Below are 121896 nucleotides of genomic sequence, written 5' to 3' on the forward strand. Positions count from 1 at the left end.
TTCGCTGTTAGTCCTCTGTTCCCACGTGAGAATCGCCACCAGCTTAGCCGTCTGAAGCCGCGTTCATCGTCCCCTCCTGGTTTTGGGGGGTCAGGCCTCTGGGCACCGCTGCGCTGGGTCTTCTGCTGAGGGTTTGACAAGTTGACGCCAGCGGGGCTGCTCCCGCCGTTCTAGCAAAATCCAGTTCCCTGCAGTAGGCCTGGGGCCTGCGTTCCTCGGTGGTCCTGAGCCGGGGCTGCTTCCCGCTCCCAGAGGCTCCGCCACCTGCATTTCGTGCCCCCTTTTCCTCTTCACGCCGCCGTGGACGGCTTCGAGTCTCTCACTTCCTCTGCTCTCTAGATCTGGATTGATTGATTGATAAGATTTTATGTATTTATTTGACACAGAGAGAGAGAGGGAGCACCAGTGGGGCAGAGCAGGGAGCCCGAGTGGGGACTCGATCCCAGAACCCTGAGATGGGGCCCTGAGCTGAAGGCAGGTGCGTCACCGATGGAGCCCCCCAGGCACCTCTGCACCCTGGATTTAAGGGGTGCCTGTGTGCAACCTGCAGCCCTCTGCAGCCCCTTCCCAGCAGGCCCCCGCATTAGCAGGTAGGAGGTGTGCAGGTGGGGCCGGCATTTCTGTGCGACACAGCGTCCGGGACAGACCTGGCCCTGCACCTGTGTCGCGGCTCCCTAGCATTCCGACCCGAGCTCCTGGGGAGCTTTCGCCCTGCCGGCAAGTTCCGCTCAAACGAGCTTCCCGCCGTGACTGCAGATTCACGGCCAGTGTGTCCCAGGCCACGATGGCCGAGTGTCCACCAGTGGATCCGACTCAGCGAGTCGATGGGGGGCCGGGAATGTGCAGCTCCGGGGAGGACGGCCGGAGGGTCCCGAGGCGAGCGGTGGGCTGACCCATGGGGATGGCTCCCTCCTCCGTGCAGGCCTCCGGAGGACAGGCCGTCCTCCCTGGGGTGGCCTGGGCACCGGCGACACGCAGCGTGGAAACCACCTGGCCCGTCTCGGGAGTGCAGGGAACGTGGGGCCGTTGTTCTCCTACGTGGCACAGGGCCTGCCCTGCAGAGGGCATTCAGGGCCCAGTGGGACCCGTTGAATGAAAACCGAAGGTGCGGGAGTTAGGAATACTTTGGACGGCTCGGCACCATAAAACCCTGACTGGTAGTGGTTGTTCGGAGCCAGGATTATTTTTTGCCCAACAAGCTGTTTGTCGGTTTGCCGTCAGCGGCTAAATATCTAAATACCAAGGCTGTAGGCTGGTGTCTCTGTGATTCTCTTTTTTAAAGGATTTAAAAAAACAAAAACAAAAACAAAAACAAACCCCAAAACCCAACCAGTTCTGTTGGAATATAATGTACATACCAGAAAGTTCACCCACCGCAAGCATACACTTTATTGCCTTATAATATATTCACAGTCCTGCCAACCATCACTGCGATCTAGTTTTGGAACATTTTCGTTGTCCCCAAAAGAAACCCCATTAGCAGGTCCCCAGGTCTGCTCTCCTCCTCCGGCCTAGCCAAGCCCCGATCCCCCGCGCTTCTCTGTAGATTCACCAATTCTGGGCGCCTCCTCACAGCTGTTTTGCATCAAGGTGTGCTTGGCTTCGTGCGCTTAGTGCCGGGTGAGCCATTCGATATTGAAGAGCCCAGCGCCAATGTGTATTTTTAGCAACATGATTATGCTTCCTCCCTTATCTGCAGGAGCTGATCTCTGTGCCAATTCCAGGTCCCATTAGTTGACCGGCTGCCGTATGAGCTCTGGGGCTGTCATCACGCAGTCTTCTTCCCCGTGATCATTTTTAGAGGTGCTGCCCTCTCCTAAAGCAACGCGGGTTCGACCAAATAATACCCCTGAGGTGGATGATTTACTAATATAATATTTGTCCACCTAATTAAAGTTGGTGCAATGAAGCTTTTCTTCTCCATTTATATTTCAAAATGAAGATATTCAGATCCACATCATCTGAGAGAGAGGGAAAAAAGATCCTAATCCATTTTCTTTGTGTCCTATGAACCGAGCCTCTAACTACTCGTATTAAAATAAACATGCCCCGTTTATGTGACAAACATCCAGTGGCGCTGGCTTCTAAACGTAATGGAATTCTTCTTTTTAATATAATTAATCACTGCATGGAGACCTGTCCTAGTTCTTAAGTGGACAATTGGTTTCACTTTCATTTTTTTTTTTTTAAGACAAATTCATGTAGTCCAGTGCTTGTGCTGGTGCTCAGTAACTGCTTATTTTTTTGTAAGTTAAGTTAGTATTTAGTACAATTTTATCAGCCTGACTTCATAATTAAATTCACTGGGACGCCTGGGGTGCTCAGTGGTTGAGCACCTGTCTTCGGCTCAGGACGTGACCCCGGGGTCCTGGGATCGAGTCCCCCATCGGGCTCCCTGCAGGGAGCCCGCTTCTCCCTCTGCCTGTATCTCTGCCTCTCTCTCTGGGTCTCTCATGAATAAATAAATAAATAAAATATTTCAAAAAATAACTAAATTCACTAATCAGAAAAGTGTTTGGGTTGCTGTCTAGAACAAAGTGGCTTGTGACGACAGCTGCATCCACACGCTGCGTGGTGAGGGCCTCCTCTGCAGATCCTGCTCAGGCCATTGTGTTCATCTTGTCCCTGAGCCTCTGCCCTGACGTTTCCCCTTCATCCCTCCCTGTCCTCCACCCACACTGTTCTGTGCCTGCTTGTCTTTGTGCTGTGCCTTCTGCCTCTTGTCTGATGTGTCCTCTCTGGATCTCTGCTCATCAGCCTGACCTCCCCGCAGAATGGACTCATCCAATCCTGCCTTCCTCACCCCACGCTAAAAGTCACAGTGCATGATGTCGCCTGTCCCAGTGACTTTGTAGGTGGCTTCTGGGAAAGAGGACTGAATGGGACTTCTCCCCGACAGCAGCTTAGCGGGAACAAAACTTGTGTTTGCTCTGAAGCACAGGACTGTTCATGGATGGTTAGGCCACTTGCGAATTGATGACGCTGTCCAGCCACGGATTAGCATCATGTTCTGTAGCAGTGATTTAACCGCCCCAAATCTCGGTGTTCTCATCTCTTAGATGGAGTAATAGAAACTACCCCAAACTTTTCAGTTTCTTATGATGATTAGAGATAATGTTTGTTCAGTGTTGACGCACAGCGTGGCTCTCCTGGTTCTCAGGCCTTCAGGCTCAGCCTGGACCTACACCACTGGCTTCCCTGGGACTCCAGCTGCAACACGGTGGCATTTGGGTGAACAGGAAATAAAGGAATCATGGGATTGTGTGGTGAGTCATAGGGAGTAGGTGATTCACAGCAAGGCCCCCAGAAGCCGGTGGCCAAACCTCTCATCTGTCATGTTTGGAAGCTTCCACATGAGGCTGCCAGCGTCGCAGGAGTGGGACGGTGCACCCAGTATCACACCAGCATCTCCCATGGGAGGACTCTAAATAGGCCCTGTGCCAGTGAGAGTGAGTTTCAGAAATGCTGTTTTTAGGCTTCCAGCCCTGTGGTGAAAGGGAGAGCTTGGAAGTATTATTTTTTTAAAAAATCAGAGAAAAGACATGAATCTATAAGATAAAATTGTATTAACTTCAATAGCACCCCCCTTAAAAAAAATTGTCCTCCTTCCTCCCGTACAGCAAGCCCAGCAAAAGCCCATGATTTTATTTTATTTTACTTATTATTTTATTTCATTTATTATTTTCTTTTATTTTAAAAGCCCATGAGTTTAGCTGAGCAGACACTGGCCGGCGGTGGGGGCACTCCTGCCCTTGGACTCTCCGGCACTGGCACTTTCTCCTAGAAGTCCGTCAGACGTGGGGGCTATTTACTGTGCAGTGGCTGATACGAGACGTGTGTGACATTTATAGGTCAGTGACACTGGCCCAGATTCAGCGGGGCCACTCCCCTGAAACCAGCCACCAAAGTGAAGGTTAACCGAGTATAGAAAAGGAAGTCGGGGATCCCTGGGTGGCGCAGAGGTTTGGCGCCTGCCTTTGGCCCAGGGCGCGATCCTGGAGACCCGGGATCGAATCCCACATCGGGCTCCCGGTGCATGGAGCCTGCTTCTCCCTCTGCCTGTGTCTCTGCCTCTCTCTCTCTCTCTCTGTCTCTGTGTGTGTGTGTCACTATCATAAATAAATAAAAATTAAAAAAAAAAAAGAAGTCGACTCCTTAACCCAGGCTGGGGAGAGGATTTTGCACCCCCTGACAGAGAGGGGACAACTTCCTGTCTCTTTATGAATTAAGACCTCACTTGTGTGAGAGCGATCCTCCAGCGGACGGCAAGAAGCCTCCCGCATTCTTCCTACCACTCAGCCGACCCACGAGACCAGTGACCTCATGTATACAGATGGCGCTTACCATGGCCCGTGAATCCAGTTCGTGATCAGAATGGGGATCTGTGAGTCTCCACAGGCGCTTGTTAACCGGGCCGCATGCTGGTATTTGGCTGAGACACAGGAGCTGTTAGGACTTGAGACCCTCGAACTCACGGGCAGCACACACCGTCCAGAGATCAAAGTGGGTTCGATTGTTCCACGCGGCTCCGGCCGCGGCCTTCGCTGCCCCGGAGAGCAGCTGTCAGGCGGCGGTTCCGCGCATTCGACGCTTTCTATCTCACCTCACCTCGCGGGGTGAATTAGCCAAGCGACGTAGGGGAGGCTGAGAAAGTGATAATGCAGATTGGAAAAAATTGGGGGATCTGGAGAAGATTCTGTGACCCTTCAAAAAAAGGGAGGCTGTGAAATACTAATACCGCACGGGTACAGAGGGTTCTCGCTGGGCTCGGAGTTAAGAGAATTGCCCGAAGACTAAATGAGAGACCTGGGTTTGAACCGGGGGTGTGCAGATCACTCTGCCTCCTAGCCCCGCCGCCCGCAGCGGGAGAGGGAATTAGCGGGAAGGAAGGCTGGTAGCAGGAGAAAGGCTGATGGGCAAAATTACAAATCAGCGCTCTGGTTAATTGTTCTGGAGAGGTAAGGGTTGGCTATTTAAGCAAGACAGTAACCTTTCTAAAATTGCCAGTGTGTGAACGTACCCTCAATGGAAATCCTACAAATGTCCACGTGGATGACATGCCACCCTCTTCGGGGAAATTCAAATATAGGATCGTTTACTGACTGTTACTAGCTATGCTTGAGGAAGGCGAGAAGATTTGGGTGCCAGGTTTCTAACTAGGTTTAGGGGACCACCGCCTGTCCTGTCTCCCTGGCTCTATCCAGGTGCCTTAAGGAAAGGGATGATGATTTCTTTCTGCATCAGCCATTGAGAGATGGTATCCCAATGGATAGCGTTGCTTAGGAGCAGCATCGGCCTTCCTTGATTTAAGTGCCATGACTGTAAAACCCAGAGGCTTCAGGGACTGAGCCAAGCATGAAATGAGCAATGAGAGAAGGATGTTACAGAACACGGAGCGAGGAGAACTGTAGAGAACCCCAGCAAGGGGCCCATCTAGAGAGAACAGCAGATACTCAGCTCAGCTAAGTGTGGCCAACAATGAATCTTGGCCCAGGGAGATCAGTTTCCAGTTCTTTTTTTTTTTTTTTTTAAGGTTTATTTATTTATTCATGAGAGAGAGAGAGAAGCAGAGGGAGAAGCAGGCTCCATGGAGGGAGCCCGATTCAGGGCTCGATCCCAGGACCCTTAACTGACTGAACCACCCAGGCGCCCCCAGTTAGGAGTTTGTTTTTTTGTTTTTTGTTTTTTTTCCAGTTAGGAGTTTTAAAAGAAAAAAACAAATCTTTTCAAATCCCAGGAAGCTATACATGGCTGGGAAAAACTCAAGCAAATACCAAGTGCACAGAGTGAAAACTGCAAGTTCCCGTTGGCTCCTAGCCTATGCCAGGAGCTGAACGTTAGCAAGTGGGTGTTTTTATCCTGGATCTTCTTCTGTTCTTGTGCGCGCACACGCACAAATATGTGTTTTGTGCCTTTTAATATCCTAAACGTAAGTAGCAAAATGCCGTACATACTGTTCCGTATTATTCCGGGACTGGCTTTGTTTATTAGGCACTGTGTTGGAGGTGAGTATCTGTGAAGCTTTCCAACCAATTTTCAGCTTGTAGATGATTCATGAATATATGCATGAACTATAGCTAAAAATGGTTTCCTTGGATTCAGGAAGCTTATTTGGAGGCTTTAAAATTTTGATAACCAAGTGGTAGGCTTCTACCCTGGTCTATGCAATAAACACAGCCTTAGTGTGCCGTTAGCTGAATTTGTATATTGAATCGTATGATAAAGATGTCCAGGAAACTGGTTATTGGAAAGGACTCAACCATGAGTGATATTCATAGGGAATGTTCTTTAAGAATAAAAATGACCAGGGCAGCCCGGGTGGCTCAGTGGTTTAGCGCTGCCTTCAGCCCAGGGCGTGACCCTGGAGTCCCGAGATCGAGTTCCACGTCAGGCTCCCTGCATGGAGCCTGCTTCTCCCTCTGCCTCTCTCTCTCTCTCTCTCTCTCTCTCTCTCTGTGTGTCTCATGAGTAAATAAATGAAATCTTAAAAAAAAAAGAATAAAAATGACCATCCCTAATATACCACCCCTGAAGAGTCAAATATATTTTATTTTGTTGTCTTGCGCTAGAGCACTCAGTCCCTGGGCTTGACCAACCCCAATGCAAGCCTGATGGAACTGGAAGAAACTATTCACTTTTCTTTATTAGATGTTTTGATGTGTTTTATCAAAGCAAAAGCCAAACAAAGAGAAGGGTTGACTTAGCACTGCTCGGCACAAGAGATCTGTCCCTTCCTTCGGGTTCTTTAGTTAGATATAATATGCTAAACTTTGCACTGTTCCGCATAAAGTGCTCAAAATCCATCAAAACTTATTGGCAGGGATGCCTGGGTGGCTCAGTGGTTGAGCATCTGCCTTCGGCTCAGGGCGTGACCCCGGGATCTGGGATCCAGGATCGAGTCCCACGTCGGGCTCCCTGCACGGAGCCTGCTCTCCCTCTGCCTGTGCCTCTGCCTCTCTCTGTGTGTGTCTCTCATGAATAAGTAAATAAATCTTAAAAAAAAAAAAAAAAACTTACTGAAAAAAAGTATTTTGTATCGTATGGTTGGATTCAACTGGATTCAAACCAAGTAGTTCTGGCTGAAATCAAACTCTTCTCCAATATTCATCCTTATGCGAAGATGCGCATGGGACCTCCCTCAAATGTCTGCCGCGGGGCAAATCCAAGACCGAGCCCTTCTTCTTACCGTTTGCCTTCTTTCTACCGTTTCCCTTTTTGCAGGAACAGCACCTGTAAATATTTTCTTTTAAAGCAAGGTTTTAAGCTAGAGTTTCTTCCAACCTGAAAAGGTTTTTTCCCCCTAAGAGAATTTTTGTTTGGTGATTTATTGGAAGTGTCCAAAGAGGAAAAATGGTTTTCATTAGTGAGAGAGAAGAAAAAGAGTAGCACCATGAACAACACAAGATGGGTTCTGTGCTTCACATTTCAGCCTTTCGGTGAGCCAGGTAGCCCATGGAGCCTAGGGCTTTGATCAATTTATCAACAAATGGTAGGTCTCTAGGCTGTAAGCCTGTTAATCCTCAGGTACTCTACATAATGTACGTGCAAAGATATACGTTAGCACTAAAATTCATATATAGTAGTTTGCAAATTCTGGAAGGGTTGTGTGCCAAAAGTTGGCTTGTATCTCAGAATGTTTAATCCATATAAAGTGACGAGGCTTCCAGCAAAGCCCCGGAAGCAATTTGATTCATTAGGAGGTTAAATATTTTCAGTAGATTCACTGAATTCCCGAATCTCCTAGGAAGCCCAGACTGTGTCACCCTCTCCAACAGCCCAGGGGGCTGGGGACGGGAGGGGGTTTAGGGAAGTAGGGTGGGGACCGGTGGTTTCCATGGCAGTAAGAGTGACTGTGGCCTTGGTGATGCCCTGCCCCTAACACAGGTGGGAAACTGCTCCCATCTGAGCTCTAGAGCCTCAGTTTCCATGTCCTGCCAATTCCTGGATATCTGAGTTAGGCCTCTTGAGGCTAAAAGGAATCGAAATGGGCAATCTGATACCAGGGATCTATGGGTAGCACAGAAATGGACCTCACAGGGGCTCCTAGGGCACTCAGTCGGTGAAGCAGCTGCTTGGCTCACGTCATGATCTCAGGATCCTGGGACCAAGCCCCCCCTTCTTGGGGTTCCCTGCTCAGTGGGGAGCCTGCTTCTCCCTCTGTCTCCCATGTTCCCTGCCCCATCCCTGCTCGTGCTCTCGCTCTCTCTCTCAGAGTCAAGAATGAAAGAGAGAAAGAAAAAGAAAGAAAGAAAGAAAGAAAGAAAGAAAGAAAGAAAGAAAGAAGAAAGAAAGAAAGAAAGAAGAAAGAAAGAAAAGAAAAGAAAGAAAGAAGAAAGAAAGAAAGAAAGAAAGAAAGAAAGAAAGAAAGAAAGAAAGAAGGAAGGAAAGAAAGAAAGAAAGAAAGAAAGAAAGAAAGAAAGAAAGAAAGAAAGAAGGAAGGAAGGAAGGAAGGTCACAATGATGGAAACAGCGTAGACCTGGCCCGGGGTGCCTTGCCCGCCTGCGCACCGCCGGCTGGTGTAGGCCTTAGCTTCTGCATTTCCTCCTCTCTAGTTCAGCAGATGCCGAATGCGGCCTCGGAATCCAAATTCCCAAAGAGGAAGCACGTGCGTTGAGCCCAAATTAGACCGGGGGTGCGGGCCGAGGCCAGCGGGCTGTGGCTCTGCGGCCAGGTCACGCAGCTCGAGGGCGACGGCGGCCTGCCCTCTCACCCTCGGCCTTCCCGCGGGGAGCCGGCCTGAGCGCCCACCCTGCAGAAAGCATCTGCTACATCTGTAAGTCGGGGGAAAATCATCCGGCATCTCGGAAGATTTTCGGGTGTGGGGGCGGAGGACCAGGCCCCTCCCGCACCCAGGGGCGCCCTCCCCGCCCACCGCAGGGCTCCAGGGCCTTGCCCCCAACAGCCCTGGCCCTGCAGCCCCCTCCTGGGCGGTCTCCAGTGTGCTCCCTGGGGCCACAGAGCGCTCTTCTTAGAGGCACACCCGGCACTTGGGCTCGGGGACCCGCGCCACGCTAGCCACACCTGCCACCACCCTATTTCTGAATGAGGCCCCATTTGAGGTCCTGGGTGCTAGGAGATCCGCGGAGCTGGGGGGCACAATTCAACCTGTATAACAAATCATACAACTTTTCCCCTTAGCGCTACTAATGCAACGGTAATATTGATGGATTTTTTGTTGTCGCTGCTACTTAACGACGTTTGTTCACGTTATGACTGGAACCAATTGCACTTAAGCCACCACACATTCTTTTTAAAGCGGACTGTTGGGTTTCAGCTGTGGATAGCCTAAGATCTTGAGCCCTATCCACAAGTGAGAGTTTGCTGTTTTCCTCCTGGTGCTCTTTCGGCTTGGAGATCCATAGCATAATGACTTTATAAGGGAATTTAGAAAAATTCTTTCTTCTGGAAATAAGTAGCATTGAGATCGTCCATTCTTTAAAGGTTGGGAAGAATTTCTCTGTGAAACTATCTAGCCTAAGTGCTTTTTATGGGGGGGGAGGATTTGAACCCCTTTACCTACATCTGTGATAATTGCTCTGTTAGACTGCGGCCAATTTTTAGTAAGTTTTTTCTTTCTAAGAAATTCTCTATTTCATCTGCATTCTCAGAGGGAATGGGAAGGGCATGGGAAGTACCCTCCAAAGACTTTTAAAATTTCCTCTGCTTTTGGGATCCCTGGGTGGCGCAGCGGTTTGGCGCCTGCCTTTGGCCCAGGGCGTGATCCTGGAGACCCAGGATCGAATCCCACGTCGGGCTCCCGGTGCATGGAGCCTGCTTCTCCCTCCGCCTGTGTCTCTGCCTCTCTCTCTCTCTCTCTCTGTGACTATCATAGATAAATAAAAAATTAAAAAAAAAATTTCCTCTGCTTTTGATGATTATTTCTTCCTTAGCATTTCTAGTTTTGAGCTTTCATGTTTTCTCCTTTTATTCTTTGTCATGCTAGCGGTTTTTCAGTTTTGTTATTTTTTTCCCCCCAAAGAATCTGTTTTTGGACTTCTTTATTTGTTTCATTGTTTTTCTCTTTGCCAACTTAATAGTTTCTGCTTTCAACTGTCTTTAAGTTGTCTATGACTTTGGCAGATTGGTGAGGTAATGCTTATCCCAGATTTGAGAATTTCAGCTGTGGTACATATAGTTTTTTTTGTTTGTTTGTTTGTTTGTTTGTTTAAGATTCTATTTATTCATGAGAGACACAGAGAGAGAGGCAGAGACACAGGCAGAGGGAGAAGTAGGCTTCCTGCATGGAGCCCGATGACGGACTCGATCCCAGAACCCTGGGGTCACAACCTGAGCCGAAGGCAGGTTCTCAACCGCTGAGCCACCCAGGCGTCCAGTACAGTTTTACTAGAAATCAATCTTCTGATGTCCTGTGTCTTCCATTGCACTATTGTTCTCATGTCATTGCACCTTCTTTGTGTGTACATGCATCTTATTTCTTTGAGCCCAATGCTATGAATCATGTTTGTTTGGGATGATACATATTGATATTATGGGTATGAAGATAGAAAGTTAATGTAGATGTAAAGAAGCTGCGGTAGGCAGCTGGTAATTCTTACTTCCTACTCCTTAAATTCTTGTCTTATCCCCACCCCCTTTGAACATGGGCTGGACCTACTGACTTGGTTGTACTAAGTAGAATGTGACCAAAGTATTGGGGTGTGACCTCCAATATCAGATTATAAAAGATGGCTACTTTGTCTTGCTCGGATTCTCTCTCTGGTTCTCTGTTTGCTTGCTTTGATGAAGGAAGCTTCTGGGCGGTGAGCTGTCCTATGGAGAGACCCCTACGGCAAGAAAGAGAAGGTGGCCTCTGGCCAATAGCCCACAAAGAATGGAAATCTACCAACCACTACTTACGTGATTTTGGAAGCTGACCTACCTTCAGTTGAGCCTTGACATGCCTGCAACCTGGTGAGAAACCCAGAGCCAGAGGACCCAGTTAAGATGGCCCTGGATTCCTGACCCAAAGAAACTTCAAGACAATAAATGTTGCTGTCATAGGTTGCTATAAATGGGATAATTGGTTATGAAGCAATAGATAAGCAATACAGAACCCAACCCTGGATATCTGTCTTGATCTAGGAAATAATCGCCAAGTTGAAAACGGAATGGTTTTGTTGTAATGTGGAAGTGACCTGCTCTATAGAGAGAGAACTCTAAATCAGAATTTAAAATGTAATAATACGATCAATACCAATGTTTTTCATTTAAAAGGCATTTTGACATCATTTTCTTTTAACTTCCTCATTTTGGTTCCACAAAGAGATGACAGTTTTCCCTTTGAATTTACTTATTTTTAGTGCTTTCTTTTGACAAAGATTTGTATGTGCACGTGAGTATTTAGAATGCGCCAAATTAAAGACAGACTGCTAGATAAAATTGGGCAGATTATGGGTTGAATTATAACACAGATTTATATTTTACAACATTTAAACCAACACTGGTTTGATTTCCATGCCTGATTGCCTACCAAAAAAAAAAAATCTGTCCTCCCTGCTCTCACAGAAATACAGTGGAAGCTGGACATAGGCTACCCTGCTGGAGGTGACATTTCCAAGCCTATCTGGGGCCATGTGACCATGTTCTTACTGGTGGAACATAGTCTGCTGCTCAGGACACTCACTGGATTTAAGAGGTGCCCATAACCAAGTTTCAATCATGCAGAAGAGGACAGTGACTTTGGGCTTGGTCTCAGTGGGCGGTGGAGCAATAAAATGAGAAGAATCTGAGTTACTGGGTGGCCTCATGGAGCCTCCCATTAACCCAGACTTCTCACCTTAGAACTCTTATATGAAAGGGAAATAAATAGCTGTGCTCTTTAAGCCACTAGATTTTGGGGTCTCTTTGTTATAGCAGCTTAACCTTTACCCTAGTGAATACATCCATCACTCTTCCTTTAAAATATGTCACTTAGTAATTATTATATATACACAATTAATCAAAGTACAAATACCTAGATTTCTACCCTGGCGGGGGGTAAAAAACCAGCAAAATGTCCCAGGCATGACTAGCGTTAAATTATCCAAACAACTACAGGTTATTTTTCCTGCATCAACTTTATTAATTTAAATGCACGACTTCAGGCTACCGTGTAACTTCTCCACTAAATGTTACGCTCGAGCAGCCCTTCAGCCTACCACTTCTAGGGGACATTGATTTTTTATTAGATGAGTTGGGAAATTTATGTTCAGAACATCAGCCTGTGCCTTAAAAGAAAGGTTCTGGGGAGAGCATACGGATCAGTGTCAGAAGCCACTGGCTTTTTAGTTTCACTTGAGATATTCAGAGCCAAATCCTCCCGAAGATTCCTCCTAAATTGAGTGGCTCTGGTGCAAAACAGAATGCTATGGCCATGTCACCAGGTTGCCTTATAGAGCTTATCTAAAGATTTTTCACAATCGCCTTACAAAACAAGAAGTGCAGATTATTAGTTTATCACAGGGAGAAAACTAAGGCACCCGGTGACATCACAAGTCACTAGGGGCTGGAGCCAGTACTTGGTCCTCCAGGGAGATAAAGGACATTATCTGAATGTGCAATTCTTCGGCTTTATGTTACATGTGCCATGCTTGCTTTGCTTCTTTTCTTTGAGAGAAAGGAAATTTAATATTTCAGAGATGCATCACTCAAGTGTCTTCATGGGAGAGCCCCTTTCTTTAACACAGAAGAAGAACAGGCCGTGCGCTAGTCTAACGTGAGCTTTTAAAACTCAACTAGAGGGTTCCGTCCCAATGGCTGTAAATGGCAGTGACGTTGGGGAGAGGAGCCTTCCGCTTCCAGGACTGGGTTGTGACACCAGCCCTGTGCTTCCTCTATAAGTTAAGTTACTCCCAGCTGTTGTGGCATCTCTGTCCCCTTGATCTTGCTCTGGGAATGGGACCAGAAACTAAGGTGTGAGGGAGACCAAATCATCCTTGAAAGCTACATCCCAAAGATCTGAAAGGACAACCAGGTACACGGGCACGTGGCGGTGTTTGTTCATAGTCATTTGTGCAACCAGATGGTCAGCACGCAGCCTTCTGCTGTCCACCGCAGACAGAAGGACAGAAGGACTAGGCCTGTGCTTTTGCTGCAGGCTGATCAGGGGGGCCTGAGTCCACTGTGCGTCTCAGTCGTTGTGAGGAAGCACAGGAGCCCTCAGGGGGACCTCAGCACCCCCGGGGAGATTCAGGAGGGAGGGAGGGAGACCAAGGCTCCTCTCCTGCTGAGATCCTTAAGCAGGCCAGGGGCAAGGTGAGACGTCCAGCCCTCCTCCCCGCCTGCCCTGGTTCCCTCGGGGTCTAATGAGCCTGCGCCCTTGCGCCACCGGGGCGAGCCAGGAGACAGCAGAAGCGGGAGGGGCCGCAGCATCTTTCCCAACGCAGCGAACCGGGAAAGGGGAGCGTCTCCTCCACGCCCGTCTTCCAGGTGCTCCAGGTGCTCACCAATCGCCAAATCACAAGAGCAGGGGCAAGGAAGGACCCAGCGGGTGATTCAGGGTGACGGACTCTCAACCTCCCGGGTTCTTGAGCAAGGTCGAGGAGGGAGGTCGGGCTGCCGGGAGACGTTGCATCACAGTTTGGGGAAAAAAAAAAAAAAAAAAAAACCACCCACAAAGTTTGGGAATCCTCCCGAGAGGGCTCATTCTTCCAGGAAGCGGGAGCGGGGTGCGGGGAGCCGGAGGGAAGGGCGCCCCCAGCTTGGGCTCGGGGTGAAAGTGGGGTCGGTGCGGGCCCAGCGCGCGCCGCAGGGAGGACGGCGCAGGTGTCCCGGGCTCGGCCCCCCGCGAGGTGGCACCTCTGCGCCGGCCGGAAGGGACGGGGCGCGGGGCGCGGGGCGCGGGGGCGCGGGGGGGCGCGGGGGGGCGCGGGGGGGCGCGGGGGGGGCGCGGGGGGACGCGGAGGGGCGCGGGGGGGCGCGGGGCGCGGGGCGCGGGGGGGCGCGGGGGGGCGCGGGGGGGCGCGGAGGGGCGCGGGGGGGCGCGGGGGGGCGCGGAGGGGCGCGGGGGGGCGCGGGGGGGGGCGCGGGGGGGCGCGGCCGAGGCACCTGCGCGCCGCGCCCCGCTGCCAGCTGGCCCGACGCCGGGGCCGCCCGAGCCCGTCCGAGCCCGCGGGGGGAGGCGGCCACCTGGGCGCGCGGGGCGGGGCGGGGCGGCGCTAGGACCCGCGCGGCGCACCTGTTGGCCGGCGCCCGGCCCCGCCCCCACCGCCCCCCCCCCCGAGGCCCCGCGGGCGCCCGGGCGGCGCTGCAGAGCGAGCGTGGGGCGCGGGCGCGGGCGCACCATGGCCGAGCTGCTGCGGAGCCTGCAGGACTCCCAGCTGGTCGCCCGCTTCCAGCGCCGCTGCGGGCTCTTCCCGGCGCCCGAGGAGGTTCCCCGCCACGCCGGGAGCAGGGGCGCAGGGGCGCCGGCGCACGGGCTGCGGAGCGTCGCGGCCCCGCAGGTAACGGCGGCCAGGTGCGCGGGGCGGGGGGGCTGCGCCCTCGGGGCTTCCCGCAGGGCCGGTTACGTAACTGCGGACGAGGGGGGCGGCCGGGGGGTCCCGGCCCCCGGCCCCCGCCCGGGGCTCCAACAGCTGTGCGGGCCCCCCCCAGCTCCGGGTGCGGATGCGCAGCCGCCGCGGCCTAGGGGAGCGCGCCCGGGCATCGCCGCCTGGACGCAGGGACCCCGCAGGCTGCAGCGGGGGGGGGGGGGGGGCACCCGGGGACGCGGCTGCGGACGGAGGCGGGGAGGGGTGGGAGGAGCCGCTCGGGGGCAGGAAGTGCCATTTACCTCTGCGGGGATTTCCAGATCCAGGAGCTCAGGAGTCGGGAAGCCCCTGGCTTGCGCGGGGCGGCGCAGCGCGGGCACCGGACCTCGGAGCTCGCGGGGGTGGGGGGGGCGAGGGCGGGGCTGCGCGGCCCTAGAGAAACCGCCTGGGATGCTGTGCTTGTTCCTTCTCTGCCCCGTGGGATACCTGGTAACTTTGAGAGGAGTTGGAGACCCGCCCTCCCCTTCCTCTCGCCTTAACAGTGGGGCACAGTAGGAGGTGAGGCCCGGCCACCTGCCCGGGAGGCGGCACAGCATCCCCGCGCACACCTGTGCGCACCGTACGCCGCGTCGCGCCCAGGTGGATGCAAGGGCCCCTCTGATTCTCTCTCCCCACACTTCCCCTGCTTCTCCAGCTCCGGAGGCTGAAGCAGGACGCAGTTTCCCACTAACGCCTTTCAAACCGTTTTAAGCATTACCTTTGATAATGGAACTAAATTCTGCAAGGGGATCCCCTTGCCCTTTACAAGCAACAGGAGCAGGGGTCTTGCAGAGAGGTGACTTCTACCTGCTTCAAAAGCCTGTGCACCAGCTGCAGAGTAGGGGTTTCTCCCCCACCCAACACAGGACCTCACTCACTACAGGCCATGAAACACTTAGATGGAGCGAACCATTCAGGGTAAGAAGTCCGCGTACTGGTGTGTGATGGTGGGGAAAATAGCCCACGGGAGCATTCGATACAGGAGAGGTTAGTGAATGTTTTTAAAGGTGGGTTTGTTTCAGGTGACTTGGGAAGATTAATATTTTACAAATACGGGGAGAGTTCCCAAAGGAAAATGATTGCCTACCTGTCCTGGATAACTCATAAGAGCCTAAGGGGACCGTTGGAAGACTCTCCAGCAGCTGTCCTTCCCTGTGGCCGCTGGCCCCTGGGCCTTTCCTTCTTTCTCCAAATAACCCCTCATCCTTCATTTTCAAAGGTCAGTTCTTCAAGAGACGCCTTTGCTCACCTTCCAGTCTCTCTCCCCCTTTTATAGGTTCTCTTTCATTCTGATGATTCTTCACTATGGCATTTATCCCATTACGTAAATATGCCTTTGGGGGTGGTGGTGGTATCTGATCATTGCCAGGCTGCTCCAGTGGGTGGTGAGCTCTGAAAATGCAGGAAACTTGCCTGGTGTGCTCATTATTTTCTTCACATGGGAGCTCAGTGAATTCTGCGAATAAATGAGCGCAGACTGCAATATAAAATCTGCCCTTTAAAAGCAAGATAAGCAGATTTCTTGCAAAGACTTGTCTTTCTTGCTGCTTCAGCAAGTCAAATGGTAGGGGTTTCCCCCCTTCCCATCCCAACAGGCCTCCACTCACTATAGAGCATGAATAGTGAGAGAGAGAGCTGAAAATTCAAAAGAAAAGATCACAGGCTTTTTAAAACTGAGGAGTAAATATTGAAAATCAAGTGTTTTCCCCCTAGCCTAGAAATCAGACAGCTCTCAGACGCTTAGAGCTCTCACCTTGAAGACCCTCCAAACAATAGAGAAGTGTTTTCTTCATTTGGGTGGCTTTAGAATGCAGCAAATCTAATTCTCACTTCCCACATTTGCTGTATTTATTTCACTCCTTAAAACGGGACAAGTGCAGAAATGATTAAGAACTTCCTGGACCAAGTCTCACGTAACAGCACGTTCTGCTGAGTTAAAGATTAACTAGGGCTGGGCTGGGATTGTTCAAAGCTGTCATTGAAATAGTCAGAGGGGGCCTCGGAGATTTCTCAGTGGTCATGACTTTCACAGACAGGTCTGGGTCCTGAAGGGTTAAGTGCTTTGTGGAGGACTTCCCAGAAACACACACACAGATCTTTTGACTCTCATGTCTAAACTTCTTTCTTCTGTACACCTTCCAGGGAAAAATCCCAGGGTTTCATTTTATCTGTCTCACTGCGAAGGTATGAGGTGTCAGGGTGATTGGGAGCCGGGTTGAGGTTGGCTGGAAAGAGAACATGTCACTTTCCGCATCCTAGGATAACTGGTTTGCGAGGGTAGCCGTGGGAGGACGTTCCTGGCAGTAGCCAAGAGCAAGAGGCAGGGATCCTGGGACCGAGTAGGAGGGCAGAGGCCTGCTTAGAATAATGTTTATTTGTTCTGGGGTAAAGCCAGCCTTGGATATAATGGTATTTTGATTTTTATCACCTTTGCTTACTCAACACAGTTGCATTAAGGTAGACTTTGCAGTGCCTTTCCCTATCATTATCTTAGACTGGAGTGATCTTTCCAAACTATACTGTGCTCGGTAAATACTTTCTAATAACTATTTGCTCAGACATAGTTCTACATTGGTTTGAGGCAGGGATCAAAGATATGTTATTATACAAACCTTTACATCCCGATTTTAAAACAGCTGGGGCCCTCCCAGTCTGTCAATCTACAAAAACTCACCCTTTATTTTATTAGCTTTGCTAAAGTGCAAAGAACCGTCTTAGGAATCAGGAGACCTGGGTCTGACTCCACCTCCATGTCACTTTGAACTTCTCCAGGCCTCATCTGCAAAATGGGCAGAGTGCAACTGAGTGGGACAGAGTGCAACAGAGCGGCTTTCCACCTGTGGCTATGCATTACAGTCAGAGGAGCTTGAAAAACAAAAACAAAACACCAATGTCCAGGGTCCAGGCCAGAAGTGGGGTCTGGAGAAGCTGGCAGACAGAGATGGGAAGCTCTGAATTCCCTTCTCCCGGGGCCCACTGCCCTTAGAGTGTTCAGGGCGAGAATGGTGATGCTGGAGGCAGTGGTCATGGCCACGGTGACATCTGGGCTTGGTTATAGCTCAGGTGGCCCACAGGTTGAATTTCCAGTTTTGATTTTTGTGGATATTCAAGGTTTGAAATGGTAAAATAACCCACTTCTTTGAAAAGGAACCTTGGATCACTTTTTTTCTAGTTACAGATATTGTTCCCATGAGAAGACTTGGAAAAATACAAAGAAAAGGTTAAATCCATGGTCATGATACCACTGCGTGAAGATAATCACACAGTACATGTTCAGCCTCATTTTCAGGGGCTATAGAATGTACTCCATAGAATGGATGTGCTGTCATTTAGTTGGCCTCTTGCTGGGCTTTTAGGGTTTTTTCCTGTTTTTTTTTTGCATTAAAAATAACATCTTTGTATACGTATCTTTCTATATATCTTGACTATCTTTTTAAATTGAGATACAATTGGCACGTAATATTATGTTAGAGGTGTACAACATGATGATTCAATATTTGTAAGTACCATATTGTGACATGATCATAGTGAGTCTAATTACCACCTATAGTTACAGTTTTCTTGTGAATGAGAACTTTTTTTTTTTCAAAGATTTTATTTATTTATTTTAGAAGTAGTGTGTGTGCACACAACACGGGGAGGGACAGAGGAGGAAAGAGTGGAGGGAGAGAATCTCAAGCGGACTCTGAGCTGAGTGCAGAGCCCTGTGAAGAGCTCAGTCTTGAAACCCTGAGGCCACGACCTGGGCCAAAACCAAGAGTCAGACATTTAACCAAATGAGCCACTCGGGCAAGAACTTTTAAGATGTACTCTCTTAGCAACTTGCAAATATACATTACATCCCCATGACTTACTTATTTTGTAGCTTTAAGTTTGTATTTTCTTCACCCATTTCACCTACCCCCACCTCCAGTGCCCCTAGGCAACCACCAATCTGTTCTCTTAATCTGTGAGTTCAGATTTTTGTTTGTTTTATATTTCACATATAAATGAGATCATAAAGCATTTGTTTTCCTCTGACCTATTTTACTTAGCATAACGCCCTCAAGTTCCACCCATATTCTCACAAATGGCAAGATTTTCCCTCGTTTTTACGGCTGAATATTCCAGTGTGTGTGGCACATTTTCTTTATCCGTTCATCCAAGGAGCTAAAGTTGTTTCTAAATCTTGGCTATTGTAAACAATGCCGAAATGAACATGGGGGTGCAGGTGTCTTTTCACGGTAGTGTTTTGTCTTCAGATAAATACTCAGAAATGGAATTGCTAGATCATGTGGTATTTCCATTTCTAATTTTTATAAAGATTTAATTTTTAAGATTTATTCATTTACAAGAGAGAAAGAGAGGAGAGGGGGAGGAACGGAAGGAGAGGGAGAGAGAGAATCCAGAGCAGATGCCCTGGGGAGCGTGGAACCCCAGGGGGGACCTGATCCCACAGCCCCAAGGTCATGGCCTGAGCCAAAATCAAGAGTCAGATGCTTAACTGACTGAGCCACCCAGGCGCCCCTCAAGATTTTAAGTAATCTCCACACCCAACATAGGACTCAAACGCACAACTCCACGATCAAGAGTTGCATGATCTACTAACTGAGCCAGCCAGGAGCCCCTATTTTTAATTTTTTGGGGAACCTCCATGTTGTTTCCGATGTGGCGGCACCAATTTCCATTCCCTCCAACAGGGCGCAAGGGTTCCCTTTACTCCACATCCTTGCCAGCACTTGTTATTTCTTCTCTTCTTGATAATAACAGGTATGAGGTGATATGTCACCTGGTTTTGACTTGCACTTCCCTGAGGATGAGTGATGTGGAGCATCTTTCCCTGTGTCTGTTGGCCATCTGTACCTCTTCCTCGGAAAAATGTCTATTCAGATCCTCTGCCCATTTTAATCAGATTATTTGAAAAACAATTCTCCTTATCAGATATATGATTTGCAAACATTTTCTCCCATTTGGTAGATTGCCTATTCATTTTGTTAATGTTTTCCTTTGCTGTGCAGAAGCTTTTTAATTTGATGTAGTCTCATTTGTTTATTTTTGCTCTCATTGCCTTTGCTTTGGGTGTCAAATAAAAAAAAAAATCACTGCCAACACTGAATTCAGTCTTTGATTGTCTTTTAAATTTAAATTTCCAGACATGGAACTGCTGGGCAGAAATACATATATTAATGGATTTCAATACTGAGCTGTCCCACAGAGCAGGATACATAACTGTGAGTGTAGTACCCTCACCACTACCAGATATTAACACCCTCTTTAATTTTGGGAGAAAATAGGCCACTTCTATTTCATTTTTTAAAGATTTTTAAAATTTATTTATTTATCTATCTATTTATTTATTTATGAGAGAGAGAGCATGCACCTGTGTGCAGAGGGAGAGAGAATTTCAAGCAGACTCTGCATGGAGCCTGAAGTGGGGCTCCATCCTACAACCCTGAGATCAGATCTCAACCCAACTGAGCCACGCAGGCATTCCAATAGGCCACTTCTGCTTCTATCTCAGCTTTTCTTCCTTTATTTCCAGCCAACTTTTTTTTTTACATGCAGTATCCAGTGCTCATCACAACAAGAGCCCTCCTTAATCCCCATCACCCACCCACCTCCCTCCATCGACCCACCGTTTGTTCTCTATCGTTAAGAGACTCTTACTCTTACGGTTTGTTTTCCCACTCTCCTTTTCTTCTCTTCCCCTTCCCCTACGTTCACCTGCTTTCCTTCCTAAATTCCACTGTGAGTGAGATCAAGATGCCAGCCAACATTTCCTGATCAGCTACTGGGTTAGTCCTCATCCTTAAAGGTACAAAGAGGGGCACCTGGGAGGCTCAGTGGTTGAGCATCTGGCTTTGGCTCAGGGCGTGATCCCGGGGTCCTGGGATTGAGTCCCACATCAGGCTCCCCAAAGGCAGCCTGCTTCTCCCTCTGCCTGTGTCTATGCCTCTCTCTCTATGTCTCTCATGAATAAATAAATAAAATCTCTTAAAAAAAAATAAAGATACAAAGAAAATAAGATCTAGGTCCTGTCCTAGGAAAGCCACAAAGAACATGATGCAATGCAAAAAATACTAGAATAGAATATGTAGGTTAATAATAATATTAGGATATTAAGCTAATAATAATTATTAATTAATTAATAATAATTAAGCTAATAATAATATAATAATAGGCTGATAATAGTAATAGGATAGGTTTTTTTTTTTTTAAATTTTTTTTAACTTTATTTATTTATGATAGTCAGAGAGAGAGAGAGAGGCAGAGACACAGGCAGAGGGAGAAACAGGCTCCATGCACCGGGAGCCCGACGTGGGATTCGATCCCGGGTCTCCAGGATCGCGCCCTGGGCCAAAGACAGGGGCTAAACCACTGCGCCACCCAGGGATCCCTAGGATAGGTTTTTTTAAATATTTTTTTTAATTTTTATTTATTTATGATAGTCACACACAGAGAGAGAGAGAGGCAGAGACACAGGCAGAGGGAGAAGCAGGCTCCATACACCGGGAGCCTGACGTGGGATTCGATCCCGGGTCTCCAGGATCGCGCCCTGGGCCAAAGGCAGGCACCAAACCGCTGCGCCACCCAGGGTTCCCCAATAGGATAGGTTAGTGGCCAGGGAGACAATAGCAGGAGTAGCTCACCATCTGCAGAGGAGCTCATAAAGTCTTGAGGGACTAAAAGAGCAATAGGAATCAAATAGATGAAAATGTGAGGATCTCAGGGCACATAGGTGGCTCAGTCGGTTAAACATCCTACTCTTAGTTTTGGCTCAGGTTGTGATCTCGGGGTCTTGAGATGGAGCCCTGGGTTTGGCTCCAGGCTTGGTGGGGAGTCTGCTGGAGATTCTCTCTCTCTCTCCTTCCCACTGCTCACATGGACACTCTCTTTCTGTCTCAATAAATTAATCTTAAAAAGAATGAGAATCTCTTTTCTTTGCCTGGAAATCTTAAACAATAGAACATAAAGACACATTGCAATTTTTGGTGAAGAGTGAAATGTTCAGCATGGGCAGAGTAAGACTACCAGCAGGAAAGAAATTAAGGGGGGATTTAACCCTTAACAATGGTTAAAATGGCAAATTTTATGTTATATATATTTTACCTCAAAAAAAAATACCCAATGGTTCTACTTCAAGGAGGAGAAACAGGGGCCCCTGGGGGGCTCAGCAGTTGAAATCTGCCTTCAGCTCAGGTGGTGATCCCGGGCTCCTGGGATCGAGTCCCGCATCGGGCTTCCCACAGGGAGCCTGCTTCTCCCTCTGCCTGTGTCTCTGCCTCTCTCTGTGTGTCTCTCAGGAATAAATAAATAAAATCTTAAAAAAAAAAAGGAGAAGAAACATAGCATCCTTCTTTCTAAGTGTGGGTTGCACAGAGGAGTAATATTATAGTATGGAAACCCGTCAGACACATCAAGAGTCTAAGACATGTTGATGGGATGTGCTCTTGGCACATGTTGAAATGATACATGCTCGATACATGTTGGAAGTGGCGTTTCACCTGGGGGGTCTTCCCTAAAACCCACACCCTCAGTCTAATCATGAGAAAGACACCAGACAAATCCTAATTGAGGGACGTTCTGTAAAATACCTGACCTATACTCTTCAAAATTGCCCAGGCCCCAAATAGTAAGGAACATCTGACAAACATCACAGCCAGGAACAGCCCAAGATGTGACAACTGAATGTAATTGTGGCATCTTCAGGATGCGACCCTGGAATAGAGTACAAAAAAAGGGGGGGGGGAATGTTAGGTAAAAACCCAGGAAGTCTGCAAGTATGGAATTTAGTTAATAAAACTGCATCAGTAAATTTCTCTGCAAATAAAAAGCTGTTCTAAGAAATAAGGCCTATTTAAGTTTTTCTAAAAGGGGGTGGGTAATGGAAGGGAGTTCAAAGGTGAGGTCACGTGGGGTGAGCATCTTGGAGCAGGTGACTTTCAGCCTAGGAGGCGGGGCGCGGGAGAGGGTTCAGCCCCAGGGGAGCCGACTGCCTGAGGGGCCCTGCTGCCCCGGGCCGGCCTGCGAGGGGACCGGCGAGGGGAACGGCGCAGCGGCGGGGCAGCGAGCAACGGGCCGCAGGTGCCTCCCTTGGGCCCTGTTGGGCCCGAGGCCGGGAGGCTGGGAGGCCACCTGACGAGGTCCACGGAGGTCGGCCTCGTGGAGGAGAGTGTAGTGTGGCCCTGGGAGGACGAATGGACACTGTCCAGCCCGGAGAAGCCTCTAGAAATCGGAGCGGGAATCCTGGCTGGAGCTGGGGCCTAGAGCCCGAGTTGCAGGCCGAAGCCTGAATGTGGCCTCCTGCCGAACCTTTTTTTTTCCGTGTTGGCTCCTTCCCTTTTATCCGGGAAACTGATGAAGGGCCTGACTAATGAATAACTTTTTTATTGGTCTGCTCTCCCTGCTCGGAGCGGGAAGGGGCTGTAGGGCCGGCTAGGAGTCGGCTAGGAGTCGGCTAGGAGTCGGCTAGGAGTCGGCTAGGAGTCGGCTAGGAGTCGGTTAGGGAGCAACAAACACCTGTCGACTTAAAACATGTGACTGAATTACTTCGTTTAGGAAAGCTGTTGACAGCGGACCTTGTCTAATTCTAATTTTCTTGACTTAGAATTAAGATGTCAGCCTTTTAAATTAAAAAAAGAAAAAGCACTCTCACTTCTGTTGTTACAGGTTTTGTTAATTATTAAATCCTCTGTTGTCCTGATAAGAATTACGTCTGGAACAAAGGCATCCTTGCGTGTTGTTTGGCACAGAATTTTCCTGGGAGAAAATCCTGTCACGGTTTCCCGGCAACACCCTTAGAGTGCTTCTGTCTGTGTCAGGGATCCACGAAGATGCTGAAATTGGGGGCCCCCACCGGCCTGTAGTATCCCACTTGCCGGGTGAGACACATGGCACGTGCGGAGAAAATGAGACGTGAAAGATCCAGCGAAGACCACGGCCTGAAGCGGGAGGGAGGGCAGAGAGACCCGCACCGTGGTCTTTGCTGGACACGGAGCCGGGTGGATGGAGGAAGAGGGAAATAAGCACCTGAGATCTTGAAGGGGGGGCTGAACCGGTCTCAGTATTGCCTCCAGGGCCCCAAGATACCCATTTGTTTATTAAACAAACCAACCAACCAGCAGGTCCACTCTTGCCCCTGGTAAGGCTGTTTATCCGGTGTGCGGCCTCCTGGAGAATTGCCCCCTCCGGAATCTCCGAGGATGGTTTGATTTTTCTCCAGCCAAGATCTCTGCTCCCAGCACAGTTGATGGGGAACAGCCCGCCAAAGCGAGGCCCCCCGTGTGTACGAGGAAGAGGCGGGAGGCTGGTGAACCAGAAGGCTCCCTGGGTTCAATGTCGGGAGCCGAGAAGCCGGGATTTAATTGGTGGAGAAAGGATTTAGGTGAACGTGGATTTTTTGCAATTAAAAAAAAAAAATCGCCCTCTCGTGGAAGGTGACTAAAAGTAGCCATGAACCAGACATCAAAGATTTTGTTAAAAGCACCACACAAGCAAAAAGAGGCTCTGTTAGAACTTGGGTTTGGGGTTTTGGTTTTTTGGTTTCTTTTTTCTCTTCCTCTCTGAATTTTGATCTTTTGATGATTTTCAGCTAGGAAGATCTCAAATACGTTGGAAATTGATTTGTACGCGTTTCAACTCTTAAAGTAATTCACGTTTATGGTGACAAGTGGTGGGCGACACCAAAGAGCATAAAGAAGGGAACAAAATTCCTGCATTCATTTTGCAGCCTACGGAGACACGTTCACGTCTCCGAGTAGCGATTCCTTTTAGGTCTGTGCACGTGCAGAAGATTTAAGTCGTGAACATTCTCTCCGCATACGGGTGGCTTTCGGCGCCCGGCTGGTGGCTGGTGGCCGTTTCCCCGCATCGCCCCCGGGCCTCGCCGCTGGGACTTCCAGAGTTGTGTCGTGGCTTACCCTGCGATAGGGATTTAGGTTTTGTTTTTTATTTTCCACCCACTCCCTAACGTGTGCATCTAGGCAGTCTCAGTGTTTATCTTTGGACTTCGCCTTGAGTCTAAATATCGAACCGTTTCCTGAGAACCGCAGAAGCAGCTCACTTCGGTTTTCGTGCTCACTGCCAAGTTGCCTTTTGGAAAATGGATCTCGAGTATTGCTCCGCACGGCAATCCAAGGCTGCTAGTCGTCAAGTGTTATCTTCGTTTCCTTTGTTTTCCTTTTCTTTGTATTTATCGTAAGTCAGATACAGCGAGTGCACGGATCTTAGGTGTACAAGGTGATACCTCTGACCAGATGTCTACCTCCCCGCAACCCCCGCCAGAGGCGGCCTGACCCTAGAAGGCCCCTTCAGGCTCCCGCCAGGCAACAGTACCCTCTCCCAGGTACCCACTCTTTTGCCTCCATCAACCATAACGTAGTTTCATCTCCTATTGAACGTAGGATCAATACGTTCAATAAGATAGGATAGGATCAATCCTATGCGAGTAGGATCCTCCAGGATGTGTAGTGTTTTCATTTTTCATGCCACACAGCATCCAGTGTGCAAATATATGATAACCCGTCCTCTCTACAGACTGTTTTTTGGGGACGTTTCGGTTTTAGGGAATAAAGGCCAGCATCAGGTATTATTTTTAAAAACTTTTCTTTAAAATTAAAAAATATAAATAAATAAAACAAACCTTTTCTTTTTAACTCTTCGGCTCTTGATGCAATTTCAGATTCTTGAAAATCTGCAAAATATGATGGAGAAATTCCTCCATACTCTTGACCCGTGTTTTCCTAATGTCAGCAGCCTGTATAAATAACCACCGTGCGGGAATAGAATACAATCTGTGCACCTTGCTCCATTCTGGAAGTTCTCCAGTCTTTCTTTGCATTTCCTAACCTTGACCTCTGAGGAGTCCAGGCAGGTTGTTTTGTATAATGTCAGTTTGACTTGTTTGGTATTTCCTCTTGATTACATTTAGGTTCTACGTTTAGGGTGGGAATCCTTTTACCGCAGCCAGAAACTGTGTCCTTAGTGTATCATATCAAGAGACACAAAATGCCGATTTATCCCATCACCAGTGATTTTTACTTCAAACACCTTTATAAGTGTGTTAAGTGGTTTCTTCCAAGTAAACATTTTTCTCTTTGTAATTAAGTATCTGTAGGGCGCCTGTCGGTGAAGCTTCACCATCCGCCTTGACCTCAGGGTCCCGGGATGGAGCCCCACATGGGGCTCCCTGCCCAGCAGGGAGCCTGCTTCTCCCTCTGCCGCTCCCCCTGCTTGTGCTCATGCTTTCTCTCTCTCATTCTCTGTTTCAAAAAAAAATAAAAAATCTTAAAAAAAAAAAAAAGAGAGAGAGAGAAGGGAGTATGCTGTAGGCCGGTATCAGACGCATTAGGAAAGTCTTGTTTCTGGGCATTTTCATCCGTGACTTTTGTCAGCCGTTAGGGACACAGTGATGTGTCTCAACAGCGATGTGCCGATTTGAGAGCGGAATGAAAGCCTCTCATCAGTCTCACATACTTTGCCTCTAATGAGGTTGAATATTTTTCTTCGGCTCAGCAGATACCTGTATCACCCTTTTTGTGAATGTCTGGTCGTCTGCTTTATCCCTTTTTTCCACTGTGATTTTAGCGGGGCTGTTTACCTCCTGATTTTTGAGGGTCTTTTGTGATTTATCCGTTGTGCGTCAGGATCTTCCATTGTGTGTCAGCTAACATGAGTTCCTAACCGATCTGTCACTAATCTTTCCTTGTAAGGAGAAAATATTGGGGTCTGAGGAAGAGAAGGGGGATGGAGAGGGAGTAACCTCCTAGGTGTCCGTGGGCTTAGGTGAGTCATGCTGGGTTCCCGTCTTCCCCACCTGTACCTTCTCCGGGTACAGAAAGCCCATCATTCGCATCCTGTGAAATGCTTTGCCATATTTCAGTACCTTGGGCAAAAGCTGCGGGTGCCGCAGGGGCTAGGGAAAGCTCAGAGACCCTGCGACTCTGAGCAAGGAGGGCAGCAGCTTAGAGGGTGTTACCCCATATTATGATGATGCGAAGGGGAAGCAGGAAATGAATGAGTTCTGTGGTGAACTGCAGAGGGTGACAGACGATTCTGAGTCCTCCCAGCCTTGGGTCTCCCCTTCTCCCCGGTTCTCGAGGAGGCTTCAGGGCTGCCTTCTTGCTGTGCTCAGTTACATCACAAATGCCCTCAAAGGGCAGGAGTGGGTTACTATCCCCAATATCTATCCAGGAGCGTATTTCTGAAACCATTACTCTTGGAAAGGAGGGGACTAATGGATCCATTAGATCCATTAATTTTGCCTCCATTTAGCCCCATCTAATGCCTCAGTCATATTTTATTGTCCGCAAGTTTTGACCCTGAAGGAATCACCTGAATTTTTCCAACATGTTGGGTTAGAAATGGTCTAGCCCTGATTTTCTTCATGCTTACCACCCTGGTACCACTCACTACAGGGTTAGAAATGAGACTTCCCACACTCATCCTGAGTACTTCCTGGTGTAGATAAGTATATTGCCTCAATCAGGGACTTGTTTAAACTATAAGAACGTACTTCATCTTTAAAAGTTAGTACTGAATATGCATTTACCTTGCAGCCCACAATTACACTCCTGGGAATTTATCCCAGAGATATGAAAACTTATTGACACAAAAACCTGTACATGATCGTTTATAGGAGCTTTGTTCATAACAGCCCAAACTCAAAACTAACCGAAACATCCCCACTGGATAAGTGGCTAAATCAACTGTGGTACATCCATACCACGGAATACGACTCAGCAGTAAAAAGGAGTAGACTCCTGACATACCCAACAACTTGGATGGCTCTCAGGGGCATTTTGCTGATGAAAAAGCCAATCTCAAATGATTCCATTGTGTATATAATTCCATTTATATGACATTCGTGAAATGACAAAATTATAAAGATGGAAGACAGATTCGTGGTTGCCAAGGGTTAAGAATGAGAGGATCACTATGAAGGGGTTGTGCGAGGTGGATCTTTGTGGTGATGGGGCAGTTTTGTAGCTTGATGGCAGTGGTGGTCATATGGGTCCAACGCGTCCACACAGGTGTAGTAAAACGGCACAGAGGGATCCCTGGGTGGCGTAGTGGTTTGGCGCCTGCCTTTGGCCCAGGGCGCAATCCTGGAGACCCAGGATCGAATCCCACGTCGGGCTTCCGGTGCATGGAGCCTGCTTCTCCCTCTGCCTATGTCTCTGTCTCTCTCTCTCTCTCTCTGTGACTATCATAAATAAATAAAAATTTTAAAAAAATTTTAAAAAAACCGGCACAGAACTGTATACACATGCTGTCCCATTGCCAGAGACTAGGCGCTGATATTGTGCTATAATTATGTGAGATGGAACCATGGGGAGAAGATGGGTGAAGGGTCTAGTGGATGTGCAGAGATGTGCCACCTTTGCAAATACTTAGGAACTACAGTTAGGTCAAAATAATGTATTTTTAAAAATTCCATTGCCTTGTAAAAATTGGTCCTGCCCTTCTCACAGCCTTTACTGCAGGCGCTCTTGGTGCACTCTGCAGGAAGCCCAGGAAACGCAGAGCAGCATTTGGGAGATGTTCCTGGGTTTGAGCCAGCCATGCTGCTGCTTCTGTTTCCAGAGCTGCAGGGCTGGGTCGCAACCCTGCCCTTGACCCCGGCTTCCTGACTTGGGAGAACACGGAGAAATAGTTGAGGGTCCGAAAGCACATCTATCCTTTATTTATTTATCTCTCTTATCTAACTTTATTTCAACTCACATGCTTTATAGCTGCAGATCCTTTGCATTAAAAAGATTATTTTGCATTAACAAAATCTGATGTTTTTTTTCCTTTTGTGGAGCCACTTCCGATTGGTGTTGCAAGTAGGTCAGATTTGCAACGTGCAAGTCAGTGCATCTTCAGTCTCTTCCAGGTGTCGTTTCTCCCTCTCGATCTGTAAACATGCTGAAAGCCTCCCACCCCGTCTTCACACACCGCAGAACATCTGCTCGCAGTCCCAGTGTCCCTGGAATCTCAGGCTCGGTCTGTCTTGAGCCGGAGCCTCCACTGGGTCGGCCGAGGTCCGCCCTCCTTTCTGCCTTCTCCCCACGCTCTCCAGCTGGTTCAGCGTAAACTGCAGCGAAATCCAACCAGGAGCCATGATTTGCTCATGTGTGATTTCCCCGAGAACAGCTGACTTATTTTAGATTAAAAATTGTAAAAGAGAAACCTCTTCTTAACACACGCAGAGAGCGAAGCAGCCCCTGCTTTATTCCGTCCGTGCTCGGACGGGCCGCGGCTGCAGCTGCAGCCAGGGGAGCTGCGGGCGAGCACAGGCTGCTGCTTTGCTGCTCCGGCTGGAGGTACCAAGAGCCCTTCCCGCGGGAAACCCACTGCGTCTGCCGGCGGAGGGATGTCCTGCTCCCACAGCTGATTTTCGTCGCCAGAAAGTGTTTATCAGGGGCGCTCAGGTGGCTCAGTCGGTTAAGCCTCTGCCTTCGGCTCAGGTCATGATCCCAGGGTCCTGGATTCGAGCCCCGCATGGGCTCCTGCTTGGCGGGGAGGCTGCTTCTCCCTCCCCCACCCCCCCCAACTCCTGCTCGTGCTCTCCTGCTCTCTCTCAGATAAATAAATAACATCTTTTTTAAAAAGTGTTTATAATATAACTACTTATCAAAGGCTTTTTTTCAACAATGTTCTACAAAGGTAAGAACTTAATGACATCCAAAGGAGATCTTGAAAGTAATTAAAATTCCATATATTTCTAGACATGGAAATGCAAAAAAAGAGAGCAATTTTAAAAATATCAAAAATAAATAAATTAAAAATGATATCATAATATAACCCAAATTTCAAAAAGTGCATAACCATATATTTGAATGTGTTTTTTTTTTTTTTTTAAAGAATCTGGAGTAATGAACCAAATGTTACCAGTGGTTCTTTCTGAATATCTTTGAATATTTCCTTATTCATACTTTTATTTTCTTCATGCTTTTATTTTCTGCATTTTTTTTTTTCACAGTAAAAAGGTGGTGGTTTTACGTGTAGAGACAATGAAACAATTTTTGTTTTATGGAAAAAAAACTTTCCCTGAGGATGATTTGTACTTTTGAGGAATTTTAGTTGCTTAGATTATTAAGGTTGTTCCACATAAAACTGTTTTTTTTTTTTTTTTAATTACCACGGACATCTTTGCAACAAAGCCCCAAATATCAGCAGTCTTGCTTCTGTGTCTCCCTTGAGGGGATGTTTATTAAGCCATCGGAAGTGCTCCAAAGCTCTCTTCAGTGGAACAGGATGGCTCCCTCCACGTCACGGCATAAAGACCCCACGTGACGTCACAGTACCCCTTCTCCGACTCTGTCCCAACAACCATATGAAATGCCTGGAGCTAAAACACATCTCATTCTCCTGCGCTCATGGGCATTTCTTAATGTGCTAAAAAGAATTTGGCCTGGAAAAGATCTCTCCGCAACCTGGGCCAAAGCCGGATCATTAGAGAGCCCAGGAAGGTCTTAAGAAAAGCCGCTGTTGTGGTTACCGCCCCACCCTTAAGACAATTTTTGGCAAGTCGTTTTTGCTGTTTCTTTAAAAGTCATTTAGGGAAATCTCTTTCTATTGTTGTAGGTCCAAACAGTTGCAAGTGGTTTTAGGTTTTGAGTCACCTGCCGGCAGGCCCCTGGGCACGCTTTGTGTTGGAACCTGCTACCTCCTAAGCTGATACAGTATTTAAAGAGAAGGGACCCTCGAGTGTGACTCAGCGTAGGGTAGGGGCATCGCAGCCACCACTGTCCCCTGTCGGGTGTGGTTCTTAATTGTATAATATAAGAATTTGTCAGTTTTCTTTTTTTTTTTTTTAATTTTTATTTATTTATGATAGTCACAGAGAGAGAGAGAGAGAGGCAGAGACATAGGCAGAGGGAGAAGCAGGCTCCATGCACCGGGAGCCCGACGTGGGATTCGATCCCGGGTCTCCAGGATCGTGCCCTGGGCCAAAGGCAGGTGCTAAACCGCTGCGCCACCCAGGGATCCCCAATTTGTCAGTTTTCATTTTAAAATCAAGCAATGTAATTCCTGATTTTAAATATTAAGAGAGTGGATATTGTCTTTTTAAAAATAATGAATATTCCTTAATCCCCTAAAGAACTATAAAATAATTTTTATATAAGATTAATTTTAATGTAATTTTAATTGGAGTTGTATTAAATCTATGGGTTAATTTGGAGGTAATTATCATCTTTACGATATGGAATTTTCTTACCCCCGAACATGTCCTAACATGGCTTGCTATTTACTTATGTCTTTTTAAATATCTTTCAGTAGGGTTTATAATTATCTCCATAAAATCTTTACCCCTTTTGCTAGATTCATTCCTAGATACCTTGTGTGTTTGTTATCATTAAAACAATATTTTGCAATTGGTTTTTTGCTGGCATGTTGGATTGCAATTGAATTTTGTGTATTGATTTGGCAAACTTGCAAACTTTTATTGATTCTAACAAATTGTCTCTCGTTTCTTTGTGTTTGCTCTGAAAATGGCCAAAAAGCAGATTTTTTCATCTTCCTTTTCAGTTCTTATGCCAATCATTTGCTTATTTGTTTCTGCCTTATTGAGTAGACAAGGACCTCCAGTATTATGTTGAGTAGAAGGGGTGATAGCCCACTTTCTTGTCTTGTTCTTTTTTTAAAAAAAAGAGTTTATGTATTTATTCATGAGAGACCCAGAGAGAGAGAGGCAGAGACACAGGCAGAGAAGAAGCAGGCTCCTCGCAGGGAGCCCGGTGTGGGACTCGATCCCAGGACCCGGGGTCACGCCCTGAGCCAGAGGCAGACGCTCAACTGCAGAGCCCCCCAGGCGCCCCAAAACCGTTTTGTTTTGTTTTTCCCAAAACCATTTTTAAAAAGTAGTTTCTTTTTGCAATGTGCTTCTGAGCCTCTATTTGAACCCCAAAGTGTGTGGCAGTTTGTGAATCCACATTGGAGAGACTCCGCCCGCAAGCGCAGCAAGGTCACTCCAGTCTCATCTCCTGGAGTTGAGTATATGGCACTTGCCTTATGTTTTCCAACATACATTTGGGAAGTGCTGGTCGAAACTGGATCTCAGACCGGCTGCTTCTGAGCGCCGAGGCCTGGCACTCGGCTCTGCCCCCCCCCCCCCCGGACGTCTGGCGGCGGGGCCCGGCGAGCAGAGCCGAACGCACAGCGGCCACGTGTGACTCACGGCTCTCGCCCAAGGAGCTGACCCACTCGCAGGTGGTGGCCTTTGTGAAACACCCACACTTTAAAGGAAAACGACACCGTTAGTGCTTTCTCCCCTGAAAAGAGTCACAAAATCAAAATGGAAAATGTACCATCTGAGCCGTGGCTGTCCTGTGAAGCGGAAGCACCGCATCCAGAAATCAGAGAATCCCTGTCTTCACTCTGTGAACCGTTTTTCCCGATCTCAGCTTATTTCATTCCTGAAAGAAAGGATTTCGGAGGGGCCAGCGCAGCGGGAGGGGAGCGCCCAGCGATGGGCTTCCCTCCTGCCCGTCCCACCGGTTCCTCTGTCTTGTAGTCCCCGGGCGCCGTGCTAGGCCGGCGCAGGTGTTGCCGTCATTCTGCTGTTCGGATTTTCTTGACCGTTGGTTTTGGGGGTGTTCACTTGGCGCGTGTGCCACAAGGAGCGCCCCCAGCAGAAGGCCCGCGTGCTCTGTGTCCGTGCAGGACTTGGGGGGAGGCAGGCCGCGTGGACCAAGCTGGTGCCCTGCTTCTCATGCTTCCCAGCCGCGTCACCTGGGGTGTGTGGCCTAAGCTCGCCCACCTGCTTGCCTGGTCTGTGAAGTGGAGGCAACAAGTGCACACACGCCTCCTAGAGTTCTGAGGGTGAGTAAGGTCATGGCTGGGAACCCCGATGCGTGTCGTGTTGTGTCGGGCACCGAGGGAGCTCTCAGATGCTGTCTCCATGCCCGTTCCTGCAGCCTCCTGCTGCTACTTCTGCTCCTGCTGGTGCCCCGGTTAGTAGGGCATTACTGACATCTGCTCCAGAGCCCCTGCAGTCTTTTCCAACAGGTCTTTTCTGGAATAGATTTCATCTCTTACGGTGGGGCCTGAGTGGTGGGGCGGGGGGAGTGTTGGGCCCTCCAGGTGGTGCAAATCTACTCCCTGGGCCACTTCAGAATGGCTTCCACCCTAAAATTTGGGTCAAATGTGCTTTAAATTGTACTGAAGTATATTCACTTTTGTATTTCTTCCTTCAGATACTTTGTAGTATCCCATCACTTGCCATAAACATGCTTTCCCAGGTCCTGCTTCCCCTTGTCCGAAATTACTGAGTCATGCAAAGTATTATGTTGTTTGCTCTGAGATAATACGATCAATGTTCATCCAAATACATGAAGCTCTTGACAGTGTGCCAGACCCCGGATTGTACTCTGAGCTCCCGCAGCGGTTCCGTCTCACCTTCCCTGCTCCTGAAGAGCTGTTGGTCCATCAGGAAGGCGGGCAAATAGACGAACACCACATGGGGAGGACAAAGTCTCAAAGATCATCAAGGTTAGGTTGAACAAGATCTTCCTTTCTCAGATTCTTCCTCATTCCCCCTAAGAAAACTCTAAGTGAACATTTTGAAAGAAGTTGCTTCTAAGATTTCTAAAGGACCAATGAAGAGGATGCAAAACTCACCAAATCTAGAATTAGGACAGTTGACATTTTCAGATTTTAGACAACAATAAATGTGATGTCACATGGAAAAATATCCCTGGAGATTTTTTCTTTTTAACTACAGTCTATGATATACAGATTTCACACCAAAGACTAGAGTTTTGTAAGTTAAGAGAATTTAAAAGTGGGAAAAGACATTGTGTGCACGGGTAACACGGTAAAGCTTTGAGCATGTGGGTGTCAGGACTCCTGTCAGTTCCTGGCCAAACCCCCGACCCAGGAGAGCATTAACTAGGCAGTGATTGGGCAAAGGAGTTTCCTAGGACCCCTTTCTTTGACTATGTGTGGAGTTCTGAGGATAAGGCCACCACTCTAGGGCCCCTAGGCCCCACGCATAGGAAAATGATCATCCCATGTGGGGTGAAGCTAGTACCTGTTGTGGTTGGGAGGTAGCCTTGCCTAGGGAGGTGGCCCATTTTTAACCACGAAGCACAGGTCACAGACCAGGGCCTGGCAGACCAAATGTTGACCACGTACACGTTTTCTTCCCATGTGGTTTTACTAGGAAAAACTTTCTAGATTTTTCTGGCTTCTGCTTTTTGAGAACATGGAAGATGTAGCATGACCGGCTCACACTCCTGCACAACCTGAGAGGCTGGCTTCCACTTGCTGTTGCCGCCTCAAACCAGAGCAGGCCTCACCACCCCCTTTTGTCTCACACCTACATTGGCTTTGCTGACTTACATCAGTCATTTGACCCATGGAGGCATTTGAGTTTGCCGTTCCTGGTCTAGAAAATTCCAGAGTAAAGGAGGAGAGCCAGCATTCCCAGGGTAGAAGCCCTCAAGACACCCCCAGAAGTGGTAGGAGGAACTTGGGTGCAGCCCTAGGGAGCAGGATGGCACTCTTCGATGCAGGCAGTGGTCCCCAGGGGACACAGGGTCATTTTGGAGGGATTAGGGTGTGCAAATCTGCTGTTGGGGGATGTAGAGGCGGAAAGGCTGATGAGCTCTGGCTTCTCTGAATCCTCCCCGCACCAGGCTTGGATGGACCTACCCTGACTCATCCACATCCTGGCCCAGGATCCTCATCCTAGGACTAGGCTTGAGAGAAAAGACGGGTTGGGTTTTGAAGAATGAAGAGGATTTGAGTTGTGAGAGGAAATGAAGAGAACACTCCAGGAGGAGGGAAGCGTGGATCAAAGGGCTGTGGTGGGAACAGATGTGCCGTGTGGAAGCAACAGGAAACCAGACCCACAAAGGCAGGAGGAGAAAGTGAGAATAAAGTTGGTTTTTTGGCCACTCAATCTCTTCTTGAATACCAGGCTGAGGATCTAGGGGGCTTGATCCAAGACAACTAGTCACTGTTCGATCTCAGGACCCAGATCACCCAGAGATATTATATTCACTGTTACTATTTTGGGGTATCACGTTCTAGACACTTCTGTGCATACGTTATATACATCTTTAAATATGATTTTCAAAAAAAAGTCCTGTTTTCCAACCTGAGCTTCCAGTTGATAAATCCAGAGCTTTGTCGCACATCAACAAATATTTGTTCACAGTATTTTATTTTATTTATTTTTTTTTAATTAACTTTTATTGGTGTTTAATTTACCAACATACAGAAAAACACCCAGTGCTCATCCCGTCAAGTTGTTCACAGTATTTTAATGACTACGTAACATCCCATTTTCTACCCGTTATTTGTCATGATTTATGTTTTGCCAATTAAGATCATTTCCATGTTTTCTGCTAATGCAAACACTGTAATAGATGTCTGTGTGCACAGCACACCCTTATTGACCTGACTGAGACGTTCTGAATGGATTTGCAGGACTTGGAGGTGGATGCTTTCTTCGCCTCTTCTATTGAAAGAGAACTCGGCATTCTGAGCCTGAAAAATATGGAGGATAGTGAGTATGTCATTGACATAAATGAGAAAATGTGGAAAAAGGAAGAACTGCACCTGTGGAGAAAGACACAGTAGATCAGTCAAGAACTTGTTTGCTCTAGATATTTTTTAGCTGTATTAATAGTTACTTAAAGTTTTTATTTTTTCTTGTGTAACAATAAGTCTAGGGTTGGGGAAGGCTGATGTTTGTCCAGCTGCTTCACAATATCACCAGGGACTCATGCTGCTGCTTTTTGCTCCTCCATCCTTAGCTCATTGTCTTATTGCCTCATGATGCTAGGATGGCTGCTGCTGCTCCTGGCATCATGGCCATGTTCAAGTTGGGAAGGAGGTAGAGGTCATGATGGTTATCTCCATCCTTTTTATAAAGAAAACAGAAGCTTATGTAGAAGTTCCTCCCCACCTCCTTCTCACTGGCCGGAGTGGGTGGTGTGGCCACCCCTAATTGCGAGTGAGTTTGAGAAAGGAGAAAGTAGAGTCACCCAGATTGACTTGCCCTGTGGCCTGAGGTTTGAACCTGAGTTTGGATTCTGCTAACAGGCCGAAGGGGACGGGTGGTCCCTAGTAAGCAGCACATGATGTCTCCGATGCTTTGCTTTGAAAAGCTGAGTTCCTGGGACATCAGGGAGTTTGGCTGGGCAGTGAGGAGGCCTGGGACCTGGGCCACGCTGCCCAGCAGGCGAGAGCAGCATGACCCCCGCCTCGCCGTAGAGGGAACCACGCTGGGACGGCAGACACAGAGGACAAAGTGAAGCAGCAGATTATTTGGTTGGAGGGAGCCAACCGTGAGAAGTCAGAAGGGCTCCTCCTTGTAGATGGGTCCACGGAAGCCTCTTGATGATACCTTAGTCGTTCTCCAGATATTACTGAGTGCTGAGTGCTAAGTGCTCCCTGAAAGTGGAGCTGGGCCCCGGGGACACGGTGGAGAAGCCAGGAGAAGGCCGTGTGTTTGGTGCTGACCGACCTGGGAAGGAGGCCCAGTCCCCACTGGGCAGCAGATGGTGGCAGGTGGAGGTGGTGCTGCGGGGACGCAGACGGCTAGACGAGGGGGGGACATGTCCTCCCAATACCCCCGAAGCAGCTCATGTGGCCACTGTACCGCCGGGGACACTGAGGTGCCCCGGTGGTGCGTGGGGAGCCTGGCCCTCAACCTGCCCGGCCCCCAGAGCACAGCCTTGGGAACTTGCTCGTTGCGGTGGCCTCCTGGGCGTGCCCGGCCAGGCCCGGGGACTGTCGTGTGTGCCGGGGTCCTGGTCAAGGCGGTGATTCTTCTGCTTCTGCTTCTTTTTTTTTTTTTCATTAACCCTTTAAGATTTACCCAGTATCGACTTATGAATATCAACCTCTTTGTGTATATTCTTCATAACATGAGAAAAAAATGTGACCAAATGCAGAATGCATTCCTGTTCTCATAATTAAATGGACTCCCCAAAAAAAAGAGAAAAGAGGGAGGAAAAGCTGGAATCAGACACTTAGAGGGAAAAAATACCAAGAAGTCTGCTCTAAAACAACTTTCCAGAAGCTGTTTTGCAGAGTACGGATGACGTCAATCATCTGGGGGTGGTTTTGAAGGGAGAGAAAGGCCTGGCATATTGTCTTCATGGGACCTAAACAAACAAATAAAGTAGAATGTGTTCCTCGCCCCACCGGGGAAGGGTGCTTGGACAGTCACACTAGTATTTAGGCGACGCCGGTGACAATGCACGGCGCTCTCCAGCGCCTCTTTATCTAGCCCTGTAAGTGGGAAGAGTTACCTTGCTGGCCACGAGCCTACACGCTCTGCACTTTCTGTGTCTGGCTTGGGAAGCGCAGAACCAGGGGCCGGGGCCCGGGGCCCGAGCTGACCTGGGAGGCACGGCCACCTCGGACACAAACGCCCCATCTCGTGTCTGAGGGCAAGTGTCCGGCACCTGCTCTGTTTGCCCAGTGACAGGTGACTGTAGTGTCTGAGCCGCTTGGTGCTTTGGTTTCGGATTGATAACGTGACAAAGGCAGGAAAAGTAAAAGATGAATGTGGAACTGTCTATGGGAATGGAAAGGAAGGAAGAAAAGGAAAAGAATAGTGATGCTTGGGGGCACCTGAGTGGCTCAGGGTGTGACCCCGGGGTTCCAGGATTGAGTCCCCCATCAGGCGTGGAGCCTGCTTCCCCTTCCACCTGTGTCTCTGCCTCTCTCTCTCTGTGTCTCTCATGAATAAATAAATTAAAAAAAAAAAAAAAAAGAATAGTGATGCATGGATCTTAAGAAGGGATGCTTGTGGCCTGTGAGCACGGTGGCCGGGGTGCACGGACGTGGTCCTAGCGGTGGCCGCTGAGCGCCAGGCCAAGTGAACCTTGTCGCCACTGTCTTGGGCAGCGTACGTCCACCCAGCACTTTCTGCAGGCCACGCACCGTTCGCAACGCTTCGTGTGCATTGATGCATTTAGTTTTCACACCTCCAGGAGGGTGAGGTTTCTAGCGCTGGGGACACAGGCGCAGAGCCACGGCCCTGCTGCTCGTGGATGACAGAGCAAGGATGGAAGCCCGGCGTGTGGCCAGGGTGCTGTCCCGCCTCTTGGGATGAGGGTGCCAGGGGCCGTTTGGCCATTTCATTGACCATAACGTGGACGCCAACCACGTGGACGTTACCACTTAACTTTCTTCTCTAAGGGCCCCTTTGGAGCCTCCAGGAATGAGGCCTTTTCCACCTTGTGCGTTTTCTGCCGATGCAATTCAGGGGAGTTGGTTGTTTTTGTTTTTTTTCTCTTAAACCTGCCAAGAGTCGAAAGGTAAAGGGAGGAGAAACTGGTGGTTTTTATCTTCCTAACAGAGAGAAGGAAACCTCTATCCCTGCTGGCTCTCCCTGGCTGCCGCCTGCTGGTCCTGTTGCCTGGGTCCCGTCTCGAGGGGTCAGAGTGCAGAAAGCAGCGGGGTGAAATGGGCTACGGCTCTGCCCAGGTGGACGCCTCGATGCCAGGAGAACGTGGTCGAGACAGGAGCGAGTTTGGAGCCAATGGGACAACTTTGGGCTAAACTTTAGGTGGCCCATCGTGAAAGGTCTTCCCAGTCCATGATTCAGAATAGGCTTCTCCTTCCCGTGAAGCACAGAGGTTTCACGGGGACAGGGGGTCCAAAGTTCATGGAAATTTGTTCCCAGGTAGTTGAGCTTCTTAAGACACCTAGGCTTTTTGGCTTGACTGACCCAAAGCTCAGCCAAGCCTGAGTTTCAGTTGCCTCCTTCCAACATAGGACAATTGGATCAAACAGTGGAGCTTTTAAAAAATAAACCAATTTGGTCCTCACTCCCAATCTGGTAGATCAGACTGACCATAGGGGTGAAGTCCAGGCATGTGTGTCCCTCAGCTCTCTGGGTGGCCACTAAGAACTTCTAGATGGTTCTGAGGCCCCTTCTATCCAGAGTGTGTGCTGATGGCAGGCTCAGCCTCCATTGCTCTGGTCAGTCAACAGGTGTTTATCGGATGCTTGCTACGGGGTGGGCGGAACAATAGCCACCGTGCTGGAGGCCAGGGACCCCACAGGAGGGCACTGGCCAGGCTTGCTGCCTTCAAAGAGTTTGCTGTCTAGTGCAAACAAGCAATCAGGCACCAGAGCGAGAAATTCCCAGGCGGGATAAGCTATGAAGAGAATGGAACAGGGCCCCGCAGTGGAGCCACTGAGAGGGTAGCCCGGGAAGGCATCTCGAAGGGGAGGCTCTGAGGCGCTGGCATCTGAGACGTGAGAAGGAGCCGCCAGGCAGAGAGCTGTGCTCAGAACTTGGGCCGTGAGGCTGCAACCCACTCAAGGAACAAGTATGAAACGAAGGCCAGAGTGGTTGGAGCATAAAGACGAGGTCAGCCGGTAGAGAAGCAGGAAGGATGTGCAGTGGTCAGATCTCCAGCCTTGACCATGAACGTGCATGTGGACCTCCAAGTGCCATGGGGAGCCACTGGGGAGCCATTGGGAGACATTGGGAGACATTGGGGAGCCATTGGAGAGACACTGGGGAGACATTGGTGGGCAGAGCCACTGTTGGTTTTGTTTGTTTTCTCAAATGAATTGGTTGTCTCCGATTCACAGTGTCATTCTGGCTGCTCTATGGTACCTGACAGGGAGGACTTATGAAATTATTACTTAGTATTTGGCCAAGTACTAATTATTACTTAGTATTTGGCCTTAGTATAAGGCCAAGTCGGCCTTACTTTTTAAATCGAGACTAACTCCCATGCCACCAAATTCACCCTTTCAGAATGTACAACGCAGTGGTTCTCCGTATATTCACGAACTCTGTCTCTGTGGCGATAATACATCACCACTATCTGCTTTTAGGACTTAAGAATAATTGGCTTCAAACTGCAAAAATGTGACCATGTAAGAAATCATAGTACCAACAACAGAGTGAGAAGAGAAGGCTTGACTGGAATCACAGAGAAGACATGAAGACTCTTCCCGTTCAGCTCATGCAACACAACTTCCTGAGAGGACGGAAACTTCCCATGTCTGTGCCGTCCAAATAGGTAGCCACTGGTCACATGGGGCTGTGGAGCATCTGAAATGTCACTAGTACTGCTAACTGGATTTTTTTTATCTAATTAAATTTAAATTTAAAGAGCCACATGTGGCCGCCGTATCGGACGGAGCAGCTGTATGGCAACATACACATTCAGCCTTATCTGAGATCGTTACCCCCCTCCGCCCCGGTCCCCTAGCTCCCTCGTTTCCAAAATGATTGAAATTTTGAAACATATGCTGTACAAATTGTTGTATTTGAACTTAATCCTCACTACAAAGAAAAAGCTGCAGAGTTCCCACAAGGAATCCAGATGACGGGGTGGGGGTAAAGGCACACGGATTAGGGGAGCCTCTTCTGGAAATACATCTGAGTGGGGGTCCGTTTGGTTGGCAGCAGGCATGGGTGACATCTGTACACTCACGGGAGGGCCGAAGGAAGCTGTGAGCTTGGCCTCGGCTTCGCAGCCCCCAAAGACTAAAAGTAATTCCAAAGCCGGAATATTCCGGAGGGCGTCCAAGTGAGGCTGTGGGTTGTGGGTGACAAGAGCAAAATTGCCCTTTCTGGGATTCTGTCCCCAAACTATCCGTTAAGAAGAACCAGAGAGCCCTGAGAGACTCTATAAACTCTCATGCTTAGACTCAATATGTTTCTTCCCCTCAAAGTTTCAGTTAAGCTGTTTCTTTTATTTAAAAAAAAAAAAAAAAGTCTCCAGCAGCTTTGCTTCCCCCTCCCCCATGATGTGCTTTTCCATCTTTCAGAAGAAGAAGGGTAGCTCAGGGGTGCCTGTTTTCATTGCTCTTTATTTCTTGGGGGGTCCCCCCCCTTTTGTTTAACCACCATGGTTTGCAAATATGAGACATACATGAAGACAAACACATTTAAGATGCTTCTTATTGTAAGGCTTCCTGTACTGTTTTGGAGCAAAAATAAATCCTTGGCATTTATTATGTATGAAGTTATGAAGAGATGAGATGGCCTTCAATGAATATTTAATATTTCCCCATAAAACCTGACATGCTGGGGAGACCAGAAATACTCACTGCTTGATAAACTTAGAAGAAAAGAATAACCGACCTCTAAAATTGCAGAATTTTAGGACAAGTGCACAAGTGGAGACAGAGATCCCATAGCTCAACATATCCTAAAGTTACTTCTTTAGCTGATTTAGGCATTGGCTATATCACGCCGTGACCTCCTACTCTGACGCACGTATCTTCCTGTGCCCTGGAAAGCCAGGTTCGCGTCTGGAATCACCTCAGGCCAATCCAGAGTTCCACGCTGGAATGTGGCATAATCGGGGAGCCAGCCTGTCACCCCCGTCCAGGGCTGCGCGATGGACCCCGCTCTCCATGTGCCTGGGCTCTATGTCGTCCCTCTGATGGCCAGTCCTCGGGCCTGGGGAGCACACCCTGGTGCTCCTGTCCACACTAGGGAGGACGGACCCCAGGGAGAGCCCCGTCCCGTGTGCAGGCTTGGGCATTTGAACAAAGAATGCTGGGGTTCCACGTGCCCAGAGAACAATCTAGAAGATTGGACATCTTCCTTGCTCTATGGAGAAAGGACATGGCTCAAGGATGGTCGGGTGGCGGGGGTGGGGCGGGCTTCTAAATCACAGAGTCCAGGGCATGGGCCCTGGTGGCCGGTTCTAAGGGCAGCACCGAACCTCTTACGAGCAGGCCAACCCTTCAATGCCTCTGTGTCCAGAGAAACCCCGTCCCTAACGGCCCAGCCAGCCAGCGAGCTGGGGCGGTTCCTACAGCCTCTCTTGGGTCCCCCTCCACGACCCGGTTCTCCACGTGGTCTCTGTGCACAGAAATCAGAAGCTTGTAGTTCAGTCTTTCCAACCCCCCGCCCCAAGTGCTGTTATTTATATTTCAGAGCTTTATTGAGAGACCGTTCACCTCCCTGCAGTTCCCCGATTTCATGTTTCTGGACGTTCGCAGAGTCAGGCTGCCGTCGCCACAGCCGTCTGCGAGCATCCTCAGCACCTGAAAAGGAGATCTGTACCCATGAGCAGTCCCTCCCCTCAACGCCAGCCCCGGGCCACCCCCGGGCCACCCTCTGACCCTACGTATTCGTCTGGTCTTCAAACTTTGTAGGCCCAGAGAGAACCGTATAGTCTCAGTACATTCGACCGTTTTATTCGTTTTCTCAATAAAGATTTGTGCTTCTCCACCATTAATCTTCTCAACTTTAATGCACGTGCGAATCCCCTGGGGAATCCGGTTAAAAGTCCCAGTGATCCCGCAGGTCCGGGGTGGGGCCTGCAATCCTAAATTTCAGACAAGTGATGCCCATGCTGCTGCTGGGGGGCGGGGGGCGGGGGGTCACACTTCCGCGAACAAGGACGTGGATGATGCTGAAGCCACGATCTAACCGGAGCAGCCTCTGTTTCAGACGGTGTGTCAAGGACGGGCGTGGGGGCGCAGGGGCCGGGCGCGGCCTGGAAGTGTGGGTGCATGCGTGTCTGCAGGAAGCAGTGACAGGGCTTTGCCTACGTGGGCCTCTGTCTACCGTTCTGAACGTGGGGTGGGAGGACCCCCAAGCTTCCTCCTCTTCTCCCTTCTGTCTTCAAGTCCGCCCTCTCCCTGGTTCGTCCTTGTCCCGGTGCCAGCAGCAGAGATGCCACAGGCTGTTTGGCTCCGTCGGGTTCTCGTGCCCATCAAGGCTGCGAACCCACGTGGCCCCGACCATCTCTGATGCCCCGGGGTCATGGCTTCTGGTCACGTAGCACTTGCTGGAAATTGTGTTTGGTGAAAAGAAATGAGAACCACGTTTTCCACACTTTGGTGTCTTCGGGGAGTTGGCTGTCCTTAGGTGTAGGGACCGTGGTCCCTGTTGGCAGGGGCAGCGGTATCTGAGGCACGTGGCACCCGGTGACGGAGCAGAGCTGGAACCCAGAGCCTCTGGGTTTGTTCCGCGTGGGTCACCGCACGGCCGGTGGCATTGGGTCACCGTCCGCGAAACAACTCGCTTTTCTCTGGGTTTCATCAAATTGTTTTTGTTTCTGTGGTTTCTCGCCAAATAGCTGTAGCATCAGATCCCACATGACTAAGCCGAGGCCCCACAACAGAAACCGAGCTTCCTTCGTCCTCCGTGATGGCCCGGGGGACCCCCAGAGTGTCCAGCTTTCATTTCAGATGTGAAATGGGGGCATCAGCGAGGCTCACGCGGGTTCGTGGGACTGTGGGTGGCAGAGGGGGTGGGTGTAACGCCCCGTGGAGCGCAGCGTGGGAGGAGGCCCGGTGGGCCTGTGGCAGCCTGTCTGCGACCAGCCCTTGGAGGGAAACTCACTGAGAAACGACAGGACCGTCCGGAGGCCCGTGGGGGCCAGTTAGAGCGCGTGTGTGACCAGGTCACTTCCCGGCCCACGGTCCGCGGCTCCTGTCACCCAACCTCCTTCTAATGAGGGCCTAGGACTCCGCTGGCCGGCCCTGGCCTTCACCTGGCCCCGCTTCCGCAGCTCCCCTTCTGGCCCCGTACGCTCTAGCTTCCTGGACGCCTGTGGCTCAGGGACACTGTCACTGGCTACCTCCGTGGCTCTCCCCACGCCTCTGCTTCAGCTAAAGGCCCCTCTTCCCTTTGTCGTCTGTCCCAGTTCCTTCCAGTCGTCCTTCCAGGACGGCTTCCTTGCCTCCCCTATGATGTCTTTGTCTTTTATTTCTTTGACTTATTATGTTTTTTATTTATTTTATTTTTTTTTTTTAATTTTTTTATTTATTTATGATAGTCACAGAGAGAGAGAGAGAGGCAGAGATACAGGCAGAGGGAGAAGCAGGCTCCATGCACTGGGAGCCTGACGTGGGATTCGATCCCGGGTCTCCAGGATCGCGCCCTGGGCCAAAGGCAGGCGCCAAACCGCTGCGCCACCCAGGGATCCCTATTATGTTTTTTAAAGTAGGCTCCATGCTCAGCACAGGGCTCGAACTCATGACCTGGAGACCAAGACCTGGGCTGAGATCAAGAGTCGGATGCCTAACAGACTGAGCCACCCAGGCGCCCCGATGCCTTTGTTTTTTTTTTTTTTTCAATCATCTTCTTTCCCTCCTCATATTCTACAATTGGATACTTCTGACATTTTCTTATTATTTATACTGTTGATAAAAGCAATGCAAATGCAACTATTTAATGAACACATACTGAGCGTCTGATGCGCTGTAGTGTGGTTTACACAAGGGACTTTTCCTCTTCCAAACATCTCTGCAAGGGAGCTGGTGTTAGGCTCGCTGCACAGATGAGAACATGCACACTACACAGGTAAGGACACGCCCACTGCAAGGTGAGGACACGCCCACTACACAGGTGACACACCCAGTGCACAGGTGAGGACATAGACATGCAGAGGTGAAGACAGACACTGCACAGGTGAAGACATACACATGCAGAGGTGAGGATATATACACCGCACAGGTGAGGACATGCCCACTGCACAGGTGAGGATACACATCCACTTCACAGATGACACAGTCCAGACCTCCCAGAGCAGCCGCAGCAGATCTGTCAGTGGACCCAAGGCGGCCTAATACCCAGAGCCTCTCAGGTGCCAGCTGGATCCACGAATCCCAACCGGAGCGGCCGGAGCTGGTGCAGGAGGCTCGGGTGGTGAGCAAGCCCCCAGCACCTCCAAAGCCCTCGAGACCTGGTCTCACCTGCTGCAAGATGCATTATGGGACCGTTTGCGTGTGTGCCTCCGGGTCATTGTTCCTTCAGCAGGGGGCTTTGTGGCCCCCCTGGACAGCCTCAAACAGTGTCCCTGAGGCCTTTGGATAATCTGGCAGAGACTTGGGATCACTGGGGATAAGAACCAAGCAAACAGTAATACCAAGAAGTATAAACAGGTGGTTGTGGGGAACATTGTGGGTGGGTGCTCATTTGGTCGGGGAAAGGGCCGCGTAATGGGGCCTGCAGGTGCCCAGCAGGGTGGGCAGGGCTTGTCGCTCCCGGCTGTGACGCAGGCCGTCCCGCAGCTCGCCTGCTGTCTTGTCTGCCTGCGGATCTGCCGTGAGAACCGGTGGGTCAGGGAGTGGATGTCGGTGAAGGGAGCACTTTTAAGAAGGTGACGGCCAAAATCACCATCTAGAGTAATATTCAAGGACCTAGGAAATAAACCAGTGGAGATATCCAAAGGGGCTGAGTCTTGGGGGTGGGATAATGGGTTGTTTTTACTTTGCTTTTTACGTAGTTTTTGGACTCCCACATGTTCTCCAGTAAAACGTGTCGATCAGAAACAAGACCAAAAAACATGATAATCAGATAATCAGGAAAAAAACAAAAAAAAAAACCCAAGTGATATATAAAAAAAAAGCCCAAACCTTGAACTCAAAAATACTAAAAGTAAAACAAAATGAAACAAAAAATCAGCCTTCCCAAGGTACAAAGAGACGGGAGTGTGCCAGGGACTGGCCGGGTGGGGAGGCCCATTGTTCCGACCCAGCGTGGCTTTCTTCTCAATGTCCTTTCATGTGTGTACACACCATTGCAAAGCTTTTCCTAAGTTTATTTTTGCGACCGGCAGCTTTAAACGGGCTCGGAGAGAACCTTCTAGAGGGAACTGCAGTTTGAAAACATGGTGAAGGCTGATGGGACTTCTTGCCCAGCTCAAGGGCAGGAGGGAGCCAGGCTCTGGGCAACGTGCTCCTCCTCCCACCTTGCCATCCCCCTCTCTGATGCCCTCTGCCCCTGACGGACTGTGCCCCTGGGAGCCGGGGGGGTGGGCGGTCAAGACAGGAAAGTTGCCCCAAAGTCCTGTCTTTACCGTCTCTTTCCTGGAGAGCTGGATTCAAGGAATGAGGACAAGGTAGCAGGGAGAGAAGGCTTCTTCCTCCCCTTCCGTGTCCACACCCGCCCCCCACTAACACGAGAGCCTCGGACAAGCATACCTCGGAGTCAAAAATGACTCTCTCACCTGCCCAGGGTGCCAGGGGCTCGGTGGGCGAGCATCTGCCCTCGGCTCAGGTCATGACCCCGGGGTCCCGGGATCGAGACCCACGTCGGGCTCCCTGCACCTCGGGGAGCCTGCTTCTCCCTCTGCCTCTGCTTCTCCCCCTGCTTGTGCTTGCTCTTTCTCTCTAAAATAATTTTTTTTTCTTTTTAATGCTGTGGCCATTTTGCCCAGAGAAACAAGAAAGCAGCAGGAAAACCTCAGGATTTAAAAAAAAAAAAATGCCCTTGACTTTGGTTGCAAAGCTGTTGGACTTGGTTTTCCTTTTTGTCTGCCTTCCATGTGTTTTTAAATCCGTAGATGTCAAAAATCACCACGGAGAAAACCTTCCGTGTGCCCGAATAAGTCTCTTACATTTCGATGGCGCCTTTTAATGCCGCAGAAAATGTGTTTTTTTTTTAAGGGAAAGAGGAACGGGTGGGGTGAGTTGGTGGCGCCCGTTGGGGCGGCTCGGCGGTGGGGCCTTCCAGGTGCCGGATTCTGACCGCGCGAGGCCCGGATTAGAGCTAATGAACTCCCAGTTTGTAGGACGCCTTCTTGAACGCGCAGCTCTTCCACATGTCATTTTGATAAGTTCATATAAAGGAATCAGAAACAGCTGCACCAGAAATCCCCCGAGTACGCTCACCGGGAAGAGAGCTGGGGACAATGTGTTTCAGGTTTTAGCAGATCCAAAATGTTTTGAAAAACAGTTAAGTTCTTAACACATTTTGAGAATTTAAAGGGCAGCTGGTTCCCCCCCCCACCTTCCCCCCTTCAAAAATGGGAATGGCTGTTTCTGTTGTGTGTGGATTCCTGCTGCTCCTGCCGCCCCAGGAGGGAATCCTCCCCGCAGAGGCCACGTCCCTCGTCCCTGGAGTCTGCAAAGTGCTGCTCCCTCCCTCCCTCCGTGTCTCCGATTCCTTGATTTGCTTCCTAAGCACAAACTCGTGAGTGTCCGGCGCAGGGCTCCGAAGGTGATCAGATGAGACCGGGTTCTCTCAAGTCATGGGATCTGTTTCCAGGTCGCGTGGGGCCCAGCTGCCACCGTGGGTCACTTGTCACAATTCTGAGAATTTCACAATCTGTGATACCTACCCGCCCGCTCTTTCTGCTGGTGCCCAAGAGCCAAGTCCTGAGGAAAAGAAAAAGAAGAGATCAGGGGCCCCTGGGGGGGGGGTGTTCAGGGCGTGACCCCAGGTCCCAGGATGAGTCCTGCATCGGGCTCCCCGCAGGGAGCCTGCTCCTCCCTCTGCCTGTCTCTGCCTCTCTCTGTGTCTCATGAATAAATAAAATCTTCCTAAAAAAAGAAAAAGATATCTGATGTTCAGAGGATGAGCTGGAAGGTGATGGATTGGGCAGGAGGGGAGAAAAAACAAAGTTCAAACCCCATGAGAACCCCCCCTCAAAAAAAAGCCCTTCCACCCCTCCTCGCTTATTCTCAGACATGGGGGGTAGGGGTCCCGACAAATGCTGGGGAAGCAGATGGAGGTGGATCGTGGGCAGTTCCCTCTCAAGCTCTTTGACCCAAAGAAGCTGCCCTTTTCCCTTATTGACTCTCGGCGTCACCCTCCTGAAACTTTAACCACGAGTGCCGAGTGCCGGGCAGTGTCGGTGAGATCACCCGGCTTGTAATTCTATCTGGACGTGGGGGTGAAAGGAGAAACCCGAGCTCATTCTTGTTGCTTCTGTGTCCCCTTCGAGGACACTGACGTCGTGTCCCAGGCTTGCTAAGCCATCATCGCTTCATTGTCTTTGTAGGTTGGACGGTCCTGATGCCTTGAACCTAAAAAAAATTATAATAGAGGCACCGGGGGGTCCAGCGGTGGAGCATCGGCCTTCGGCTCAGGCCGTGATCCTGGGGTCCCTGGATCGAGTCCCGCGTCGGGCTCCCGCATGGGGCCTGCTTCTCCCTCTGCCTGTGTCTCTGCCTCTGTGTCTCTCATGAAGAAAATAATTCAAAAAAAAATTTTAAATCTTAAAAAAATAATAGCTAATTAGGAGTGATGGAAGCATATTAGTAAATAGGTGTGAATTCCGGGAAAACCGCGTGTCTCCCTGGCTGTGGAAGCAGCGGGCCGCCCCCTCCCAATTTAAGTGCAGCGCGGCTTTTTAATGGTATTTTGCCTTGAGGTCTAAGAAATTTTAAAAACCCCAAAACCCAAAGAATTAAAGCAGGGCTTCTTCTCACTCTTTCTGAGCCAAAATGTGTTCGTCGTCTTGTCGGGTGGGTCAGACCCTGCTGTCCCCGCCACTGTGTCGGTGCCTCCCCGCGGCCACCCTCCCCGCCACGCGCCTGGTCCCCCCTTGGGGCGTTTCACTAAGTGCTTTCTGCCCCCTCAGACCCCAAGGAACTACGCACCTCGCCACCCCCTCGGAGGGCAGCCCCAGCACGCACCTGTCACCTGCTTCAAGGTCCCCGTGTCGCTCGCTCGCCCACTGCCAACCTTGCATCACGGTCGGTCCACGTAGACGCGGCCCCTGTGTAGGAAAGATCTGCTGGTTTCAGGTCGCCTTTGGGGGGCGGGGAGGCCTTCCCCGGCCGGCGTCTCACGGGCCTCGAGAGAGCGAGTGTTGCACGAAGCTTCCCGCGGTGGTCGTGGTCATGGCAGGTCCCCAAACCCGGGCCTCGGAGGCGGCGGGACCGAACCCCTGCGAGTGGTAGATTCCGGCGAAAGCGGCGCCGCGCTCCCTGGGCCCCTCCGGCCCGGGCTCTGGGCCAGAGCTTCCCCGACACCCCAGGCCGGACACCCCAGGCCCGGCCGCAGGGCCAGTGGACGCTTAGCCCCGAATCTTGCCTTTCGGGACGTTGCCCCAGGCACGGAAGGTGTTGTTCCGGGGAGGCTCCGGGGTCCGTAGGTGGCGAATAACCTGGCCGCCCCGCCCCGGCCGCCCCCCGCGCCCCACAGCCCCAAGCCGGTCATGGGCAACAGTCCCGGGGCCTTGTCACGAGGCTTCCCCGCAAATGGATGGACGAGCGGGCGGGGGCACAGCTGTGGGAACGCAGATCGGACTAGGAACGACGAGGAAGTTCCCAAATTGGGTTAAAAAAAAAAAAATCAACTTCCAAAAACCGTTGATCTTAATAGGATATATGGGATACTTCCTTCTTGGTTTTTATCTTTCCTTTCAAAAAATAATAATAAAGCAAATCGCTTTTTCCTCTTTAACAGAGAATGAGGCGAGGACAGATGCTCCCGCTGCAGACGTTAGAGAACCTTGTTTTCAACCCAGGATCCTGCAGGATCCTGAGAGCGGTGCAAAGGCTCTTTCTAGGGAAATAGGGCCTGCTGGTCTCCACTGTGATGGTCTGAGGGGTGAGGAGTGTTCTCCAGACTTCAGGACTCTCTAACTAATTGTGGATTCCCCATTCAGGAGTTTATGCAAACGCTTCTCCAAGGAAGGCAAGGGGCCGGGGCTTCCTTCTTTCCTCCTTTCCTCCGAGGCAGTTGGTTTCACAATCCCGCTGCGATCTCCATCTCCGTGGGGCCTCTCTTCCAGTGCCTTCCCCTTGGAACCTCCTGCCCCCGAGTGTCTGGGTTCAGTTCCTACGTTCAGTGTTGTAGGATCGTCCCTGGGCCCCGCCGTCACATTCTGGTTTGTCGCCAGCATTTTTACCTGTTGCGTTGATCGCGCTACCTTCTGCTCCTAAACACCCACTGGGACTTCCTCCCACACGGAGGATTAAATCTGAGAGCTTGGCTTTGACTTTAACATTCTTCGGGGGACTGACCTTCCGACACGAAGCACGGCCCGTGGCTGGGCAACGGGGTGGCCTACGCCCCACCTGGGAGCTCCGGAGAAAGCTCGGCCCTGCCCCACGGGAGCTACATCACGAGCTGCGTTTTTAATAAGATGCAGGTGATGCACCTGCACGTACCTAGACCTGAGAGGCATTTCCTGAGGCATCTTTGCTGCTTGCATCAGCACCTGCAGCCCGCAGCGCGGTTTTTTGTCTGTCGGGCTCCGCGCATCATCAGCAATACTGAGTGGATCCTGCCGGCGTCCCTAGGTGATAAATGTGTTATTGTTCCCACTTACAGGAGGACCGACGGAGGCCCAGGGGGTCAGGTCGTTGGTGTGACCCAAGTCAGGTAGCGTGTGGTGGCCCTAAGCTCTGGAGCCCGTGCTCCTGACCTCGGGGCCTCGTCTCTCCAGGCCATCGGCTCTGTGTTCGGTGGCTTCTTTCCCATCAGCCTGTAAAAATCCTCTGAGGAAAAACCGTGGTTGGGGCTCCTGGGGGGCTCCGTCAGTGAGGTGCGTGCCTTGGGCTCAGGTCACGATCCCAGGGTCCTGGGGTCGAGCCCTGCATCCTGCTCCCTGCTCAGCCGGGCATCTGCTTCTCCCTCTCCTCCCTGCTCATACTTTCTCTCATTGTCCTTTCTCTCCCTCTCTCTCAAATAAATAAATAAATAAAATCTTTTTTAAAAAAGCCATGCTGAAGGGAATGCTGCTGTCCGGTGTGTTTTATAAAAGTGCTTTGGGCCTTAAAGTTATTTTTTAAGGAAGACCACGCCCTACCCCATATAGATTTGACCTCCCTCAGCCCTCGAAGATGGGCTTCCTCCCACTGGCATGTAAAGTGGCCTTCCTGGAGCTCCTGGCAGCGTGGCCCGACGCGGAGCCCTTCGGGCTTTGTCGGGGTACAGGACCGCCTCACCCCTGACCTTTGGAAAACAGTCGCGTGTACAGCTCTGATATCAATAAAAATTTGATGACATTGGTCCGAATTTATCAAATCCTTTGAAGGCCTCAAGGTCGGCATACCCGTAGCCGGTGTCCTCAGGGCCCAAGGTTGATTACAGAAAGGTGTGTGCGATCCGACACAGGAAGGTCCGCCGTTTTCAAACCGATTTCTGGCCTGTTTCCAGGAGACCTTCCAGAGAAAGACTTGGGGTGCAGCGTGGCCTGGCCTGACATTAGGGGTCCTGCTAGGCTTCCCCTCCCTTTCAACCTGCTAGCCCAGTATTCTTTTATGTAATAGGCCCTGGGGTAGCATTCTCCTTAAGGGGCCTTTCCCTACCTGCTATTATTATTATTAATATTATTATTATTATTATTAAAAAGCTACTGAGCTAATCCGACCCCATCTTTTGCAGCCGAGGCCACTGAGGTGCAGAAAGGCGAATCGACTTCCCAAGGTCACATATTGTTTTACTGAAAGCAATTCCTTGTATTTGTCCTGCGAGAGCCCGGGTGCAGGGCCAGCTGCCCAGTCCGCTCAGGTTCGCCCCCTGCTGCCTGGGTGGGCCCCACCTGCCCCGCCGCTGGCCTGGCCCTGTCCTCCCCGTCCTCCCTGTGCAGGACTCACAAACCCAGGTTGGGTGTCCGCGATGGGGGTGCAGAGCCGAGCCAAGAGCCCTGGATCCGCGCCTTCTTCCTCCTCCCGGGAGCGGCCAGCCGGCCTGGTTTCCCCTCCTCCCCACTTATTTCTGCATCGAAGGAGCCTTGCAGGGAACACGGGCTGCGCCGTTCCCGGCAAAATCGAGCAGCTCTCCTCCTTCCCGAAGGCCCTGAGCAGCAGCCACTGGAGGAGACGGCGGCAGAGGAAATTGGAACCTAAAAACGGGGGGGGGGGGGGGGGGGGGGGTTGTTTTGGTTTTTTTTACCCATGGAAACACTTTTTGTTTTCTTAGCTTTCCGGAAAATAAAGCAATAAGCAAAACACGCAAATATGAATGTCAGTGACGTTTTCCAGTTAGTGATAATGGACACGGGGTCCTTTCCATCTTATCCTCCCTCTTTACTAGAAACTTCTGTGTTTGGCTTCGCGGCCCACGAGGGGCACATGGGGAGGTACCTGATTTCTGAGAGAAGCTCTCCACCCACCTAAATATTCGATGCCTTTATGATTTTTTAAAAAGATTTTATTTATTTATTCATGAGAGACACAGAGGGAGGCAGAGACCCAGGCAGAGGGAGAAGCAGGCTCCCTGCAGGGAGCCCGATGTGGGACTCGATGCCTGGACTCTGGGGTCACGCCCTGAGCCGAAGGCAGATGCTCCACCACTGAGCCCCCCAGGTGCCCCCTGCCTTTATGATCTTTTGTCTAAAAACTTAGCTGCTGGTCCCTGCCCCCTAGGTCCGTGGCCCCAGAGACCGTGGCCCAGGCTGGCCCGTTCTGCCCCGTGAGGGGCTGGTCCTTCAGAAACAGAGAAGCAGGGGCCTGGGACCTGGTCTCCACCTCCCAGCTTTGAGTCTCCCCCCTGCCCCTCGCTTCCTCTCCCATTTCTGTGTCCGCTCCCCTGCTTCCGCCCCCTCTCATCGTTCCCAGTGGGACCAGCACAGACACTGGCGTTCTCATTATTCCCAAAGCTGTGCTGAAGTCCGTCGCCGTGGACTCTTGTTCTGCGTAGACAAGCACCTGCCTTCTGCTTAGGCACATCTAGTTCCCAAGGATCTGGAGGCCGGTGCTGGCTCTCCTGCTGCTTAGTTCCGTATTCAGAGATGTCCTCTAGAAACTCCTTTGGGTGTCCTATATAGGCGCTGGTATTTTTAGTTTCCCTTTTGCTGCTTCTGTTCCTAAGAAGATTTAGAGAATTTCTAGCTCTCCTCGGAAAAAGAGGATTCCTAAGAGATGGTGAAAGGCAGGTCTACAGATTCGCGCGAGTAGTCGGTCACCCTGGGAGGTTTGCTGCCAGCCCCACGGCCTCGCCGTTATTTCCTAGGCCTGAGGTATTGAACTTGGTGTCCAGGACATCTCTAGGGTAGGGAAATGGTTGTGGCGGAGTGTGTATAATGTCCTGTGACATTGGGTGTCATGAGGGGCACCTGGGTGGTTGAGCATCTGCCTTCGGCTCAGGGCGTGACCCCAGATCCCAGGATCGAGTCCCCCGTCGAGCTCCCTGCATGGAGCCTGCTTCTCCCACTGCTTGTGTCTCTGCCTCTCTCTCCGGGTCTCTCATGAATAAATAAAATTAAAAAAAAATACCTCTAGGTATCATGAAATGACACAAGGGAGGAGTGTGATTCCCTTTTCACGGTTTGGGAAATTTCTCCCCGTAAAGCTTCAAGGCAGGACAGGTTACGGGGTGACTGGGTGTACGGCGGCCGCAGGTAAGATACCGTTTATGTACAAAAGGGCTTGCGACAGGCTTCGCCTCGAGGACAGGCCTGTCGGATGTGCATTTGTGAAACAGAAGCCGAGATCAGCCCTCCTATAAGAGCGACAGAGGAGTTTGTCATTTATGTGTCACAGTTTGATTTTATTGGTCCTCGTTCTGCAGTTCCAGCCATAATATCTTGGCAGAGAGGCAAGATCATATACTTCTTCCTTATTTAATTCATTTTGGGGACCATTGCCTCTCCTACCTGGGACAGCTCTATCGCCATCCTAACTTGAGTTCACTTAGACGTCGCGTTCGTGCCCGAAGAGACGTGAGTTTCTAGCTTATCGCCGCGCCACGCACTCCTTGGCTTGGGGCTGAATCCTTGAACTTCCCGTGACTGGAGCAGAGAGCAGTGTCACCTTCCCCCTGAGTCACAGGACCCTGGAGGGGATGCAGAGATGCTGGAATAGAACCGGGAACCTCTTAGGAGAGAGGAATGTGTACTTGGCAGGCAGCCAATGCTGTCAAGTACAGTTAATTTCTTCCAATTTTCAAGGTCATTTTTTTTTTTTTGGTATTCCTTAAATATAAAAGTAATCTTGGCTTTTTCCCAAGGCCTCCGGCACAGTATTGGTCCTTTAAGCCTTCATTCCCCCAAATGGTCCTCTTTGCCCCCCAAGAGTCTCCTTGAAGCCAGGGACCACGCGTGGCTCATCTTGGCGCTCCACTCAGGTTCTGGGTCGTGGTAGGCACAGAAGGAATATTTGCAGAATAAGTGCATGCAACGTGGTGCCAGGATTTGAGGACCCCAGACGCTGCGTGAAACAACCAGGAGCCAATATACAGACCTCGGAGAGTCCTTTTCCACGATTACCCCTGTAATAGGGCTGCCTCTTCTTCCCATTTTCATTGCCAGCATTTTGCTTTGAAGATATTTTTTATATAGTTTATGACCACCATTAGTAGCATATGAACTTTTTTTTTTTTTAAGATCTTATTTTTTTATTCATGAGAGACACAGAGAGGCAGAGACACAGGCAGAGGGAGAAGCAGGCTCCTTGTGGGACTCGATCCCAGGACCCCGGGATCACGCCCTGGCCCAAAGGCAGACGCTCAACCACTGAGCCACCCGGGGGGCCCCAAGGACTCTATTTTTTAGATTTATTTCACAGGGTGACAATGTTTGTGTTACCTCGTTCCTAATCTACCCTAATTTCGGGGCGTTTGTTGTATTTTAAAATAGATTGCTTATTCCTGTCTTTACCCCGTTAAGTCCTTTTTTTCCCCCTGCCTACTGCTAGGATAAGAGAGAAGGAAGGGATGGTTGAAAATAGGATTACGTCTCAGCAGGTCCTGCGTGTGCTTCTTGTGTTGCTTACACCATCCGGGACTGGGTTCACTCGACCCAGTCCAAATAACGATATTCATGGGCAGATGATTTTTCCAAAGTCCCTACTGGTTATCCACGGCTGCTGTAAGTAGTGACCACCTGTTTAGGGGCTGCAAACGCCACCAGTGTGTTCCCTTTCGGCTCTGGGGGTCAGGATTCCAAAGCAGCTCTTATTCGGACAAAACGAGGCATCATCAGGGCAATGTTGCTTTGTGAGGCTTGGGGGGGAATCTGTCCCCTTTCCTTCTTCCAGCTTCCAGAGGCGCCCTTCACCCACCAACCTGTGGTCCCTCACCCCGTCGTCTCCTTGACTTACTTGCCTCCTCCTCCTCCTCCTCTCTGGTGATGAGCCTGGGGACCACGCTGGCCAGGTGATCTCTGCATCTCCACATCATTAATGACACCGCAGAGTCCTTTCTGCCACAGGAGGTGGCACATTCACGGATCCCTTAGGATGTGGGAGATCTCTGGGGACACTATTCCACCTGCCATAATCCTAGACCCCAGAGCGTCTTAACAGATCTTTTATGTACAAAGGGAAGAAAAGGCTTCGGCTTTTTGGGTGCCTTCTCCTGATACCCTGTCTTGGATGTTACGTCATGTTCCGAAGGACTAACCGCTTCTGTGTTTCGTGGGCAACTCGGGGTTGGCGGATGGTCAACCGTGGTGGCCGGGGTGATGGCAGTGATGCCGTCGTTACATGACGGAAGCGCCCTGGCCGTCGAGGGCGAGGGAGTTCTAGAGAGAAGCATTTAAAACTTGTCGGAGGAACTCAGAGTCTTCTAACTTTTGTCTTTCAGCCTTATGTACAGAAGTATGTTGTGAAGAATTATTTCTACTATTACCTATTCCGATTTTCCGCCGCTTTGGGTCAAGAAGTGTTCTACATCACCTTCCTTCCGTTCACTCACTGGAATATTGACCCTTTTTTATCCAGAAGACTGATCATCGTATGGGTTGTAAGTATGCTCATTACTCAGCAACCGCTGCCGCCCCTGCAACAACTACCTGCTTTGGCGTTCGAGGACGTTGCACATCTGTTTTTGTTTTTTAATCACTCAGAGTTGAGTTTTTATATAGTTATTTTGGGAGAAAATAATGGGAAAAATTCAAAAGTGACAAACACAACTCGCTTGCAAAAATGAACAAACCTGTGATTCATGTGCATTGGCACACCCCTCTGTTTGGGGAAAGAAAGGATTTCGAGAAGCCAGGGAGGGGCATAAACTGCGTTCTCCCAAGAGGCCGATTTTAATATAGTTTGACCAAAAACTGAAACTAGAAGCTGTAGACTAATAATTCCCAGTGGTCTTGGAAGGCCATGTAGTGGGGCACCTGGGGGGCTCCGTGGTTTAAGCGTCTGCCTTCAGCTCGGGTCACGATCCCGGGGCCCTGGGTAAGCCCCACATCAGCTCCCTGCTCAGCGGGGAGTCAGCTTCTCCCTCTGCCCCTCTCCCTGCTCGTGCTCGCATGTGTATGCTCAGTCTCTCTCTTTTTCTCTCTGAAATAAGTAAATCTTAAAAAAAAAAAGCCACCCCCTGCACAGAACGAGGGGCCTGGCATGTGGGGGGGCTCCACAAGTCGTTGCTTGAACAGGGTAATGCTTAGTCTGCGAAGGTGAAGGTGAAGGCGGTTTAATGAGCTTCCTCGAAGGTCAGACTGTTTGACTGGGCGGGGGAGCCCCAGGGCAAGGCCGCAGGCCCGGCTGTCTCCCCAACTCCAGGTTCTGTCCCGAGGCCCAGAAGCCCCCCGGCCGTGCGAAAGGAGCCTGGGCTCCGGCGCTCTGCCCTGAGAAGCTGTGTGATCCTAAGCAGATGACTCCACTGCTCTGGGCTTTGTTTTCTCAGTTGTGGTCCAAGTTAGAGCCGCCTCAGCCAGAAGCCATCAGTCACATGTGCTTTAGGGCAGGGGAAGGCAAGTCAGAGAAGTCCTGGCTGGGGACAGGAGGTGTCAGTGGGCGTCCCAGTGTGGCCAGTGGGCGCACTGGGGAGCAGCGGCCCCTCCGCGCCACCTGTGACTGCCGTGAAGCAAAACAGGCTAGGGTTGCCAGATTTGGTTTTTTTATGGGAAGCCTCCCATTTTTTCTTTTTTCTTTCTTTTCTCTTTCTTTTTTTTTTTTTTGAATGTAGGCTTACATCTTTAAAACATTAAAAGTCAGCTGAACAAAGACTCCTTGAAGTGCACATGTATGAGGCTTGGTTTGAAGCTCCAGCCTAAAGCTTCCACCACTAAGGTCTCTGGGGCTTACGGTTGGGATTCTTTGGTCCCCAATTCTTTTGACTTTTTTCTCCTTTTCCCTCCAAAGCCACAGCCATGGGTTGCTTTCCCCAGCTCCCCTGCTCTGAATTCTAGCTCCTGGATGACAGTATGACCTGAGACTGCGGAAGCTTATGCTTCTTGCCAAAGGCCAGTGTGTGTGATGGTGCAGGCTCCTCTGAAGTCTGTCGCACACCCAGGGAGCAGGGCCCCCCCTGGAGCTGGGGGGGGTGGGGTGGGGAAGCACACGGCCATCAGCATCTTGAAGTGCACCCAAGGTCCCCGTGCTTGAGCTTGCTCCCTGTCGTTTACTTGCTAACACACTGTGTGTGCGTGGGGACGCGTGAACACACAGCACTTTTCCAAGCCTGGTGGTGGCCGAGCGGCGCACACGATGTGACCCACGATGTGACCCATGTTTATCACTGCTGACGAGTGCTGGCAGCTGTGGCTGGCTGCTGCCAGGCCAGGAGGAACCGTCCCCTGAGGGGGTTACAGGCCACCCCATCATCTCGGGAGGTTCTGTTTCACTGCGGCGTCCTTGAAGGTGCTTGAAGGATTTCCCGAGCAGCCTGTGGTCAGAGAGCGAGCAAATCGAATCCTTGCCCCAGAAAGGAGAAGCTCAACCTTCCAGGGGCAGGTTGTCCTGCGCTTTGGTGACCTGTTGCTTGCTTTCAAAAGTTGGGGTACAGTCAGGTCCATCCGCCCCCAGCTCAGGGTTTCATATCCCATGTGGAAGCTGGGATCCCCGAGGTGGTGGATTCCTCGGAGCCCTCCAGGGAGCAGGGGAGACGTAGGGACTGGGAGGGGGAGAGATGGTGGCTGGGGAGGGGGAGGAGGAGGGAGGGGGAGGGGAAGAGATGGGGTGAGAGGGAGAGAGATGGGGGAGGGGGAAGGGAGGGGGTAGAGGGAGAGGAAGGGGAGAAGGATGGGGGAGGGGAGGGACGGGGAGGGGAAAGATGGGGAGGAGGAGGGGGGGAGGGACGGGGAGGGGGAGGGATGGGGTAGGGGGAGAGGGGGAGAGATAAGGGAGGGGGAGGGGAGAGGGGTGGGAGGGAGAGATGGGGTGAGGGGGGAGAAGAGAAGGGTGAGAGGCGGGAGGAGGGGGAACCGGGAGAGACAGGGTAGGGGAGGGAGGAGAGGTGGAGATGAAAAGGGTGCATTGAGAGGTGGGGGGGAGGAGGGAGGAGCCCTGTGCTGTGCATAGTGGCTCCATGGGGAAAGGGGAAAGGGGGTAAGAGGGGGGTTGGGGAGGAGGCGGGGCGGTCCTCCCTCTCCTGTGAGCAGAGCTGCAGCCCTGCGGATTCCCAGGCTAACCCTCCAGGCCGACCCCCAGGCCCCACCCCCCCCACCCCCGGGCTCTGCCCCCCCAGGCCCACCCCCAGGCCCACCCCCCCAGGCCTACTCCGTAGCCTCCTGGCTGAGCCCCCGCCCCACCCCACTTGCCTCTTGACACAGGGAGAGCGAGAGCACAAGTAGGCAGAGTGGCAGGTGGAGGGAGAAGGGGAAGCAGGCTCCATCCCAGGGCCCCAGATCATGACCTGAGCCCAAGGCAGAGCCACCTAGGTGCCCCCCCTTTTTAAAATTTTCTTAAGAGCTGTTAAAAACAACGCTTTATGGGATCCCTGGGTGGTGCAGCGGTTTGGCGCCTGCCTTTGGCCCAGGGCGCGATCCTGGAGACCCGGGATCAAGTACCACGTCGGGCTCCCGGTGCATGGAGCCTGCTTCTCCCTCTGCCTGTGTCTCTGCCCCTCTCTCTCTCTCTCTCTGTGTGACTATCATAAATAAATAAAAATTAAAAAAAAAAAACCGACGCTTTACCCATTAAAATGACTGGCCCAAAGTTATCTTTTAAAAAAAAATTTTTAAGATCTTATTTTTTTTTTTTTAAGATCTTATTTTTAAGTGATCTCTACCCACAACATGGGACTTGAACTTAAAACCCCAAGACTGAGAGTCTCACATTCTCCCAGCTGAAGCAGTCGGTGCCCCCAGAGTTACCTTGTTCCGCACATTTGCTGTGATTGTGTTTCAGGTTTGCCCATATGACATTTGTGAACTCCGAATCCTACCTAAGTGCCGTTTATAGAACTTTCTTGCCAAGTCGAAGGTACTGTATCCCTGGAAACTTAGACCAGCGAGCCTCTTCAAAGAGCTCAAAGATCTCACTCCAGTCATGGTTTCCCTCTTCTGTCACTTATCAAGGTGTGTAACCTGGCACGGGACTCGCCAGTGGACTTCGCTGAGCAGAGAAGGCTATTCCACCTAGATTCTCAGGAAAACATACAGTAGGTCATGTTTTAGGAAGAGTCGCCGTCCAGAGTGGCTGTCCCCTCTCTTGGCTTCCATTCGGGTGCACGGGCAGCCCCACCAAAAAAATACATAAGCTATAAAAATAGTATTGCTATAAATACTATTTAAATACTAAATACTAAATACTAAATTTAATACTAAATTTAATACTAAATACTAAATTTAAATACTAAATAGCTATAAAATAGTATTGCTGTGTCTCAAAAAGCTGAGAGGCCGTTACATTGAAACTACGCGGTGGTCGGCTTGGTAAACATGAGGCAACAGTCTCACTTTTTCCTAAATCAAGCCATTCTTTTAGTAAATAGCAATGCAAGTGTTGATACTCCGCTTGATCCTTGGGAAGCTCCGTTTTGTCTGTTCTTATGACATTTTACTTATTTATATGCCACTTCTTTTAAGTTATCTCCTGGCATTCAGAATGAGATGCAAGGAAAAAAAACAATAAATGGGAGAAGCAAAATTAGGGGAAGTACGGATAAATTAGGAGATAAAGGCCTGGTCTGGAGTGAAATGTTGCCTGCTGATTCAAAGTAGAGCCACAAATTGGTCTTTGACTTAGTCCTGCCCAAACCAAAATGAGATTAAGTTACAACCATAGGAAACAACTGGCTTGTTCCTAAGGGAGCAGAACTTTTCCTGACACGCAGAGTTCGTAGAATCATTGAGCTTAGTGACGTCTGCTGCTAAATTATTTTCCTAGGAACAGTTTGGTATCAGTACCCCCACCACCAGTGGGAGTACCCATTTTGACTTTTCCTTGTAAACTTTGTGCATCCTCATTTTTCTTTTAATCACCGCTGATTTCCCCAGTGGAAAAGTAGTGTCTCAGCTAATTTTCATTTCATAAAGTCTTAGTGAAGATGAAAGCATTTTTCAGAGTTCGATTAGCCATTGGTATGATCTCTTCTGTGAAGTCTGCCTTTTGAGTGTTTTTTAAAGGGGGCTTTGGTTTTTTAACTGGTTTTTTTCACCAGTTATGAAATGATACTCAACTATTGATTTCCCGTGGATTAAAGGCAGTAGATCTTTATAGATAAGTTTTTTTTTTTTAGAAGTTTGGGACTTTGGGAAGTGGTATTTAACTTTATGGTATCATTAATATGACTTAAAGTCATTTAAAAGTGAATTTCAAGGGCGCCTGAGTGACTCAGTTAAGTGTCTGCCCTTCAGTTCAGGTTATGATCCTGGGGTACTGGGATCAAGGCCCACATTGGGCTCCACACTCAGCGGGGAGTCTGCTTCTCCCTCTTCTGCTCTCCCTCCTTGTCGTCTCCCAAATCTTTTAGTAAAATTGAATTTCAGTGCTTTTATACTGGCTGTTTAGTCTAGACACAGACCTCACCACTCCCTATTATCTTACCCTTTGTGACCACCCTGACCCCTTTCAGGCATTTGAATTTGGGATTCCTATTTTCAGGCACCTAATCTTTCTGGCCTGTAGTTTCTCTGGCCATAAATAGCTTATGCAGGTGACCAACCCTTAGAAAACCTGGTTCTTGGGCAGCCCCGGTGGCTCAGCGGTTTAGCGCCGCCTGCAGCCCGGGGTGTGATCCTGGAGACCCGGATGGAGTCCCACATCGGGCTCCTTGCATGGGGCCTGCTTCTCCCTCTGCCTGTGTCTCTGCCTCTCTCTCTCTCTCTGTGTGTCTCTCATGAATAAATAAATACAATCTTTAAAAAAAAAAAAAAAGAAGAAAGAAAACCTGGTTCTTGCTGCCTGAACTCCAATAAAATTAAAATTTGTCTTGAGTTTTTCCTTGCCTTTTTTTTTCTCATTTGCAAACATTTTCCTTGTTTGCAAATATTTTTTTCTCCTTTGCAAACATTGCAAATTTGCAAGTCAGAAAATCTGCAATTTTTTTTACGTGACCTCAAAAGATCTGTTCCGCACTGTATCTTGCCTAAATGTGATGATTTTAAAAGAAATTATTATCCAAATGGTTCTGACAGCTTTTCTGGTTGCTGCTTCTGAGCATTTTCGGGCAGAGTTCATCTCTCTCCTGAGAACTCACGGCTTCTGTTGACCCCTGATTGGAAGTGCGGTTCGTACGTGGGGCGGGAGGGGCTGTTTGCACCTGCAGCAGCAGCTTTGAGGTTTGCTCAGAAGCTCCTGGTCCTGTGATACCATGAAAGGAGCAGCGGGCTGATGTTTATAGGTAGTTTTCTTTGGTTTCCAGAAACAGAGACCCGCTCAAAGTAGCTTGGGATAGGGTGGGGGGGATTTGTTGCAAGATTCCGGGGAATCCGAGGGCCAGGACTTCACGGGGGTTGATGCGGTGGACGGTGTGGTCGCCTCCCAGCGTGAAGCTGTGACCCCACATAGCTGCTGCTTTACCTCTTTTGCCAGGCAGTCACCTCCCAGTGGTCTTTTCCTTTAGATTTTCAAGACCACCTGCCCGGCTCGTTTTGTACCCTGATCCCTCCGCCTCGTGCCCGTGTATACTTGGCTGTTCTTGGTCCAGACAGCTGCTCTGCGGGGCGGGGACAGGCGGGGAGTCGGGGCACCGAGCCATGGGCCAGGTCGGGATACCCCGACATGGACTGCAGCCCTCACCGTGCAGGTGCTCGAGGCAGGTGACGGTTCCCTCCCAGCTTTAAAATGAAAGGAGCCAGCCCGAGGGTCCTGGGAGGGCTGTGACACGGTGGAGAGTCGTCCTTGTCTGCTCCGGTGTGACCCTTAGACGAGATTCATCCAGGGTGTGGAGTGAGGAGGAAAACAGCCAAAGCTGGGCCAGATAACAACACTTGAATAGACAGAAACCAAATCCACGTCCTCTCCTCTGCGGGCCCACGTGAACGTGGCTTTCCCGAGTGTCTCGTGCACCGTCGAGACCGCCCGGCAGACCCGTGGCCCGGTGACCGTCGGGCTGCCCGCCGTCTGCGGCCCCCTGGACCCAAGCAACGCTTTAAGGGGAAATGCGTCAGTGCTCGGTGACTATAGAAGGCACCTGCGTGGCGGACTTCCGTGGCCGGGCCCCCTGTTCCTACTCTTTGGCATCCAGGTAACTCACCTGGGAGAGCGCTCGTCCAAAAGGATGGGTTTCGGGGCCCCCTTCCGGCGACTGAACGCTGGCTGGGAGCCCTGTGCTACGGGGCCCACCTGAGACGGACACTGGCGCGGTGCCCACTGTCTACACGGCGGCGTGTAACTGTGGTGGAGTCGAGTGTTATTTTATGCAACTGGCCCGCAGATGGGTGAGGAGGCAGACTGGGTGATTCCCGGGGTCGGGGCGCTGTCCCGGGGGGCGGGGGTCAGAAAGGACACGGAAGCCCAGCCCGTCCCTCTAATTCACCCCTTCTCGGCTGGGGTTGACTTTAGGGCCAAGAGATGACTCTAAATGTGATCAGCCCCTAATCCTCTGTCTAAACCGCGACCGCCTTCACTTCAAAAGACTGCCCAGCTCGTTAATTTGCCTCTGGCTGAGGTCAGTGGGGCCCGAGGCGTGCCCGAGGCGTGTGCGGCCGGTCGTCCCCCACCGACCCGCGTGGAGTGCAGTGGAGTCAGGCGGCCGACTCCGGATCCGGATCCGCCCACTGTCTCTGAAGCAGCGCCTCCTAATTTAGTCTTAGTTAAACATTAAGTAAATGGCCCCAGGGGCTTGGCTAGGCAAAAGGTATTGGTTTGGTTTTGAAACACAATAAGGAACTACTTGGGTTTAAAAAAAAAAAGCTGAAGACTGGACTCGTGATGGTAGGACAGGTCGTTTGGGCCTCCGCAGGGGTCACTTCATCACCCTGAACAAAGATCTGCAGCGCCCCCCGCCCCCCTTCTCCTTTATGACCATGGCTGGAAAATGTGCCCCACCTTCTTCCCCACCCAGCCTGACCCCGCTCCTCACCCCCGCCAAGACTGCAGCTCTGGGGTTGGGGTTGGTTCTGTTCTGATGAATTGTAGTCCTCCCCCAGAGCGGCCCCCCATCCCGAGAATCCCTTCTAAACGCATCACTTAATCTGTCTCGCGGGCGTGTGATTGCTTTACCGCTGAGCCAGGTATGAAGGGGTTTGGAACCCAGGCGGCCTGGAGGCAGGAGCCCTTGGTGGGGCTGCTCAAATGCTGCAAAACGCCGAACACTTCATGGAGTTTGGTGCACAGTGAGTCCTCTTCTCCCGTTGGTTTTATAGCTTTTCAAGTCTTATTTAAAACAAAACAAAAAAAAGCGTTTGCCAGGTCCTGCCCAGGCCGGAAGGCAAGCAGCAGCCAGGCAGGGAGAAGCAAGGCTGTTTCTCTGAATTCCCAGGAGTGGCCTGGGAAGGGGGGTGGAGGCTCCTGTCCCCCACTGCCTGTGGGTGAGTCCCCGCAGGGCTTTACAAAGCACCCTTCAGGACTGGACTTTGTCCCAGATTCCCTCCCATTCACTTGTAAAACAAAAGAGAATCAGCTAATCAGTAGGCCTTGGGGTGGTGGGGTGGTGATGGCCATTCTTTCAGCTACAGTTTTCAAATAAAATCTTAACAACTCTATTCTTTTTTTCTCTGCCAATCAATCCCATTTGCAGAGCTGTCTTGAAGGGTCTGCTTACTGAGCGCCCCCCCCGCCGCCCCCAGCCCAGCGGCTTTACATGTAGGAACCCCACTTCCTAGGTGAGAAAACTGAAACCCAGAGGGGTAAGTGGCTTACCCAAAGACACACAACCAGAGAGGAGCTTAGGGCATGTTCACACCTGGTGTTAGTCCCCAACACAGGGTCTTTCTCCTCTTGCTCAAATGGCTACACTTTACTTATCCACGCCCACCCCCAATTCTTCAGAAACGTGCTTGGTCTGTTTGGAACATCTCCTTTGCCAGGGCCCTCTATGGACCTTCTCTGTCCGTCCGTCCTCTGTGCTGTGGTCCCTGGGAGCAGCCCCGCCCTTGTCAGGCCCTGTGTGCCAGCAGGCCAGGGCCTCGGAGGGTGAGGGAGGGCCCTGGCGCCTTGTTTCAGGGCTGGCAGCCTGAGGACCGCCACCTACCCGTCCTGTGGGCTTGCCACACCTTGGCCCACGCTCCCCTTCGTATCCTCTCCCCAGCAGCCAAGCCTTAGAGGAGGAGGGAGGGTGGCCCTTTGTCCCATTAGGGGGTGGTGATTTGACCCGCAGGGGACTATCCGTGCTGGGGAAGGCCAGCATTTCCTGTCACTGTGCTTCTGGCCTCCTCTGCCCTCTGCATCCCTCGCCTGTGGGCCCTGCCAGGTGAGGATGAGGAGCCTTACAAAGGCCTCTGGAATCTTCTGGAAGCTTGAGAGCTGCGAGACAAATGTGGTGTTATTAACCAGATGGCTGTACTAGCTCCTCCCCCCTGTCCTTCCACCAGAACAGCACCTGGGCTTCTCCGGAGGAGCCCTTTGCTGCCTCTTCTCCCCCCACGGCAGACAGCATGGGCAGCCCTCTGTCTCGAGAGGCTGGCTGCCACCTTTTGGTCTGGTGGCCTCCGTGGGCACGCTATGGCCTCTGTGGCACATATCAGTGGCCGGGGGACACTTGGCCTGCTTGGTAGGAGTTGGGCCTCCATCATCTGAGGGTTCATCTGGGAAACTGAGGCTAGCCGGCCTGACCCCGGAGGCCCGGGCCCCTCTCCAGTCCACCTGCTGGTGTTGGCACCCCACCTCCAGCACGGTCCCCTCCAGGCTCGATCCAGCGCACAGGCCCTCACGACGCCCCCAGTGAGGCTGCAGGGTCACCGCTGCACCGGCCGAGCCTGGCTGTTCCTCATGAGCGGAGCCTCTGTGCTGGCTGTCAGGACCCTGAAACCCAAGTGCAGTGACAGCTGTCATTCATGCAGTCCTGACTGAGCTGGGTGCGGAGTGGTGGGCCTCACAGACATGACGGCCTGCCACAGATGCGCTATTATTATTCCATTTTCAAGGCAAAGAAGCGACGTGAGCAGGCCAGCCAAGCTGGCATAGCCCGTTGGGAACAGAGACAGGATTTGAACCCATGACCATCTGATCCCAGAGCCCTGGCCGAGAACCACTGCTCTCTGCACTAGCCTTTTCCCTTAATTATGTTGAGTGTACTCCCCACTTTTTTATGTATGTGATATGCCCGATTAATTTTATTTTTCATTTTGCAAGTAGAGAACCACAGTAATGCAAAAACCAAGAAAATCAGGAAAAGTACGCTAAATTTTACCGCACATACTGGCTTGAGGGTAGCTCAGCCTTTTCCTGCCTATTTGCTGGCCCATCCGCACAACATCTGATCACAGCTACTACACACTGCTCGTGATAAACAGGACTCAGAGTCCATGCATGAATACGTAAGAAAAAGGGGGATGTGGGGTCGGGATGACTCAGGAATCTTTCGCCTAAAAGGAACAAATGAATGAAAGGATGGTTTGTTTACCCTGAGAGTGAGGAGACTTGGATTCTAATCCGAGTGAAAATTGTTCCCTCTCTCTTTACCCCAGTGAGTGCTGCAGGAGTAGGAGCAGAAGCGCTCCTGGGGGTGGGGGGCCGGGGGCCAGGGGCCGGGCCTCCTGCTTGCTGGCTGGCACAGGTGTGCCACCCGGTGTAGCCCAGAGTTGACCAATAACTCCCCAAATGGCCTTTATTTCTGGGCTTCGGTTTGACCATGGGTGAAATATGGAGCTGAAAAAAGGGACCACAGGGCCCCTTATTTTTTGAGAGTGTTGTAACTATAAAAGTCCTGATGGAGATGGGTCTTGGCAGATATTTAGTCTTGCATCATAGGTTCTGACCTCAGCAATGCATTGGACCCTATAGCATTTCCCTGGAGAGACGCCCCTACACCCTGACGGGGTTAGCTCCTACCAGTTTCTCTTAGGGTCACCCATGAAAAGCAATAGTGGTTCCCGGTGAAAAGGGGCCCTTAGGGAGATCGCTGGACCCACCTCAAGTCTGAGTCACTAGGAGTCATTGGGCCTTGCAAATTCAAGCCAGGGTTCGGCGTGGGCGGAGGGACGCACCGAGGGTTCAGCACCCACCCGAGTTGGGGCACAAATGCAGTGGCGCACATCAGGGCCGCAGATCTTTCCCTGAGCCTCCGTGTGCTCACGCGCTTGTGAGACCATTGTTGGTATTGCCTCTGCTCAGATTTAACGAGAAAAAGATGTTAGCTTTTGTTCCTTTTAAAATTAAATTTCTTCTGGCATTCGTCGGCACCGAAATCAGAAGGGGAAAATGTGTTGTTCAGTTTGAAAATGCTTTTCAAATTCGTAGCAGTTTGACTCTCGGGGTTGGGAAACGACATCCTGAGGGTTTTTCCAAAAACTGTTAGCTTGGAAATGGGCAGGCTGTGAGCAGCAGCAAGCTCGCTTCCTTAAAACTACCGCTGCTGTACAAATAAGGGCTCAGTGAATGAAATACGGAGCTGATTTCTTTTATGAGGCCAAAATAGAAGGTTCAGTCAAAGGAGAAAAATGAATCTGCATTTAATACTAACTGGTGACTCACCTGCATCGGGGCAGCCAGCAGGAAGTGAGCCTGCCCTCCTGGCCACACCCCATGACGGCTTCTTAGACCAGGGCCCCCCAGGAACAGATCAGGGTTGAGCAGTTCTCAGTGTTTGTCTACGAAAACATTTAGTTGGAAAGAATGGACATGGGGGTGGACTGAAAGTCTCCATTTTTCTCTATGCCAACAAAAATCACAACGTGACTGCTTAATTAGAATTCATTTTAAAAAAGGGGGGGAGAGGGGATCCCTGGGTGGCGCAGCGGTTTAGCGCCTGCCTTTGGCCCAGGGCGCGATCCTGGAGACCCGGGATCGAATCCCACGTCGGGCTCCCGGTGCATGGAGCCTGCTTCTCCCTCTGCCTGTGTCTCTGCCTCTCTCTCTCTCTGTGACTATCATAAATAAATAAAAAAAATTAAAAAAAAAAGGGGGGGGGGACTCAACTCACTTGGGTAAGCATTCCAAACAAGCTAAATGTTCTTTGAGGCTTTTGCTTAACTGGGGCCTGGATTCAGAAATTCAAACCTAAATTGTACTGTAAAAGCTTTTAGAAGGCGTAAGACTGGATTTTATGTTTAAAAAAAAAAAAAAAACCATACTAATCTACAAAGAATATTTGACTACTTTCCCTGGGGGCGATTAAAAGGGTGCGTTTAACACTGAATGGATTAAATAATTAACACTGTCAAAGGCCTGAGTTTCAGAAAACCAGGTGCCTGTCTTTGTTTAAAACCCTCTCAGTTACCTGCCAGGGTGTTTAAGGTGTGCTGATCTGTTATCTAGCTCTCTTAGGGATATTAATTTTGTGGGATTTTTATACATTCATGAGGAATATAGTTTAAGGAAAATCTACAAAAGAATACAAACCCACCGAGACGAGAGCCTTTTGAGGGAGTCACCTTTAAGATCAAAGCATATAAAGAGCCACTCAGATGGACCCTGGTTCAGAAAATATCCTTGGAAAAGGAACACCTTTTGTGATTGTGATTGCCCTAGAAAAGCCAAGGTGAATGGACAGACGCCCAAATTGAAACCCCATGATAAATAAAATACGCTTTTGAGGTCCTCTGGCCATTTTTCACCCTTTGCAACCCGAAATGCGGAGATTATGTGCGTTTAAACGCTAGCCCGTGGTCCAAGTAGGAAGATCAGTGTGAAGCTGTCTCCTAGAACGTGGCCCTTGCACTCTTACACAGGTGTCAGGCTTAATTTGTCACCTGTAGTTTTTTGTTTGGGGATCTTGTAACCATAAACATAATGCATTAGTCATCGCTACCACCACTTTGGTCCTCAGCTACGTGCAGGTGCACCCCTGCCGAGCGGGCTGGGGGTAGCAGGAGTAAGTAAAGGCAGATTAACATGTGCTTGTCTCTTAAGATGATGAGATGGGGCTGGAGTGTCATTGATCTCACACCAGCCCTTCACAGCTACTGTGACAACCCCCAGACACAAGCACTATAGAAACAGGCACTGTAGCATTTTCTAGACCTAAAATATGACATCAGGGGCACCTGGGGGGCTCAGCAGTTGAGCATCTGCCTTTGGCTCAGGTCGTGACCCCAGGGTCCTGGGATCGAGTCCCACATCGGGCTCCCTGCAAGGAGCCTGCTTCTCCCTCTGCCTATGTCTCTGACTCTCTGTGTCTCTCATGAAAAAATAAATAAAATCTTAAAAAAATATATATCTAAAAAAACAATTGTGGCTGGGCAAAGGCACCCCTTAGGAAAGTTCAAAGGAAAACTATCTTATATTGAGTCACTATCCCATATGTTGAGTAAATAAGAGCAGGATTTAGAGACATCTAAGCGTTTGGTAAAGACTGAGCCTTTTTTCTTTTTTTCCTAAAGGAAAGTTTTCATCTTTTCACTCAGTGATCCAAGTTCTGGTTTCGCCTTGTGTCGACTTCTCAGAAAGCTCCTGGCAGTTTTCTTCGGTTTGTCCATAACCTAAGATGATGGTTTGAGGGCCATGAAAGGCTTGGCAATGTCAGAGCTGATCTTATAGTGCTTGTACCAAAGTCCTTTATTTTTATTTTTTAATTTAAATTCAATTAGCCAACGTATCGCACATCATTAGTTTCAGATGTGGTCAGTAATTCATCAGTTGCATGTAACACCCAGGGCTCATCCCATCACATGCCCCCCTTCATGCCCGTCACCCAGTCACCGCATCCCCTCCACCTCCCCTGCAGCGGCCCTACATTTGTTTACTAGAGTTAGGAGTCTCTCATGCCCCCCTCTCTGATTTCTTCCCATTCAGTGCTCTGTTCCTTCCCCTATGGTCCTCTGTGCTATTTCTGAGGTCCCACCTGGGAGTGAAGCCGGACGATAGTTGTCTTTCTCTGACTAATTTCACTCAGCGTAATACCCTCCAACTCCACCCACGTCTATGTAAATGGTAAGATTTCATCCTTTCTAATGGCTGAGTAATATTCCACCGTGTACACACACCACATCTTCTTTATCCAGGCATCAGGTGATGGCCATCTGGGCTCTTTCCACCATCTGGCTATTGTGGACGTTGCTGCTATAGACATTAGGGTGCAGGTGCCCCTTCGGAGCACTATGTTTGTATCCTCTGGATAAATACCTGGTAGTGCGGTTGCTGGGCCATAGGGTAGCTCTATTGGTGACTTCTGGAGGAACCTCCATAGTTCTCCAGAGTGGCTGTACCAGCTTGTGTTCCCACCCACAGTGCACAAGGGCTCCCCTCTCTCTGCGTCCTTGCCAACATCTCTTATTCCCTGACTTGTTCATTTTAGCCATTCTGACTGGTGTGAGGTGGTATCTCATCGTGCTTTTGATTTGTATTTCCCCGATGCCAAGTGATATTAAGCATTTTTTCACATGTTTGTTGGCCATTTATATGTCTTCTTTAGAGAAATGTCTAAAGATATTCCATGACTGGATTATTTGTTCTTTGGGTGTTGAGTTTGATAAGTTCTTTATAGACCTTGGATACCAGCTTTTTATCTGATGTGTCATGTGCAAATATCTTCCCCCATTCAGTTGGTTGGCTTTTAGTTTTGTCGACTATTTCCTTTGCTGCGCAGAAGCTTTTTATCTTGATGAAGTCCCAGTAGTTTGTTTTTGCCTTTGTTTACCTTGCTGTTGGAGGCATGTCTAGCAGGAAATTGCTGCAGCTGAGGTCATAGAGGTTGCTGCCTGTGGTCTTCTCTAGGATTTTGATGGTTTCTTGTCTCACATTTAGATCTTTCATCCATTTTGAGTCTATTTTTGTGTATGATGTGAGGAAATGGTCCAGGTTCATTCTTCTGCACGTGGCTGCCCAAATTTCCCAGCACCGTTTAATGAAGAGACTTTTTTCCATTGGATATTCTTTCCTGCTCTGTTGAAGATGAGGTGACCCTAGAGTTGAGGGTCCATTTCTAGGTTCTCTCTTCTGTCTGTTTTTGTGCCAGTACACACTGTCTTGATGATCACAGCTTTGTAATGAGCTTTGTCTTGTAAATGATTGAACCCTGTCTCCTCTGACCAATCTGGATGATACCTGACTTGACCAAACTTGAAATTTCTCTCCCTGAACTTTGACCCACCTTTGCACCAACAGCACACAGCCCCTCCTGCAGGGCCATCCTGAGAATAAACCGAAATCAGAGTTCCACCCTCTGATCTGCTGTCCTGTCCACCTCCCCACCCCTAAGGAACATCTTCATTCTTCCCTCAGAAAGAGAAGCCCTTCTCTGCCAAATCTTTGAACAATTGCAGATCTCCCAATCAGAGGCGTTCCCCGATTGCTCTAGTCCCTCTCCCACCTTGCAATAATTGTTTCAAATAAAGCCTATCCTTACCTAAATCCAGATTCAGGGAGGGTTTTTTTGTTGGTTTGTTCAGTAGAGACAATGAAGAAGCACAGAGAATTCCACTCTAGAAGACCTCTGTGTGGAGGCACCACCTTTCTCTTTCAGATACCACTTTGTAGTTTGTGTTTGCTGCCCTTAGACAACACACAGTCTCTTGTACTGCATGATACCTTTCAGGAAGGCATATGAATTTTTCCTCTAACCAGAGCAACATATAAATAACAAAGAAAATCAGAAGACGGAGTCATCTTGTTCAGGCTAGTATTTAGAAGCCGGGTGGAGATCTAGAGATTGCTGCTCAAACACGAAGTGTGTTCCTAACTTTATTTTTTTAGTGTCAAATCACAAGCATTTGATAGATTGATTACATTATAGTTGAGGCAGTTGACCCTTGAACAACATGAGTTTGAGCTGTGCAGGTCCACTTGTTCGTGGATTTTTTCTATAAATACAGACTAGCACTGTAAATGTAAATGTATTTTCTCTTTCTTATGACTTTCCTAATAGTATTTTGTTTTCTCTAGCTCACTGTAGTGTAAGGTTCCAGTATATAACACGTATAACATACAAAAATGAGTTACCTGGCTGTTTTTATCATTAAGGCATGTAGTCGACAGTGGGCTATTAGTAGCTACATGCAAGGGGCACCCAGCTAGCTCAGTCAGGTGACTCTTGATCCTTGGGGTCGTGAGTTTGAGCCCTATGTGTGGTGTAGTTTACTTAAAAAGGAAAACACCAAAAAAATAAAAATAAAAAATAAAATAAATGGAAAAAAACCTTTTTTTTTAAATCTACATGCATATTTTCCACTGTGCCTCTAACCTCTATGCTATTCAAGGATCAACTGTATATTCAAATATAACTATAAAAGCATCTCCCACAAACAAACATTGCACCATTTCTGTATGTTTCCCCCTTTTATATATTTAGAGCTGGCTTTCCCAGCCTTCATGAGAACCATTGAGAACCTGCTCCCTAGCACCTCCTCCTCAGCGGAGTACAGATGGTATATTAACTTCTTTTCTTACTGTTTCTAATCGAAGAAATGGTTCACAAAGAACGTGAATTTTTAAAGGATGCTGTATCATTTTCAAATAACATATGGGAAAACTATTTTAATTCTATTAGGACATACCGGCTGCTGATGAACTACATCAAATGTGTGTTCTAAATGTGTGTTGATCCCGGGACCTTGATCTCATGAGATGTATGGTCAGGTCTGTAGTAATCAATCTTAATTTTGTGTTTTTTTTTTTGTTTTTTTGTTCAGCCCATAGTTGATCCTAGAAGTTACGTAGTATGGGAGAAGGTATTACATAGTATTTTACCTAAGATTCTCAATTATATGCAAGAGTGCTGGCTACAAGCTGTAAATCCTATGTTATTGACCAGTATAAGTGACTGGCTGACTTATTTTTTCCTGAGCTTGGTGGATCCAAAGGGTAGAACTTTTCAATCAGAACATCTGAATGGTCTCTTTTAACACAGGGAGCTGTGAAACAGAAAAGCTACAGTATAAACACAAGCACCTCAAAAGAGTTCATGGCCACTAGTCTTCACTTCACACACTGATACGTCTTCCATCACAGTGAGCAGAGCCGTTCTCCAGGGGCCTTGGATGGTCCACTTATTCGTTTAGTGGAGATTTTTATTCTGTGCTGTGTACGTGTAATTTTATACCTCCCACATTTCTGGAAACATTCCCTCGGTTCAAGCTGGCATCATCTTTATTTAGCACTATTGCATTGACTTTATAATGAATCTCCTTCCAGCTGTTCAGATGCACCCCTGACACACACACACACACACACACACACACATGCACGCACAGCACGTAGAGTGACCTCCCTCATGCAAATGTGACCACACCCCAAAAACATGTTAACATCCAAGCACCTTAAAACTGCCTGTGAGGCCTTTTCAGACTAGATTTCTGCTTAAATCTCTACCCTTAGCCCTTCTTCCTACCCCATGTCTGGCATCACAGAACTCTGATGACGCACACTCCCACCTCAGGGTATGCATTGTAGGCAAGCCATGTTCTGCTTTATGCTTCCTTCCAGTGCAGCCACCGCCTCTCATGATGTCACCTGTCCCTGCCCCCTGCAAGATCCAGCACCAGCACTATCCTTAGAGAAGCCACCCTTCATCTTGTATCTGCATCCCTACTAGAAGACTCCTCGTTGTCCCTTGAAACTAACATGTAGTAGCAACTCAAGTAATTGGGTAAAATAAATAAAGGCTGTTTCTAAAGATGATTTAAGAGCTGTCCCCCTGCAGGGGACAGACCTGTACAGAAGTAATTCATAGTTCAGGGCACTAAAGATTCCCTGGGGAAAAAAATCTACAAAGTATACTAAGCACCCTAGAGATCTTTTAAAAATGGAATCTCCCCCATCCCACCTCCCGAAATCTGGAATGGTTCTCCAGGGCCCCTGATGGAAAGTCAGGACCCACGTTTGGTCCAAATCCCATCAAGGTTTTTCCAGTATGGAAGGAACAACGCTAGTTGTTTCTGAGCTGAGTAATATTCAAATCGGAAACCAGATTCTTCTCTGCTTTTTTGAAAAGAGCGTCAGATCTTCGTTCTTACCTTGTCATTGCGGGGCAACAACTCAAATTTTAGTCACTGGTTCATTCATTGAACTGACACACGACAATACTACTCTAAGCGCCACGAGCAGGACAGACGGCATCCTGCTCTCCTGGCATTAGCGTGCGGGCAGCAGCGACGGCAGTAAGGAGGTCAGTGCAGCAAAGCTGGTTTGGTTACCTTTGGGCCACAACCGGGGTGAGAGTAGAGACCTACCTGAAAGAAGGCGATCAAAACAGAGCACTTTGTGGGGCCCCGGGGCGGCTCAGGGATTGAGCATCTGCCTCGGCTCAGGGCATGATCCCAGGGTCCCAGGCTGGAGTCCCACACTGGGCTTCCCGCAGGGAGCCTGCTTCTCCCTCTGCCTGTGTCTCTGCCTCTCTCTGTGGGTCTCTCATGAATAAATACATAAAATCTTTTAAAAATCTATTTAAAAAAGAGCACTTTGTGCTGTTTCATTTAACTTAAGGCTGGAAGGATGAGGGGGCGCCGGCCAGGTGGGAAGCTGGGGGAGAGATTCCAGGCTGAGACGGGTGGAAGGAGGGCAGAGCTCCCCAGTCCCGCAAGGCGCTATTGCAGACTGGGTCCGGGCAGGGCAGGGCAGGGCAGGGCAGGGCAGGGCAGCTGCTGGGGGAGGATGGGCCGATGACAGAAACACGCGCAGCTCAGTGTAGACAGGGTGCGAGTCTCTGCGGGCGGGGGGAAGGTGGTCGGGAGGCCCTGCTGCGAGGGGCCGCTGGGCACTTCCCGAGCAGCCCCGGGACGTGGCCTAGGCCCGAGGAGAGGTGCCCCCCGCAGGGACTAAGGGCCTAGGCCCGTGGAGAGGTGCGCCCCGCGGCCTTCCCGCTCCCCTTAGTCCCCCGGGGCTGGGAGCCGGGCAGCTGGAGGGCGCGGGGCGCCTCGGGACAGAGCGGGGCTGGGGCTGGGGGGCTCGTCCCGGGCAGGCTCCCCGGAGCCGCGGATGCAGGGGGAGCGCGAGGACGCGGCTTTGGGGGAAAATCAGCTCGCGGTGCGCGATGTTCTTAGACGAGGGACATTCTTGTCTTTCCAAAATGAAAGGGAAACTCGCTTCTCAGGGACGAAGGCCCGGGAATACCTCCGTGTCTTCACCGCCCACTGGCTGCAGCGGCCCCGGGCTCCTGGGAGCGGGGTAGTGGGCTCATTTGCTCGGTGTGGTCGCGTCACGCCAACAAGCCCTTCCCTGGAGCTTGCTGGGACCAGAGGCTCCTGGCAGAGACCGGAGGGACCGGGGTGCCCGCACCCCAGGTGAGCTCCGGCCTGGGGCGGCTCAGGGCGGCCTGAGCCCCGGGGTGGCAGAGGCCTGGGCTGCACGTGGGGGCACTAGGCGGCTGCCTGGACCTCGGGGCTGGGGGACTCTTCCTCTCTGGGCGAGCCCGTGCAAGGTCCAGGCGGTTCCCAGGACTTGAGGTTAAGTCTTAGTCGAGGGCCCAGTACTCTTACGAGTGGGATGTGCCGTTGCTGTTACCACGGGTGGGGGCGAGGGGCAGAGGGGTCGTGGCCTGTGGTCATGCGATGCCTCTGGTTTCAGCGTGGAGGGAGAGGAGAGATGGCCAGACGCGGGAGACAGCCCGCCTGGGCCCCAGACGTGGGCACAGGCCCTTGGCCCCTGCTCCCTGCCCGCGGCTGTCACGTCGACGGTTCGGAAATGAGCACGAGAGGGGCTTTGCCCAGGGCTGGCAGCACAGCCGGCGATGTCAAACTGAGAGGAAATAGCTGCTGCAGATGGGAAAAAACAATACAAGAGCCATTTGGCCCTTCCCCCCATTCACTGAGGCCCGGGGCGCCCCGGCAGCAGCTGACGTCACCCCGTTGTCCTAAGTGGGTTTTCTCCCTTCCATCCTATGACTATGGCCTGTGGCCTCCGTCATCTTGTTAGCTGGGGGACTGACTTGTTGTTCTTGGGCGTTTCCTTAGCTCTCCATTTCCTCCCCAGCCTCTTAACTGGTAGTTGCGTGTGCTCAGGGCCGGGGTGGGGGGCACGAGACAGCTCCCCTGGAGGCAGCGGCCTCCCCGGACCGCGCAGGGGCGCGGGGTGAGGGCTCGCGGCCTGTGGAGGCAGGGGGAGGGCCCGGCCCGGCCTGCGGGCTGCCCCCGCCGCTCCCCGCCGGTTACTCCGAGGAACGAGAAGGGAGCAGCCCCGGGCAGGCAGGACGCCCCTGACCCTTGAACTTCCTCCACTGACGCCATCAACTATGCCTTTCTGCGCAGCCCGGTTCACTGGCCCCATGAAGGGGAAGCCGCCGACACGGGGTGACTGGATGCAGAACCTGCATAGACGAGGCTGCCTGGCTTGACTCCTTGGAGTCTTTAATCCTTCTGGAAAGAAGGCTCTCTCTCTCTCTCTCTCTCTCTCTCTCTCTCTCTCTCTCTCTCTCTTTGTTTCCCCTTGAGTGGCACCATTCAGAGCTTTCCTGAGTTGTGTAAGATCGTCAACAGAGGCCACCTCGAGCTGCCCGTGTTCTCCACGCCTGAGAGCCTCCCTTGACAGGACGCCACCTGGAGGTGACCCAGCTCCGACTAAATGTGTGCGGAGAGCCTGGGACGGCCCGAAAAACTAGGGGGTCCAGTGTCAGACCTTCAGCCTAAAATCAGGCTCAGAGTCGGTCGTGTCAGCGTGATGGCCAACCTCACCCCACCCCCCGCATCCGAGGCCTCCTCGTCCGCAGACACCGCCACAGAAAGGCCCGCAGGCGCAGCGTGGTCACGTTTCCTCTCGTCCCCGAGTAACGCAGGGCTAGACTGTCTGAGGCTGGGTATATTTCGAGACATACCGAACCTGAACCCCACTGAAATGGTACCTGCATTTTTTTCTAGTTAATTTCTTTTCCTTCTTCAGAAAGTTCTGGCACATATTACAGACAACAAATGCTTTAGCCCACGCGGCTGTTTTTGGTTTGGGTTTGGGTGGAGTTGAAAGGGGACACGTAAGAACATTCGTTTTTATGACCAACACTTTTTAAGACCGAGGCTTTACGGTGAAGCACAACTTACCTGGGTGCCACTAGCACGGCCCGAGCCTTAAGAAGAGCCTGGGTGGGCAGGCGTTCCTCGTGTCACTCTCCTAAGTCCTCCCGTTTCTCAGGCCCACTCCTAGAACACGAGTGATAGAATTGTGGAAACTTTCGTGAAGGACGAGTGAAACAGAGAAACTGGCCGAGGTGAAGTGGGAGGTTTGCTCAATTAAATTTTTTTTAAAAATCACCACGAATTAGGGTATGTACATGAAAATGTCCTGGGAAAATTTAGAGACCGAAAGCTGGTGATTTAAATTTAACCTGCTAGTCTCTGCTTCTTATCATGTCTTTGGAAACGAATGAGAGTGACTTGCTAGGGTCCTTTGTGCCAGAGCACACCCCATATTTGCCTTATCATATGCACCGTATATAGGCTGCTGCTAGCAATGTTGATCCTTTACATCTAAATCATCTAAATGGCTCCCAAGATGATTTATATATATAAGCAAGTGAGGATTCAGGCAAGGCCAGCTTACTAGCAATGCACTTTGCTGCAAAGCTCTAGCTTGCTGTTGATGAACACAAGAGCCCTCTAGGGAAATGATAGCACATTTTGGAAGCTATTATTAGAAATGGCCAAGCCAGTGAGCTTCCCATTCAGCTCGGGGATGACCTTGCACACAGCTTTGGCAGGACTGAGGGATTCAGGAATAATGATCGCAGACTTTACACCACAGCTTTCCGGAGGGGCCGTGATTGTCATCCACGATCATCATGAAACCATCATGATCCAGGAACAGCGAGGGCGTGGGCCACGGTCTTAGGTTCATCCACATCTCCAAGGTCATCATGGATCACCTTGGCCAGGAGGGCCCAGCACTCAGTCTGTAGATGGCATTACTGACAATCTTGAAGCAGTTGTCATTGTCACGTCGTCTCCCTTTCTGGGGTTGGTGACATCAACACAAGGATTCAGGATAATAATCCTTTGTCTTCATCTTTCAAGTGAGTGCTGGCCTTGCGCAAGATGGTGAAGATAGTGGGCTCTGTGAGGCGTTCGGCGCATCACCCCATCTGATGTTGGTGGGATCTTGCTTCTGGAAAATGAGGATGGAATTCCCATTGAGTGTCAGCTTTCCATTCTCAGCCTTGATGGTTCCTTGAACGTGCGAAGGGTATGATCACTTATTAACAAGTAGTCTGGTTATCAAGTTCAAGGAACAAATCAGTAATGGCCACAGTGGCCACTTTGGAAGCAGGCAGGTGACAAGGCACCTGATATAGGCAAATCTCCTTAAGCCAACTTTTACCATCATGACAAGGATGTGGCTGGCACTGCATAAAAAGGTGAAGCTTCTGGGGCAACTGGGTGGCTCAGTAGGTTGAGTGGCTGACTCTTGATTTGGCTTAGGGTCCTGGGATCGAGCCCTGCGTTGGGTTCCATGCTCGGGGCCGGGGGCTCTGCTGGAGAATTTCTCTTCTTATCCCTCTGCCCCTACTCCCACTCACTGTCTCTCTCTCTAAAATAGATAAATGAAAAAAAAAGGGGTGAAGCTTCTATTGAGTGAGGAGGCACTGGAGAGTTGCATGAGTTTTAAACATGAAAAAGGAAGTAATACATTTTAGGCCAAGTCCAGGAGACAAGGGCTATGAGTTGCTCAAATCTATTTGGTTCCTGAGTTCTAGATGGCAAGTAGCATGAGGTTTGATAGCAAGAAATTTATCCAAATTTTTACCTAAATCTCTTCAGTTTCCGATTTCAGGATAGAAGAATTTGGATAATGAGAGATACATGCATCTTCAGTGCCCGCCTGCTTGCGTGCTTGCCTGCGTGCATGCATTCATTTTTTCAGGACCTACCTTGTTGCAGGGGCCAAGGCATAAAACAAGCATAGCCCGGACACCTGAGCAGCTCAGTTGGTTGAGTCTCCAATCTTGATTTTGGCTCAGGTCATGGGATGGAGCCCGCAGTTTGCTCCACGCTCAGCGGGGATCTGCTCCTCCTTCTCCCTCCACTCCTCCCCCTGCTAGCACACATGCTCTCGCTTTCCCTCTCAAATAAATAAATAACATCTTTGAAAAAAAGCATAGCCTAAACTAAGGTAATTGTATAAAAATGAGTGGAGATCAGTAACTGCAGGACTATGATTCCCAGAACACCTAGTACGTGCGGCGAGTTTTTATTTTTTAAACATGTACGTCTTGGCTCTACTTATGTTGTAAAATATAATCAATAACAGGTCATGATTTCACAAATGTTTTACTAGAAAGGAGTAAGCCAATTTGAAGACCAGTATTATTTAATAACATGAGTCATCCGTGCATGCGGCACAATCTAGACGGTGGTTTGTAACCGATTATCGTTTGAACAACGCTAATAAGAGCTGGGCACCGAGGGGACCCCAAGGCCACATAGGTACGGGGGGCGGGGAGCACAGAAAGGGTCCCACCAAAAGTCCAGACATATTCCAGGTAAAACTCTGCTGAGTCAATCTTGAAAATCCTAAAACACTAGTCACTTAGGCTGTTCTTGCCCCATAAAGACCAAGGATGATGCTTGGCTGATTGGCGAAACCAATTGGCCAAGAATTCAGTTAGGCTCTTGGCTCCAATGGCTTGGGGTGATTCTCCTTAAAGTTTTGGGTTTCTAACCTATGGGAAAGTCCTATGGCAGGTTTTTCTGTGTTTGATGCAGGCAAGAGCAGAAAGAGTTGTAGGTTAAGAATAGTCAGCCAAGACCGAAGATGGACTTTCCTTCCAGCTTAAATTCTGAGACTTTTTTCCGTTGTAGTCTTGGCTGGCTTGGCTGGCGGGTTACGTACACAGATTTCAGGCCCGCTTGGAGATGCGAGTAGTTTGTGGTTTCAATCAGATGAGAAAGTTGAACACGGTGAGTCAGTGACCTCTAACCGCATTTTGGCTTTAAAGGGGGATCTCTAACAACAAAGGTTTTGATCCTTCCGTATTACTTTGCAGTTTATTTTTCTGCACTCAGCAGGACAGACAAGGGAAATACTTAAAAATGTGAGCAAGACGTCTCCAAGAAAGGAACTTTCTTTGCGATGGTTACGTTGTTATCTGAAGTGAGTTCTTGTTTGTCTTTGTGGGAAAAATCCAAACAGTACACAAGATACCCACGAGACCTCGACCTCGGTTCCTACCAGCCGCCCCCACCCGTGATTCTACCTCGAGGATTTCCCACATGCCTCCATGCATTTGTATGCAAATGCACTTTTAAACATACAAATGGGATCAATATATACTCTTGCAGCCTCTGGCTTTTTCTCACTTGACCGCATATGTCACGATGCTTTTTGAACTGTCGAGTAATTTATTTAACCAGTGGCCTGTCATGGATATTTAGAGCTGTTTCCAGGTTTTTGTGATCGGTTGGTTGGCTGAAGGAGGGCAGGCTTGTGCATGATTTCAGCTTCCATATGTGCTCTAACTATTAGGGCTGAAGACCCCCATTCCCTCTCTGGGTGCCATTCTGGATGTGGCCTCTTTCCAGAGGCGAGTACAAAACCTTGGTTCCAACCTTCTGCTGGATGGCTCACTGGTGGAATGGTACAGAGAGGAATTGGAAATTAATCTCTTACTCCCAAGGGCAGTCAGGTGACCTCTTTTGAGCGCCACATGCGTGAAATGGGTTAAGATCATAGAATTTGGGCTCCTTAAGGAAAGATATCTGTTTGACTGTATTAATCATCAGAGGCCAGGTGGTGGAGTATGGTGACAAGAGTGGAGGATTTGGAGTCAGAAAACAAAATTCAAGTCCAGCTCCACTACCCTGATTGTGTTGTCTTTAGCCAGACACTCACCTTCCCGGTTTCCTCATCCGTAAAATAGGAAGGATATGAACATTAAAATAAACAGGGTGTGTGAGAACATTCTGGAAAAAAAAAATCACTGCACAAACATCAGGTTATTACTTAACCCGCCTCCTTCTTAATCATGAAAAGGAGGCTCAGTTGGTTTAAAGTAATTTTCCTGAAGGTGTTCATACCTATGTGACTTCATTGCTAATCTTGGTACCTTCAATGTTTGTCTTCAAAAAGTTCAGAAGCAGATCTGAGCTTGAAAAAAAAAAATGGAGCACTAGAAGGAACCAGCAAAGGTTGTCACTTCGTTATTTGATTTTTCTCACCTGTCATTTGTGCTTTAGTTATTATACCTCCATTTCCACGGGACTCTGAATATGGAAAGACCAGTTTTCTGTCAGTCTTCTGGGATTTATAGTGTTTGCTGTAATTTCTTTGTTTTGGTGCTTCAGGCATGGAATGAAATCTTATTAGTTTGAAATTACAGTTGCTTCTCTCAGTGACTCACCACCCAGCCCGTGAGCACACACACACACACACAGCCAGAGAACACACTGGAAATGGGCTCAGAATTTTATTTTATTTATTTATTTATTTATTTTTTATTTATTTATGATAGTCACAGAGAGAGAAAGAGAGGAGAGACACAGGTAGATGGAGAAGCAGGCTCCATGCACCGGGAGCCCGATGTGGGATTCGATCCCGGGTCTCCAGGATCGCACCCTGGGCCAAAGGCAGGCGCCAAACCGCTGCGCCACCCAGGGATCCCCCTGGGCTCAGAATTTTAAAGAGTAAATAAAGTAATGCCACAAGTATGAGAAGAGATTCACCAACTGAAAACAACTTTGCACACTGGCTGGTGGGCAGTGGCTTCTAGAATGTTCCGAAAGGACCACCACAAAGAGCTGCTTTTAATTCACTCCCTGACACCAAACAAGCTGCCACAGAGCCTCACTGCTTCCAGGGAGAAGGGACGACTCTACCCTGAGTAAACGAACACAGCCCAGCGCAGCCAGTCTTTCATAAAAGTATTGATCTGAAAAGGTTCCACAGCTTCAAAAAAAAAAAAATTGCTTTAGAAATGAGTCCCCTAGGGGCCCCTGGATGGTCCCGTGGTTGAGCATCTGCATGACCCCAGGGTCCCGGGATCGAGTCCCGCATCGGGCTCCCTGCAGGAGCCTGCTTCTCCCTCTGCCTGTGTCTCTGCCTTTCTCGGTGTCTCTCAGGAATAAATAAATAAAATCTTTGGAGAAAAAAAAAAAACAAACCCTAATCCTGGTTTGAAGTTGAGTGGGTTTCCAGCAGCTCCTCTGTGGCATGGGCCGTCACCCCTGGGTGCCCTGCAGAACCGGGTCGGGGCAGGCCCGAGCAGGGCTCCTGGAGCACAGAGTACTAGGAATCCCCGTAGCGGCTTCCCTGGACTCAATACAGGAAGGCGTTGTCCCTAAGACTTTGCAGCAAAGGGCTTCAAGGACACGGAGAAGGATTTTAGGACCCATTTTAATGTCTAGGGTTTTTTTATTCATTTGTATGTTTTATTAAAGTCTGGCCTCTGGGTTAAATTAAAATCCCAGCTTTTTTTTTTTTTAAGATTTTATTTATTTATTTGAAAGAGAGAGAAGGAGAAAGCAGGAGAGCATAAGCACTGGAGAGGGAGAAGCAGGCTGCCCATCCAGCAGGGAGCCCCATGCAGCGCTCGATCCCAGGACCCTGGGACCATGACCTGAGCCAACGGCAGCCGCTCAACAAACTGAGCCCCCCAGGTGCCCCTAGTTTCTTTTTAGGAATATAATTCTATGGTTTTTAGTGGATCCATATAGTGGCACAACCCTTACCCCCATCCCCAACTATTCTAAAAATAGTTTCATCTGCCCCAGAAGGAACCTCCTGTCCCCATTCCCCTCCCCTCCTGCCCCAGACAACCCCTAATCTACTTGCTGTCTCCAAGGGTTGGCCTGTGTTGAACATTTCAATAAATGGAATTATATTATTATATTATTATTATAGAATATTTGTCCTTTCATCGTCTGGCTGCTGTCACTTGGCATACTGCCGTCAAGGTCCATCCTTGTGTCTGTACCTCATTGCTTTTTATGGACACATAATATTCTGTTGTAAGGACATCCTGCTCATTGCTTCTCCATTCACCAGTTGATGGATGTTTGGGTTGTTTAAACTCCTTGGCTGGTGTGAAGGATGATGCTAAGATCATTTGTGGGCAAGTTTCTGTGAGGACACAGGTTTTCGGTTCTCAGGGCTTCGTACCTGGAAGTGGAATGATTGGGTGTCTGGCCTTTCCTTACCCAAATCATCATATCAGCAACCTGAGAAGAAGAGGAAGGAGCTGAATTTGGTTGGACTAAGAAATGATACGGGTCTGTAACTGGTAGAGAAGCTGTGGCCTGTGGGTTACATGTTAGTGTTCTCTAGTCCGCAGCAGTTAAAGAATGATATAACCAAATTCCTGGCTCCTGAAAAATAAATCCATGGATAGGCCATGAATCCCAGTGACCCACAATGTTTCCACCCCCTTAAATCCCGAGGGACACACTGTTGTTACTGTGATTCCCCCCAGGCAGAGGAAGCTGTGGGTAGAGGTGGAAGGAAGGAAGGAAGGAAGGAAGGGAGGGAGGGAGGGAGGAAGGAAGGAAGGAAGGAAGGAAGGAAGGAAGGAAGGAAAGAAGATGTTCAAGTTTATCAAAAGGTGTGGGTGGGTGGAAGAGGTTAGGGGGACTTAATTTGAGAAGAGCCTCTTGGGATCCCTGGGTGGCGCAGCGGTTTGGCGCCTGCCTTTGGCCCAGGGCGTGATCCTGGAGACCCGGGATCGAATCCCACGTTGGGCTCCCGGTGCATGGAGCCTGCTTCTCCCTCTGCCTATGTCTCTGCCTCTCTCCCTCTCTCTGTGTGGCTATCATAAATAAATTAAAAAAAAAAAAAAGAGAGAGAAGAGAAGAGCCTCTTGATGCTCCCTGTATCATACAGAAGATTTAGCTTTCATTATAACAGTGGAGCCTTGACACCATGGGGATGGGGGTGTTTGAGAGGAGGAGGATAAATGATAAATGATGGGGAGGTTCGGCCGGTCATCTCAGTGCATAAAAAAGAGGGAGTAACTGCCTAGTAATAATGTTCTTTCAAGGATCCTCTATGTTTGGAGCTATCTAGGTTTTATTTATACTAGTGTGAAGAGTAAAGTCTGGTTAATCTAAGATGTGCTAAACGGGGTGAAGCTGTCAGTGGGATCGTGATAGCCAGAAAGGGCTACCACATTAGGAGAACTTCTCTGACGGCCCCAGAGAAGCCCAGATGTGAAGAAGAGACCCCACGTTGGAAGTCCTCTGTGCCGGGAAGACCTGTTTTGTGTTGACAGAATTGGTTTCCTAGAAAACCTTGGGATCTGCTTGGGATCAACGTCAGACTCTCCAGAGAACTGAATTTTTCCCCCCACTTACACATTTCCTTTATCTTATAATCAGGGCAGAAGTAAAAAAATAAAAACAGACCGATTCCTCATCACAAAATGCTCTAGGGCCCCAGCACCATGCAGGAGACCCAAGACAGCTGGCTAAGGCGTTAATGATCTGTAATTGCTTCCTGTCTTGCCTCCTCGCATGGATTTTTCCTTTACGTGTAGCCTTTGGGGCCTCAGCCCAAAGGAACGTGATGGATGATGAAACTTAATTTGGTCCCTTTAGGCAGGGGGGCCTTTCAACAATGGAAAGCAAAGCCCTCCATTTAGGGCAAGCCGTGTCAAGTTAATCATTGCACTCTTGACTGCAGAGTAAATGGAGAAATAGTTCTCTTCTGCCACAGGACTCTTTTTTCTTTTTTTAAAGATTGATATATTTTAGAGCAAGTGAGCACACGAGCAGGAGGAGGGGCAGAGGGGAAGGAGAGAAAGAGAGAACCCACTGACTGGGGACCCCTGCGGAGCTCGACGTGGGGCTCAGTGCCAGCGCCCTTGAGGTCATGACCTGGGCTGAAATCGAGAGCCACCCACCCAACCGGCTGAGCCACCCCGATGCCTCTGCCACAGAACTCTTTGTAATAGACTTTATTTTTCAGAGTGGTTTTGGGTTCAACTTTGGGCAAAGTTGAGTGAGAAATTATGATTTCCCATATAATCCTTGCCCTCAACCAGGCACAGCCTCCCACTAGGAACATCCCGCCCTACAGCAGCGCATTTGTTACAACTGACGAGCCTACACTGACACATGATGATCACCGAAGCCCGTCGTCTACAGTTCACTCTTGCTGTTGCACCTTCTATGGGTTTGAACATCACATTGCGTGCGTACAGAAGCGTTTCACCGCTTTGCCTATTCATCCTTCCTCTCTTCCAAAGTCTCGCAACCCCTGATCTTTTCATTTCTCCATAGTTTTGCCTTTTCCAGAAAATCCTATAGTTGGAAACTTAGAGTATGTCACCTTTTCAGATGGTTTTCTTTCACTTGCCGGTGTGGACTTGAGGTACTCCCATGTCTTCTCAGGGCTCAAAAACTCACTTCTTTTTAGCGCCGAATAATATTCCTTTGTCTGGATATATCCACTCACCTACTCAAGGGACGGCTTGGTTGGGTCTAAGTTTTGGCTCTTAGGAATGAGCTGCCGTGAGCACGCATGTACAGGCTTTTGTGTGGACATAAGTTTTCGATTCATTTGGGTTAAATACGAAGGAGCACGATGGCTGAATCTTACGGTAAGGGAACGTTTCGTTTTGCCAGAAACCACCAAGCTGCCTTCCAAAGTGGCTTGACGTCTTGCATCCCCACCAGCAATGAACGCGCCTTCTCGTTTCTCTCCCCGTCCTCATCAACATTTGGTGGTGTCCGCGGTTTAGATTTTGGCCATTCTGATAGATGTAATGTAATGATAGCGCATGGATTTATTTTGTAATTCCCTAATAACATGTGATGCTAACATCTACAGTATTGTTTCTAATATTTTTGACTTTTTGATTTTGTCAGATCCAGCACACTTTTTTTTTTTAAAAGCAGGACAGTGCTGTTTTACTGGACCAATAAGATGCAAAGACTCCAAGCATACTTTCTGCCAATGTTTCACTTCATATGCTCTCCAAGAACAAAGATCTTGTCTACCTTGTTCTCCATGGTCAACCCCAAAACAGCACGGTGCCTGTTCATTGGAATATAGTGGATTTAATGGTAGTCTTCAAAAAGACGTGGAACCTGTGAACACGATCTTGAGAAAAAGAATGATGGCAGATGTAATTCAGTTAAGTAAGATCTTGAGATGAGGAGATGGTCTTGGATATCTCAGTGGGCCCTTCAATGACAAGTACCCTTAAAAGAAAAAGGCAGAGGAAGAGTTAAGATGGACAGAAGATCAGGAGACCGAAGGAAGGGGAAGAGATAATGTGAGCTCAGGGGCGGAGATTGGAGGCCGCCCCCCCCCCCCCCCCGCCCCAGGGCCCCCAGGAGGGCCTACAGCCACCAGACACTAGGTGGAGGAAACAAAGATAGGACTCTGCCCTGGGAGTGTGGCCCTGCTGACACCTTGATTTCAGACATCTGGCCTTCAAGCTCTAGGCAACCGCTAATCTATTCTGTCTTTATGGATCTACTGATTCTGGATACTTCATATAAACGGAATCATGCAATATGTAGCCTTTTGTGTCTGGCTTCCTAAATTTAGCATAATTGCACTGCCTTTTACATTCTTTTTTTTTTTTTTTAAGATTTTATTCATTCATGAGAGATGCAGAGACAGAGACAGAGGGAGAAGCAGGCTCCTTGCAAGGAGCCTAATGTGGGATTTGATCCCAGGACCCCAGGATCATGACCTGAGCCAAAGGCAGATGCTCAACCACTGAGCCACCCCAGTGCCCCCATTCTTCCAACTCTTATAAACCTATTCAACAGTCTCCCAGCTTAATTTTTTTTTAAATCTGTCTACTGCGGGGATCCCTGGGTGGCACAGCGGTTTAGCGCCTGCCTTTGGCCCAGGGCGCGATCCTGGAGACCCGGGATCGAATCCCACGTCGGGCTCCCCGTGCATGGAGCCTGCTTCTCCCTCTGCCTATGTCTCTGCCTCTCTCTCTCTCTCTGTGACTATCATAAATAAATAAAAATTAAAAAAAAAAATCTATCTACTGCCCCACTTTTGCCAACCTTGATCCCTTTCTCTCTCATCTGGATGTTGCAATATTCCCATACCTGGTCTTCTTCCCTCTAGTCTTGGGTTCTTTGCCTTCACTCTGCCCAGGACACCTGAGGACAGATCCGGTCTGCCTACACCTCTTCCCTGAACCTCCAAGTGGACCTAAGACCCACACGGGGTCTCACGGCCAGGCCCACCCCACACATCTCCTCCTACTTGAGAAAACTTCTGAAATGTTAACATGTTGAAGCCTAGTGTTCAATGGGATGGTATTAGGAGCTGTGGCCTCTGGGAAGTACTTTGGTGGTGAGAGTGGAGCCCTCATGAATAGGATTAGTGCCCTTATAAGAAGGACCCCAGGGAGCTCCCTCACTCCCGTCGTGGTGTGAGGACTCAGCAAGAGTATGGCTGTCTGTGAACCAGGAAGCAGGTCCCCGCCAGACACCAAATCTGCTGGCGCCTGGACCTTGGACTTTCCATCCTCTAGAATGTAAGAGATAAATTTCCATCGTTCATAAGCCACCAGTCTACCCTTGGTTGTTATGGCAACCCAGGCGAAGACAGCCACTTCGTGAGATGTCATTGACATCTAGTAAATCGCACGTCTTTAGCAGCTCTATGGGGCTGTAATTTGCATACCATATAATTGACCCATCGAAAATGTCCAATTCCACTATTCTGAGTGTGTTCACAAACTTTACACGTATTTAAAATGTACAAGTCAGAATATTTGGGCAAGTGTACGTACCCGTGAAATCATCACAGTGATTAAGATCGGTAACCATCACTCCTAAAAGTATCCTCGTGCCCATTTGTAGTCTCTTTCCCCCCTTCCTGGCAACCATTGGTCTGCTCCCTGTGCTTGACCGACAAACCACTTTCAAGAATTTTATAAAAAGAGAATCCTGTAGTATGTACTTCTTTCTTGTTGCTGCTGCTGCTCTGGCTTCTTCATTCTGTCTCTACATACATTCATGTCCGTAGAACTGATTAGCCGATGTTTTTCAAGGCGTATTTGCATTATGATGAGATCTGCTGTTTACGTGATGGTTTCTCCCCTCGGGCGGGAACCTGATGCCGGGCTCGGTACATTGTCGCTCTGCTGTAGTGAATGCAAAGGCCCAGACAGGCCTGCGCAGGCCTCCAGTACTGCTCCTTTCCTGTGGCTTGAAAAATAGAGCCCTTCCTTCTGTGCAAGGAGAGCTGCCACTACGGGATCGTGACCCGACATTATCGGTCAGATACAATGTGCCGCTGTGGCAATATATTGAAGTGAAATGAACAATTGTCCTAATTCTTAGAAAGTTCCTTCAGGGACACCTGGGGGTGCTCAGCGGTTGAACATCTGCCTTCGGCTCAGGGCGTGACCCCGGGGTCCTGGGATCGAGTCCCGCATCGGGCTCCCCACAGGGAGCCTGCTTCTCTCTATGTGTCTCTCACGAATAAATAAGTAAAATGGTTTTTAAAAACCCTCCTTCTCCATCTGCCTGTGTCTCTACTTCTCTCTCTGTGTTTCTTGTGAATAAATAAGTAAAATACTTTTGCAAAAAAAAAAAAACTTCCTTCAAACATAGAAGGAAAAATAGAAATGAAGGCAGAGGGATTCGTGAACTTTAAGGAAATTTAAACATTTGTCCGAAGGCTTCCCCGGCTGTCTTCGCTTAATGGTTTTTAGGATTCCTGTCTGAGGAGTTTAAGTGTTTTTGAGCAAACTGGAGTTATTATGCCTGCAGGTTTTATTTTTGTGGGTGAGTGAGGAAGGGACTGTGTCAAGAAATCTAGCTCAAGCAGCTTCCGAGACATTCCTGGTAGTCACTCCACACGTAATTGTCAGTCTGATGTGGGTTTTTACAGGTCCCCAGGAGGGAGGCAGAAACATAAAAGAGTGCGATGGTTTCCAGGACAGTAGTTCCTGGTAATAAGGCGACGGCAAAGAGGTTGGATTTCAAAGTCCGATTAGAAATCACAGCTATGGAATTCAGTGATTGTCACTGAGGATTTAAAGCCTGTGGATTTGGCCTGCTGTGCACAGACAGTGGTTCTTGGTTTTTTAACCCAGAGCAAAATGACAGTGGAGCAGAAAACATAAGCAGCACCTTGGGGGGGGGGAGGGGAGTGTGCTGGAGTAATGCTCAGATGTAAAGAGTTGAAAGAAAGCACCAGAAGTGGAAAACCCCGAAGCACTCTTGGCTGACTAATGGAAGTTATTTTGGAATAGTCCTTCACGGTGGGTTTGGGCCAAAGCAAGGTAACACCATCCATCATGAGCTAAATAAAGCCCTGGTAGAATCAATGGGTCATGGTAAGACGATGGGAAGGTTTATCATTAAAGCCCAGGCCCAAGGGACCTGGGCGAGAATACAGGGTCATGCAGGCCTTCTCAGGGCCTTCTGGGCCCATGAACCACCTGGGATTTGCGTGAAAACAGGATTCTAAGTCTGGGCGGGGGCCTCAGATTCTGCCTTTGAAACCAGCGTGTAGGTGGTGGGCACGCGGCCCGTCCTCAGACCACACTTCGAGTTGCCCACGCAGACTTGAGTAAATGGGCTGCTCTTCCCTCCTTATAAACTGATCCTGAAATCGTCCTGTCAAGCTCTCTGACAAGATGAGTCTGCGGTTAGCAGCCCTGTTCATCTCTGAGGGGCATGGAAGCCAAATTCTGATTCCATCTTGTGCTTTAAGAAAAAGAAGGGGGGGGGCAGTTTCTTCATTCATGCCACCATGAAAAATCATTTGAGAAAACTGTCAGTTGAGTTGCCTTTGTTTTAAGGTTGAAACTACTCGTGCCATTTATTCTACTGATGCTCCTGATTATGGAAAGGAATTGAATTACACCCAGTGTGTCACCTACGTGCATCGGAAGAAGCCGTGGCGTTCAAAAATATTGTTTTAAGCAGAAGGTCTGTAAGAACAGTCACTTTTCTGGTTAAAACTTAAAAACAGGGGATCCCTGGGTGGCACAGCGGTTTGGCGCCTGCCTTTGGCTCAGGGCGCGATCCTGGAGACCCGGGATCGAATCCCACATCGGGCTCCCGGTGCATGGAGCCTGCTTCTTCCTCCGCCTGTGTCTCTGCCTCTCTCTCTCTTTGAGTATCATTTAAAAAAAAAAAAAAAAAAACTTAAAAACAAGGGCCGTCAGATTTGAGAACCATCCTGGGTTTTGAGGTGTCGTCGTGGTGGCATAAGCCGCAGATTTTGAAGCAAAGCTACTGGGTTTCGAATCTGGTGCTCCGCTCGCTAGGGACAGTGGTTACCCCCTGGGAAATAGAGCTGCATTCTGTGGTGTTACTGGATTAAGCGAATTAGTATCTGTAAAGCTCCGAGGACAGTACCTGGCACACGTGCGAGCTGTAGAAACGCTTGTGAGCATACCCCTAAAGTTTAGATATGGGTGGGTGTGGGGACGCCCGTGTGGTGCCGCTGATGAAGACTGCGGCTCTTGGTTTCGGCTGATGTCGCGACCTTAGGGTCACGGGATGGAGCCCTACCTTGGCCTCCACAGTCAGCTCGGAGTCCGCTCGAGATTCTCTCCCTCCGTCCTGCTTGTCCCCCACTCCTGCACTCTCTCTCTCTCTTTCAAATAAATAAATCAATCTTTAAAAAAAAAAGAAAGAAAAGAAAAATGGGTGGGGAGTTTGGCCAACAGACCGGGAGCCCCGAAACAAATTCATGCAGTTTAGGGGTTTTGCTGATTTGGTTGGACTCACGGCGGCCCTTTGGTTTTGCAGTTGGTGATGTATATTGGCCAGGTGGCCAAGGACATCCTCAAGTGGCCACGGCCCCTCTCCCCGCCCGTGGTGAAGCTGGAGAAGAGGGTGATCGCCGAGTACGGGATGCCGTCTACCCACGCCATGGCCGCCACCGTCATATCCTTCACCCTCCTCATCTCCACTAGGGACAGATACCAGGTGAGGCCGCCCGACCGCTCCTCCCCGCGCGCCTCATCCTTGCAGGAGGCAGCAGGGAGACGTTTGGTTTCGGATTTGTCCCCTGGGACACCTGGTGGCTCAGCACTTGAGCGTCTGCCTTCAGCCCAGGGCGTGACCCCGGGGTCCTGGGATCGAGTCCTGCATGGGGCTCCCTGCATGGAGCCTGCTTCTCCCCCTGCCTGTCTCTGCCTCTCTCTGTGTGTCTCTCAGGAATAAACAAATAAAATCTTAAAAAAAAAAAAAAAAAAAAAAGGAATTGTCCCTTTTGCGGGACTCTGAGGTTTATAAAATGAAAACCAGGCAGGATGGAAACAAATGGAGCCAGTGACACCGGCGACCGTTTCTTGGCAGAGGAAGTGACATATGGGTCAGCATCCAAATCGGGCTGTGCCTCATGGGGAAAGAGACACCCCCGGTAACAACACCCCCACTGTCAGCACGACGTGGACTGTCCCGGGAGCCAGGGTGCAGGGTCTCCCCCACCCCCCAGCCCTGCCACCCTGAGCTGCCCGAGACAGCGCGTGATCAGTTCTCTCGGCCTCTGTTGGCAGCAGACGTGAGGCGCTTATGATCCTCGTAAACGATCCCCGGGGGCTGAGATGATTCCCCCAGATAAATCCTCCTGCTAGACTCCCCGGGGTCCAGGGCGGGAGAGTCATGCCCCAAACTGGCTCCCAGGGGTGCCTCTGCCCCTGTTTGGGGCGCGGCCGCTAGAGATAAAGGCTGCGTGTCTTCTAGAGGACTCTCTAGGTGACAGCAGGTTGATAAATGCTGAAAAGAGAAGAATTTCGCTTAATTAGTATCTGCTTAGATGCTGGTTACCGTCAGACCTTTGAAAAATTCGGTTAGTACCGCGGTGGAGTTTTGTTCGGCCTCCCCGACGGGTTCTCTCCCAAGTCTGCATTTAATTGGAGATGTTTTACCTTTTACTCTCCGGACAGTTTAGATTTCACGAGCCCCGGCAGTCTTGCAAGTGGAGGACAGTGCTGTTTCACCTCGTCCCTTCCCCCCTGGAATCACGGGGACAGTCTCCGTTCCAGGTGGCGGGGAGCTCAGGGAGTCGGCCTGGTGCCATTGGGTCCTGGCTCTACCCCTGCCGCCTTCTGCTTGGTGACCTGGGTGGAAAGGGGCAGGTCTAAGGATGATGTCCCACTAGGTATAATCTTGTACCGCGACTTACCCACGTGTCACGCCAGCATCACAACCGTCTGAGAGCTCCAGGCCCCACTGAATTAATTTCACGCAGACCTCTGAGCTGCGACGTAGGCAGGGCCTCTGCCCCCGGGGGACACAGGGGCCCCGGGGGGCCCCCAGCCAGCTGCCCTCCCTCCGCCTCCAGAGAGACCTCGTGCAGCAGAAAGGCCCACGTCGCCATGACTGCGAGGACACAGCGCCAACCACCGTTGACAGATTCGTGTCAAGGCTGCCTGGTGCTTTGCAAAACATTCTCTTCACCTCAGATGATGCAGCAGTTTCGGTCCGAGTTGTTAGGAACGTTTTTCCTGTTCAATTTTTAATGATAAATATATTTAGCTCTTGGGGTTGCTTGCTGTAAATAGTTCTAAAGATGATTTATTTCTACAACTATGTGTTCAGGCCAGTGCCCAAACTCTAATTTCTGAATGCATTAACTCATTCATTTTTGACACTTTTTCTTAAATTAAAACCTGAGACTCTGGTTAGTGATCAATGTCAAGAAAAGACATAGGATCGTGCGTGATTGTGATCACATCTTGCACCAGAAAGAAAGTGCTGGGGACACCTGGGTGGCTCCGTGGTGGAGCATCTGCCTTGGGCTCAGGGCATGACCCCGGGGTCCTGGGATCGAGTCCCGCCTCGGGCTCCCCGCAAGGAGCCTGCTTCTCCCTCTGCCCGTGCCTCTGCCTCTCTCTGTGTCTCTCGTGGATAAATACATAAAATCTTTTAAAATTAAAAAAAAAAAAAAGACAAGAACGAACGTGCTGGATGTGGACTCAGAAGATGCAGCTTCTGGTTCTCTTACCCTTTTACCGGCTGTGTGACCTTGGGCGGGTGGGTTTGCCTCTCCGAGGCCGGTGCCCGCGGTGAGGATCCAACCAGATGATTGAGGGGAAAGCACCTTTGTGCCTGGTAAAGTCCGATAGTGATGAAAGTGATTGTCGAGGTTCAGAGTTCCGCAGTTGTGGGATGGAGCTGATGATAGGCCCCACGGTATAGGGCCGCGTGGGCCCGGCGGGAGGGCGGCTGTCCCGTGCCACCCAGAGTACAGGCAGCCGTGCGTCCTCTGTTGTCTTCTCGCCACGGAACAGCGCGGCGCTAGCGTTTGAGGCCTGTGGGGTAGACCCCTCGGTGTGCGTTTCCACGCAGGGCGTCCCTGTGTTCCTTACGTGACTCCGTGGTAGCCAGATTCCTCTGCTGCTGCTGTGACCCACCGGCAGGTGCGGAGATTTAGCAAAGTCTGGATTGTCGCCTGCCCGTCTGCGGGTGAGGGCGCCCATTCCTAGCGTGGGCCGCGGCCCCTGGGCTTCCGTGGGGAGTCGGTTGGAGGGACTTGGTTGCACTTGCGGATGCCAGTCCTGTCCATCCACCCTGCCCCTTGCCCCTTGCCCGACACTGTATACTTCCTACGTGTTACTCTAAGAATAGGTCGAGATAAAACAAAATATTTACTAAATCACTAAATTATTTACTAAAACTGTCAGCACCATGTGTGTGGTCATGAGGCTTAAAGCCAAGCTCTGACCCTGTCTGATATGGATGTTAGTATGACGTGAGACTTCCTCCCAGGACTGTGGTCCTGGGTGTCTTCCTTCTCTTTGCTCTTTTTCCCACTTTCCAAGTGGTTTTATTATTATTTTTAAAACTTTTATTTATTTATTCATGAGAGACACAGAGAGAGGCAGAAACCCAGGCAGAGGGGGAAGCAGGCTCCCCACGGGGACCTGATGCGGGACTGGATCCCAGGACCCTGAGATCACGCCCTGAGCCGGAGCTGATGCTCCACCGCTGAGCCCCCCCGGCACCCCTCCACGGAGTTTCAGACCAGAGACTGCAGGTGCAGGAAGCTGAGGTCGAGGCTCTCACACGGTGGGGGTGTGAGCAGGAGCTAATGGCCTTCTTTTCTCTCCTCCGCCCAGTATCCCTTCATCTTGGGGCTGCTGATGGCTGTGCTGTTTTCCACCTTGGTGTGTCTCAGCAGACTTTACACCGGGATGCACACGGTCCTGGTAAGTCCTTGTGCTCAGGTCTTCGGGTGACCGTCCCCGCAACACGGTGGCCAGCGGGTGGGTGTGTTCCCCACCCTACAGGCCTCTCACGCTATTTGCATGTGTGATTATTTTTCCCGCCAGGCCAGTGAGGTAAGTAACTATTACTTGTGGCCCCTGCATGATGACATGGGTCATTAAGGTAGGATGGAGGAGGCTGCGCTGGGCCAGACCCTCGCGACCCGGAGGCCTGGCTGGCGTGGCACCAGGGACTCGGCCCCCTGTTTTCGGGTTGCTGTACGATGGTGGTGGGTCTCCACCCCCAGCCGGCTGAGGGGAGCGGGCGTGTGCTGGGCTCCCCGCTTGGCCCTCGCAGAGGCGGCCTGCACGTCCAAGGCTCTCGGCTGCACCCCCAGGGAAAGGGCCCCGCTCCTCCATGGGAAGAGCCCAGAGTCACGGGCTGGCTTCCCTCGAGCTGCCTGGGCCGGAGGCGGTGGTGGACGCAGACACGCCTGCATGTAAGGGTCTGGCCTCCCTTTCACGGTCTCTCGGGTCTGGGGCGCTGCCGGCAGCCCGTGAACACGGCCCAGAGCTCTGTTCCGGGGTTCCAGGCCCCGGTGCTGGCCCCGGTCCCCCTCGGGGCGCTACTGATCCTCGTGACTGGCACGAGGAGGGTGTCGCTAAAAACCCATGGGTGTCAGTCTCCAGGTGAAGCTCAACAGACCCCCGAGGGAAGGGCCACCGTCTAGTTTCTCTCCTGGGCCTGGTGCTTGGCGGTCACAAGAAGGGTGGCGGGGAGGGGGGGTGAGAGGGCCTGTGCACAAGAGCAGGGGACAGCGGGCGAGGACCTGGCTGCAGGGACAGGTGGGCCCCAAGCCAGGGACGAGCAAGGGGGAGCGGGCCAGGCCCCCAGTGTGGGAGTGCTGCCCCCAGGCTGCGGCTGAGATGCAGGACTTGGGGTCCGTGGAGCGCCAGCCTCCGCGCGGTGGCAGCGAGGGGCCCGCAGGGGCAGGGGCTGGCCTGTGTCCCCGGGCGCTCGGCCCAGCACACAGCCCGGTGGGGGGGCGTCAGAGGGAGGTCCACGGGCACAACCTGGGCCCCGCAGAAGCCTCGCGGCTGTTTTGGTGTCTCTTTTATCTGGAGCTACTTTTTAATTTCCACAGGCTTGAATAATGATAAGAAAATAAATGATAATAAAATAAATGATGGTGAGAATTCCGGTCAAAATGCAAAGCAAGCAGCGTGAGGCCGCGGGGGAGGGGGGGGCGGGAGATGCGAGCAGAGAGCTCGGGGAGCCACCTCGGCCACCTGCAGACACACAGCTCCCCTCGTCCTGTTTTCAACGTGGGGCGTTTGACCGGAGCCGGAGGTGCTTGTGGGAAGATGACTGAAGCCTCCTCCCTCGGCTGCGGGTGCAGGTGCAGGTGCAGGTGCTCCTATCGGAGCATCTGGCCAGGAGCGGGAGCCAGGCCGGAGGGACCGCCACCCGCCCCCCACCTCCCCACCCCAGGCCTCTTCCACACGCGCAGTTTTATTTTATGAAGATCTCAGGGTCTGACTCGGCCCAGTGGCGCCAGAGGCAGGGCCTGGGGTTCAGGGGTCCATGGTTTCCAGCAGCAGAAGGGGGCACTTGGTTTCAATAGAAGGATCCAGGCAAGTAATGGATTGGAGTCTCCTTGCTGCAACCCCAGCTCAGCGCCTGGAGGGAGCCCCGCCCCCCCCATTCCGCCCCCCCCCCCCCCCCCCCCCCCCCGCCCCAGGCTCTCCATCCTCAGGGCCCCCAACCCCTGCCCCCGGCTGGCTGTCCGCCCTCGCGGTGCCGCACCGCCCAGGGAAAGCTGCTTGAAAATCCTCCCGGGGCGCCTGCCCCCGCGTCCACACCAGCCGATTATTCGCTGCCACTGAGGAGCGACAACACGCGCGGCGCCCAGGCCCGGGGTGCTCAGGCTCCTCCGCCCACCGGGCTGCGCAGCGGGGCCGGGAGCCCCGGGCTCAGGGCCGCAGGGTTGCAGGGGCGCAGGGGCTCAGGGGCGCAGGGGCTCGGGCACAGGGGCGCAGGGGCTCAGGGGCACAGGGGTACAGGGGCGCAGGGGCTCGGGCGCAGGGGCACAGGGGCTCAGGGGTACAGGGGCGCAGGGGCTCAGGGGTACAGGGGCGCAGGGGCTCGGGTGCAGGGGTGCAGGGGCTCAGGGGTACAGGGGCGCAGGGGCTCGGGTGCAGGGGTGCAGGGGCTCAGGGGTACAGGGGCGCAGGGGCTCAGGGGTACAGGGGCGCAGGGGCTCGGGTGCAGGGGTGCAGGGGCGCAGGGGTACAGGGGCGCAGGGGCTCGGGCGCAGGGGCGCAGGGGCACAGGGGCGCAGGGGCGCAGGGGCTCGGGCGCAGGGGCACAGGGGCTCAGGGGTACAGGGGCGCAGGGGCTCGGGTGCAGGGGTGCAGGGGCTCAGGGGTACAGGGGCGCAGGGGCTCGGGTGCAGGGGTGCAGGGGCTCAGGGGTACAGGGGCGCAGGGGCTCGGGTGCAGGGGTGCAGGGGCTCAGGGGTACAGGGGCGCAGGGGCTCGGGCGCAGGGGCGCAGGGGCACAGGGGTACAGGGGCGCAGGGGCTCGGGCGCAGGGGCACAGGGGCTCAGGGGTACAGGGGCGCAGGGGCTCGGGTGCAGGGGCGCAGGGGCTCAGGGGTACAGGGGCGCAGGGGCTCGGGTGCAGGGGTGCAGGGGCTCAGGGGTACAGGGGCGCAGGGGCTCGGGTGCAGGGGTGCAGGGGCTCAGGGGTACAGGGGCGCAGGGGCTCGGGCGCAGGGGCGCAGGGGCGCAGGGGCGCGGGGGCTCGGGCACAGGGGCGCAGGGGCTCGGGTGCAGGGATGCAGGGGACAGAGGCGTGGGGACAGGGGTGCAGGGGCTCGGGCGCAGGGACGCAGGGGCGCAGGCCGCTGACTGTGAACCCGGAGGGGCCCGAGGAGCCCAGCCCGCCGCGAGGGGCCCCACCCGGCAGCCGCACCCTCAGGGCTCGCGCTGTCCGGGGCTGCGGGCCGCAAGGCCCGGGGAGCAGGGACGCGCCAGCTCAGCCCTGAAGGCCTCCTGTCAGAGGCAGGGGTTGCCCTGTGACCTCAGGGCCCTGGGGACTGGCCCGGCGCTGCACCTGCGGGGTGTCCCCGTCCTGCCGAACCAGCTGGGCCGCCCCGCGCCTCCTCCCAGGCCTCCCGCAGCCAGGTCGTCCCCAAGCACAGGAATCCGAGTCTTAAAGGTGCCCAGGGCTGCTCTCGCACCAGGGCTGGGATGTGCTCAGCTGCCCCTGCACGGGGAGGGGTCTCCAGCTCCTGCCGGTGTGAAGGGGGACACAGGTGGCCCCACTGTGAGCCGCAGCCCTCGGGGACGCCAGGGGAGCCGGCCTTTGAGGGAAGTCAGCAGTGCTCATGGAAAACCTGGAAATCAAACACCGCAGCTCTGCTGGGCCTGGAGCTGCTGATGCCCCCCACCCCCGCCTGGGGCCGCGGCCTCTAGCTTCTGATCAGGGTAAAAAGTCGGTTATTACTCGAGCTGATTTTTGTGGAAGTCTTACATTTCCCATAGTGAAAACTATCCTGACTGATGATTCACAGAAACCACTTTTATGTGTGTATGATTTCATGTTCTCTTGATTTCAAGAGTAAACCAATGGCAGCTGCAGGGGGGTGCGGGGAGACAGGGTCGAATGTCTTAGAAGGACTGGGCCGCTCACCGACTCCATGCGGATGAGGTTGAGCAGTTAAGCCTCTGGAAGAGCCAGAACCAGGGTGTCTCTGAGAGTGCGCCCTGTCCCCTCTGGGGTACCACCATTCGAAGAACCCCACAACCTCTCAGATCAGAATCTTCATTTCCAGGGGTGAACCCTTGATGGCCATTGGACCAGTGAGGCTCAACAAGCGGAACAGGTCTCAGAGCACGCACAAGCCCGCAGAAGCCACCCCCTTGGGCTGCAAGGGCCGTACCCCGAGAACAGGGACTAGAAGGACAACCCAGTGAGGTCACCACTACTGAGAACTCCCAAACCTATGAGGTTCTCATCTGCGCGAGTCAGGGCTCCTTGAGTACAAATGATAGACGCCAACTCAAACTCATTTAAGGTTCGAGGAAAACGTACTGGTTTTTACATCCGAGCCATAGGAAGGGCAGAGGTGCAGGTCGCCATTGGGAGAATGGGACCTGAGGTCCAGATCTTTGTTGGAAGTCTCCCCGCTTCTTCCTAAGCTTCTCCCTCCATCTCTTCACATGGTAGGTCCATGTTCTTGGGCTGCCTTCTCTCTGAGACTAGAGCCTGGGAGCTCTGGGCTTAAATTCTTTGTTTTGTTCCTGAAAGGATTGTAGTAAGGAGAATTCCAGGCAAGTGTCTAATGGCCTGGCCTGGCCTGGACAATGAGCCCATTGCTGCATCGCACGCTGCCGAAGGGTGCTGAGCACGGCAGGTTGGTCCAGTGAGTCAGGAGCCAGCCTCTGTGAGCCGGGGCTGTGATGGGCAGTGGTGGTTAGGGTTGGGGTTACGGTTGCCCTGTGGGAGGGGCAGTTCTCCAAAATGAAATGGATCTGCTGTCAGAAGAAGAGGGCAGACCAAGCCCCAGTGGTATCCTTTCTACATTGACATTATTGCATTTCCCTGCTCTTTCGAGGACTCAAAAACCGGGTATTATACTCATTTATGTGGGGAGGGGAGGATTAGAGCAGATCAAGATGGTTTCATACTGGTTTTGGTGCCTGAAATTAATCAGCTTGTACAGAATTTATTTTTAAGTCTTTTGACTGATAAGGTAACCGTCCCTAATATGTGAACAGCAAAATTAGCCCGAGTTGTTGCTGTTGTTGCTGTTAGATTAATGAATGGTTGTTCCATTATTTTGAACTTGAATTAGCCGAAATGCTGTTCTATTTTATTGTCGCTCAGTTGTTTGATCTGTGGATAATTATATAGATACTGGGGTTTATTTGCTTACTCATTTATTTTGTTCCCCTAAGTATTTGCTTTAGTTTTGGTTGCAGTTGGAGAACGTTGAAAAGGCTTCTCAAATATTAAATTATCTGCATCCCATACAAAACTGTGTTCTGGCTTTGGACTAGAGCAATGTCATTGTGTTTTTTTCCAAGTTCTTTGAAACTACTTTTAAAAAAAAACAACTTACTTCAAACTGCCCTTCTTAATATGGAAAAGAAAGCTAATTGTAATATAAATTAAGGCCAGCCAAGTCTTACTTTCTGTTGTAGGATAAGTTAGTTACTGAGATAAAAAGGGAATTTGGTTGTGTTTGTGAGCGCCACGTTATTCACATTGTTCTTTCTTTACCTTGGAGAGACATATTTTTATCCTTTTATTAAAATAGAGAAGGGGCGCCGGGGTGGCTCAGTGGTGGAGCATCTGCCTCCGGCTCAGGGCGTGATCCTGGAGTCCCCGGATCGAGCCCCACGTCGGGCTCCCTGCATGGAGCCTGCTTCTCCCTCTGCCTGTGTCTCTGCCTCTCGTTCTCTGTGTGTGTGTGTCTCTCGTGAATAAATAAATAAAATCTTTTAAAATTTTTAGAAAATAAAATAAAAAATAAAATAAAATCTTTTTAAAAATAAAATAAATAAATAAAATAGAGAGGGACGCCTGGGTGGCTCAGTCAGTTGAGCACCTGCCTCCAGCTGAGGTCATGATCCCGGGTCGGTGATCCAGCCCCACATCCGGTTCTCTACCCAGTGGGGAGCCTGCGTCTCCCTATCGCTCTGCCTGCTTGAGTGCATTCGCTCTCTCTCTCTCTGTCAAATAAATAAATAAAATCTTTAAAAAAATAAAATAGAGAATTATTTCTGGTTTCCAAGGTAATAAGGGCTCACAGTAGGACATTCATCCTCTGTGGTTTTTAAAGTTGTCGTGTCATATGCGGGTTTTGTTTTTTTTCCAGATGAACTAAATCATTATTAGGGGCCGAGGGGGCGGCAGGCGGCCCAGGAGGGCGCAGGGCACCTCTGCCGTGGCCGACCCCGTTGGGGCACCTCCCGCCGGCCGCCTGGGCCGTGTCTGCTGACAGCGCAGGTGACAGGCTCATGTTCCCTGTGCTCCCCGACACCGGCCTGTGAGCCGTGGCTCTGCGGGTCCTCCGGGGGGGAGCGGGCCGGAGGGGCCACCCTGGCCTGGGCCCCGGCCTGTCGGAGGTGGCTCCGAGGCAGGAGCCCACACGACGGGCCGCACTGGCCTGTCGCCGCCCTGGGGCGAGGCCACCTGGGTGCTGGGCCGCGGCGGGGGCTCCAGCCGGGCGGACAGGCCGGGTGGCCATGGGGAAGTGGGCCTTGACCAGCGACAGTCTCCCGAGAATGTCCTCCTACCCCGACTGCTGCAAAGGCAGCTCGGATAAAGGCCGCAAGTCTCGACTGTGTGGAGGACGCATTCACTTTTGCCAAATAAGTAAAAACAACCACATCCAGGGACAGAGCACGGCTTTGAGTTAGCGCTTCCAGGCTACACCTGTGTCCTAGGTGAGTTCCAGTTACTGGAAATATAGGAGCCAGAGATGGGACCAAACCTTCCGTAGCAGCCCATTCTCCGCAGGTGTCTTTTATTGGACATTTGCCGTGTGGATTATATAGTGTGTTGGAGTTTCATTAAAGGGCAGGGTTTTTCTATTAGTTTATAATCATAGGCCTCTCTTATTTTTTTTTTAAAGATTTTATTTATTTATTCATAGAGACACAGAGAGAGAGAGAGGCAGAAACACAGACAGAGGGAGAAGCAGGCTCCATGCAGGGAGCGCGACACGGGACTCGATCCCGGGACTCCAGGATCACGCCCTGGGCTGAAGGCGGTGCTAAACCGCTGCGCCACCGGGGCTGCCCCATAGGCCTCTCTTAAAAGAAAATACTCCGTCTTCAAAATCTATGCAATCACCGAATCAGAACTTCCTATTTATTTGCATGATTTTTTGAAAGATTTCATTTAGTATTTATTTGAAAAAGAGAGGGAGAGAAAAATAGAGAGCACAAGTAGGCAGAGAAGAGGAAAAAGCAGACTCCCCCCCAAACCAAGCAGGGAGCCTGACGCTAGCTCAATCCCCGGCTCCCGAGATCGTGATCTGAGTTGAAGGTGGATGCTTAACTGACCAAGCCACCCAGGCGCCTCTATTTACATGATTTTTTTTTTAAGATTTTATTTATTTATTAGAGACAGACAGAGAGAGAGACGGAGAGAGAGAGGCAGAGACACAGGCAGAGGGAGAAGCAGGCTCTGTGCGGGGAGCCTGACGTGGGACTCGATCCCGGGACTCCAGGATCACGCCCTGGGCTGCAGGCGGCGCTAAACCGCTATTTACATGATTTTTAAAAAGAGACTCTTTTGCCCCTTGGGAAAAAATAATATATACACACACACACAGATTTCTCCCATAATGCCCACTGCCACTGTGACATTCCAGACAATACTGAGAATGAGAATGCACTTCATTCTCACTGCAGTTTTGTACATTATTACTGGTTTGTCCTGCCACTGGGACAAAGGGAACAAGAAGCGGCATGATTTGCTGTAATCCTCAGCTAACCACTGAACCCTGAGGATGGAGCCTATTTCTTTTAAGAGTTTGTTAGTTTGTTTGTTTGAGCGAGCACAAGAACGAGAACATGGGGAGGAGGAAGAGGGAGAAGCAGACTCCTTGCTGAGCAGGGACCCGATGCAAGGCTTGATCCCAGGACCCCCCGGGGGATCATGACCTGAGCCAAAGGCCGATGCTTAACCCCAGGTGCCCCTGGAGCCTATTTATAAATCAAATTCAATAATGAGAAAAATTCAGTTTGTTTCAGCAAACTATTCACCTTCAGAAGATGGATGTACCCCTTAGAAAAGAATCCTACACATTTAGTATCAGTAGTTCAGAGCTGTAGAGGCAGAAGCCAATCCCTCGTGCTCAAGGTGAGGCAACTTGGTCTCAGCCAGGAAGCCTCTTATACCCATCACGTGGTCTCGAAACTGGAAAAAATAGAAAACATTAATGAATATTTATGTAGGCTTAAGATAGAAAAAGGCATGATGTTGAATGTAATAATCCACAAAGACAAGTTAGAAGGGCTGACTACGTACTTTAACTTCTCTATATAAAAAAAAAAATCAAAAGTCATCATTAAAAACATGAACATAATAAATGAGAGACAAACAGTTATTACAAGGAATCAATAAGCAAAAGACCAGCGAACCAATAGCAAGAACAGGCAATTCCCAAAAGACAAAAATAAAAATGTCCAGTAAGGATAAGGAATCAATCCCACCTATATTTATAGGGATGTAATAGAAGTCATGAAGGGGGTGCCTGGGGGGGCTCAGTGGGTTCAGCGTCTGCCTTTAGCTCAGGTCGTGATCCCGGGGTCCTGGGTCCGAGCCCCACACCCGGCTCCCTGCTCAGCGGTGAGCCTGCTTCTCCCTCTGCCTCTGCCCCTCCCCTCTGCTCAGGCTCACCCTCTCAATGAATGAATAGAATCTTTAAAAGAAAAAAAAAAAGGGGATGAAAGACAGGTAAAAGTGAGATGTCATTTAAAAATTTTTGCCTGTGAGATTGGCAAAAAATAAAATCCATCACTGAGAATAAGGAGTTGAGTCATGGGATAATCTCATGACGGCACCTTTCGATGTGATATGTATCAAAAGCAGTAAAATGTGTGATGCAGGACTTTTCCAAATACTTATCCCAAAGAATAATTGCACATATCGGTTGTAGTGTCCTTTAAAAATAGTGCAGCAGGAAAAAGAATATAAATGTGCCACAATAAGGCACCGCCCAATTAAACTACCCACAGAGGGCAGCCCAGGGGGCTCTGCCATTTAGCGTCTGCCTTTGGCTCAGGGCGTGATCCCGGGGTCCTGGGATCGAGTCCTGCATCCGGCACCCCGCAGGGAGCCTGCTTCTCCCTCTGCCTCTGTCTCTGCCTCTCTCTGTGTCTCTCACGAATAAATAAATAAAATATTTAAAAGAAAATAAACTACGAATAGCGACCTGGAACAACATTCAATTATTGATTATGTTAAATTTGTTTTTTGATAAATACTGCATTTATCGAAAATAGTATTCATTGCTAAAGCAGTTGTCCCCAATCTCCCCTGCCGGACACCCCACAGCCACCCCCCCCCACCCCACCCCCCCAACCCCCCCCACCCCCCCGCGAGGCCCGTTTGCCCCCTGGGGGGAAGTAGGCCAGCAGGAGGAAGCCAGGCGTGGCGGCCGGATCCCGGGTGACTGATTCCTGTGACATCTGGAAAGGGCAGAACTCTGGTGGGGACAGAAGAGCAGCAGCTGCTGGGAGCTGGGGTGCGGGAGGGCACTGCCAGGTGGCCGGGGACCCGGTGTGCGCCCCCCCCCCCGGCTGTGAGCTGTCCGAGGTGAACCTCAGGAGCTGCCAACCTGAAACTGGAATCATAGCCCTAAACAGGGGGGAGAGGGAGAGAACGAGCACTCGCAGATGAATAAAAGCTCAAGAGACTCCGATTTTTTTTTAAAGATTATATTTATTGGGATCCCTGGGTGGCTCAGTGGTTTAGTGCCTGCCTTTGGCCCAGGGCATGATCCTGGAGACCCGGGATCAAATCCCGCATCAGGCTCTCTGCATGGAGCCTGCTTCTCCCTCTGCCTGTGTCTCTGCCTCTCTCTCTCTCTCTCTCTGTGTCTATCATGAATAAATAAATATAATATTTTTTTTAAAAAAGATTATATTTATTTATTTGAGAGACAGCACAACAGGGAGAGATGCAGAGGGAGGAGCAGATCCCCCCCACCCCCCGACATGGGGCTGGACCCCAGGACCTGAGCCGAAGGTGGATGCTCAACCGACTGAGCCACCCAGGGGCCCCCAGACTCCAATTTTTTTTTAAAGTTCTATAACACAGAGTTCTGCTCAAATATATCAAGTGAAAAAAAAGCAGGGTACTCCTCTCTGTTGCATTTTGCACAAAGTTCCCTGGAGCCGTTGTCCCGGGAGATTCTCTGGTCTGAGTAAAGATCCCGAGCGGGTTTGCACTAGGCCTCCGGCCCTCCTCACCCCGACACACAAGAGCATGTCCAGGTTCTCACAACATTGGAAGTCAAGGACCCAGTGCAGCGCTGCTCACCCGAGCCTCTACCCCGTTTTACACAGTGAGGGAATCTCTAAGGGCCTGTTGTAAACTACAGACTAAATCTCTCTCTGGCCATCATCAGGGATGATTCCCTGATGGAAATTGCTGGTCCCAGATTGACTTATTTTTGCTGCTTTGTGTGTTTCTGGCCCTGACATCTGTGGATGGGCTAAACAGTAGAATTGTATTAAAAAACAAAAAACCTAAGACTCTGCACTGGAGTGAAAAAAGAGTCACCTCTGGTATTTTAGCAAAGTGAATTTAAACACGGGGAACGTGGTGCTCACAAAATGTTGGAAAGGCTTGATGGGCAGAGAGAGCCCGTTGCTGCCGCCGCTGCCCACCCTCCTCATCGCCGCCTCTCACACTCACCGACCAAATTAACAGATGCTAGGCTGAGCCCAGCCTCCGTAATGGCCACAGATGCTTCCAGAAAACCGGGCGCTGGTGACTAGAGGCTGGAATCCTCAGACCTGCTGCTGCAATTCACGTGGCTGAGACTTTGCCGGGTCACAGAAGCAGCAGGTGGACGGTGGCTTCCCACGGGGCACCTGTGTGGGGGGCCCGACTTCCCGAGGAGCTGAGGGGGCGAGGTCTTTAACTTCTCCACGTCTCCAGTTCCGTGGGATGGGGGGAACGGGTGGTAGCTGACGAGTTCCATCAGGCTTTGGGATCCTTTTTCCCTTTTTCATCTCATTTTTTTTCTTTTTCTTTTTTTTAAATTTTATTTATTTATGCATGACAGACACACAGGGAGAGGCAGAGACACAGGCAGAGGGAGAAGCAGGCTCTCTGCAGGGAGCCTGATGCGGGACTCGATCCCAGGACCCGGGGTCACACCCTGAGCCGAAGGCAGATGCTCAACCCCTGAGCCCCTCAAGGGTCCCACGTCTCATTTCTTCTTCTATGAAGAAATGAGACTATGAAAAGCCCTGCTTGTGGTTGTTTCCAAGAAGTGGGCCTCCCGGGGGAAACTGTTTTGCCGACAGGAAAGACAAGAACGCGAATTTCCCCACCTTTCTTTCTTTTAACTCACCTACAAATATTTCTATTTGGGTAGAGTTAGGGACCTTCACTGCAAGTCTCTTAGGTGCCCCCTGGGTATCTGAGTGTGTCCAGGTCACCTTCTCAGCAGGAAGCGCAAGCTGTGATGGGCCTGTGGTTGGTGATACTCATCCTGTAGGCTGCGAGGCTCGTGAGGCTAGGCCTCTCCTGTCCCTGGCCTCCCGACTCCCCGAGTCCCCCCACAGCGCCCGACAGTAAGCGCGCAGTAAGTAGCCCGTGCGTAGCATGGATATCATCTATGATCTGTTCCTGAGTCGATGTTTTCTCTCTCATCTCTTTGTGCTTTACTGAGTCGGATTTGACAAGATTCATCCGTTGGCTGGAATATTGCATTTGCTGTCGGACACCAGGCCGACTCCTATCACCTGATATTTGTCCAACATTATTTCCTTTTGCCTGCAAGAGGAAACTCGCGGAAAATCTAGTAGACGTGTCACTGCAGCAGTGAATGGCGCGCAGGCACAGATGCTCATTTCGGGCTTCTTGAACTCTCGGGAGTCGAATGTGGCAGACGGGACCGTGGAGCAAGTGGCAGCAGCATGAGCTTTGCGGCTCCTTGAGAGCCCAGTTCCTAGGAGAGAAGGGAGGGTGTCTGAAGACGTGCTGCCCAGTGCCTCACATGCTCCGTTTAATAAATAGGATGATGGTGTAGCCGGGCTGAGGAAGAAGGTTCTGTAGTTCCTGACGGACTTGAGAATTTCATGGAGAACCTAGTGCCTGGTTCTTGGATGTAATGGCACCTAGAGGATGAGGAGAGAGAAGTAGGCACCCAGGTCATGGTACCTGTAGTAACTACCACCCAGGTCATGGTGCCTGTAGCATTACCAGTACCTTAGAAGTGCCCCCCATGCCCTCTACACTGCACCCCTCAAGATACCTGCTTCCCAGATCTCTGACCCCATTTCCTAGCGGAACTCCCCATAAATGGAGTTATATACCAGCCATTCTTCTGCACTGGGCTTCTTTCATGACTGTTTTGTTCATGATCGTCACCCATTTTAGCTTAGTTCATTCATGTTTATTGTTGGGTAGTAGCAGAACCTACGACTACATCACACGTTATCTCTTCCGCCACTGGTGGATCCCCCGGATTGCTTCCGGTTGGAGGCTACGGTAAACGATGCTACTCTGAGCTTCCTTTTACATGGCTTTTAAAGCAAATATACACTTGACTATTGAGTGTGAATGTAGGAGTAAAAATGCCAGGTCATAAGGTAAGCTTGGCCTTGGGATACGCGGTTGTATCCTCTGAAGATCACTTAGGCCGATTCCCGCTCCCACCGGTGGTGTCTGAGATCTTCAGTTCTCCGCCTCTCTGCCCCCTGCCATGTCAGCCATCTGAATTGTAGTTGTGCCAGTGGGTGTGTAATAGTAGCTCATTGTGCTTTTATTTTGATTTCCCTGATGAATAATGACAGCCACTTTTCATACATTTATTGGCCATTTATGTATCCTCTTTTGCGGGGTGCCTATTTGTCTTCTGACCTTTTCTTTTTTCCTGGGTTGCTCATCTCTATTGGTGAGTCGCCAGTCAGGTCTATATACAGTGTTGCAAATTGCTTTTCCCATCCGTGGCTTCCTGTTTGCTCTACTGGTGGTGTCTTTAGGTAAAGAGAAGTTCTTGATTTGAACATCAACCTTAAGATACTTTTGCCCACGCCACAGTCATGAAGATATTCTCTAATGTTTGAAAAGATTTATTGATTTGCTTTTGTTATTTAGATCCACGGGTCTACTTGGAATTGATGTTTGATTCATCTTTGCTTTATAGGAATACCCGAATACCCAATATGCTCAGTGCCACTCATAAGGATTGTCCTTTTTCCATTTAGTGAAGCATCAATTTTGTCGTAAATCAAGGGACTGTTTATACTATTCACACACACACACACACACACACACACACACCCTCCTCTCTGGTGGCAGTTATCTTCGTGGCCATATCACTTCCTCCTTTGCTGTAGCTTTGCAATAAGTCTTGATGTCAGGTGGTGAAAGTCTTTCCAGTTCTTTTAGTGGTTACCCAAGAGATTACAACATGCATCCTTGATTTATGAGAGTCAACTGCAAATTAGTACCTTTACCACTCCCTGGTAGTGAGTCATTAAATGAAATTCAGTTCTCCCTATAATTTAAAGCCCACAAGAACTTATTTTTATTGTTTTATAGGGAACATACATCTAGGTTTATCCACATATTTATCCTTTCCATTGTTCTTCATTCCTTCCTACAGTTCTGTTCGTCCAGGTGGCATCTCTTTCTTTCTGCCTAAATTAGTCTATTTTAGTGTTTCTTTTAGCACGGTTATGCTGGTAATGAATTCTTCCAGTTTTTAGGGGGGTTTTGGAAATGGCTTTGTCTCACTTTCATTTTTTTGGAGGATATTTTTGCTAGGTATAGAATTCTTTGTGTCCTTTCCTTCAGTGTCCCTGAACTGGAATCTTGCCACTTCCACTTGTCCACAGTGTGCACTGAGTCGGTGTAACCAGTTTGGTCACATAACAGTAAGTTTCCAGAGTTCATGTCTGCCAAACAAGGATGACTGTCTTTAAAAATATGGATAATCCATCTGGATAGGCTTTTTGGAGGGCATTTTACAGAAGAGATGGATGCCTAAAATGTGCATTCTTAGTCTTCCGGGCTTCAAGCCCAATTCTAGGAGTTTGCTCTAAAGCATATAATTGCACAAGTATAAAGGTGAAAACAACAGCAAACATTTTTTTAAAAGATTTTATTTATTTATTTCTGAAAGACACACAGAGAGAGGCAGACACACAGAGAGAGGCAGAGACACAGGCAGAGGGCTCCCTGCAGGGAACCCGATGTGGGACTTGATCCCAGGACCCCAAAGGCAGATGCTTCACCCCTGAGCCACCCAGGCGCCCAGCATTTATCAAGTACTTATCATCTGCTGGGCTCCAGTCTAAGTGCTTTGCATGTATTAACTACCTCATAGGGCAGTTAACCACCTCCAGCAACCGTACGAGGAAGGTGCTAGTGTTATCCCAGGCTTACAAAGGAAGCATGAAGCAGAGGTCGAGGAACCTGACCAAGGTTCTCAGTTGGACTGAGGTTGAAAACCAAGCAGTCCAACTTCAGAATCCATGTTTTTAATTATCATTCTTTCTATACTGCCCCTCTAGGATGTCATTAATACATTTAAAAGCAAACAACGAGGATACACTAAGTGTCTGTCAATCAGATCTAGTTAAGTATAGTGTATCCACAGAGTGGAATGTTCTATAGCCATTAAAGTAATGCAGTTCTGTAATCGTGAAAAAGTGTGGATGACATATTGTCAATGAAAAAAAAAAAAGCATTGGGATTCTATAGAACAGCTTATAGAGTGCAGTGCCGTTAGTTGTGAAATTGCATGCACCAGGGGGTGGTTATGGCAGACGGCTCCATGATGCATTTTTAATAGTGAACCTGACGTGGGGTTTTTTGACAAAAAAACAGTAAAGCTATTTTTGGCTAACGGACAGAGACACTATCTTTACTCTTCCTCTATCTTCATATATTTCTTGGTACATAATAGCCAGTTGAAAATAAAAGCACATGATGGCTATTGAATGGATGAGTTAATAAATACCTGAACTCTATTGTTATTTACGTGAGGGTTTCCCAGAAGGAAGATTTTAGACATTACTGTCATGAACAATAACTCCTCTTTGACTGGGTGCTTGCATTTCGTAGCATTCCCCTGCACTGTCCATTTTTTTTTTCTTTTGAGAAGCAACACTTAATATGGATTTTGGCAATAAAACAAATACATGAGTTTCCAAGGGCTTATTATATCTTGTGTCCTTTTATTGTTTGAGAACCAATCAGATCAGCAAACTGTTGGTTAGCAAAGTTCCTTTTAATTGCTATAATCCTACCTCCCAACTTGATTGAAAAAAGGAACCAGGTTCTCAACAGAATTAATATCCATCCATCCCTTCTCTCTGGTGATATGTTTTTTTAACCACTCCCCCCCCACCCGCCAAAGATTTTATTTATTTATTTGACAGAGAGAGAGAGAGAGAGAGAGAGAGAGAGCATGAGCCCCAGGGGAGGGGCAGAGGTAGAGGGAGAAGCAGGCTCTCTGCTGAGCAGGGAGCCTGATGCAGAACTTGATCCCAGGACCCTGACACCATGACCTGAGTCAAAGGTAGATGCTTCACCAATGGAGCCACCTGGGTGCCCCAGCGGTGCTGTTTCAAAATGCGAAGTTCATCTGGAAGAGTTTTGAGTCGAGCTGACCCACGTTGCCTGTGGAGAGCAGCTGCAGGGTTTGGCCGCAAAGGGCCAAGGGACTGCGTGTCCACTGCAGCCATGAAACTGCCTGCGAAGGAGTCTTCCTGCCAGAGTGTGTCCTGCTGCTGGTCTGACGGACAAGGCTGGGGCCCAGCGGAGAGCTGGGGAGGAGTCAGGGAGAGGCCTTGCATCCTGTCCTCTGAAAATCTACAGAGTCCAGGATTTAATTTTGAACTCAAAACACTACGGAGGTCTGTGTTTATGTATGTCTGTGGGAATGTTCCTTAAAGCAAGCTCACTTGGGAAAGGAAGTAAAGACTCCATGTATCATATTTTTAAATGTATACAAGTCTTCCTGGGGGTGCCATAATTTGATTCTTTAAAAGAAAAAAAAAACACCCTGAACCCTCCATAAGATTACATGCATAGATTGATACCACAGTTTGGTTTCCGTACGACACCCTGAGCTCTCCCGGCGCTTACGAAAGCAGAGGGTCACCTATGGACACCATCTAGTGCCTCCGTGTGTCCTGGCTCTCACATCTCCATTTAAGAACGTGATGTGGTTTTGCTTTTTTCTTACCCGGGACACACTTAGTGACAAGGAAGTGACAGTCCTATAGTTGGGGTCGCCCAGCCTCAGGGACACTGCAGGGCCATGTTCAACAACACTAGGACAGCCTGCAATGCAAGACTGATATTTTTTTCTTTTAAGATTTTATTTATTTGAGAATGAGAGAGAGAGAGAGAGCACGAGGAGGGTGAGGGGCAGACGGAGAAGCAGACTCCCAGCTGGGCATGGAGCCCAATGCAGAGCTCGATCTCAGGCCCCTGGGATCGTGACCTGGGCTGAAGGTAGCCGCACAACCAATGGAGCCCCAAGACTGGTATTTTCCCATCATCTCTAGTTCCTACTGTGATATAAGGGCCACAGACGATGCCCTCCAGAGGTTCTGTTTTTGCACGCGGAGCCAGGGCTCGAGGGCTCAAGCCAGCATTTCCCAAGGTCAGTTTACTCCTCCAACCGTGAGGACCCCTGTTGCTAGGTCGACAGAATTTTCAGATCTTTCCCTGGTACCTCTTGATACCCAAGAGTTTGTACATCAGGATATCCCTTAGGACTTTCAAAAGCCGTACCATCACCTTCACGTACGGTACCCCCCTAATTCAGAAGTTTTAGTCTTTTGTGCGTGTTTTAAGGAAGCCGTCCAGGAGCTCTGACCTGCCGTGTGCCTGTGGAAGCCCACGTGGGCCTCGGGGGTCGAGGAGGGGAGGTGGTGCTTGCTGTTCACGGGGTGGCCCCTGGGGGCTGGTTACAAACGCAGACTCTCAGGCCCCACCTGGACCCACTGAATCAGAACCCGCCTCTGAGTAGCTTCCCAGCAGATTCAAATGCAAGATACAATTTGAAAAGCGCCAAAACGGCCTACGTACAAGATCCCTGCCAACATGGGGACGATGGCAGTTACGTCGCAACCTGCCCCGGCCTGTTGAGTTCTGTTACGTCGAGCACGACCTGCTTCTGTTCTCTTGTTGCTCGGAGGCCCCCCTGCCCACCCAGATCGGAGAAAAATCGCTCAAATGTTTGACAGTGCCTTTTGTGTCTCCTAGCAGATTGCCCTTCCCTACCCTTGTCAGTCTTACAAGCTGCTTAGCAGTTGTCAAAAATGATGTTATAACCTGTCTGGAAGCCTGTCTGATCTGCTATCATAATCCTATTGACCTGCCAAGCCTCGTGATTCAGGATAGTTAGAACTGGGCACATGAATGTGGATTATGGGTGGGGAAATTTAGTCTGCTTCGTGAAGATCTGTTTGGACGTGTTCGATTCTCTGACGCCAAGACAAGCAAGTGGTTATTTCCTAAATCAGGCTGCACATGGACTCAAGTTTAGAAATATATACCCCAGTATCTATTTAGCCGATATCTATATTGTAAAACACATGCAATAGTATCTTATTATAGCATCACATTAAGTGACAACACTGGGTTTTTTTTTTACTTGTTTAGCAAACCAATGCCATTTTTTAATAAAAGATTTTATTTGTTTATTCATGAGAGACAGAGACAGAGAGAGAGGCAGAGACACAGGCAGAGGGAGAAGCAGGCTCCATGCAGGGGGCCTGAGGTGAGACTCGATCCCAGGACCCTGGGGTCACCGCCGGAGCTGAAGGCAGATGCTCAACTGCTGAGCCACCCGGGTGCCCCAAGAACTATCACCTCGAGACTGTTGGGTTATAGACAAAATCCGTTACTGTCCTATAGGGCAACAAACTGTAAACCCTGGACTTACCATTTCTGCTGGACAGAAATTATTTGTCTCTGCCAAACAAAAATCTCAACTAGCCTGTCACGTTATGAAGTCTGAGACCTCTCGTCGGGAGTGAACAGTGAACAGAGCGTTGTCCCTTCTGTCATCCTTGGGTGGCCTTTTCCCCCCATGGGACATTAGAACGAGGTATTTTTTGAGGCCTCATGTCCAAGTTTTATGCCATGTTTCCCGACACGCTTCCAGAAAACCGTTCCCGGTTAAGAATGTGAACATAATCTCTAACGAAGCCTTAAGTGTCCTCCCTTGGAAAGTGAGCATTTATTTTAAAATGGCAGGAGGTGAAAGCTGGCATAGGTCCATAGTTACTCCTAAGCTTAGTGAGCTTGCAGAAAGTCCTTTTCAAAGCTTTCTCTTTATGGCCTTAGTCTTAGATTTGTGCCCGGATAGCAGGTGGCTCAGACGACAGTCACTGCGAAGAGGGGCAGCGGCGACAGCGTGTCCACTCAAAGGGCCACCAACAGCAGGAGATTCCAGCTACGTTCACACCAGGTGGCAAGGTAACCCTCCGGCCTTTCCTCGGTCCCTGTGAACGCTGGTGTGTTTCAATAGGAAATTAATATTTTTTGAGCTCCTGCAGTCGCCCTCCCTCCCCTATGCGTATGCTAATCACACACCAGCGGGCTTCTGTCTGTGATCATTCATATTCATATTCATGAACAGCCTCGCCTCTTGCCGTTTGGCTTCTACTGAGCCTCACTTGCATTATTCTCAGAAATGGAACCAGTTGTGAGCTAGCATGGGAACGAGCACGTATTCAGTGTGTTAACTGGGAAACATCGATCGATAACTAAAGGTTATCTTCTAGAATGATCGTAGGAGTTTGGATTTTTCTTTTTTTTTTTTTTTCTGCGCCCCCCCCCCCCCCCCCCCAGTTTGTTTTAGTGTCAGGGTCTGCTCGCCTTGAGAGCATTCACTGAGCGTACAAAGAAGCGGGTCTTGGCTTTTACTCTGCTCCTGGCTTCAGCTCGCTCCGTGAAGGCAGCCAAGGGCAGAGAGGGCCCTTCACACTCTCAGCGGGGGACCTGGCGGAGGGGAAGATGCCAGAATCTTGGAGTTCTCTCAGCATAAATAGTTCCGAGATCTGAATGCATTCTTTCCTAACAATTGAATGAATGGTTTGGGCGCCCCCCCTTCTTTCTAGCTAGCTGACCTTGGGTTGTGCCGTCCCCTCAATAGCATTCCTCGGGGAAGATGTTTGGAGATCGAATGTGAATTTGTCGCAGAAAAGCTGCATATGGGAATGGGATGTAGGGTCAGAATTCACAAAGCCGGCGGTTCTCAGGGTTGGGGCCTGCGGCTGCAATTTCTGGAGAGTTCCCCAGGAGGAGCGCTTCTGTTTGGCTAAGAATAGAAACGTTACTTTAATGTGTTTCTCTCGACACTGAACTTCGTGCTGATAGTTGGGCTCTTTGGTTAGCGATCTTTCCTGGACAATCCAGATGGCCAGTCTTATAGTTTTGTTTTCGGGAACAAGACATAATAAAGCTCAAGCTTTTATCTAAATACTAAGTTTATAACTGAAGATGACGATAGGCACAAGAATCATCTGTTTGCATTTCGACTTTGGAAAATGTCAGTCTCATGTAATTTTTTTTTTCCCCAAATAATTTAAAAGCTTTTTGTTTAAACCCAGGAATGGTAAATTGAATGAACCTTTAGGTTCATTATGTCTCAAATAGCGCACTTGGTAAGTAGGCTAGCCCTGGCAGTGGTACCTTTATTTTAAATGTTGGTTAGGGGGGATCCCTGGGTGGCGCAGCGGTGTGGCGCCTGCCTTTGGCCCAGGGCGCGATACTGGAGACCCGGGATCGAATCCCACGTCGGGCTCCTGGCATGGAGCCTGCTTCTCCCTCTGCCTATGTCTCTGCCTCTCTCTCTCTCTCATTCTGTGACTATCATAAATAAATAAAAAAATAAAAAAAATTCTTTAAATGTTGGTTAGGTCTTGGAGAAATGGTAGGTTGGCTATCATCTAGATGCTTGGGGGTGTTTCCTTCCTTGGCATGATATAAGCATCTATAAGCATCAGTTCATTGTTTCTGTGTTCGTCTATTTTGAAACATTCTGATTTTAACATCCTGATTCCTTCACCAGGATTATATTTCTATTATAATAAAATAACGGGTGTTGGGGCTAGAAAATCTATAAAATATTGCAAGGCATGGTGAAGATAGTAATCATCTGTAATATACAAATAGGGAAAAAAAACCCTACTTTTAATATTTGTTTATTTCCTTCTGCTATTTCGCCCATGCATGCAAGTACATATTTACATAGAACCAGGAGCATCCTCTGTGCCAAGTTTGTATTCTGCTTGATATTATCTCCCACTTATGGTCACTTTGAAACCACAGAAAATAAGGCTCCAGAAATGCATCTTCTCAAATGTAAAATGTTCATTCCAAATTAGTACATATTTTTATCCTATTATAGAACGCTTGATTTATATCTTCCCAGATTCTTCTTATGATGCGTGACCCTTGTGCTATTTTTTGCTTGTTTGTGTTTTTGGATTGTTCTCTAGTGGAGCATGTGTTAGTTTCTGGGCTTAATTGGTATGAATTGAGCTAACCCAACAAGAATCTTCCCTATACATAAATCTGTGAGCAGCTTGATTATTTTCTTTGGTTTTTGTTTTGTTTTGTTTTGTTTTTAAAGAATAAACACCTAAGAGTGGAATAATTGGGTCAAAGTGGTGAATATTTTGTATATTCTGTATACTTCATAGTCTATATTCATAGAAAGGAGTTTTAACCGCCCCCCCCCAAGTAAGGAACATCCAGTCTATCATTTTCATCCTCGTGTCTTTCCCTACCATGCTTTTGGCACCATTCTGTTTACCTGGTCCCCCGTGCCGTTCACATCTCCCTGTCCACCGCACAGGCTTTCCCTCTGTCCCCTCTGCCCCTCCCGTGACGTGCACCTGCTCGGAACAGCATTGTCGCAGGCCTGGCTGCCGACTCCCCACCTCTGCCCTCACGCCCTCTGCACTGACCTCTGCCCGCAGCCCGTCCAGCCCTCCCAGGGGCCTGGGAACTGTTTTCTCTCCGGCCCTGAGTACTGTGCCGGACGGTAGAGGTTCCAGAGAAAAATCACCTCCTCATTCGGAATTTGCCAGAATCAAATCAGCAGACGCTGTTCTGAGATGGAGATTCTTGTCAGTTTCTGTCATTTCTCTGAATTCAGTAGCTTGAAAAAATTAATATAAAAAGCTGTTCTTGAGTTTTTTATTTTATTTTATTTTTTATTTATTTATGATAGTCACAGAGAGAGAGAGAGAGAGGCAGAGACATAGGCAGAGGGAGAAGCAGGCTCCATGCACCGGGAGCCCAATGTGGGATTCGATCCCGGGTCTCCAGGATCGCGCCCTGGGCCAAAGGCAGGCGCTAAACCGCCGCGCCACCCAGGGATCCCATGTTCTTGAGTTTTTAAGCATTATCATCCTTATTTTTAGAAGCTGCTTTGGATACTTTTCTTACTAGAAATGTAGAGCCCCAAATAGGAAAGCTCACTGGAGATGGTTCAAGTAGTTTCCTTATAAAAAATACCTAAATGTCTTTATTAAGGCAGCCCGGGTGGCTCAGCGGTTTGGCGCCGCCTTCAGCCCAGGGCCTGATCCTGGAGACCTGGGATCGAGTCCCACGTCGGGCTCCCTGCATGGAGCCTGCTTCTCCCTCTGCCTGTGTCTCTGCCCCCCCCCCTCTGTGTCTCTAATAAATAAATAAAATCTTAAAAACAATAAATGTCTTTATTACAAGATCACCTTTTATGGCAGAAAATCCAATGTGTGGCCAGTAGGAACGAAACTATGCCAGAAGCACGTGGCTAGGGTTCCTCTTGCCGCAAAGGCTAGGGCCGCGGACCCAAGGAGTGTGGCCTCCTGGTGCCCTGGAGACTGTTCCCACCAGATGTCTGGGGATCGGTGACCGTAGTTACAAAAAAGACCGAAGGAAGGAAGGAAGGAAGGAAGGAAGGAAGGAAGGCAGGCAACTTGTCTTTTCTGTCTGGAGACAACGGGTCTCAACTCTTACGGATCGTCAGGGTAAGAGAAAGGCATTCACTTGTCCCCGTCACTGCGAACCGAGCATCTGCTCCACGGAGGCTCTACTGTGCCATGTGCCAGGGTCCACGGAGGCTCTACTGTGACGTGTGCCAGGGTCCACGGAGGCTCTACTGTGACGTGTGCCAGGGTGCGGGGTACTCGGGCGGCCCATCACGGCCTTGGCGGGCCCCGGGGGAAAGCACGCGGCCACGGGACAAAGGCAACGTAAGGGAAGGGCTCCGCGAGCGGTGGGAAGCAAGGACCTTCCCGCTGGGTTCAGGGAGAGGTTAGCCCCAAGTGCGGTGATGCGCGAAGCTATTTTGGAAAGGAAATAGCTTTTGAGCTGAGCCTCGGATGAACCGATAGGATCTTGAGAGACGGTCCAAGGGACGTACACGAAAGGAATGCGAACCCCGGGTTGCCGCATCGCACCGGGCAGGTTTGCGGGGAGCAGGTGGCCGTGTGACCGCGACGGCCGAGTTCAACGGGGAGGGTGGGGGGAGCCCCCCAGAACCGTAGGCTCATCAAACCCTTATCGCACTGGACTCTGCTCGCAATCTGCAGGCTGTCGGCCCTCGGGGTTTGTATCTAGGCTTCTGCTACCTCGGTGACTCGTGGGGTGTTAGACGCAGGCGCCCAGGCCGCCCCGGTCCCCGGGGTTCCAACGCACCCGCGCGGGAAAGTTGGAGAAAGTGCTACTGAAGCCGCGCTCAGGACGGCAGTCCCTGACGCGGTGGCACCGTGGCACCCTGGCGCGGTGACTCGAAGGTCAGAGCCCTGGGTGGTGACAGCGGGAGCAGGATCGTGTGTCGAAGGGGCCCGGGTTATGGGCTGCGGGCAGGGCTGGCTGTGAGCTTCCAGGCGGGGGGCTGGGGTGCCCCCAACAGCGCATGGAGAACACGTGAATCTCCCCAACACCTAGGGATGGAGCCTGGCCCCCACCCTCCTGCAGAGCTGCCTCCTGGCCCCACCCTGTAACCACCTCTGGACTTGGGGGGGGGAATCTGGCACCTGTTCTTGGACCTGCCTGAGCCCCCTGGTGCCTCCTGCTGCCGGACCGTAGGTGTTGGGACAGCCTGGCTGGGCCCCCGCTCCCTTGGCCAGGCTGGGTGCTTGGGTGCTCCGGGCCTGCAGCCACCCCCCACCCGCAGTGCCTGCCCCAGCGGCTTGAGGGCCGGTGGGCCTTGCCCTTGCCCTTCGATCCCTGCTTGTCGGGGTCCCCAGACTCTGTCCCTGGGAACCCGGCGGTTCCCGCAGGAAGCAGCCGAGGCTCCGGACACCACAGGGGACAGGCCTCTGCGCCTTGCCGGGCCCTCTGCCCGGGGGTTTCAGAGCAGCCCCGGGTTGTAGAAATTGAGGCAAAATGACTCTTGTCCCCCTGGCTCCTTCAGCGCTCAGACGGCACGTGGGTGGGGCTGCCCACCGGGTACAGGCCTGTTGGGGTGTTGGCTACGCGGCCTCATCGGCCCTGGGTCTCCTCCTTTCCCTAGATGCGTGGTCCTTCAAAACGTGCAGGGCCACTTACGCTCGGTCCCCACCACCGGTCACCAGGCCCCCCAGGCCCTGTGGAGGTCACGGCCGGGCTCACCTGCGACACCCGCTCACCTGGGGTCGGAAGGGAGAAGAGGAGACACAACCCTTCCACGTGGGTGTTGGGAGATGGTGTCAGTGTCAGTGTCAGGCGCGCCCAGCGCCGGCTCAGCCCTGGTCTCCCCCGCAGGACGTGCTGGGCGGCATCGCGGTGACGGCGGTGCTGCTGGTGCTCACCTACCCGGCCTGGAGCCTCATCGACCGCCTGGACTCGGCCAGCCCGGTGCTCCCCGTGTGCGCCGCCGTGGTGCCCTTCCTGCTGTGCTACCACTACCCGGCGCCCGACTTCTACAGCCCGACCCGCGCCGACACCACCACCATCCTGGCCGCGGGCGCGGGCGTCACCATCGGCTCCTGGATCAACCACTTCTTCCAGCTGGCGGCCGCCCCCGCCCCGGCCCCCGCGCCCCCGCCGCGCCCCCCGGGCCCCCCGGGCCTCCCGCCGCTCCCGCCCCCGCTCTCGCTCTCGCTCTGGCTCTCGGCCGCGGCCGCGGGGCTGGCGCTGAGCCTCACCAAGTTCGCGGTGGGCATCGCGCTGGTCCTCGCCGTGCGCCGGCTGGTCCAGGCGCTGTCGCTGCAGGTGCTGTGCTCGTGGTTCCGGGTGGTCCCGCGGGACAAGGAGGCCCGGCGGAGGCTGGAGATCGAGGTGCCTTACAAGTTCGTCACCTACGCGTCCGTGGGCATCTGCGCCACCACCTTCGTGCCCATGCTGCACAGGTTTCTGGGGTTGCCCTGACCCTCACCCCCACCTGGAGGCCGGCCCACCGGACCGGGGAGCAAACCGGAGCACAGTGCGGTGGGCGAGTCGCGTCCACATGTGTTTTTCCTTAAAAAAAAAAAAAAAGTCCTTAGGCCCCACGCGTGTTCCGCTGGCCCCTGCGGTAAGCGCTGCTGCGGTGAGAGGAAGGCCCGTGGCCGGGCTGCCGGCGTGGGTGCATCCTGCGGCGGGAAGTGGGCCTGACCCCGTGAGCTTGGGCAGCGGGAACGCGGCCTGGCCCGGGAGACCGGGGCGACAGGCTGATCGCAGGGGCTGGAGGTCAGGCTCACCTTGCGCATGGCGGGGCCTCCTGTCCAGACTGGCCACTTGGCTCCGGAGAAGGGGCCGCAGCGTATAAAACTGCATCCTTCGGTTGGCGGGGGTGGGGGGCGCTTTTTGGTCCTGAGGTCACTAGACTGTGCCCCTGGGTGGCAGCAGGATGTACCCCCGGGGCAGGAGCCCGCACCCTGCTGAGCCCTGGCCCCGGGGGTGTGCGCATCTACCCCCCCCACATTCACAGGTGGGTTTTGCAGAACCCCAGGTGGCGTGGGGACCCTCCTCACCCACGGAGCCCACTGGCCGGCCCACCTCTCCCCATCAGGGCTCCTCCGAGTGTCCTGCGCTCTCCCACTTCTGGGGACCGAGACCAGCCCAGGACCCACCTGGGGTTTCATGGTCCCGCGTAAACCCTGCGAGGGCAGATCCGCAGACCCGATGAACTGGATCCCTCCTGCGGCCTGATGGGGGGACAGGCCTCCCGGACATCACCCTCCATTCCTCAGCTCTTTCCTGCACAGGATCAGGGGCTCCCTTCCATCCCCCTCACCCTCATCTCTGGGCAATCTTGAGGGTAATGAATGCAAGAACGGCGCCCAGGTGTCCAGCTGACCTAACACCCAGGCCTCAAGCCAGGGGAGCCCTCCTGGGGCCTAGGAAGGCCACCTGACCTGCGAACATCCACAGGTTCCCTCTGCCGGCGCCTCTTCAGTCCTTAACCCTAAGGAGGAAGCCTCCAGAACTTTCTGAACCGTGAGCAAAAGCGCAGACGTCAGGAGGCCTGTGGTCTCCTCGCTCAGACTTCATGCCCGCCTGGGACAACAGGCTCCTGCTTCTGCCTCCGGGGTGAAAACTGAAAACCCCACTTGTTCTGATTTCAAATATGTTCCCCAACCTTTGTGCTGGGATGATGCGCGGCTTCGTGCCCCCGTCAACAGAGAACGACGTCTAGAAAGATGCTCTGCTTCTCCCTCAAATCCGTCCCCCGGCTTCGGCTGCTAGTGCACCACGAGGGAGGGACCGAGGAGCCCAACCTAGAGGCGCCCCTGCCCTGGGCCGCCCCCAGCCCTCCCAACCCCCCACCCCCACTCCCCCACCCCAGCGGAGGGTGAGGCCCCTTCCCGGCAGCCCTGATATTCCCACAAGAATGATCTCCGTTGATTTTTCTGAGGCCAATGGGCGAAAGGATGGGGTCTCCCGCCTGAATCTTGAGAGGAGGGGCTGTAGCTGCCAAGCAGCGGGCCGTGGCGGTTCCTGCAAACGCGTGTGTGATTTTTAATGCTGTCCTTTAAGTCCCCACGACGGGACAGCCATCGGCTGTGGTATCGTCTTTATGTGAATGCAGTTAAGGCTGCAATTACACGGACCTCGCAGGGGTGGACTGAGGACATTGGCCTTAGCGCGGGAATCATGCTGTCGTGGTTGGTCACTTTTTAAAGAAATGTGCTGTTTGCACCTGGAGAAAGGAGAGGTGTCCGTCGTGAGGACGATTTTAGTCTCTGTGGCCTGGAGCGAGGCGGCCCTGCACGCACCTCCCACGCCGCAGGCCCCACCCCAGGCCTGTGCCTTCCACACGGAGGCCTAGGCCGCCCGCCCGCCGCTGCCTTGGGGCCATTAGGGTTTCTCTCCCTGGGAGAGACTGCCCCCTGCCGGTGCAGCCGCAGCCTGGACGGAGCCCCAGTGCGGCCCCAGTGCGGCCCCAGTGCAGCCCCAGTGCGGCCCCAGTGCGGCCCCTGTGCAGCCCCTGTGCAGCCCCTGTGCAGCCCCTGTGCAGCCCGGGAGATGAATCTGCAAGCCAAGCTCCCCGCGGTGCGTCCAGCATGGTGTAGGGCCCGCGGCCTGGCCAAGCCTGCGTGTGCAAGCCGTGACCCCAACGCCCTCGGATGACGGGCGCCTCCAGGAGCCCACCAGAAGGCGCCAGGTCTGGAATATTCCTGCTCCCAGCACCCCGGGGCCTGCCTGCCCCAGCAGCCTTCTAACCGGCCGGCCCCCACGCTGGTTTTGCCCCCGACCTGCAGCGCCACAGCAGGTGCAGAAGGACACACAGAGGGGACCCTGAGCTGAAACCCCTGGGTGGCGGTGCCCGGAATCCCTGTACCAACATGCCTGCTGGTCGCCGGGTGACACGGCATCTTCTCCCCGCAGTGGGCGACTCGTGCTTCCCGAGTGTAACCAAAGCATGTGCTGTTTCGGGCCGTGTGCTCCGGGTTTCTATTTTGGGAGCCTTCGGCTGTCTTGCTCATGTACTGTATGTAAATTCATTCTTTTTAAAATAAAATCATTTTTTTTTTGGTTTGATTAGGACTTCTTATTAAATGTTTCACAATCCAGTGCTGTGCTCCCCTGGATCATCCCCCCGCCCCCCAGCCCCCCAGCTGCCCCCCTTCAGGGTTCACGGGGACCTGAGTTGAGAAGAGGCAGCGAAATGAAAGGACAGGCGCTGTGATCCCGTTGGTGTCCTGCTCCCACACGCGGTGCTGCTGAGCGTCGGGCGGCCCTCGTGTGACACGCAGCAAGTGGGGCGGGTGCCCCCTGTGACCCCTTGATGCTGGAAGGAATCCTCTCACCATGGACACACGGCAGCGTGTCCCGTTGGGTAAGTGTGATGGGCGCTGCGGGTCGAGGTGACGAGAAGGTTCTGGTCAGTGGGTGCACGGAGTCCTGGGAGCGTGACCCCGTGACCCCGTCCCCGCCGACTGCCCGCACCCCCTTTGCTGCCTGAGATAACAGAGGCAAGGCCGAGGCTCCGACCCACTGACGCTTTGATTACCTGCGAGGCGGGCACGGGGGGCACGGGGGGCACGGGGGGCACAGGGAGCCCCCAGGACGCAGGAGGCTCCGGGACGCTGAGGCTGCGGCCACTGAGTGGAGGCTCCAGCCCTGTGGCTCCGTGGGGTGCACGGGGAGGTGCGGGCAGGGAGGTACCGGGGTCCTGCGTGGGGATGCGTGGCTGGCCGGAGAGGCCCCCAACACCTGCAGCTCTTCTAGGGAGAACCAGACCGAACCGGGCTGGTGACGGTGTAGCAGTGACAGTGGTGGCGGGGGCGGGACAGAGGGCGAGCAAGGGCGCCTTGGACACGCAGAACCGAGCCACGAGGACGGGGTAGTGGGGGGAGGCTGAGAAAGCCCCTCAGTCCCTCCCCGGCCATCCCTGTGGCGCCATTCCAGAGACGGCGACATCCAGAGGCGACGTCCAAGTGCCCTGTGCCGACCCGTTTGGATCCCAAGGAGCCGGCCGTGGGCGCCCTCCCTCAGCCACCCTGGTGTGGCCCCCCCCACCCAGCGGCGGCGTCCCAGGGAGCCTTGGGCCGTCCTCGGTCACCGCGGCCAGGTCCCTGTAGCCAGGCAGGTCCCCACAGTCAGGTCCCCGCAGTCAGGTGGGTCCCCACGGCCAGGCAGGTCCCCGCGGCCAGGCAGGTCCCCACGGCCAGGCAGGTCCCCGCAGCCAGGCGGGTCCCCGCAGCCAGGCAGGTCCCCGCGGCCAGGCAGGTCCCCACGGCGAGGCAGGTCCCCGCGGCCAGGCAGGTCCCCGCAGTCAGGCGGGTCCCCACGGCCAAGCAAGTCCCCGCAGCCAGGCAGGTCCCCACGGCCAGGCAGGTCCCCGCGGCCAGGCAGGTCCCCGCAGCCAGGCGGGTCCCCACGGCGAGGCAGGTCCCCGCGGCCAGGCAGGTCCCCGCCGCAGGGTGCGCGCCCACCGAGGAGCCGCCGGCGGCCTCACAAGGCGCTGACCGCACCCAGGCGCGGGACCGTGGGGGGCGGCCGTTTGCCTGGAAGCGGCCTGTTTTGATTTATTTTTTCAGACTTGAATTTCGAGTGCGCCCAGGGCTTTGCCGTCTACAGGTGGCCTCGCTGACCGCAGCCCCGTTCTGTCCTGGGAGCAGAGGCTCTGCGGGGAGGCTGCGGCCGCACCTGGGCCCAGGCTGCCCTCCCGGGTGCCCGCGAGACGGAAGGAGCGGCCGGGACCGTGGACGGACGCGGGGCTCCGCTGGCCGCAGCCGCAGGGCGGGGAAGCTCGGAGCCCACGTCCTCCCTCCTGTCCACGTCCGTCCACCGGCCTGACAGACGGACTAGAGGAGCGCGGGCGCCGCCAGCAGTTCCGGCCGCGCCGCAGCCGCCTCGGCCTGGGTCTCGGGCAGGCCCCCGGGGCAGCACCTCCGGACAACACGAGCCTCCACAGCCCCCGGGGCCGTTTTAAGTGGGTGCCGGTGACGTTCCTTGGCTGGAAAACTCTTTTTTGGGGTTGGGGGGACCCCAGCTTAGGGTCCGCTTCTCACGGAGTCCGCCCTGCTGTGGCCGCGGGCGCGAGTGCCCTTTCCCCGCCGTATTCCTGTCCTAGGTTTCGCGGCCGGACGCGCAGGTGTCGGTCTTCCAGCCCCGATTTGTCCTTCCTCCAGCCTGTCGGGCAGATGGGACACGGTTACCGGACGTCCTCCCTATTCGTTTATCATCCCTCATCTTTCTCGCTTTTTTTTTTAGACATTTTATCTACTTATTCATGAGAGACACACGGAGAGGCAGGGACACAGGCAGAGGGAGGAGCAGGCTCCTGCAGGAGCCCGACGTGGGACTCGATCCCGGGACCCCGGGGTCACGACCTGGGCTGAAGGTGGCCCTAAGCCGCCGAGCCACCCGGGCCGCCCCTGTCACTTTCTGATTCCTTCCCCCCGTCCTCATGGTCACCGGGCTTCCCCGCTTCCGGCCGCCTGGCGACGCGCGGTCACCCTTGCTGCCAACTATCCGCTGCTGGCCGCGGCGGTCGGTGCTGCGACAACTACTCAGCAGCTCAGCCCGGGCCGGGCCGCAGCCCATTCCCTGGGGACAGTCCCTGCGCTCGTGTCCCTCGGCTTCGTCGGGCGGAAGTAGCGCAGCACACGGTCCGGGGTTGGGTGAGGGCGCCCCGGCCGTCGGAGTCCCCAGCTCGACTGGCCCCGGGTGGGCGCTGCCGGCCGCCTCCTTTGGGTCCGCGTGGACGTGGGAGGCCTCGTGAGCGCAGGCGGGTGGCCCGCGGCCCCTCCCAGAGGCATCTGTCTGTGGGGCCGCCCTTCCCTGCACACTGCGTGCCTAGCAGGTGCCCAGCAGGTCCCAGCAGGTCCCAACAGGTGCCCAGCAGGTCCCAGCAGCTGCCCAGCAGGTCCTAGCAGGTCCCAGCAGGCGCCCAGCAGGTCCCAACAGGTACCCAGCAGGTCCCAACAGGTCCCAGCCAGCAGGCAGCCAGCAGGTCCTAGCAGGTCCCAGCAGGTCCCAGCCAGCAGGCACCCAGCAGGTCGTAGCAGGTCCCAGTAGG

At 51.2% G+C, this 121896-nt stretch overlaps 1 protein-coding gene across 3 annotated transcripts; it reads left to right on the top strand.

Moving 5' to 3' along the window:
* The first annotated feature begins 14226 nt into the window (after window positions 1-14226).
* On the top strand, window positions 14227-118910 carry SGPP2 (sphingosine-1-phosphate phosphatase 2). Of its 3 annotated transcripts, none has more exons than XM_041737152.1 (5): window positions 14227-14421; window positions 54614-54772; window positions 88836-89015; window positions 92153-92242; window positions 115710-118910. In XM_041737152.1, exons 1-5 carry the CDS (start codon window positions 14263-14265, stop codon window positions 116313-116315), a joined length of 1194 nt encoding a protein of 397 aa, XP_041593086.1. In that variant the 5' UTR covers window positions 14227-14262; the 3' UTR covers window positions 116316-118910. The 3 variants fall into 3 exon arrangements, with proteins under 3 accessions (XP_041593086.1, XP_041593087.1, XP_041593088.1); XM_041737154.1 differs by having other exon boundaries at window positions 14312-14435; XM_041737153.1 differs by lacking the exon at window positions 54614-54772.
* Window positions 118911-121896: the final 2986 nt, after the last annotated feature.

This window comes from Vulpes lagopus, chromosome 22, assembly GCF_018345385.1.
Source record: "Vulpes lagopus strain Blue_001 chromosome 22, ASM1834538v1, whole genome shotgun sequence".
Classification (NCBI taxonomy): domain Eukaryota; kingdom Metazoa; phylum Chordata; class Mammalia; order Carnivora; family Canidae; genus Vulpes; species Vulpes lagopus.

Coding starts and splice junctions, on each gene's coding strand:
- SGPP2 (XM_041737152.1), top strand. CDS start 14,263: ATGGCCGAGCTGCTGCGGAGCCTGCAGGACTCCCAGCTGGTCGCCCGC. Junction 54,773..88,835: donor GACTGATCATCGTATGGGTT/GTAAGTATGCTC, acceptor TTGGTTTTGCAG/TTGGTGATGTATATTGGCCA. Junction 92,243..115,709: donor CCGGGATGCACACGGTCCTG/GTAAGTCCTTGT, acceptor TCTCCCCCGCAG/GACGTGCTGGGCGGCATCGC.